General features: G+C 41.5%; 3 protein-coding genes and 1 long non-coding RNA gene across 26 annotated transcripts in view; 2 read left to right on the forward strand and 2 right to left on the reverse strand.

The window, feature by feature from the left end:
- The window catches only part of stard13a (StAR related lipid transfer domain containing 13a), a 24,696-nt gene extending 3,915 nt beyond the window's left edge, over window positions 1–20,781 (forward strand). For 2 of the 3 annotated variants that reach the window (XM_069146247.1, XM_069146248.1), the window contains exons 2-14: window positions 7,368–7,439; window positions 8,544–8,625; window positions 10,040–10,103; window positions 10,537–11,852; window positions 12,879–13,049; window positions 14,064–14,223; window positions 14,376–14,574; window positions 15,027–15,240; window positions 15,784–15,898; window positions 16,429–16,680; window positions 17,044–17,261; window positions 17,864–18,040; window positions 18,142–20,781. In XM_069146247.1, the coding sequence (XP_069002348.1) occupies window positions 7,368–7,439; window positions 8,544–8,625; window positions 10,040–10,103; window positions 10,537–11,852; window positions 12,879–13,049; window positions 14,064–14,223; window positions 14,376–14,574; window positions 15,027–15,240; window positions 15,784–15,898; window positions 16,429–16,680; window positions 17,044–17,261; window positions 17,864–18,040; window positions 18,142–18,259 (3,158 nt within the window). In that variant the 3' untranslated portion in view covers window positions 18,260–20,781. Of the gene's footprint in view, window positions 1–5,131; window positions 5,926–7,367; window positions 7,440–8,543; window positions 8,626–10,039; window positions 10,104–10,536; window positions 11,853–12,878; window positions 13,050–14,063; window positions 14,224–14,375; window positions 14,575–15,026; window positions 15,241–15,783; window positions 15,899–16,428; window positions 16,681–17,043; window positions 17,262–17,863; window positions 18,041–18,141 lie in introns of those variants that run through there. The other variant, XM_069146249.1, reaches the window with a different exon arrangement.
- Window positions 20,782–25,463: 4,682 nt separating this feature from the next.
- LOC138196331 (uncharacterized) lies at window positions 25,464–30,440 on the reverse strand. The gene is made up of 3 exons (XR_011178125.1): window positions 30,356–30,440; window positions 27,786–30,185; window positions 25,464–26,561 (listed from the first exon to the last, which is right to left on the reverse strand). It is a non-coding gene; the product is annotated as an uncharacterized lncRNA (long non-coding RNA).
- A 24-nt stretch (window positions 30,441–30,464) lies between these two features.
- On the forward strand, window positions 30,465–121,421 carry nbeaa (neurobeachin a). 21 transcript variants are annotated; one of them, XM_069146266.1, is made up of 62 exons: window positions 30,465–30,794; window positions 57,422–57,653; window positions 61,611–61,711; window positions 63,819–63,914; window positions 64,216–64,337; window positions 67,029–67,155; window positions 68,346–68,465; window positions 70,824–70,970; window positions 75,810–76,007; window positions 77,066–77,199; window positions 77,945–78,053; window positions 79,038–79,190; window positions 81,014–81,182; window positions 87,794–87,873; window positions 88,262–88,324; window positions 88,725–88,822; window positions 89,518–89,610; window positions 91,861–91,969; window positions 92,104–92,185; window positions 92,405–92,528; window positions 92,627–92,819; window positions 93,294–93,962; window positions 94,196–94,645; window positions 95,361–95,578; window positions 95,754–95,907; window positions 96,459–96,482; window positions 96,915–96,998; window positions 97,730–97,910; window positions 98,480–98,604; window positions 98,704–98,772; window positions 98,891–99,059; window positions 99,406–99,797; window positions 100,379–100,515; window positions 102,211–102,365; window positions 103,337–103,463; window positions 104,567–104,686; window positions 105,712–105,845; window positions 106,618–106,679; window positions 108,316–108,380; window positions 108,863–108,971; window positions 109,923–110,089; window positions 110,951–111,075; window positions 111,147–111,299; window positions 111,387–111,419; window positions 111,756–111,892; window positions 112,065–112,182; window positions 112,450–112,552; window positions 112,713–112,828; window positions 113,813–113,925; window positions 114,085–114,225; window positions 114,333–114,452; window positions 115,038–115,190; window positions 115,318–115,482; window positions 115,778–115,867; window positions 116,596–116,788; window positions 117,323–117,394; window positions 117,835–117,990; window positions 118,318–118,488; window positions 118,594–118,695; window positions 118,966–119,162; window positions 119,306–119,457; window positions 119,705–121,421. In XM_069146266.1, exons 1-62 carry the CDS (start codon window positions 30,474–30,476, stop codon window positions 119,793–119,795), a joined length of 9,183 nt encoding a protein of 3,060 aa, XP_069002367.1. In that variant the 5' UTR covers window positions 30,465–30,473; the 3' UTR covers window positions 119,796–121,421. The 21 variants fall into 21 exon arrangements, with proteins under 21 accessions (XP_069002367.1, XP_069002351.1, XP_069002357.1 ...); XM_069146250.1 differs by lacking the exon at window positions 111,387–111,419; XM_069146256.1 differs by lacking the exon at window positions 111,387–111,419 and having other exon boundaries at window positions 116,611–116,788.
- Window positions 121,422–123,427: 2,006 nt separating this feature from the next.
- The window catches only part of LOC138196332 (serine-rich and transmembrane domain-containing protein 1), a 13,617-nt gene continuing 9,947 nt past the window's right edge, over window positions 123,428–127,097 (reverse strand). The window contains exon 2 of the mRNA XM_069146274.1: window positions 123,428–124,325. Within this exon, the coding sequence (XP_069002375.1) occupies window positions 123,979–124,320 (342 nt within the window). The 5' untranslated portion in view covers window positions 124,321–124,325 and the 3' untranslated portion in view covers window positions 123,428–123,978. The remainder of the gene's footprint in view (window positions 124,326–127,097) is intronic.

Below are 127,097 nucleotides of genomic sequence, written 5' to 3' on the forward strand. Positions count from 1 at the left end.
CTCTCCTCCTTCCTCCACTCGCTGCACTCTAACTTGGTTATTTTATAGCGACATTCAGTTGCACATTTCAGACATCCGTATTGCTCACTACGACTTCTTTCTGACAGATTTCTTTGGACGTATTGCTATCCGGGAGGCTGAGCAGGGAATGTGGGGGATGTTTGTATCTGTGCTGGATCAGTTATGTTGAATGTCATGTGGTTTGAACTTGATGATGTGGATTCAGAGAACATTTCTCAATGGCATTACAGTCCAACTCAGCACCAATAACAATAGCTTTGCTCCTACACACATTCCTCGGCGCTCTCTCACACACCCACATGCTCTCCATTGTTCTGCCCCTTCCCATTTGGGATATGGCTGTCGAGATTGTCTTTTTTTTTTTCCCAGGCCTATGCCCACTCTGATCACATCAACCATCATAGATATGCCCTTCTCACACAGACATATTCACATACACCTGGGGCATGTACCAAATTGTGTCTTTGGCAGAGCTTCAGGAAGCGGGGCAGTGGTCCCTGAGCGCCTGAGCAGCCATTGGCTGCTGGTCATATGACCACAGGAAAGACTTTGTGGAAGCAACAGTTTATGAGTTTGTCTTCCTCCCGACTCAATTTCACAATTTCAGCCGAGAGGTTGGACTGTATGTGTGCGCGGGGAGGCGAAGGTCTGTCATCCGAGTCAGGTGCTGTGATGAAGCCTCTGTGTTTGTTCGAATGCGGTGAGTTGGAGGGAGGAGGCGACCGGGCGTGGAGCTGATTTGGCTTCCAGTGAGGGCATGTTAGAGACAGGAATTCACAAGGAGTGCTCACACGACAGCTCATCAGGGAGAGAGTGAAGAAGACTCAGAGGTTAGTTGGATGTTATGTTATGGAGGCTGTGGACAGCACTATGACCGGCATGGAGGATGTGGATGCTGCAGTGAGTGCAGACACCGTGGCCACCTCAGCACACTGTGAAGGTGCAGACAGAGCAATTTATACAGGGAGTGAGGAGACCGTAAACAACAATGTGGACGGTGCAAATGCAGCAGGAACTGCCAAAGATGAGGATGTTACCGGCGGTGTAGTTATTGGAAATGTTACACACACAACGAGGGACGACGTAGAGAGTGCTGACACTATCTGCACCGAGGACAGCGCGGACAGTGCCGATCTCACAGACAGTATGAATATGGACATTATGGACAGCATGGATCAAAGTGCCAAGGGCAACAGTAATGACTGCGAGAATGACGGTGACAGCACCAGTGAGAGAACCTGTCTGGAAGCCATGACACCTGACGGGAAGGACTACTACCTGAGGCTGGGGGACACCCCTCGACGGCGCTCAGCCCTGCGTCTCTCGCGCATCATAGCCCGCCAGCAGCTGCTGCGGAGGCTGGCAAAAGGTAGACACAGAGAGCGTTGTGGCAAAGTAATAATGAGTTCATCAGTTATTTTTGGAATTTCAGTGAGAAGTTTGATTTCTGATGGATTTTATAACATTTGTGATCTGAATTTTAGGATGAGTTTGATGAATCTCTCAGGGAAATGAGACATTATGTACTTTTAATTAGTTTATGGAATTTTTCCACATTTTTTAAAAGAGGGTGAGGAAACATTTGATTTTTGTAGCCTGGGTCATGTGAATTTCCCTCTCGCTTGCTTTTCTCCTCTGGATGAACTCGTCAGATAAAACACGGGATTGAAGCCTGCTGTCTTCCTTGTTTACATGTATTTGATCTGTTCCACAGAGTTTTACACCACTATGTATAGGCATGGCTTTTAGCAGGTACGCTTCTTCCCTGCTTTTTAATAATCCTTTATTGTCAAGAGCACTTTAGATCACGAGTACTCCGACTTCTTTCTGGATGTATCAGACGAACATATGGCGCCACTTCTTCTTCTCCAAAGATGTCTTTCATATGTAAATCTAATAGAAGTCATAACAAACCCTTCAGGCCTTTTGTGTTATTGTTTTTATCTGTGTTCCTCCTAAGCAACTGGTTACTTCCTCAACTTCCTGTCACATGACTCATGCTTCCCAGGGAGTAAGCCGAACATCCATCGGAACAATGTTGGGTACTTGCTGCTGTTATGTGAGTTCGTTGTAGAAGAGGAGTTCTTCTTCTTTGTACTTTAAGGGGCTTCCAGGTGCATTGTTGGTACTCTTACGACACATCAGCCAGTGTGTTTGCGTTACTTCTTGTTCCTGTGACACATGTACGTTCTAAAGAAGGAGCACAAACGTGTTAAGTCTTGTGTTAGGTGTCACCCCCCCCACCCCCGATGATAAATACAAAAAAAAGTGACACACAGTATGTTTGAAGGAGAAAAAAGAAGATATGACAGGAATGAGGACGCAAGTTTATGCCTGTGCTGGTTGATGGTATGACTTCTTTAACTTTCACTCCTGACGTCTTTTGTACACAATATTCTCTTCTCACCCCTTTCAAAGAACACACACACACACACACACACACGCACACACACACACACACACAAACACGCTCCCGCCACTCCTGTTGCATTCCTCTCCTCAGCTGCTGGTAGACTGCGAGACAGCCTGAAATAAAAAAAAAAAAAAGAACTCAGTGACCTAACCAAACCGAAATCTGAATCTGATACTCCTTGAAAGCAATATTTTTTGTATTCATATTTCTAAGTATAATTAGATTTATAAATACACATGACTTATGCTCAATCGTTGCTGGCAAAAGGGATTAGAGATGACACTTACAAACGGACACCTTGCACCCCCTCTCATGGAACCACAGCCTGAAGCCATTGAATAATCTGATTTGATTTAAATGCACTGCTTTAACACCCTCTGCTGGAGAAAAAGCATCACAACCAAACCCACAACTTGTTGACCCTCAGTCCTCTTGTCTCATCCTATCTCGTCCTATTAATCCAATCTGTTCACACTCGCCATAACCTCAGTGCTTTTAATCATTATGGTCAGCTGCTAACTCACAGCTGTCCTTCCATTCCTGTATTGTATACCCCGGGGCGGTCCGCACTTTACAGCCCTCAGTCAGAGAAGCATGGCAGACTGTGCCCGGACCTGCACCGATTTCATGCCAGTATTGATTCTGTCTTACAGTACATTCCTGAGGGCTCGACATCATCGCAGATGAACCACACGAGGCAGGACAGACATGTTCCTCCTCAACGTCTCTCCCTCCCTTCCTTCCTCCCTCCCTCTTTCTCTCTCCCATCCCTCCTCCTCTGTCTTCTTCACTGCTTTTTTTGACCTTTAAACATTAAGGACTAAGTGCTTTTGCATATGTGGGAATTTGGCTGCTTGCCAGGGTGTGTGTGTGTGTGTGTGTGTGTGTAGTGTTCTATCCATTATCTGTGCTGTTTATCTCTTGCAGTTATTAATCTGATTTTAACCAAAGGGATCTCTCTTTATAAACAACATTTAAATAGAACTTTGTATATGATAAACTAAATGCTCTTTAGCTCCTCTCTCTCTTACTGCTCATTATCCATCAGTGTGCCTCGCTCTAACAATTATCCCAGCTGAGTCCCACTGACATGTTCAGCCCAGGAACTTCCTGCTGCTGTTCTTAGCTCACATGTCGCTGTGGACGCATGGGAAATTCAGGGCAGGAAATGATGTCACTCAAGGCAGTTCAGGGTCCTTGAGACCCAGCAGTAGGCAGACACTGTGAAAAGGTTCTCCAAAAGTCAAGTTTACTGGCGTCGGATAAAAGGCAGGAAATGAAAGGTAGAAGGAAGAAAGGCAAACTTTCATTAAACAAAAAGGATGTGGGGACATTGGGGTGCTTGTCTTATGTGTGTTACATAACATTGCTGGCACCCTAGTTATGTAAGGAATTACCTTACAACCCCTTTGTCCCACACATAGGCACCCACATTCACACAGCAACATGCAGTCAAAGGCGCGCGCGCGCGCGCACACACACACACACACACACACACACACACACACACACACACACACACACACACACACACACACCATCTGTCCACATTCTCTGCTGTTGTTCTTGCTTGCCGCATGTTGTCATATATTCCCCACAGCAGGAATCTAGTGACATGAAATAGACTGGAGGAAAAGCACAGTGGGCAGCTTGGATTAGCTCTGTCTGACTGTGTGCATTGAGGTGTTTAGTGTCCCACCAATAACATGTTTGTGTACTAATTAATCTCTTGATTAAATTCTGCGCTTATGAAAAGAAGTGCTTTGTTCCCACACTGACAGGAGCTTTGCCACTTGTCTCTATGCACAAACAAAAAGGCGCATTGCCAATTACACATGCACTAACACTGAAATGAATAATGCCATTTTGTGCTTTTTAACCCCTTCCATCCTGGAGGACTCTGTATGAAAGAACAGGTCGTTTCTGTTCTGTTAAAAAGACAACTGGAGCCATTTTTTTGAAGGTTGCCAAGCGTGACACATTCAGTGAAGAGGCCGCCTTTTACTGCTGTGGCAAAAATGGATGTAGCCTTTTTTGTGCTTCATTTCTGTTGCTTCAAATTTGCTTGAGTTCCCGTCAAGCCCTTTTAGAACAGGTTCAATACCATCAGAGTTTACAGACACTAACTTTTTTACTCTCTAATTTAAAGTTTTTATAGGCAGTTAAAAATGTGTTTTTCTAAAATACCTGTATATCTATGTGCTGTCACTTTTAGCAAACATTATTCATGCAGCAATATTTAAAGGACTCAAATAAACGACAGCACCAGTGTTCATTAAAATGATGGAACATGTCAATTGTGCAACACTGCTGTTGTCTTAATTTGTTAATGGACAACAATGCAGGTCTGAGACTTAAAGGACAATGCAAGATTTCCTGTTTCCTTTCCTCCACTCTCTCTGCACAGTTTTTCTTTTACCTAGTTTCTATAAAAGAGTCAATCATTCTTAAAATCCCACATTCAGTGAGTAAACGGCTAGTGTGGTATGTCCTCCTCCCTGTGGTTTTCCCACAGGGTCTGTCTATCTCATCTGCCTTCCCCACCCCAGCTGTCTGACTGTCTCATCGTTTTTGCATTCTCTGACTCACTGGAGGCAACATCTGGATTGTTCTAAATGTCTGCGCTCGTGTGTGTAATGCATTTGTGTGCGTGCACACTGCATTCTCCCACACATTGTTCTGGTTTGTTACAGTGAGGCAGAGGTCAAAGTCTCCTTGCTCGCCAGCCACTAAGTTGAGCTGACGTGAAGTTAGCGCCCAGTTGTCAGTCTGCGACCTCGGGGTCTGGCTGATGCAAACGCCAGCAGAAATTAGCCATTTCCTCCGTGGACGTGATGGAGCAACAGTGGTTCTGGTTAATGACAAAGATGTGCAGCTTCATGTAGGGGCAAAGTGGGAGAAAGGATGAGGAGGGTTCAGTGAAAGAAGCAAAGGAGACTGATGGACGAAGGAAAGTGTGCGAGGGAGTATTTTTGTTTCGAGAAAGATTGTGAGGGGGAGAATATAATACAGGTTAAGAGCAAGAAAAGTGTACAGAGGCAAAGCGGAGGTGAGAAAAGAGAGGAATTTCTTATTTCAGTAAACTTAAAGACCAAGTGAAAGAAATAAGGAGAAGATGACATGTAGGTGAAGAAAGAAAATAACACAATTAATAAGAAAGAAAGAAACTAAACAAGTGTGACAAGAAGAATTCTTCATGAAGCAGGGAGAGCTGTAAAAATAGAGAGATATTGTATGTATAGATGAAAGTGCGAGAGAGGAGGTTGAGAAGAAAATTAGAGGGAATAGAAAACCTGCATGGGGCAGGCTGGAAGAGGGAGGCAGAGTTGTAAACAGAAGGGCTGGAGAGGCAGCAAGGAGGAAAGTACAGAATCGTTGCCACTTGATAGAAAGTAGCGGATGGATGTGCCACGGGATGGAGAGGAAACTCCAGTCTGAGCAAAGGAGAGAGACATAGAAGCATGTCACTGCCCGCACCATGAGAGCTTCGAGTAAGTTTTTTAAATTTCTCACCCCGCGAGCTTCTCACTGGAATTTCTCTCTCTCCAGTCTATTTTCAGAGAGAATAGTTTTCATGATCTACCCTCGCATTGCTTCACATGTGATTTAGCGAGAGGAGTTATGCAGAGAATGCTGGGAGAGGGATGTAATTGCTGGATTGTGGTGACAGGATCATTTCCTCTGACCGTTCTCATCTCTGATGGTGAAGACGGAGGCTTTTTTTTATTGCCCCGCTGAACTTTATCCTCTCTGTTTCTGTGGTGTCTTTCCCATTTGGTGCCAGCACCTCTGAATGAGTGAAGGAGACAAGTGAGAGTGAATGAGTGAATGAGTGGGGCCATGACAGAGGTATGAGACAAGATCAGTGACACAGGAACAAAACTGCTGCTGTCGCAGTGACATTATTACATTATAATAACTTTGTGTGGAGGTTTATATTAATGTGAACTCTTACACTTGTCATTTAGCATTTCTTTTATTCATATTTTGTCCTGTAATGGCCTTTCCATCCTTTACTATGTACAGTTTATGTAATTAGTTTAGTCTTTTAAATTATTTTTTTTTTACATATACCTGCATTTGTGCATAATGTCTTGGTGTGTCTTTTACACTGCTGGTAAAAGCCAAGTCATTCAAATGTCTTTGTCAGCACAAAGAACGGCTGCAGAGCGGTTTTAATAAGTGTCTGCTCATAAAGAAAACACACACACACACACACACGTGCACATTTTAGAGCTGCCAGTTTAGCCGTGTGTGCAATACATATGCTAGTGGAAAAAAGTAGTAAAACAAATGCCTGTAAAACGTCTCGTGGTGCTGGCAGCAGCACCTAATGGGGTGCGGTGCCATGTGTAAGGCCCGCTGCATTTATGCATTAACAGCTGAAATCTGACTGTCAGTGTTTACGTGAGTGGATACCATTCGTAAGTTTGGTACATCATGCTAAACTGGGTTTCCTTTTTGGTCTCAAGACAACGTGCGGCCTTCTCGGGCTCATGTCCAGCTTTTCTGATCTCATCATTCCAGCAAATTCCCAGAGAAAAATTTGATTCTCGAAGAGGGGCTTCCCCAACTAAAAATACTGATGAATAATACAATGTGATGCTCTCTATACCTGTCTTTGACTTGATTTGTGTGTGTTTATATTTTTGCATTAAATAATTAGGACTATCAGGATGGGATATTTTTCCACTGTAATTCTCAGAGGAAAATTCCCATAATTATGGACGCTCTTAGAAATATTTTGCAAAATCATAAAAACTTTTTTAAACCAGATGTTTTTTCATCCCTCTAAATCACATTTATGTCTCATAGTAATGGTAATGTATAGAACATGTTCTCATACAAAGGAATAAATGCCAGAAAAAAACTGTATGATCAACTGATCAACATGTTAATCTGCCAATACAATTTATTTTTTTTTGCTTTGCAGAGATTGAGGCTAAGGAGGCTTGTGATTGGCTTAGAGCAGCGGGATTTCCACAGTACGCCCAACTCTATGAAGGTAACACTCAAACACACACACACACACACACACACACACACACACACACACACACACACACACACACACACACACACACACACAGTAGCCGAAGTCCAGCTTCAAACCGCAGCTGCCTTGTTTCACACAAAGACCTCCTCCTTCAAATGTCTCCTTTTGTTTACTCCCTTGTTACTTTTCTCTCTTCCTTATTTTTCCATAATCTCTGTTTCCCTCTCTCTCTCTTTTTCTACCATCCCTTCTTCTCCATCGTCTTCTAGGCTGCTGCAATCTATTTCTAGTCTTCAGTTCCTGTCCAGAGGGAGGGGTCATGGGAAAGGCCTTGTTATCACTGCTGGGACTCTCAGAGCTTTTCTTTCTCTCTTTTCTTTTCCACCTTTCTCCTTGTATCCTGGCCTCAGCTCACCCACCACTGTTTCTTCCAGTCACCTGCCCATCAAAGCCCGTCATTTGTCAATTTCTTTCTTTCTTTTTTGCCTTTCATCCATTCTTTCCTCCTTCCTTCTTTCTTACACCCTCCCACCTCTTTGGAAAACCTACAGGCGTTTATTTATGATGATCATCGGGTCTCATACAGTTGAGGCACAAACAGGAAATGGCCCCAGTAATCTAAGAAGTAGCTCTTAAAATCCAGCAGTCCTCCGTTTAGCAGCGCACACATACTCAAACACACACACACACTCTTGCCTCGCTGAGAAATGCTGTGAGCTCCAGTAATGTCGGGTTGTGGATGCCGGGCTCTGGGACTCTGCGGTTGCTCCTGGGGCGCACATGATGCCTGCAGCCTGCCACCGCACACAAAGACTCACTTAAATAAAACGCTCTAGTCATTTTAGCGTCGGCATTGTGTGGGATTCAAGTTATTTTGGGGGTTGAAAGTGTGTGTGTGTGTGTGTGTGTGTGTGTGCGTGCGTGCGTGCGTGCGTGTGTGCGTGCGTGCGTGCTTTCGGCAAGCTTAAGATCCAACTGACAAGTGCTAACAGTGGCAGCAGCAGCTGTGCCATACTTCACAGACTTCATTAACAGTTAACCAGCATGGAAAACTGCTGTCTCCTGTCGTCTGTCAGTCATTAACCAACAAACCTCATTCTCTCTTGCTCACAGATTCCCTGTTTCCAATTGATATTTCCTCCGTGAAAAGGGACCACGACTTTTTGGACCGGGATCTTGTGGAGCCTCTGTGTCGGTACGGACACATACGTATTTTACACTTACACACCCTCTCATACACATGCACGGCTCGTTTCTCATTCACTTCAGCCCCCATCTGACAACAGTAAAATCACAGATTCCTTTTCTAGTCCTCCTGTGTCAGTACTCCAACTTGTCCCTGCGGTGATAACCACTACTCATTAGATGTCTGACCCCGACCCCTAATGAACTCCCCATCCACGCCCAGACACCCAGGGCTTTGATCTGGTCACTTCCCATCCCCTCTGCCATGCTCTGATCTCCCATTCAAAGAGGAGAGACCCTCAGGGGGCAAAATAGGGGTGTGTGAATGGGTGAGGGTGTGGGGGAAGGAGTGAGGGGATGCCAGTTTATACCAGCAGATGGCTTTGAGTGTGTTATAAGTCTCTCTGCACACCTCTATGATCTCTCGTTTTTACATACCCTTTTCCTTTTTCATTGAATTTTTCCTTGCTTGCTTCAGCATATATTCTCCCTCTCAATCCCCCCTATCTTTCTTTGCTGTTCCCTCCTCCCGTCTCTCCAAGGTCTATGGCAGAGGAGGGTGTGGTAATTACAGCATTAGTGATTCCTGACAGCTACATTGCGAGAAAATACACATCAGATCCCCTGAGAACTGTGTCAAGAGCTATAAAACACACTCGTAATGTGCTGTCTAAATTTTAAATTACAAAGTCAAGCTTGCAATGATACATACAAAGTTGTTGGTATTTTTGTGGCAGATATGTAGCAACAAGCAATCTTTTATCTGCCTAATTGATGGTACAGAGAAAGTTAACAGTGAACAAAGGAGGATTTCCTACTGTGTTGTTAAAGGGTTGCAATCTCTGAAAGGGCAGAGGTCATGAGCCCCAAAACATCTTTTTAGTGAACCCATGTTGAAAAGGCACCAACACAAACACCGCCCTCCTAACAAGCCGCTCTTCACATCCCTGAATGCAGAAGGTGGAGACGGTGGGTGGGGAAGCAGGCTCTCCTCAGGAGGGCGGACGGTGGGGGGGAAACGGGTGGCAGATGAAGAGAGGAAGGAGAAAAGTGGAGGGGAGGAGCTGCATGTGTTTCAGGGGGAGAGGCACTTACCAAGGATGAGGATCAGCTCCAGAGGAGTGATGCCAGGGAGGGAAAGGAAGGAAGAAAGATGAAAGGAGGGAGGAAGTGTGGACGAGAAGCATATAGACAGTGTGCAATGAGAAGAGTCAGGAGAGAAGATCAAAGAAGGAAATGAAGAGGCATGTCTGAGAGTGATCAGAGTCAGGAAGAAATGGAGAAAGTGGTAGTGAAAGGTAAGATAAGAGGGTGAAAGTGAGCAGGGTTACATTGCAGGAGGAAAGCTGAAATAGACAACATCAGACAAAACATATCCAGTCTACCAGCTTTAGCATGGGACTGTGTGTGTGTGTGTGTTTCAGACGTCTAAACACTCTGAACAAGTGTGCCTCCATGAAACTGGATGTCAGCCACCCCAAGAAGAAAGTAAGTCAATACTTTTTTTTTTTTTTTAATCTGTTTTTGTTTTAATTATACAAGAATACAGAACATTTAGCTAAGTTTCAGAAATTAGCACGTTTCTGTAGAAGATTTTGGGCCTTGGTTTTTGCTCATCACTTCCTATATGCAACCACAATGTGTGGATCTGGTCCTCTTCCAGGGAAACTCGAGTGTCTTTAAGTACCTTTAAGTGCAGCATTTGTTGCTTTCAGTCAATGTACTGAAACTTATTTTGAGTTTAACTCAAAGCAGTGCTTATGATGATGATTTCCATTGAAGAGACTTTCATTGCACGACAGTGTTCTTGATTTTTCTCAAGACACTTAAAACTAAAAGTGAAACTTAAAATCAATCAAACATGATCTATTGCAGTTTTTGAAAATATTGGAGCTGTAATAGTTCCCATGTCCCTCCGCAGAGTGATGACTCTGATGAAGATGACCCGCTGGCGATCAGTAAACGGTGGACGTTCGAGTGGAGCAGCCGACGCTGGTCTCGTCTACAAGACTTTCTCTTGGACAGCACCAATGAGAGCAGCCCAACAGGTCAGGGGGAGGGTCTGCACAGCACAGTGAGCAGCGAGAGTGTGCTGACAGACCTGAGCGAGCAGGAGATCACAGAGATCTCCTCGCTCCACAGTGAGGACTCCACCTCTGCCATGCCTGACTCCCTATCTATGGCATCCCTCTCTGCTTCCTATCAGCCACCCAGGGAACTCCCACACTACAACTCCCTGCCAATCAAGAGCAGCCGCCATGGCCAAGGAGGGCGGAGTAAAGCCAAAGAGTTTTTGCGTCGAATGGAAATCATGCGCACTTGGGGGCCGTCGACGAGGCGGAAAAGCTCAAGTCACAGGCCACCGCTGGTCATCAGTGGGCCAATGTTGCAGGGGGAGGAGCCTCAGGCACTGCAGATGCTCCAGTGTACTCCCATCAGCCAATTAGAGCACAGACCTAAACACAACCACCAAACTGATGATGATGATACTTGCTGCGACTCCCTTAGCAAGGATTGTAAAGACCAGTCCACATTGAGTGTGAGCCCCATCGATGAGACCGTGGTGCCCAGTGCGAAAGAGCCTGAGTGTACAAAACCCCGCACTGCCAGCAAGAGAAGCAGCATGTATCTGGAGGATATGGAGCTGCCTTCTCAGGGTAAGAGGACTGAAGGTCAGAGCCAGTTTGGCAGAAACCAGTTCCACTCATATGAAAACCTCCTCATTCACATCCCCAAAGACCATAAACCAGGCACCTTTCCAAAAGCCCTGTCCATAGAGAGCCTGGTACCGTCCCCCAGTGACAGGAACAATAGTCCACAGACACAAAGCTCTCCACCTGACAATGACCTGGGTCAACCTTGGTCCAGTAAACCTTTGTCCAAACCCCCCTGTCCTGGAGCTCCACGGGGCAGCAGGGTGAGTGTCTATGACAACGTGCCGGGCTCCCACCTGTACGCCAGCACGGGAGACCTGCTCGATTTGGAGAAAGAGGACAACCTGTTCCCTCACCTCGATGACATCATTCAGCACGTCAGCGGTTTGCAGCAAATCGTGGACCACTGGAGCCGCAGTGTGCTGCCTGAGGGGGAAACAGGAGAGGGGGGCGAGGAAGGGGAGGGCAGGAACACTCCCAGTGAGGGTGAGAGAGATGGCGTCTCCTTAAACGACACCGATTCGACAGGGACCAGTCGGGAGAGGCGGGACTCTGGAGTCGGTGCCTCCCTGACAAGACCACGGTGAGTAGCAGCTCAGGCATTTAAAGGATCATTTTGGTTTATAACACCTCAGGTTTCTTTTTTTTTTTTTTTTTTTATATGGTTTTTGGCCCTAATTTTTATTGGTTCCACAGTAATCGCTGAGATCTTGGAAAATGCCGACACCACTGCAATGAAGCCCAACAAAAAACAAGTAGTCAGTCACGCAGGTTGTAAAGCAGCATACAACTTAACCTGATCATCTAGTTCACTTTGTTTATAGGTAAAACCAAAAGTGAGGGCAACCAACATATAAGTAGTAATCAATCAATGCAGAGGAAAACTGGGGGGAACCTGTAAGTCGATCCATAAACTGTAGTGCATGTTAAAAGATAGGTTTAACAATAGTTAGGTGCCCAAAAGAACAGTGAAAATGGTTGGCTGTAATAATTTCTTTTGTTCATACCAGCCATTGAGAGATCCATCTCGTCTTTCAGTGTACATAATGGGGGAAAAGAAACACTCCAGGTTGATCTCATGTTTGAACGAGGCTGCAGCAGTCTGTAGTCTGCGAGTACTTTCCAAAGTTACAGTCTTTTATTCCCCTCTGTGTTTCCTCCAGCTGCAGTGAAAAGTTTTGAAAAGTTTTGAAGATATGCATCTGATTCGTCTAGAATGAAATTGATTTCAACAAACCCCTTCAGGCCCAGTATGAAAATTATAAATAACTCCAGCAAACAATATATATATATATATATGGTGTATTCATAAAGTCCCACAATTTATTTTTAAAGACTGACTTATAATTGCGAACTTGTCCTTTAACAACAACATGAGTAATAGTTTTTCTGTCCGACTTCATGTTCTCCGCAAAACAAATCTGTCTAACCTGGAACTTTGTTAAAGTGACTGTTGTTTCCTCCACTTTTGGATTTTAATTATAATGTTATTCTTAAAAGCAAGTTCCCCAAAACTATAATAATAAGACCCAAAATAAACTAGACTTACATTTACATCGACTGAATCACCGTCTCTTCATTGTATACTGGTATTTTCTCCCCATCCCAGTCTACGGTGGCCCAGTTTCAGAACCTCTGATCACCTCAACCAGCCAGCGTCTTCCCTGCAGATCAGCAGCCAGTCGGCCGGCCAGCTCAGCCTGCTGCAGAAGTTTTCTTTGCTCCGCCTCACCGCCATCATGGAGAAATACTCAATGTCGAATAAACATGGCTGGACATGGTGGGAATACACACTTCTCACACTCGCATTAATATTATTCAACCCATAGGTTTCTCTCTTCTTCTCCATTGTGTGGCTATTACCCTGTATTTTATTCAGTCATTATAATTTGAAGAATTCGGAAGATGGAATATCCAAACCAGTGTCTGACCAAACCACGTAATACACCCTTTAGCCTACTACAGCATACTGAGTGAGTGTCACATTTTGCCTCGTGTGTTAAAAAAAAACACCTGGTTAATTATTAAAAAATAAATCCATGTCAATTTCTCGCACTTAAACCCCGGGCTCCTGGGTGTGATCCGTCCAACCACGCCTAACATACCTCCTTTGGACTTTAGCACTTTTGTAGTTCATCAAATGACCTCCGTCACTTCGACACCGGTCATATGTACGTGTACTTTTTAAGCCTCGGTGAGGCAAAACGTCGCACTGACATGGTATCTTCTAGTGGACTGACAAGTGTATTACCTGCTTTGGCGTCACAGACATGGAAAGTGTCTGAAACAATTTCGTTAACCTCTGGATCAGACCTCTCTCATCTTTGTACATTTTCCCGCTATATTTTTAAATACAAACAAATTAACCAACTATTTTCCGGGTTGTTATTACCTTATTTTTCCCAATGTTCTATGCCAACTCGGTGAGAAACAACTGTGCTATGGCCTCGTTTTTACTGCTGCCTTCACCTCAACAGTAGAGCTGAAACAGCAGGACCATATGCACAATCAACACCTTCATGTTTTAAATACCGTAACATCACTGGGTTTGTGCTTGCGCCAGTGTTGGAAAAAAGGGCTTCGATTCTCAGCCGCACTCCACACACAATCAGTCTCCGTGACCCGCAAACACAAACAGGTTCTTATGTTGTTAATGGCCAGTTATATTCATTTTTATTATCCCCAAGAGGGAAATTGTGTTGACCAGCATCTACATGAAGAGAGAGATAATGAAGGCACAGACCACTCTTTCTCCCACGCACTTCCCTAATTGTTTTCTGTGTATTGCTCCCAGGTCCGTGCCCAAGTTTATGAAGCGCATGAAGGTGCCAGACTACAAAGAGAAGAGTGTGTTTGGTGTTCCTCTCATCGTCCATGTCCAGCGCTGTGGTTTTCCACTCCCTCTGTGTTTACAACAGGCCCTCAGCCACCTCAGAACACATTGTCTGGACCAGGTTAGAAAACAAGACTGGATCACAGTCTGTACATTTCCTTCTCATGGTGGTTAGTTTCAATTTCAGACACGAGGCAGCTGACACACAGCTAATAGTTTATTTTCCATCCTTCATCCCTGGCTCCGCCCTTCCCTCCGCTGTTCTCCACTCAGGTGGGATTGTTCCGCAAGTCCGGCGTGAAGTCTCGCATTCAGGCTTTGAGGCAGCAGTGTGAGCTGTCCCCCGACTCTGTGAGCTACGAGGACCAGTCGGCGTACGACGTGGCCGACATGGTCAAGCAGTTCTTCAGAGACTTGCCTGAGCCTCTGCTAACAAGCAAGCTGGGTGAAACCTTCCTGCATATTTATCAGTGTAAGTCGACTCAGAGGATGTGAGCGTACATGGTTTTGATTGTCTAGCTCGCCTCGGTGAGAATACAAACAAACAAACAAACAAACAAATTTTGTGCGAGCTGTTTGTTCTTTTATTCAGGGTTTCAAATGATCACATATTTTCACAGGTAGTCTTGATTGATGTTGCCAGTCATTTTCTAGCTGTGTTCATGCAGAAAGTACACAACAAACAAAAGAGCAGCAATAATGTCTCACTGACATGAAATGACTGTTTGATACTTTTCATTTTTATCTGTTATGTGCTCAATCTACAGAACATTGTTCATCATGTTCAAAATCATTAAATATATCAATACATCAGACAAATTCAGCCAGATATATTGTATCAAATGTAGCTTTTAACTACTTCCTATTTAGGACCATTACTGTATCATTTGACCCATCATTCCTCCTCATTACTTTTCTCTTCAGACGTCCCAAATGAGCAGAAGCTGCAGGCTGTCAGAGCAGCCATTTTGCTGATGCCAGATGAAAACAGGGAGGTTCTGCAGACGTTGCTCTACTTCCTGCGTGATGTCACTTCCTTGGTGGAGGAGAACCAGATGACGCCAATGAACCTGGCCGTCTGTCTGGGACCGTCGCTCTTCCACCTCAGCATGCTGAAGAACGAGGCGCTGTCACCAAGGTGCGCATTAAACCCCAACAAGCGATGCAAAGGAGGAAAAAAAATTGCTTTTCATCACGTGAAATAAATTATAATATAGATTTTTCGCCGCATTATCTGTTACTCTTCTTTTTCTTTAACATTTTTATAAATTCATTACAATTTAAATAAAGGTGAATACTTCTTAAGCTTGAAGAAAAAATATCTGTGGGCTTCACAGATGCAGAACAGTGTCTTCTTTGACCTGCTAAATAGCTTCAACCTTGGTTTTTTTTGGTGCTGTTTGTGTTTTTTTTGTCTTGAAATAAATAAATATATATATATATATATATATATATATATATATATATGTATGTGACCAGCTATAGCACTGTTTGTAGCAGCAGCTGTATCAGTAAAACCACTTACTACCGCTGTCATGTGTTTCACTCTGATGATGTTTTGTTTTTATACACAAGAGTTCGGTTCCATACAAGTCTTCTGTATGTATGGCAACTAACTTATGAAGTTCTTGTGTGTAATTGTTTACACATTGCATATTCTGTGTAATCTCTATTCCTAAAGGTCAATCCAGAGGAAGTACACTACAGGCCGTCCCGATCAGAAAGACCTGAATGAGAACCTGGCCGCCACCCAGGGCCTGGCACACATGATCACTGAGTGCCAGCATCTCTTTCAGGTCAGGATCAAATACAACAGTATTCATAATAAGAAATAATGCATGACTTCATCTTTATGTATGACATCAACAGACTATCATGAAGCGGACTGATGTCTCCCCTGCTGCGTCGTTATTTTTCAAGGCAACGTTATTATTGTGTTTAATTAAAGCTCATTTCTAAAACGCATATCATCATTACTTTGAGACCTTGAGTCAGTGTGTACAATATGTACTGCTGCTGTCAGGGACGAAGAAAAACTCGATTACTTTGGATTTTTTTTAGATTATTTTGTTGTGAACAATATAAGGTGACCAGTGAGGGAGTAGAGGTAGAAAATACTGCATATTGGAATGTTGTTCTATACTTCAAACTACAATATTTGTACCAGCAGGAGCTTGGATGAAGTACTTTAAAATATCTGTGATCTCAATGCACATATGGCAACCAGTGAATCTGCTTTACTGCAAAGTCTATTTCCTGCTTTAGACATGGTAATATTTAGTCCTGTGCTGAACGCTGTGATGCACATTCTCTGGCTGTTCCCCAGATCCCAGAGGAAATGGTGACCCAGTCTCGCAACTCCTACATGGAGGCTGAGCTGTTGGTGCCCCCACTGGACGAGCTCTGCAAGGCTAATGAGGAAGAAGTGGATGAGGAAGAGGAAGAAGAGGATGAAGAAGGGTCCTATCACACACACCTAGAACGGCTGATCCAGAACCTGCTGAAAGAGGCCAAAGATAGGAGCAAAGGCTGGGTGTCCCGCTCAACTACTGACCACACAGAGCTGGCATTTAAAAAGGTGTGTTGTCGTTGAATTTCTGGAATACCGTGGGATGTCTAGAGAGTCAGGAAGAAAAGGAGAGAAAACAGGCAATATTAGAGTCTTTCTAAATATATGACACCAGATCAGAGCTACTGAATATGTAGGCTAACACACACATTATAATAAACATTGGCAGTTTTTAAGTCCTCCACAGAAAGTTCAGTTTTAGTGTTTTAACACTAGAAGTCGTGTGAGCTGAAAATACAATACTGCTTTGTATTAATTTCTGTGCATATAGATCCATATACACATACAAACTTGTGCAATTTAGAAAAATCATTTTAGCTGCTCTTTTGCACACACATACGATTTTACTCCCATGTTGTGTTTGTGTCTAAGGTGGGAGATGGTAACCCTCTAAGGCGGTGGCGAGTGAGTGTTGAGGTGTCAGCAACTCCCACTGAGGTGCTGCAGCGGCTGCTGAGAGAGCGTCCGCTGTGGCAGACCGAACTGCAGCAGGAGAAGGTTCTGGAGACACTGGACAAACAGACGGACGTGTATCAGTACTCCTGCTGCAGCATGGCACCTCAACCCAGCTGTGACTATGTGGTACTAAGGTGAGGGTTACTTCATTTAATTTCCATATTTTGTTTGTTTAGAAGTTGTTGTCTAGAGAATTTTGTATTCTTTAACTACATGGCATTTTAGGTTGCTGTATGCAAACACCGACGGATATAGAAAAAGAACAAACAGCTATATTCCTCACACTTTTATTTTGATCGCTGCTAAACACCTGCTCAAAACGTTCCCTAAAATATGGGAACATTTCTCAAAAACCAAACTGTATAAAATGTAGAGCTGCAACAGTTAGTTGTTAGTTAGTAAAGGAAGAACATGTATTAATTAAGTATTATTTTCACAGGAAAACATCATATATGATGGTTGCAGTGTCTAACTTATGAGAATTTGCTGCTTTAGTTGGTTTTGGCAAAAAAAGAAAATTAATGACATCATCTTGTGCTCCTGGACATTATGGTGGACATTTTTTGCTGCTTTCTGATATGTAATAGACCAACAATCTACTGAAAAAAAAAATCTGCAGATAAGACAATATGAAGCTGTTTGTTAGTTTTAATTTACCAAACAATATGCCACCTTCACACATTAAATGCCTGACTAAAATCACTGCTTTTCTCCTTTTGTCTCTCTGCCCGCTCAGATCGTGGCGTACAGACCTATGTAAAGGCTCCTGCGCACTGGTGTTTGTATCTGTTGAACACGACGACAGCCCACGCATGGGAGCAGTGAGGGGGGTTGTTCTGGAGTCACAGTACCTCCTCGAGCCCTGTGGGACAGGGAGGACCAGGCTCACACATATCTCCAGAGTGGACCTCAGGTGTGGGCGGACTTTAAGTGTTTTCATATTAACAGTTTCTTTTTTTTTTTTGTATCACCAATGCAACCATAAATGTGTGTTATGTGCTATTCTTGTTACAGGGGAAGATCTCCAGAATGGTACAACAAGGCCTTTGGTCACCTGTGTGTTAATGAAGCCCACAGGATCCGCTCCTCTTTTCTCCCTTTAGATCAGATGAGCCCTGAGGCCAAGATCTGAACCCCAAAGGGCAAGCTTTATCTTGGGTGATACTGCCACAGCAGCTGGGCCTGAGAACCGGTGACCCAGCAGGCTAAATTATCCAGGCAGAGGACTTTTTAGTGTCTTTTCATGATGCTGAGCCACAGTGAGCTTTACTCTCCCATACTGTACTGAGTTCACCCACACAGAAGGAAGGAGTACTCTTCGTCATTTTGTCAGGTGTCTTTAAACAACATATCAACACTTATTTATATCATAGATTATAATTTTCCGAGCCATATTTTAAACCACATAACCAGTGTTGGTTTCCAGTGCAGAATGTGAAGCAAGTAATTTGAGTTCTGTTTGACTACCCAGCGATGTTTCATGTAATTGGCTTGTAACAATGTGCATTATTGGAAGGCCGAAAACATAAAGTAGTTTTAGTATTTATTATTCTGCTTTATTCTTCCAAATCCTCATCTAATCAAATATCTTGCAAAACAAAGGTCAATTAAAACAGGTAGAACTAGCAGGCATGATCATGAGATGGTTACTTAAGTGGTTGGGTTTATGGTTAATCTGCAATACCTTAATTTTATAGCACTTTAACTGCTATTTTAAGAGTATACACCTGCAAATTAATCCTAAATATGATTGATATTGTAGTATGTACAATCAACAAATACATAAAAGTTACTCATAATTAAAGTACAAGAAATATTGACAATTTTGAGAAATCGATCTTAACTCCATCTCTTTCATGACCCACCAATAACAAATTTATTTGAAAATATGCACAACATTTAACATCAGCTACATTATAGAACATCACAGGCAAGTTTAGAAAAACAAAGTCACACAAACAACACCGACATCTGATGATCAAATCCCATCCCCAATTATGAACCAATTAATCTATTTGCTAACGAATGCAAACTGGACCGCTATGATCTACATCGGCTTTTTTGCTCCCTTTGTTAATCTGACATGTCCACATATATAGTATGCATTTATTATAAAGCATTCTACACATACTGTGAAGATGCAAAAACTTCTGTGTTCTAAAAAAATATTACAACCAGTATAATATGGATACATGTCAGCATTGTGTGGTGAAAAGTGCACAAGTTTCAGGAAAAATTAGTACATGAGGGATCTGAATCACAAAAAGGGGAAACACTCATCGGGTCCATAAATGTGCTTTGTATACATTGTGTTAGATATCATTGTTTAATTTAGTTCTCTGTCACTCTTTTCAGTGTTAATCTTATCTAAATAAAATGCCATTTTAAAGTTATTATTTTCATTATATCTATGTATATGATATTAATTGTTACTTTTTTGCTGTCATGTTATAATATGTCTAAGACATGTGACCATTTCACTGCTTCTGGGAAGCATGTTTAAAGTTGTGTGTGTGTGCGTGGTCGTGCCCATGTATGTGCATTTTAAACATATGTACAGCCTGTATTGTAAATATCTGCAACGCTTTCTGTGCCAGCAGATCCAACATCATACTTTTTCAGGGTCTTCCTATCATATTGATATGCTGAAATGTGAACTTTCCACACACCATCCTACTAAAGCAATAGCAGATTAGAGCTTGCTCTGCCATGGCGCCGCCTTGGCTTTTTTTGTTTTTGTTTTGGCTGTGGGCAGCGTTGCTATGGTGTTGCTATGATATAATATCTCGACAGTGCCACCGTAAACCTGCGTGGATGCCTTTTGCTGGGGAACAGTGTGGTGTGTGTGTGTGTGTGTGCGCGTGTGTGTGCGCGTGTGTGTGCGTGCGCGTGCGTGCGTGTGCGTGCGTGTGTGTGCGTGTGTGTGTGTGTGTGTGCGTGTGTGTGTGTGTGTGTGTGTGTGTGTGTGTGTGTGAATACGTGTGTGTGAGAGAGACAAAAAGGCAGACAAAGAGTGAATAACTCTGACGTGAGCACTCAACTGTGTGTGGAGAAGCTCCAAACCTAGCTGAGTAGCTAGGGTGATGCACCAGGGTGATATATGCTTGGTTATTTCTGACAAAGTGACAGAAAACGGAACAATTGTTTCTAATAAAAAAATAAAAAAATAAAAAAGAGAGAATAATAAAATCCAAAAGTTCAACAAAAATTGTCTTTTTTTGAGGTTTTTGAGTCTAATGTTAAATTTTTCGCAATGCAAAGTATATTAGCATGAATTACTGTAAATATATCATCTCATGTAATATTGCCCATGTTATATGTCCTTGTGTCCATTGAGTGGTGCTGTTGCTCCTCTGGAGTCTATAAATCCTAAAAGTATGCCACAGAAAATATTTTTAGATAACAGACTGAATGAAGAGTCATGGGGGTTCTCCCTGAGGACTTTTTCACTCCTCTCTCTTGTGTCCTTTCAAGTAATGGATGGACACTAAAACACCAATGCTCAGATCAATACTCAATCACATTTACCTACTTAGCCGTGTTAGATGGGGGACTCTCGCAGAGGACAATGAAGGTGTCTGAATACAGACGCTGCTCTCCCCAGCCTTCCATTTGAGACAATGTGTCTGTTAGACAACACAGAAACATTACTTTTAACTTCTACCTCATTTAACATCTCAGTGGTTTTATCTAGAAAGTAGGGCACGCAGCAACAGCTCCTGAATGTCAATGATCCTCCGCACAGTGGGTGTACTACTCCATGGGCTCTGACAAATGAGGAAGATCATGCTGCAAATTGCTCTATAAAAAGAAATTCAACTGACAAGGTGAATCAAGCATTTATTTTTCCATAAAGGCACATTATAACAGAGGTTTTTCTCATGCACTCACAGAGATCTAAGAAAATGTTGACTATGAAGATATGGACCATGCAAAAGTAAGACAATTTGACATGGTGGCTCTATATGTGAAGATGAAATGCAGACAGATTGATAACATCATCAATGTTCTTCCACACAGGATGACCCCGCAAAAGGATTTGATTGAGGGTGACCTCTTCTGGAGAAAACAGGAAGTGCATCTCCAGCTATTATATATCAATGAAATCTGTCATCTAGGTAACATTTTTAAGTTGTTGACTGTTTGTCCACATGTCCACAGTTTATCAGCTTAGTTTGATCATGTTAGGATATAGGTGCCTCGCCATGCAGAAATATAGGCTAAGACCCATGTTGCCTGGACATTTAGAGTCGTATTGTCTGATACTGTAGTGCAATATTAAAATGGTTTGTATAATTGGATTTTGGTAAAAATTATGCTGTCACTTTTGAAACTGCAGTTATAAAATGCTTTGTGGGATGTAAACAGAAAGTAGCCATGGTGTCCTCAGTTTGCCGTGGGATACAACTTGAACCCATGTTTTAGCCTTGATATTTCATTTCATTTTCCCAAATTAGCACAATTTCAAGTATGCCGAATGAGCAATTAGCAGTTCCCGTTTACAATGCTCTCATGGACATGGAGAAATAGAGAAAATTGTTGCTATATTACTTTAATACTTAAGAAAATGTAAAAACATTCTGATTCTTAGGTGAGTTCTGGACTATCAATGAGGAACATCTCAATTATTACCAAACGGATTTATGAATATTTATTTGTGATAGACATCGGAGATAATATCAGCGATGAACCTCGAGGAGTGTAAGTCACACTTATTTTTTTGTAAAGTCAGTATTATGTTTATTAGTTCAGTTTTGGCTGACCTGTGACTCTGAAAAAGAGCTGGCCTTCATGTTTTGAGGCCTGCTTCTTCTCCTCCTGCCTCTTAATTGCACAGTTGTTACAGAAATTTGGTCTCATGAAACCCCACTAACTAGTTACTACACATTAACACCAGTGAGAATACTTCCCAGGTCAAATGTAGCATTCTATCAACTCTGAAAATATTTCATCTCACTTTGCAATGACTCATGTAAGTGGGGCTTATTTTGTGACTGTGCTTTGAGGATCCTTTTTGTTGCTGTATAAATAAGTAATCCAATTTCACATCTAAATAAATGTACATTACATTAAGTTAAATATTTTGGTGCACAAAAAGAAAAATATAGTCATTCAATGCAATTTAGTCCTCCTTTGTAATGTGATTTCTGAATACAGAAAAGTTCCAGGCTGAAATAATGCATGGCACTAGGTACTAAGTGTACTTTTAAACAATATACTTGAGTATAATTTTGTATAAACCTTGATTATACAATAAAGCTTTAAAATCTTTGATCAAATTCCTTTAGATAATGTAAAACTAATGATGCTTTTTATTCCTGTCCTTCATTTACCTTACATTATGTCCTCTATCACAGATACAAGACGTATGTAGGAGGGATGGCTAATCCATCCTCACTTATGTAATTCTCAAGTTAACAGTCCCAAATAACAGGATTTGAATAAATCTCTCATCTGTAGTCATTAAAGAAACCATTATTCTCACTATCTGTACAACTCAGGTTGAGGTGATGGACTTTTTGATGTTGTGTAATATTTTTGCTCTTTATCTGCGCTGAGTTCACATTATGAAAGCTGAACAGGGAGAAAGTAAGAGGAGGAAACAGATGTATATCCTCTGAGACTGGCTAATCCACTGTCTTCTTCCAGACAACCCTGATAAGGTCATTAATGAATAAATTATCCAATGAATGAATTATTAATGAGACCATGTTGGCATGTACAGTATCCTTGAGTATAGGGCCTGGTGTTGAAGCTTTGCACAGTTAAAGAGAAATAATTAGAGAATTATGTGCTAAATGCTTTGAAATTAATTTTCATTAATGTCATTTCAGTCAGCTGTTGGAATTTGTTCTAATGGATTTAAAAAAAAAAAAAGTTCACACCAAATTTTGTACCATAAAAAGCACAAATAACAAAACAGATGTGTTTTGGTTGCAGGATTTCAAAATGTACTGTGCATTTTTTACTTCAAAAAAGTCTAAAGATGATCTGCTGTCAAACCTATTACAAGAGATGTTACTCTTTTTAAAATGCATTTTCATGGAAACCCTTAAGCGCAAACAGCTGGAAATGTGCATCAAGATTCAAGTTCATCATGAACAATGTGGTCAATTTAATAAGATTTGTGAAATATCCCCAATGTTCTTTAATTGTACAGAGTTCTCAATAGTACTTGTGAATTATATCATGCAAAGTTTAATGTGTTTTTGTGTTATATTTTCTTATGCCGCTCACATCAGTGGTTTTGGTTGGAGATGAGTTCTACAGAAAGATGACAAGGTACAAGCACTACTGCAGACACTGGAGGCTACATCAGACATTTTACACGGCAGACATTTTGACTTGTCATTTTAGGGAATACAGAGGTGTATGGCTTACTGGAACACTTAAAAGAGACATCATTATTACACCGGTGCTTTCCTTACAATGACAAGTCAAAATGTCTGCCATGAAAAAGGTCTCCATAGTGCACAGCATAGCTGACCCCATTGACAATAATATATCTATTAGAGCACCTGATAGAGCCTTGTTTCTCAGTTGTAATGGCGACATTTGGACTCATTATGGCCATGAAAGCATGAGTGCAACTAATAAATGAATGATGGCTACACTCCATCTAGGCATGCCGGAGAACCAGTCATCCAGCATGCACAATATGAGCACTGTGAAATAGGAATAGATAATAGAAATCCAGCTATTATTCAGATTACATCAGCTTTTGGGTCATGAAACAGGTTTGTTGGGTGTTACAGCAAAATGTCAAACTCTTCTTCAGGCAGAGCACACAAGAACACAGTCAGACCCACTTTGTGTCTCTCATATTAAGCCATTATTGCATTTGACTCAGAGGTAGTCATTATTTGTGAAGGGTAAAAAAGTAAATTATTTCACAACACTTATGCTGCTCTGATTGTGTGCAAGATCCTTAAAAAACTTGACGTCTCATGCACAAAAAAGTTTAAAAAAAAAAGTTTCTTGTGGCATCTGTATTTCCTCCTGCATCTAAACCTTAAACTTTTGCATAGCATTGTATGCCCTTTGTTTTTTTTTGTAAAGCACTAGCAAAGATCTGGCAGAATATTTTGAATAAAACATAAAACATCAGAACACAACATTAATATTAACCAATTTAACTGATGAATTTTGATTGACGTTATTTTTCTGGCTACCACCTTTGTTTGGATTTAGAAAAAGAGTCACATCATGGGAATGTGGTTCAAACGATCTTTTACTGTAGTAGATCAAATATTTTTTCATGCAGATAAGAAGAAAATATGTTTTAAGATGTCTGGAAAATCGTCAGAACAGTAGTATGTGTTATCAAATGACCTTCTCCCTTTTGCAAACATTGCCAGGTTGTTATTTTTCAGAAAATCGAGTACTTACCGCCCTGAGTTGACTATAATGGTAAAACATGAGAGACACAAACTCGGGCCCAGAGCATAGAGTAGTTTAATTATTGGTAGGCTGTCAGTGGCAAGTCAGACCTGTCATTTAAAAAGATTGTGATATTTGTGTGCTGTGCACAGTGAATATTTAATATGGCAGTGAGGAAACATCTCTCCGTTAAATGTAAGATGGACCTTACTTCTGGTTCATCTTCAGATCAACATTGGGTTTTTTTGTTAGGCAGTTGATTTTTTTATTTATTTATTTTTTTTTTTGGACATATAGCATTTACAAAGCAAATTTCAGAGCAACTGAAACTGTTGGTCTGGGCACATTTTTAATGTTTTGCTAATATTTAGTCTTCTTTAGCTCTGAGGAAATCTGGCTGTTCGGTTGCTAAATGCTCCACTTTGTTTACCAGCTAGTCTCTAAATGTGTACATTGGGATTTTTAGAGCTTCTTTGATGAAAACAGCTGCCTGCTGAGGTAAAAAAAAAATGCCGTGAGAGTATTGAAACAAAACAGTATGGCTGGACAGCTAGGCCAAACGATGAACAGAAACTAAAAGGCTCCATAAAGCCAGAGATCTGAAATAATTCTCTGTAGGTTTGTCATTACAAGCACTTCCCTTTTACATTGTCACATTGTTTTCACATTGTAATGTGATGCATTGCTCTTATACAAAGCATTGATTATAGTTGCATCAAACCAATCTTCTTTTGAATTCATAGAACATTACTGCTTGCTGACAGGTCACACCAGGTGCCTGCAGCTATTACCTCCCACTTTGCACTTTGTGTACACACTCACGGGCTGAGTCTCAATTTGCACACTTACACCTGCTATTTTGAGTGCCTAAGTGCATTCACACTGACAAGTATGGTGACATTTTTGTACTGGGTGGTGTAATCTTAACAGTCAAAAATTTGAGCATGGAACCACTTTTCACCCTTGGTGATTGTCATCATGGCTACGTAGCAGAAAGGGAGGGAGAGAAGGAGACAAAACTTCAATGTTTGTCAAACTACATCCCACCAGGAAAATGGGAGTTTTTAAGACTCTGAGAAGTAGGTTTGATGTCACTTGACATCGCAGCATTTTTTTATGAGGAAAAAATAGAGTTGCTCCAAAAACAGGGAAAAATATATATACAAATAATTTTTACCTCCTGAGCTTTAGTTCATCCTTGTGTTGGTTTATATGGATGATAGTGAAGTTGTCACTTTTCTGCATTTTGGCAGCAGAAAAAGGGCAGACTTCCTAGGGTGGTCATGTTGCCTGTTTGTTGGCCTCATGTAAGTAACTCCAAATAGGAACTTTTCCAAATGCCAGTTGCCTGAACGCACGATAACTCTTTCCCTATATTTTCCTAATTTTCACTATACTAGAACACATCTCTCACCCTGTTCAACAATGTCAGTCATGAGTAGTGTTGTATTCCACTGTAAAATGTCCAAATCCAATATGCATTTCTTTCAAGGCTATACCATCCCCATGGTAATTCTGGTTCTTTTGTGCCTCTGGTTCTGTACGTTCACCAGTAATTCAGCATGACAGATGTGACATCTTTGAAACGCTTGAGATCTTGAGGAGAATTTTTAATAAAGTTTTGAGGATTTGAGCAACGCTTGGTCGCATAATATGCGACTCATCAGGAGGTTGAGGCTCCATGCGGGGTTGAAGAAACTCAGCCGTTCTTGATCAATGTCACGTCCACCGACAACAAAAGTGCAGATGCTGCCAACAAGCAGATGTGTCTCTCCGTTGTTCGCTGTTCTGTGGAGTACACATTTCCAGAACTGGCCTTGTAAACTCAAGTGTTCAGGGCTACATATTGAGCTATAGCCTTTCCATCAAATCTATTTATTCTCAGTTGCGTTATTCATGGCAAAAGGCCACAGTTCAGGTCTCCGTGTTCCAACGCAGTCAAAGAGCCGAGTCCTTGATCCCACGGCGTGACCCCTGTCAAAGAAGCGCCTTCCTTCATTCCCTGTGATAGCTTTCCACACCAAAGCAGGTATAACACACCGATTCCTCTCGCCCTTTAGACAATGAAAAAGACCTAACTGTAGCATAGTGTGTATGTTTAAAATATATTCGCTATTGGAACATTTTGTTAAATATCCTTTATCTCCAATTTGTTCCTTCATCACACTGCAGACGTCTGAGTTCATGCAGGAGAGAGTTTTGAAAGGGATTCATAAGAGGAAAGATGGTCTAATCTTCTTAACCCACAGAGGAGCATTTAATCCTTAAAACATGACAATGACCAATATTGAGGTTATGAGATTTGAGCAGGAGGACTTCTTTTGTCCGTACGCTCTTTCCTTCAGAATGATACCAAGGCACTCTTTTATCTTTAAAACCTGAATAAGCTACTTTGTGGTGTCCTCTGAGGATTGTCTTCTGCCTGTTTTAGAGCAACTGGGTGAATGCGTCGGGGGACGTAACCTGCTGGGTGAAAGTATTTAGTCCCAAGATTGCAGAGCATCTAAGTAAAGGAGCCATTAAGAAAATCGTGTCTAATGCCATTAGAATGTGGACTTAAAGTGTTTTAGCCTGCAGACCCATCTCACGGCAGATATTTTGGCTCATCACAGCAGGACAAGCACAGGTCTACTAATAATATAAAGAATGTCTGCGCTCCATTTTGGTGAACCAGTTCTGGGGTCCTTATATTGTCCAGTCCAGCTCACTGTATTGGCTAAGTGGAAATACTGAGCTATTGTTAAAAACAAATTAGCCTCACCGGTGCTTTTCCTGCTATGACAAGAATGTCTGCCATGAAAAAGATCTGTTGCTCAGCCTTATTTTCAGCAAACAAGTGTAAAGAACTGCCAGGAGAGACTGTCATATCTGGTTTTCACACAAATCCTGTTTCAGCTGCTTTCAAGAATGTCATTTCCTCAATTTCTGTGCAGTGAATTGATTTATTCTTCCAATCTTCAATATACAGACCCCATTGGCATAATATTTTTTTTATAGAAAAAAAATTACGAATGGCAGAACATATGGCTGCAAAGAAAATATTGCTTGTTTAAAACCACACGGTTTTGCATGTGCTTCATTATTTAAAAAGCAATAATAAACAGAGAAAAATGAACTTAACAGCAGAAAAGAAAAGCTTTTTCTCACCAAATGTTTGAGGGGAAAACTGAATTATAAATTGATTGATTCACAGAAATCATATAAAATTACAAAACTGACAAATGAGAAAGTGTCAGAAAGTTGCTGTGTTGCGGAAGCTCTGTAATCAGTTTCCTTACCTCCTCCATCTCGATCACGCGCTCACATATATGGATATGCACATAAGAGCGCACATGGACACACGCCCACGCACAGCCATCTTGATAGTGACTCACAGCTGTCTGTAAAAAACAAGAAGTTATTACCTGTGCTTTTGTAACTGTCTGAGGTATCCCTGTATACATCAACAAGTCTGTTTTTCAATTACCCCTAATAGCAGAGCGAGAAGGAAACACAAAAGACAAAATTACATCTTAAATTCCATCCTCCTGACACTGAAAATTGTGGTGTCTCTTTCTTATAGGCCTTGTTTGAATTAGGAGTCATTTAAATGAGAACTTCAGATAGTGGGTCCTTGTCATACCAAATTCAACCAAACCATTGCACAGTAAACAAAATTCATAACGATCAAACCGTATTTTCTCCAGGATGCGCCGATCAAACCTGTTCTGACAGACGTCACCTCTGCTGCACGCTCTCTGCCTGATCCTCTCTGCATCCCAATCCCCTCCAAAGCGCCAGCACTCTGATCATCAGCCCACACAGGACGCAGGCACTACCTCCACACATCTAAAGGTGCGCTGGAACAGAGAGGAAAATAACTGCCTGCCCGCAAGTACTGCACCTCTGTTGGAGGTGAGGGGAGGGAGAGAAAGACATGAGGTGGAGGAGAGATAGAGAGGGAGAGGAGGAGAACAATGTTAATGCTTTTACCCAATCACCAACCAGATCCCTGTTAAGACCTCTCTTTCTCCCAAAGAAGTCTTTTGTGGAATCATGACAAAGCTGCAGAAGCAAGCCTTTGTCTGAAAACAAAGAGGAGTGTGTTTGTGTGTGTAAGAGCCTGCCACTGTGGTTGTGTAGTGTGTGTGTGTGTGTGTGTGTGTGTGTGTGTGTGTGTGTGTGTGTGTGTGTGTGTGAACCTAAGTGTGTGCATGTCCGAGAGCTAGATAGCATGTGTTAGTTTGAGAAATTGCTTCTCTTGAGTGAGGGAAGTGTGTAACAGCTGGGGTTGTGCGGTTGACAGAGTGTGTGCGATTGTCTCCTTCATTTCCTTTGTGCTGAAGATTGGGTCGTGGGGAAAAAAAAACTAGATGGCCTCTGCTCATCTGTAAAATTTGCTAACGATCTAACGTGCACAAAATCAGAGACACACACACACACACACACACACACGCACACACACATATAGATAAACAAACCCCCAGCTTGTCACCGCTGTCAACGGACAGCATTTAAAGGAAATAAGAGGCGAGACATCCATGAGACATCACTGCCAGTCTGAAAACACACTTAGACACACACAGATATGCACAGACAGAGGAACGAATCAGCCTCTATGGCTGCCGTGTTAATGGAAATCCTATCCAGCAGATGTGCCCTGTTGGAAGAACACATGGACTGTGAAACAGGCTTATGTACGCTCACAGGTAGTGAACCAGCAGCCATGGTCTGTGCATCCACCACAGGATACTGTAGGTGTGTTTTTGTGTGAAAGAGAGAGAGACTCTGGCTCAACCTGTGAGACTCAAATGAATGCATGACCTAAACAAACTGCTAAAAAAACAACATCCAGACATGTTTGACATTGCATCGTCCAGATTTAAGTCATATGAGCTTGTAAACGCAGATATACAGCAACCATTTGCACATACTGTATTGGCTGGTGGTTTTCAGCCTGAAGGAAAAAAATTATAAGATATTATAAGACATGAGAGCAGTTATAGGCTACTATATTATTGCTGGGGATGATGGCAACCAGAAGGCACTAAAAGGATACAGAGGAGAGGTGGCGAGGTGAGAATTTGTGTGCAAAAGTTACAAATAATTGCAGGAAATGGAAGAAAGTTGAGAACACTGGGGAGAGAAGAGGGGACAGGCGAATATCGTGCAAGAAGAGATGAGTGTCAAGAGAGCAATCCTGGGATGGTTAATGAGGAAACAAAGCTGCCGGAGTTAAACTGGGGGCAGTGATAAGTGGGTCAGACGGATGTCTTCTGAATATATAAACAGCCTCGGTCTGGAAACCAGACACACACATCTGCGTGAACTCCATCTGAAATGCCCCTGCAGTGCACCCAAAATGTAGGCTGGCCATCTGTAGAACTATTTATTGCTACTTTTTCTTTTTAAAAACCCTTTATTCAAGGCTTCATTTGCACCGTCGGTACCATTCAAATATAAAAAAAAAAAAAAGCAAACGACAAACGTATTGGATAACAAAAAAAAACAACAATAATAACCAGTCGTTTCAGCGGTGCTGTGCTCTGTATGAACCCATGCATGGATGGGCTTCATGTTATTCCGCTTCAGCACCCTCCCAGAAAGTCCACAAGCGCGCATGCGTGGCTAAAGCGCGCTACCGCAGACAGGGGGCGTCAACATGGCGCTGTCTCCTCGACGACCGCACTGACTGCAACCTGCCAATGAGAGAGAGAGAGAGAGACCGAAAGAGGAGAGAGAAGCGTAGGTTACCATTCTGTCAAGCCTCCATCCTTTTTTTCTAGCCCTATGAATCCCTACACATTTTCAGGAGGATAGGGTGGAATTCAGAGGATTTTTTTTTTTTTTTTAAAAACACCGCTCCCACTTGTTTTTCCTGCGCAGTGGATGTTGTTTGTGCAACGGCAGCAGCAGACGCCCGAGCTTGTAGAGCAGGTGTGAGAGACAGCGGCGACCGCTCCTCTCCTCCCTGTTTCCAAGGGGAAATGTCGAGCGAGAAGCCGGTTTCAGCACCACCGGGCTCCGCTTCTTCGCTCACGGACACAGACCGAGACTCCCACCCGCCGCCGGGCTCCTCCGCCGGGCAGCAGCAGCAGCAGCAGCAGCAGCAGGTCGCCGCGGGCGCTGGCTCCGGCTCCACCGGGGAAAGGATGGTGTCTGCAGCCGGCTCTATGGTTCTCCCGGCCGGGGTGATCAACCCCGCTGTTCCGATCAGGAATATCCAGATGAAATTCGCCGTGCTGGTGGGCCTGATCCAGGTCGGAGAGGTTAGCAACAGGGACATCGTGGAGACGGTGCTGAACCTGGTGAGTGGAAGCAGGACCGAGCAGTGCTGGAAAACACAGAAAGGAAGCCATAGAACCGAGTAGAATCACTGCGCCCTAACCCGCTATGTTTTATTTACGATGCTTCACTCCCCTGGTTGTGTGGTTTTCGGGGGATGATGTCATTTGTTTGTTCGGGAGATGGATGTGTATTTTTTTTTTTTTTTAAATTTCTGTAGATTAAAAAAAAAAAAAAGGAGCTTGCACGAGACTGCATATTGTGGAATAAATAAAGCTGTATTATTGTGAAGCTTAGAGGAGCTGAATGAAGCATGTGACCCCACCAAGGCATTGAGGGTAGCTTAATCACCCAGCCATTGTTGACCAAATGACCCGTTCGCGGCACAACAAGGAAACGACATTTGCAGTCAGACTTGGAGTGGATGGTGGGAAGTGTTTGCAGGCTATTCTCCTGACCCCGACGTGTACCCTGAAGTGATGCATAGGCAGGTTGTAACGACCGGCGAAGGGTTACGATGTTGCGCACAACACCGGGACCCAAAAGACATCGTTTCGCTTCCCTTTAGAGCGAAATCCTGCAGGTGCGCACGTCTGTCTGTCTGTCTGTCTGTCAGCCAGCACCGAAACAAACTGATCCAAACGCGGACAAAGGCCGACTAGCATTATGCTACCCATCGACATATGTGTGTAGGAGAATGGCTCAAAATTATGCACGGGCCTATTGTTGAAGGCAGGGCCCCGCATCCTGTGCGCAAAGGAGTGATGTATAGGTCGCTCTGAAGCGGTTAGTGGTTCATATTACTGGGCTTCAAACACCGATTATTTATGGAGCAGATATATGCCCCCCTCCCCCTCCACCCCCAACCCACCCCCTTCATCTCTACCCCTCAATCAGAGGTTGTGTCGGCGGTGCCGGGCCTACTATATACAGCAGAGCAGAGGATTTAATATCTGAGCTGGGGGGGGAGGGGGGGGGTTGACATGACTGGTGTGTACCGTTACGAAAAAGATGAGCAAAATGTACAGCAGACGTAGGTCTGGACGACTAATGCTCCAGGAAGGTATAGGACGTGTATGTTGGCTGTTTTCCCTCCTCCAGCATCAGGCGATGGCGTGTACTGCATGATATTACATGCATCTGCCATTAAAAAGAGGGTTCTGATCATTATTGATGTTCTTTTGAGGGAGAAGTAGAATGATATAGACATAATTTTGAACGTGATTTCACTGCAGTGTTTCTTGATGTGGACTGTTTCAGGGTTTTGTGGAGCTGTTGGCCTATTTACTCACTGGGTGCTTAGAGCAGGACAGTGTACAGCTGGGCTAAACCATTTTCTTCTCAGTCAGATTGTCGATTATTGGTAGGCTACTACAGGGAAGAGCACAGGGGCTTTTCTAGCTCACTTCAGTCTTGTCTCCCTCTCTTACAACCCCCGGGTTGAACAGGCTGATAACCATCCATCCTGTTCCACGGCCTCCTCCTTTACTCTGGAGAGGAGGGATGCTGCCTGCATGCACTGGCTCGGCAGGGCAGCGCCATGCATTTAAAAGCAGGTGGAGAGGAGTTGAGGGAGGGTGGGGGAGGAGAAGAGAGAGTGGAGGAGGAGGAGGAGGAGGAGGAGGAGGAGGAGGTAGTAGGATGCTGCAGTGGCTATGTGCTCAGAAATCACCAGCTGATGCAGCGGAAGGGGAAAGGACGCTGGATTGGTCCACATCAGATCAGTGAAAGCTCATCAGAGCATTCAACTGAAATGCACTGCGCTGTATTTTATGTAAATACCTGCTTTTAGGCCAGCGTGTTTGTGTGTGAATGTGCCTTCGATGCATTAACACACACACACAAGGACTGACAAATTAAAGCAGTATGCGTTGGTCATACCAAAGCTCTACTTGCTAAATCCTGAATTGAACAATCAGTTCTGGTTGCAAGGCTGCCAATAGCTAAGCCTGTTAGGGAATTCTGTTGCCCAGCTCCTTAATTAAAAGAGTTGAAACAAAGAGGTGTGGAGGCAGGAGACCTCAGCGGTCATGCTGCTGGTACAATGAGTCCACTGTGACCCAAAAGCTGATCCATTATTCCAGTCAATGTGGGAGACCACAGCAGCCACATTCTCCGTCCACCGTGGTTGTATTGATCAGATCCCACTGCGGCTTGGGTGAACAGATGGCTTGTCTGCTGTATCAGATATGCTCCCTGTTCTATACGACGAAATGCTGGCCTTTGGCTAGAGATGAACTTGAGAAAAGAAAGAGGGGGGAGAGGAGAGAGATGGCAATTCAAATCAACGTGGGCCACAATGGTGCACTGCTGCCTTGTTTAGCCAAGAACATGCGAGCAAGTTAATGTTTCAAATATTGTAATATTATCATTTTTGAATAAAATGCCACAACGCACAGGCAGCGCACACAGTCAGATACATATATATTACGTGTGTGGGGTGCTCAGCTATTATCATCAACAAGGCATCACAGTTGTCAAGGCAACACTGCTCTTTGACTGCCTGCATCCAGACGCTCGACCACCTGGTGTTGCTTCCCACTTCCGGACTTCTCGCACAGCATTTCTCTCTATCTTATTCTATCTGTCTCCTAGTATGTGCTGATACTGTCATCACCGAGCACTGAATAAGTGAAGAGGGTGCACGCTATAGTACAACTGTATTGTTGTGAGCTCTTCAGTAAATTGACTTGGTTTGTGTATACACATCCATAGGGGGTTTAGTTGGGTTGAGATGTGGTGACTTTGAAGGCCATAGTATGTGATTCATACAGTCTCATTCTTCAGTAAGCATGGAAGTGGAAGCATCTGCGGTGGTTATGTTTCTCTTCTCATTTATGCAGCATCTTTCTTCAATTTGCCACCTGTCTGTACGTGTAAGTATATTGATGTACGTGAAGACGTCGATTTAACACATCAGTGATTCTCAGCCTAAAACTTTCGGTCCTTTCACGGGGACGCGAGACAAATCTGATGGGCCATGAGATGATTAATAGGGCAGGGGAGCGGAAGCAGATTTATTTTTTCAAATATTGCTTTAATCTTTGCTTGTTTTCTCGAGAATTACTGAGGAGTTTTACATTTTCAGGGCTCGGCTTGAGCAGGACGATGAAATCGCTCTTTGGTTTGACCTGGACATATTCAGCTGGCGATGCACTACTTTTGTGGTGACAGGCCAAGAAGCTTCTGCGCCTCTATTACACATGACACTCTACAGGACAGGATAAGGTGTGGTGATGGATCCATTTACTGGTTGTGCCATCTTTTCAGAAGACATTGCTTTCTTTCCCATTCACTGCACTTAGTTTTGTGGATTGAAACCTTACATTTTTGTAGTTGATGGTCAGCAACTTCTGCAACAGAGTCTAGTTATTTGTGTTGATATGCCTTGATGGTGGTTATTTTGGAGAGGAAGGCAGGTGAGGAGCAATGCTTGTTGACATGTGATCTATCTATCTATCTATCTATCTATCTATCTATCTATCTATCTATCTATCTATCTATCTATCTGTCTGTCTGTCTGTCTGTCTGTCTGTCTGTCTGTCTGTCTGTCTGTCTGTCTCTCTCTCTCTCTCTCTCTCTCTCTCTCTCTCTCTCTCTCTCTCTCTCTCTATCTATCTATCTATCTATCTATCTATCTATCTATCTATCTATCTATCTATCTATGTGTCTGTCTGTCTGTCTGTCTGTCATTTATTCGAGGAATTGAAATATATATTTCAAATGCATCTACAGGCAGCGCTGTCAGTCCCTCTGCTTGAGTGCAACACCAGCTGAGCTTATTTATAGGCAGTTTTATCTCGTTGTAATACTTTTTTTGGGATCAAAACGCCGTGTTTGTCTGGCATAGAAAATGATTGGTGACACACTACGGCTCGCTCTTAGTCTCCATGCCCGTTCTTTGCTTTTCATCCTCTCGTTCAACATCCTCCTTGGTCGGATGCAATATGTTCTGCCAGTGTCAATCACCACCTGAGCCCCTTCAGCGGTCCCACGGAGTCATCTCTGTTAGCAAATGTCTCATTATCCTTGTCCACACACTCCACACTCACCAAGGTCACCTGATACCAAGTCCACAGCAAGCAGAGTCAGAGTCCGCACAGCACACGGAGTCTGACACACACACACACACAAAGGCCCAAAAAAAAATATACTCCCTCAGATGTTCACATGTTTACACGGAGCTTTGAACACAGACACACAATCATTTGCACACATAGCAAACCACTGATTTAGTTTCCCTTTTCTGAAGGATACCGAAGACCAAAAAACAGTTAAAGGAAGATGAGGTGAGTTAAAATGAGTATAGCATTAGAAAAGAGTTCCTGTGTTTTGTGATGAGTTCAACACTGCTCGGCTGTGTCTGGAGTGCAGTGGCACGGATGCCGATTTATACCTCCAAAGGACCAGGTCACCCACTTTTAAAAAACGGCATGTTATTTTGCCTTGAGGTGGTTGGAAACATCAGTACAAAACTCAGTTTAATTGAAACGTTTTGCAGACCTGGCCTGTGGCTACAGACTTAGGCTAACTGTTTCCCTGGAGCACTCTAATCTGCTTGCATCGCCATGCAGGGAATCACAATGCGTCATCGTGTGCTTGCCCAGCCATGCAGATGAGTCTCTTAACAACCACTAATACACTTAAGTTGTTGAATAAATAATGTTTGACCTTGCCAGCATGGTTAAAATGGACTCTTGCATGAACACAACACATGTTTATTTAAAAGTTACAATTGAGTTCACATTGAGTAGTGTAATTTCCAAGTAGCACTTATGTCCCACAATGTTTTTAGTGTAGCTATAGTGCACAATTATTGTCCTGTTAAATATCATCATAGCTTGAAAATATGTTATTTCAAGTGAATTGTGATTGCCTTCATGTTGTGGTTATTGACTAATACGACCTCAGTCAAGATGACAGGCTCAATGTCACATAGCACTGTCATTAGTGGTGAAACTAGGACCAGGGATCTGTTAACCTTTTTTTTCAAATGAAATATTTCAGGTTCCAGCTCGTCAAGGATTTGAAACTTTTCTTTGTCATTTAATTGAATATCTTTAAACTTTGGGGCTTAAAATGTTAACTTTATTCACTATTTCTATTATAGTTTTTACGTTTTATAGACATAAAGTCTATTCAATTGATTAAGAAAATAGTCAACAGAATAATTGATAATGATAATCCCACCTGGTTTCTGTCAAAGCAGTGTTACCTTTTTCTGTAAATTCATGTAGTACATGTTAAACAGTATCAGACTGTAGAATAGTGGAGGGAACAATTTTATGCTACATGTCACCCTGTTTTACTTTTTGTGTATACGGACAGCATATTAGCGGTGCTACTTTATCTCCTTTGAATTAGAAAAAAAAAATATTGTCCAACATTTTCAAACATTGTCCAAACAACAGTCCAAAAAAAATACATTTATTTTACCGTCACAGAAAAAAAAAAAAAAAAAAGCTACAAATCATCCCAACTGAGAAGCTGAAACTAAAAAAACAAACAAATGTAATGAATATGAAAACGGTTGCAAATTATTTTTCTGTCGGTCAAATCGCTAATTAACAGACTAATCTGCACGAACCCTCGAATTTCGACGCAAAAATATCTCGGGAAGAGGATGCACATTTTGTTATCCTTGTTGATATTTGGCATTATTTTTTGGGAAAGATTAGCTGGTGTGATGCTGCAGAGAAGCTTCGTCAGCTGGTGCCTGGTGTTCACGGCCAGTGAGCAACGTTAGCTAACGGTGGCTACAGTGCTGGTCCCGACCCGAGGGACAGAAGTAAAAAAAATTTACATGGGGTGACCTACCACTTTAACTGCATGAGTACGCACACACGCGCGCACACACACACACACACACGCACACACACACGCACACACACACACACACACACACACACACACACTTGGCCTGTTTCTCCCTCTCTCAAACACACATGCATGCTGTGTGTCTGTGGAGGACAGAGGGTGTGGCTTCTACTGCAAGGTCATGAATGACTTTTGCTATCTATCACACAGCTGGGTTGTCCTGACCCTCGCATGAGCCAGAGAGAAAGACAGGAGGAGGAAGATGATGTGGGAAGCATGCTGATCTTTACTGGAGAATGAGCGATCGATGGAGAAAGATGGCAAACGAAAGGAAGAAAAATGATGAGAAGGATTCAGAGAGAGTGAGAGGGCATGTCGAAAAGTCTGTGATTGTCCTTCAGGTGCTCTGTTCGTCTTTGAGTGTAACATGGGGTACACCTGTATGGTGTTCTGTGGGGGTTTGATGAGTTTCAGGCCCCCTGTGGAGCCTCATCACACTGTGGGTATCACGGCTCTCCCTTCTCCTCTGTTCCTTGCGGTAGAGGAGTGAAATACAGAAGGAGTCCTTTGGGCGTGAGTGAGCGGGAGAGTTTGTACAGTTTTTGTACAAAGCACAAAACCTGTTCGAGATTGCCGTGACATTTTGGGGCTTTAATTGGCCATTTTTCTTCACAGTCACTTGTCACATCGCGGGATTAGCTTGTACTGTCTTGTTAGCATGGTTAGCAGTCTTCTTTAAAAGCAAGGTCTGCAGGTACAGCTTCCACACTTTGATGCGTTGTAGACAAATATAAATGTCAAACTGTCCCTTAGACAACCAACCTTGTCACTCCCAAATCCGCTTACTGGACAACAAATGAATCTTTTTTTATTATCATTTCTCTTTTGGTCTTTTTGAGTTGAATTGTAACACGATTTGTGTTAAATTGTCACTGGTCTGATTTGTATGCGTGCGTAAGAGGCAACCAGGCTAAACCACTCACCTCAATTATGCTTCACTTCTCTAAATTCCTCCTCATCCTGCATTAGCTGCTATTTCTAGATGTTGGGATTTTTCCAGGGATAAGCCTTGTAAGATTTTTGGGTGAGGACACCCTCTGGGAACGGGAAGAACAAAGACGAAAAGAAAAAAAAAAAAAAAAAAAAAAAAAATGTCCCGTCCTCGCTTAACGACACCTTTTGTGACTTCTCTGCCGCTTCCTTCCATCTTCACCCTTTACCTCCTTTAAGCACATCCATCCCCCTAACTCCTCGGTGTAATCTCGTCCCTCGCTCCCCGACTCCCTGGCTGGGTGAAACGGCGGGTGGATGAATGTGGATGATCCCTATTGTGAGAAGGTAATGGAGCTGTCTGCAGTGCCATCCCTCTCCGCTTCCTTTCCCTCCACACACTTCCTTCTTCCACTCATCTTTTCCACATTTTGAGCTAAGCAAGTCTGGGGGGGAGACTTGTCAGTTGATAATCGTAAGTCTGCCATCACCTCTTAACTACTGGAGTTCGGCTTTTGTAAGTGTGGATGTAGAAGTGTGGATGTAGAAGTGTGGATGTAGAAATGTGGATGTAGAAGTGAGGAGAAGGACAGAGGGAGATTACATAAGGATCTGCTTTCACTTTTGAAAGACTGACACAAATGAATTGTAGAACTGAGTAGTGCGATGGCTGCGTGGGCTCTTTGAAGCTTTAAATCATCATGTAGGATATTCTGTGCTGTATTTCTGACCTCTGACACAACGCTGAATATTATAGGGTCTTTTGTAATTGTGCTGTAATGATACAGTTTGCATTAACACAGAAACTGTCATCAGAAACCTATTATAAAAGAATTGCGCTGACCTGTTATTATTAAAAATGAAAGCATATGTTTATCACCAGCTCAACTATAAATTTAATCACTGTAGTTAAATCAAATCTTCACATTGCCTGTTTGCTATATGCTTTGAGGCTTTCATTATCGGACTTAATTATTTTTTTGATTGAATTTGTAATAGATATATTAATCAATTCAAGTTTTATTGATTTAAGAAAAAATGCCAGGGTGTTTTAATATGAGACTTGAGTTTAAATTCAGTACAATTAACAGGTCCTCTGGTGGGGAGGTCTGATCGGAATATACTTTGACTAATAGAAAAGAGATTCCCATCAACACATTGGGTTCAAAGAGTTGTCAGTCATGCTGCGGACAAACCAGCATTTGAGTCATACAAATAAAAATAAACTATATATTGGTAATTTTCACGTAGACCGGTGTAACATTAATGTATTTTTTTCCTCAGGCTTTATTTTTTTTAAATCGGAGGTAGTTTTTTGTTATAAAAACTTTAAACATTGAGTCCTGGTAATAATTTATAGCCCAGAATGTGTAAGGAAGTAGAATAAAAAGGTGATGAGTCCATAATCATGCATGCTTACAATTGACTCATTAGACTGTATAATGATGTGAACCAAAGAAAAACAAGTGTCTCTTTATTTGTAAAACTGTAACCAGCTGTTAATTGTAATTGTTATTGAATATCTAAAACCATAAATTGACTATTAAAGTCTAATTTGATTAATTATTTTTATGTTATTTTCCTGGGCCTGATAAATAATTCATTTCTGCAGTTTCTGCAGTATAAAGGCTACAGGAAGCTTATGTTCTTGATATTTGTCGCCTTTCTCTATGCCCTTGTTTTCACAGTCTTGTGTCTGGCTGCTTCATGCTATTGTGTCTGCCTCTTTTGTGTGTTTTTTTTCTAAAGTGTGTGCATTGTCTGAGTGCGATTGTTGTAGGACGGGAGGGGTGGGGGCCATATGGGTACAATTTCTATGGAGTCTTATACACAACATTTGGATCAAAAACACTGTTGAGACATCTGTGTATGAATCGGTGTGTGTGTGTGTGTGCGTGCGTGCGTGCGTGCGTGTGTGCGCTTGTGTGTCTGTGTTTCAGTGTTTCAGTCTGGCACCCCGACAATACGATAATCTCCAAATTATAACAAGCTGCTTTGTTTGTATTACCTGGTGTTTGTGCACTGGTGAGTGTGTGCCCCCAACATCCCAGAGAGAGTTGATAAATGAGTGTTCCTACAAACCCTTGCTGTAGTCTCCTACACCTTCATCTGCACTATTGCCAACACACAAAGAGACACACACATGCACAAAAATACACACACTGCTCTCTTCCTTGTAGCTCACATCATTGCCTGGCAGGGGTGATTTTATATTCATGCTGGCCTACTTCGCCTCACTCCCTTGGCTCCGCGCGCGCACGCACACGCACGCACGCACGCACGCACACACACACACACACACACACACACACACACACACACACACGCACACACCACACATCTGCTTTACCGAGTATAGCTAACTGTGTAGCTATTCATCATGCTGCATACTGCAGTGGCCGAAGGTTGATTATAGCCAACTTTGTAGCGTGTGTTACTTCAGTATTGCACATTAGACATCGAGCATCTCCTTGCTATGCTCATACGTCCCCTGCAGCCTGAGAAGCAGTTTCTGCAGTTGTGACAAGTCATTTAACACCACATTAGACCGGTCAGTCGATCTGCACTCTTTATCAAACCACAACATTTTAGTTTCTTCTTATTTCCATCCGTGCTCTGCACTCAGTGAACCATGTATAAGGCCTGTGTGAAATAGACTTTAACTAGTGACTTCAGATGAGAGCAACAATCCCCCAAGGATTCCGTCTCATAAATCCACTTCAGTAATGACAGAGAGCTGTAGACGAAGGAGAGGGTTAAATAAGATTTATTTTTTAAATATATATATTTTTTTAGCTTTCAGACAGGAATATGTCAAAAGACTGCACAGCTTGATAAGAAAATGCCTTGGTGATGTTGTTTACACTCCAAGGAGAACTAGTTAAACAGGGCAGACACTGACACAATATGTTCCTTTTATTGTGCTCCCTTTCTGTGGAGGTGATACTTCCTGGGTAGCACTGCAGCAGTACTGGTTTTAGCGCACACCATAGAGTTGGGTCTGTGTGCTGCTGTTCATATCAGCAAGAGAAATAAGAATGCTATTGTAATCTACTGATTCCTTTTTTTTGACAATAACATTCTCTATGAAGGCTGCATGTCAGTCAGTGGTCGACAACTGATATGACAGCATTGGTAATTTCTTTCTCTTGCATTGTCTCTTGTCAATGTAAGATACTCCATACATTTTCATCCAGTAACCATTTGTCCAGTGTCTGCTGGTTGGCACGTGCCTCCACTAGGCTTTGCTCTCTATCTCTATCATTATTTCTATTTATAGTTATGTATTTCTATAATAGTTAAATGAATACAAATTTAAAAAAAAAAATTTAAGCTGAGAGAATCATTGCCAACTAGCAAGCTGACTCCCCCCCCCCGTCTAATACAGACATCAAAACAATAACTGGTTCTGTTCTGGTATTGATATTCAATGGGTGTGTTTCTAGTTTAATGTTTGAACATGACGAAGCCACAGTGGGGGTGTCTGTGAGGCTGTACTTGAGCACAGCGGTGCATGAAGCTAAATGCTAATAAAACCAGGCTAACACGCTCGCAGTGACAATTGTAACACTGATGTTCATCAGTTTTAACGTTGACCACATTCGCTATCTTATTCAGATTAGTTTGTTAACATTAATTAGCACTAAACACAAAGTACAGCTGAGGCTGATAGGAAAATCATTAGATTAGTATTTGAGTAGAAATTGAATTTCTGATTAAGGGATTCCCAAAGTCATTCTAATTTATCCTTGGGTGGTGGTGGTGGTGGTGGTGTGGGGAGGGGTGGAGGGGATTGAATGTCTGTACCAAATTTATTTCTGTACCATCCATTACAATCCGTTTCATCCATACAATCCGTTCACATGTTGACTTTTCACTCCAAACCACAAGCTCATGGCGGCGCTAAAGGAAAAATAAGGGTATCACCAATGTCAGACATGGTGTTGGAACCTTAATGTATAAAATATTTTCCCAATACATCCAGTAGACGTTCAGATGTAAACCCTGCTGATGAGGCTGGGGCACAGCGTTCAAAAACTCAACTGGCAGTCAAACACTGACATCCCCTTTGGCCAATAATGAATAATACTGGTATAGGCTGGTTAATGCCATTCTTCAAAGGTTGTAGGTGATTATGAGCAAGATGTCACAAAGCAGGTAATCAGATAATAGACCTCTTCCATCCCTTGAAGTTTATTCTCTGGTCACAGTGGCACAACCGAGTTTGATATCCTGCTGCACCGTGCCGGGGTCGAGCCTCACCCCCCCCTGCGAGCTCTTTCACACTCGGAAACCCTGACAGAGAGGTAGACAAGGAGGTTTTGAAGCCGATAGCTGGCAGCGGTGGTGACTCACTGTGCTGCCCTCCGTCCTCCTCTCCACCTCACCCACCCACCCAGCCTCCTCCTCCACGACACCGCTCCCCTCCCTTCCTTGACCCTCACCCTGCCCCCGAGCCACATTCCGGCAATTAGGTTGGAATACACCATGTGGATGCAGAGAAGCACACTCATAACCAAGCTAATGTATGGATCCAGGAGAGTCTGAGGCCGTTTGTTCATGGGAATTACAGTTCCTCCATCACCATCAACTCCATGAGTGTTTTGGCTTTGCTGTTATGGATCATGCACACATCGTCTTTGTGTACATTTCTTAACTTCAGATATTACGGTGCTGCTTAACTCAGGGACTGGATTTACACAAGGATGTTTACCTCCAAAGCTGATGTATATGATTTATGACCTGCTTGTATTTGATATTCAGAACTGACTCACTCATCTTCCTCCCCAAACTCCAGAGGGATTTCATTATTCGACTGCATGTTTTTTTTTTTTTTTTTTTCATTTAATCTTAATCTTTCAATCATTTTGATATCATGTATTTTATTTTATTTTCCAAGTGTCTGGCCTTCTCGAGGAAGAGTGTGAGCTCTCCGTGCACGCTGGTAACGCACTGTGATATTTGAGAATGGATTTTGTGTTGTTATGACCTTTTGATAGGAAATTGTTTCTTGTGAGTGAATTTGACATTTGACATCATCATCTGGGGAGCCTAAATTTCTTTTTTGCGGATCTATGTGGATAGCATGTGTGTTTGTGTGTGTGTGTGTGTGTTATTGTATAATCTTATTTAAATGCAGTTAAGAGTGGAGCTGCAGTTGAATATGGGCCACTGATAGTCAAATATATGGCAACTGCGCTGAGACATTTAACTCACCAGCTATGTAAGCTAATAAAAATATCTATATGTCTAGTAATCAGTCAGCTGTATTCCAATCCGTCTTCTCCCTCATGCATAAAACATGTTGTTGCAGACGTAAAGCATTTAAAACTTCTCATGATTCAGAGTTTCAGTTGCAGCTGTTTAAATCTGAAAGTTAACTTGAAGTCTTACTTAGCCTACTCATATCCATTACTTATCCATTAGAGTCCATGAAAATGTCCTGCAGGATGATGGCACTGTTTGTAAATTATTCCATCGAAATGGAATCTGTGACATACAGTATTAATGTACTAAACCTCCTACAGGCATGCAAATAAGGCACACTTGCCAGTGGAAGACAGAAGGAGCTGCTGTGAAAAATGGGATTTATGTAAAAAATTTAGCCAAAACACGGAAGAGACGCGAACCGTCGTTGATCACCACGGATGCAAACTTCAAATGGTTTCCTTTCAAGGTTTAACTTCCAAAGCGCGAGCCTCCGACGAGCGCCGCGCTGTTACTGCTGCGTCTGCTGTACTTCAAACAACACCAGCTTCAAACAGCACGTCCTCACCACTGTCCAGCGTGGAGGACAAGTCTGAAGTGAAGTTGATGCAGTGACAAGCCCGCAGCACAAAAACACCTCGACAGGGAGCCAGTTTGACGTTGGTGCCGATTCGTTGCGCCAAAACTCTTCATGAAAAACAGTTTATTTCAAGCGTTGAAAAATGATAAACAATATGTATAGAGCTGGCTTTGGCGTCAGCGTCGCAGGTTCCTGCGTTTCCTCCGCTCACAATCACATTCTGCGCTTGTCTGACTTGACAAGTGTGTAAAGTACGTGTGCGCGCTTGCGTGTGGTCTTTTTGCACAATAACATAAAGTACAACATCCAGTCGGCCCCGTTTGGCGCGCGCATTTGTGTGTGTCATTCCCAACCCCGTCTTATGATGATGGATTACTGAGACTCACCGGAGCTGCTTGCTGCCTCTCTTATCCTCCATCAACTGTGGCTCAGCGGAACAGTTCTCTCCATTGTTTTCGGCGGATAGGGAACGCGCACACGGAAGCGTGCGCGTGCGTGCGTGTGTGCGTGCGTGCGCGTCGACACACGTGCATGCACACATCTTATCTGCTGCAGCGCATACGCTCCAACCAAACAAACAGATTAGTGATTCTGAATTGCCACCGGCTTGGCCTGAGTCAGGTCTGCAGGGCTTATCTGGCAACCTTTGACCTTAACGTCAGCTACTCCACGCCTGCCTCATCTCACAGACACACACCCTCACATGCATTCATGACTACGAAACAATGAGGAAAACGCACTTACACCCGTGACACACTTTATACGATACAGTTTTGTTGCTCTGATCCATTGTTCCTCATGGCGGCACAGTCAGGAGGAGGCGTTCACAGTGACTTGTAACTCCCTTGTCTCTTTTTTCATCTCTGATGAGCCCAGCGAGGTGTAAGCAACATGCCGGATGCCCTGTAGGACTTCACTTCCTCTCAGTTGCTTTGAGTCAAATCAGGAGACAAGGCGCTGAAGACCTTGTTAAAGTACAGAATTTAAGCCTTGAGTCCTTCCTTTCACGGCTCCCGTGACATGACACACAAGGATGCCCTTGTTACTTCCTGAAAAGAGTAAACCTCAGTTACTTCTAGTACTAGACACAATCTGGTTTTTTTTCCCCGAGCAGAAGAGGGCAAAAATCTGAAAGACAGCACCTTAACACTCGCCGTCTTTCTGCTCTCTGTGGCATGTCTCATTTGTTTCACGCTGTCCTTCTGTCAGCGAGCTCTCAATCACCACCTCTCTTTGATGCCACTTCTCTCCCTGCCTCTTAGTCTTTCTCTTTCTTCTTTTTTTTTTTTCCACTGTCAGAGCCTTCCCACTTTAGATGTTTTCTCTCTCTCTCTCCTCTCCTCGAGACCTTTTCATCCCCTGGTGAGAGAAGGACCTATTTTAACGATAGACACATAAATCATAACGGTTTCTGTTCTGGTAAGGTCCAGGCTTTTCCCTGATGGAGGGCAGGTGTTCCCTCGCTCTGGTAGATTTTCGATTTTCTCTAAATGTGTTGCGTTTTTGAGGAGGATATGTCTGTGCTCATCCAATGATTCGTGTATTTGGCTTCAACTGCTGAATTAAGATCATTGAAGCATTCTTTTATTTTGTTAATAACCTCCATAGCGAGCGGTGATTCTGGAGTATTTTTTGCACTGTACTCCATAAATTATGAAGCTAACAGTGTTGTCAAAATAGTAAAAAGGTATTCCTTTGATTATTTGTTAAACTTTCTGCACATTCTAGTCTTGATGTCTGATCAGCTGCGGTGGCTATGAAGGCTAATGATTCCTTGATTTGATGATATTGGTGCTTTTTTTCTTCTTAGTGCTACTTATTCCTAACTGTTGTCAAGGACACAGCTAACAAAGTAGATAAACTGAAAAAAAAAAAAAAATCAACTACAATACAGTAGCTTTGATTGTGTTGTATAAAGATAGATGTAAATTTATTCATGAGAAAGTACTGTGGATTATTATTTTAGCTGAGAGGCATGAATCTATGCAGTCTTCAACACTGTCATTCTCAAGCACATCATTTAAGTCAAATTTTTAAATAAATGTTTTTTTTGCAGGGTATATGCATAAGATTTAAATTGAAACATTCCCGTTTCAATTTCACTCCCGTTTATCCATGGTAAAAAAAAAAAATGACGCAAAATGGCTTTTAATAGCAGAATTTCCAAATTCAGATCACATTTTCATGAACACGATATCTGCCGGAATTCCTTGAGAGAATTTCTATCAAATTTGGCACAAAAGTTCACTTGGACTGAAGCTTTGACTGATTCGATTTCAAAACACGTTCATGTCCTAACTCAAGAATGCGTGCGGTAATTATGGCAAAATATCCCCTAAATGTCCAGTAAGACAAATTTATGAAGTGACGACATTGTATATTCAAAAGGCCAAAGGTCAACTTCACTGTCATGATAATGTCCTTTAAAAAACAGTTTTCTGGCCATTATTCAACACCATGACTCAGGAACAGAAGGGGAGATTGTGACCATATTTTACCTTTGAAACTGTGCTGATTGTATCGATCTTCTGTGGTGTTAGGTTGAAGATGAGTGTGAAGCATCCACAGTCTAGAGTTTGTAGTGTCTTTGCAGGAACATCTATATTTATAGTATTGTGTACTGTCATGGCTGCGACTTTGTTTTCGATCAGAATCAGCTTTACTGGCCAAAGTCCTTCAAAGTCTTCACTGCATAGTAAATGAACCTGGACAGGGATGGCTATAAACTGCAACTTGACCGTGAGGAAGTAATTCTAGTTTTATATATCCCACAGATTTTAAACTATAATGGTAATTTACTTTCAAGAATTCTTGACACTTCTTAACTGCTGTGTTTTCAGCTAAATAAAAATCACCATAAAATACAGATTTCGAAGCAGATGGTCTGACGCTGTTGATCTGTTGTCTGGTAATTGTGAAATCTTTGTGAATCTCTAAACAATGCTTGTGACATTGTGTGTGAGAAAGAGTATAATGTGGTGCTCTGTAAGACAAAAATGAAAAAAAAAAAGAAGTTTTTTGTTTGTTACCCAATAGCATGTGACAAGGCTTATTGCTAGATCCGTTACTAAGCCTCTTTGGCCAATCAGGTGGCAGACATTTTAAACTGCAGTTGGATGAAGTCAGCTTTGTGATCACTTGGCTGCAATCCTCAATCCCTTCAGTGTGTATGTACATGCATGTGTTTCTGACCTGAATTTTTTTTTTTTTTCTGAGAATATCAGCCATGAGCAGCAAGGCTCAGTTTTGCTGCTGCAGCGCCCACTAACAGTGGGGCTCTCACAACTAAGAATTTCACGCCAGTTATATTTTGCTGTCACAGACTTTTTAGTCCTTGAACATGTCGACGGTTTTAATGTGGGAATTAGTACAGTTGCAGCTTCAGCTGTTTGTCAATGAATTTTGCAGGTGGAGGATTTCCGCTGTGGCTTCTCACCGTCAGTGTATCTGTCAGCAGGGAGAGAGAGGGAGCTGTCCGTTGTGCTGAAAAGAGTCTGCTGTGTTTGTCTGTCCTCTCCCTTTGTGTCATTTCTCTCTGCTCTCCCAAGCAAACATTCACACCATTACTGTTCCTGCACATTTCCTTGCTGCCCCCTTTTGTGACGTCTGACCTTACTTATTTGCGGTCTCCCTTTCCCGTCCTTATCGCTTCCTTTTTACTGTTCCCTTCTTCTTCTCTATTCTTTTTAAAGCTCCCCTTTCTTCCACTCCAGTAAATAGACTTTTTAAAAATTATGTTTTTTTTTTTTTTTCCAAGCTACTCATATGCTAATGAAATAGCACCTCATTATTATTGGATTATTTTGGGAAGACTCACTGCATCCCTGCAGCTCTCTTACTCTATCTCCCCTCTTTTTCTCTTTTTGTGTTTGCTCTTGCTGTCATTCATGTGAATCGCTGTTTGGAGCATGTATGAATGTGTTGGTGACGAACTGAGTGAGAATGTATGTGCGAATGACTAAGACCTACAAGAGTTTTCGCAATGAATTCTTCAAAAGGCTTTTGCCCTTTGAATGCTTAGAGGGTGTGTGTGTGTGTGTGTGTGTGTGTGTGTGTGTGTGTGTGTGTGTGTTTTGGCTGACTTTGTCAAGTGAGTGTTGGTGCGCTCTTATCTGTATGTGTGTACAGTATGCTTTAAGCTTGCACTTGACAAGGTTTGAGTCAGATGTTGGAGGCGGGAAAAGGCACACTGAACTGGTCTGAACTGGAGACTTTCTGGAGGCTTTCATAGAGACAGATCTCAGCAGGTATTACTGTCTTATCTCGCCTTCTCTCACTCCTCTTTTATCCCGCTCTCCCTCTTTGGTTTCTGGCAGCGTTAATAGAAAATGACAAGCCAATGCATGGGAACGCTCAATAGCTTAGCTTTTCTTTGATGTATGTACAGACACACATTCATGGTTATTTTTGTGGAAACTGTGCCCAGGGTACAGCTCTTGGCACTGAGAACACAAATGTTGGTATTTTGAATCTAATGGAACTGCAGAGCGTTCGCGTATTTGCTAAATTGGAGGTACCGGTGGCTTGATTGGGATTTGTCACCTTTCCCACACATTGCCCCTTGACAGGATCACGCTAGCTGATTGAAAACAAGCCTTCTTTGCCCATGGGCCACAATGTTTATGCATGTATGACTTTTCCCGTGTGCCAAATTAAACCCTGAAATGATACAAGGACTGAAAAGCTCATTTTTATTCATTGCATTGTAGCTCAAAGTTAATGTATGCATTAATTTAAAGCACAAATATTCATGCCACCTATAGATTGGAGTTTCTTTGGCGGCATGATTGCTTGTACTTATTTTCAGACCACATTTGGCCACAAGATAAGTAGCAAACAGACAAATCATTTGGAAAAAAACAAAATGTTACAAACTCTGATCCAAGAGCACAGCAGATAAGCACTTTAAACCAAACCTTTAGCCCAGCTTACTTTCTCCCGTTTTCTCTGTAATGGTGCCGTGATTGGATGGCTTATGTGTGAGAGAGCAGTGAGAGGGATGAGAACAGTGTTGATATCAAAGAGGGAAGCGTGGTTGTTACATAGAGCTGCTGCATGTGGCTGAAGTATCAGGCTGGTAATGAACTGCTGTCTGCACTCTCCTGCTGGGAAAATGCAATGTGTGAATAAAAAATGCAATGTGCATGTTGTGCGGCTTGTTCCAGTTTCATTCGGCTCTTTGACCGTCTTGGGGGTGTGTTTTTTTGCCGTCTGATTGTGTCTTATAAAAGTCGAGTGTACCCACCGGCGACGTGTGAAAGGAGGTGCTATACAGGCCCATTATTATCAGTCCAATCATTGAGAGTGGTTGGTTGAACATCTGTCAGTTTTCTAGGATCTATGATAGCTTCTTCTCACACATATAATACAACCTAGGCCTATGGTGATACACATGGCCTAAAAAGTATTGGAGTTATTTCTTCATCTTCAGGGATTGTTTTTTCATTTTTCCACAAATAAAACCCTAAAGCTTAATTGTATACGTCGGCATTTAGAAAATGAAACCGAGATTGCTGTTCATGCTCGCAACTCTGTTGAGGGCGGCACAGTGGCACAGTGGTTAGCATTGTCACCTCACAGCAAAAAGGTTCCGGGTTCGAATCCGGTCCTGGGCATTTCTGTGCGGAGTTTGCATGTTCTCCCTGTGCTTGCGTGGGTTCTCTCCGGCTTCCTCCCAACACCCAAAAAACATGCACCTTAGGTTAGATGGCGCTGCGCTAGTGTCTGCCTGTTGCAGCAGCTCCCCCCCGAGATGCTGCTGTAGCAAAAAAATTTAATAAAGTACAATAAAATATAAAAAAAATAGATAGACTTATAGCTAAAAAGTATGGCGTATATAAAGTGTCGTCTAGATCAGAGGAGTCCAAATTTTACTGATGAAGAGCCAAAAAACAAATCTGGATGGAGGGCCACGGGCCAAAAATGTATCATTATTATGTGACATTACATTTCATTAAGATATAATATATTTTACACAGAATTTACATGTTACAAATAAATCTACTCTTTGATCTACTTAATGGTAATTGTATTATTTTGCCAAAAATACTGTCAAGAACATAAAGCATCCATATGCTTCTTTTTGGGAGAAGTAGTAAAAGCTTGTCAAATGCTGTTCCGTGCCAAAACAAAGAAAGTGTGGGCCAAACTTCGCCCCCACGCCCCAAATTGGGCGGCTTTATTTAGATATACTGCACATGAACAATACCAGTCAGTGTAGTCATGGCAGTTCCTGAAAACGGCTCACTTCTTGTTTGATTTTGCTAACTTCAAACACTTTCATGTCCCTGAAGACACTGAACCGAATCATCCCTGTTTTGTAGTGCATCTCACAGACTCAAGACGTGTGTCTGTGTCAGTTAATGTTACTTTAGTGACTCAAAATAGCTGCTTATAGGTCACGGAGTGGTCTGCCTGCTTTGAGCTTGCCTAAACCACCTTTATATCCATCCCCTAGTGTGGATTTATGTAACTGTTAGTGTATTTTTGCAGTGTCTGATGTGTGTGTTGAAGCTGTGCTCCTCTGCATCCTCCCTGATCCTCTGCTGTGATTCCTGCAGTGTACTTCGCTTCTCCCTCCTGCTTTCTCCCTAAAGTCTAAAGTAAAAGCCCTAAACTTCATGCATAACAGCTCTTAGATATTCCATCCACTCACCGCTGATAATGTTTATTTTGCTGAGTCGTACTTCCATGTGAGTGTGCTGACTGTGAGATTGTGACGTTGTTGCTCCGAATAGCGTTCGGTGAGTGGGGGCTGTGTCTCATCCCATCTGCCATCTGTGCAGACACTGGTACAAAGGTCCATGGGAAATGCAGTCCGGGGGAGGGGGGGTGGCTATCGCCTCCTCCCTCTGTGTCTGGAGCTACAGTCATGTCAACCTGTCATTGTTGATCACAATCACAGGAGAGACAGAGACACATCCTTTGTACTTTTATCATCAACTCCTCATCTCTAACTTTTTCTATCCTCTTCCCTGCTGTTCTCCCACTTCCTATTACACTAATATTCACAAATGTTTTCCAGAGTCACAAACCAAGCACCCGGACTAATAAAATATTCTTAATACCTATCTATTTATCTAATGAACATTTTGGGGATTTAGCTCTTAAGTTTTTTAATCATAGAGAAGAGACATTGCTTGTTTTGTCAGACCAAAATCAAAACAAAGAAAAGAAAACTGCTCGCACACGAAATTGTAAAGCTGTAAAAGTGAAATATTTATATTCCCTGTTTGCCCGATCAACTCTCCAAAACATGACTAACATCACCAGAAGACAAAGAACAGCAGTATCTATCAACAGTGTATGTGATTATTCAGTTGATTAATCCATGAATCAACTGTTTCAGTCTTGTGGTGACTCCCACTGGAGCAGGCTTTGTTTTTTTATATTGCTCCAAATATTGTTGTGGTCAGCCTAAAGCTATTAAAAAACAAGATGAACAGAAGCTTATCCTATGAATATGAATCTGTGCTGGTGATAATATTAACTGCTGCTCTTATCAAGGCAGTTGGCCAAAAATTGGGTCATGCAGAAAACAGAATATGGATTATTGAGTGTTTAGTGGCCAGTTTTGCCCTTGTGTAATCCATATCTTTGCAGAGATTTGCTATGGTCATCATTGGAGCACTAAACCCTCCACTGCACATTGTGAGGCTGCGGGCAATAAAATCGCTCTGGCGTCCTGATAAGAAAGCACAATAACATTCGGCTGCCGTCTCTCCCTCATTTTCCTTTTCGCTCCGTCTCTCCTGCTCGGTCTCACAAACACACCCTCTCTCGTCACTGTTTTCTCTCCTGTACTGTCTGCTTCCTCTTTCCCCTTTGCAGTTCACACCGTTCATTCTCTTGTTTGTTTTACTCTCTTTCATCCACCTCTCTTGTTCCTCTTTTTTTTTTTTTTTTTCCGTCACTCTCCTTCAATTTTGCTCTCCTGCGCTCGGTTGAGCCCTCTTGGCGAAGCGTTAAGTGTATAATCTGTGATCTCATGTCTAGATGGGCCTCTCGTCTCCTCTCACACGGCACACAAAGGGGCTGAATGGCCGCGACTCACTCAGGGGACACAAATGAGTAATGAGCCACAACGATCACATGCACCCCCCCACCCCCCACCCCCCTCACCCCACACGCACCCCACACGCACACACACACCAAACAAACACATCCACATGCCCGCGCCTCTCCAGCGCACTCCCAGGGGCTTTGAAGTTGCATATTGATGATGCCAGTTCCAAAGGCTCAATTGAATGTGCAGAATCAGATGAGGTAGCTATTGACCGTCCTCTCGCTTCTCTGACCTGTCATCTCTGACGGCCATAATGAGCAACAGGTGCCTCTTTCCCTGATAGTCATTGAATATTCAATAGTAAGTCAGCAATCGGCCAGCATAATCGTTTGTTTGATGTGCCATCACAGCACTGAATAAAGGGCCGCGGTGGGTCTGTGACAGATTGTTTTTGGTTAAATAAATATCATTGTGGTTAATTAATTAATTTGGAACCAGCTGATTTTACACACTAAAATTACAGTAATTAATACTGTTGAATATTAATTAAAAGGCTATGTAAACAAAACAAAAAAACTAAAACATTAATAAATAGGTGCTCATGAATTGTAGAAAATGAATGAATAAAAAAAAAAAATAAAAAAAAAAAATTTGAAAAAGATTTTAGCCCCTGGTATATTTTCCGTCAGGAGATGTTTTAGGGTTATTTTAAGACATTTGTGTTGTGAAAATTTGATTTAAGATGTCTGAGTTCCATTTACCTGCTTCTGTTTTAGGGTCCTTGTACAGCGTTAGTGCTGACTCATTGTCATGGCTTACTGGGGCACTTCAATTGAACAGAAATTGTGAACGTAATATCAGGGATTTTTGTTCTGTCAGATCAACTTGAAGAGACCTGTAGACCGACATCAGACAGCATTTTCATTAAATATATTATGATTTATTCTGACCTTGTCTGAGGTGGCTTGGGGTTGACTCACTGGATTACACAAAATCTGAAATGGACAACTTTTAAAATCCATCAAGTGTTTTAAGGTTTTAACATTTTATGTAACTTAACATGGTTTTATAAACCTGGTAAACACCGCCTAACAAAATAAACTGTTTGCATTTCTGTATTTCATAGCATGGACAGGACTGAAGCAACTAAACACTCATCTCTATAGCTATACAGAGCAACAAGGCTTTCCTCCTCAGAAACATTACAGCATCAAAACATTTAAGAGTAGGAGGTTGGGCAAAGAAAGTGTCTGAAACCGAAGACAGGGATTTGCATTTAGTCACCTATGAACAGTCAGCATTGGTTTCTCTTAACCGTAACCGTCTTTCCCTAAAATGATGGAGTTTTAGACGGCTGAAACCAGCTAAACCTTAAAGTTCCTCTCTATCACTGATCAGACCTCTAAAATCTCAAATCTATTAATCAAAGTGGCATTTTGTTTGACATAAACAAAAGTCCCCTAATGTCTTAGATGCAGCACAAGAGCTCATAGAGACCAAAAACAGTAAACATTGAACTTACAATTGGGAAGCTGGCCAGAAACACAACTCCAAAAAGATGTCATCAGGATAAAAAAAAAAAGAAAAAAAGATTGGCTTTTTTCATGGCAGACATCTTGTTTTGTCATCGTAAAAAAAGTTCAGATTTGACTTATAACATTAATAATGGCTTCATTCTATTCATGTGACCCTGTACGAACTGACAGGGTGGCAGTTAGCCAGCATGAATAGTACCAGGACCCGGGTCATAATTCATTTTATTACTTACACCTGTACTTTCGCTCCTGTGACATGCTGTCACTGGAAAAAGGCAGATTGCCTTTGGAGCAGCTCAGGACTGTTTCTGAGCAGCGTTGCTGCTGAGGAAGGGTCAGACAGACACAGGGAGTGTTTGTTTTACCAGCCTCTTATGAGAGCTGGTTTTGGCTGGTTGGGGAGCCTGCTCATATAAGCTCTTTGTGGCGTGAAGACGGTCCTGGCACTCGCCCTCCCACCCTCCTCAAACTCCCACCTCCCTGACACAGTCTGAGCCATGCCAAGCTAAGTGCCAGCTTCCTTCAGGGTCTGAATGAGCAGCACCGCCAAGCTGGTCAAGACAGAATTAGAAACAGGGGAACAGGCAAAGAAGGTAGCGCATATGTGTCCAGTTGCAGGACTGATATTTTATTTGAAAAATGATCTGTTATAATAACCACAATCATAGAGTGAGAAAGAACGGTGTCTGGCAGACAAACTTCTTTCAAGCTCATAAATACGCCACAATATGAGCTTAGTCATCAGTGATAAACCCAGTGGGAGATATTCTAACATTTTAGACTGATTCTGAATTTGTTTCAAGGTTAAACATTATATTTTATATTTATTAGGTGTATAACATTCAGACTCTTATTGGCATGCACCAGTCCAGACCTCTGAGGTTTACCTGTCAAATTTAAAAAAAAAACTGGAACATCGATTGTGGGAAATGGGTTTTCACTTCTATAGCAACTGGTTGACAACAGGCTGTTTGACTCAGTTGCTGGTTTCCATGCTGTTTTGTATGTGTGTGTGAATGGAACATACAGACATGGTTGGGTGTGCTTAGGGAGCAATCATTGTCATAATGCTGCCAAAACAAATGTCTTGAGACCAGTTGCCAAGAAGACAGTGAGGTCAGCGTTCGCATCGCCTCGGAGGAGAGACGGGGTGGCACTGCCAAGCCCCTTTATCCCGAGGCATGTGGCATAATGTGTGTCCCTGTGTATGTTTACGTGTCCTTTAACCACCAGGGTATGTGTCGGGGTAGTAAAGGCCTCTTGTGCGTGCTCATTGATGTGATTACCCGTCCCTTTGTGAGAGCTTTCCCATTAGGGTGGGAAGTGACATTGTGGAAACGCTGCAGAGTCTGGTGAAAACCGAGATTGAAGGTTACGAGTGTTTATGCAAAAGACCCATGTTTCCTCATAAAACTAATTAGTAATCTTTTGTCAGTGTGCACGATGGCGATGGTGATGGTGCTTGAGTGCGCTCAAGTGTGCTCAGGCTGTTTGTGATCAACCTCATTGCTAGTTAGGCAGCATGTTTATTTATACATCAATTAAAAGCTCCATTCAAGGATTTAATGGGCCCAGGAAGCTATCATTTTTTATTGAGGCACCATGAAATAGAGAGTATATATTTGATGTTTTCATATTGAAGAATAGTTTTTCCCACACCGTTTCTTTTTTCATTGTCTTTCTGTCTGACCGTCCTTCCCTTTTCCCCCTGACGTTCTACGTCCAAGCAGCTCTTGGCAGTGTCGCCCAGGTTTTAATCGCCTTTCCCGATGTTGCTTCTGGTGGATGAGTGATAATAATTATCGATGCGCCTCCTTCTTTTTCTCCCTCTGCATTTTCTTGCGCTCCTTTTTTTTTCCACTTCATTGTTTGTCACAAGACTCAATTTGTTGCAGTCGTTTGCATCACCCTTCTCATTTTGCTGTGATGTTCCTAAGTGTAAGCAGAGAGATTATGCTTGTGCCGTTCATGTGTAGGTATGCCCTGGGGGTGTGTGCGCGTCTGTATTCAAGTCGTTGCGTATCTACGAGCAAGTTTCCATCTGTGATGTCTCCCCTTTAAGCTTCTGTTGCATGTAGAGCATCCTCAGACTGACAGGTGGTATAGATGTGGTAGGACACTGTGGTCCCCAGCGACCTCTATAATTGGGAACCTCTGTGGAGAGGGGAAAATTCGATGTGGGATGAATTAATTCTTCGTCCTTTTATTCCATACCTCGTTCAGGAGTCCTCTCTAATCTGTGCTAATGCGTTCACCGAGTACACTGGATCAATTCACTTCACTGATAGAGACGGAGGGAGACAGAGGGACGGGATGAGAGAACGAAATGAGAGGCCGTTGGTCTGACTGAAGAGAGGGGAGGGATGAGAAGCAGGGAGACAAACATGGAGATTGTACACTTAGATAGGTAGTGTGTTGATGACAGAGGGCTACCTTTTAAAACCTGATCAATCCCAAGGTGACATCAGTGAAACATAAAGCAAGAAAAAAAAACCACAATTTATAAGACCTACAGCTTCATCATAAAGCTCTGTTGATGGCGCAGCATTTAATGAATGTGTGTGTTGCTAATGACTGCAGCAGCTGATGTTCTATCTTATTTCATTATTTTATATGACAGTGAGACTGCAGACAAATAAGTCATATGTGTCAAGTTTTTTCACAAGTCACACTGACTTAGGTATAATTTTTTGTATATTTATGTTTTTCCACTCTTTTTTTGTTGCATCACATGCAACACGTGTCCCCACGAATTGAGCCATGGAGGGAGGATCTGGTTTTGAGCCATGTGCTATTCAGCCACTGAGCTGCTCCCACTAACTTTTTTGTCAATCTGCGAACTGAAAAAACGTCCAATCTGATAGCTCAGTGGTTCGGACGCATACCTCATACCTCATTTCTGGGTGGCTGGACCTTTGCTGCGTGCCATTCCCCTTCTCTCTCCTCACATTTCCTGTCTATATCCACTGTGACTATCTGATAAAGGGAATAATGCTCCCCAGAAATGCTTCTAGAAATAGAATGAATAGAACCACACTTTGTTGCTGAACAGGATAATGAAAAAAATACTGAAACTCATTGTAACAGTAGCACAAGTGGGAAGGAGTGATGAAGCCAGATGAACTGACTCAGAAATTTCTCATGAACAACAATATGTAGCTAAAGGCCGTCACAAACTCATACGGTGTATTGAATATAGCAAGGGTGTTTTTGAATTCAACTTTTCATTTGGAGAATGTGTCTTTCTCCCTTCAAAATTTCCAGTGGGGAATGCTTTTTTTTTTTTTTCTAATCCTAATTACACACACATGATTTTGTACAAGGCCGGCGTGATCATCTCATTAAGATAAAAGTTAGCTGAAAGTGCAAAGACAATAACTTTAAATTAATTCTCTGCCCCGCTCTGAATAAGTTATTCTTCTTAATGCACGTGCAGAATGAATTATTGGAAATAAATGCTGTTCTCTCCTTCGTCATAACGCAGAGAGCAGGGGTCTGCTCTTTGCTTTTCATCTCACTGTGAAACATACTTCATTTATCTGTTTATTTCACTTTGTCTGACTGTGCAAAGACCGCAGCTCCAGTAGTCATAATGTTTATCCCATTCGGGGTCTTGCTAGCTTCTCATAATCTACTACATGTTTCTGTTCCATCTGATTTAATAACCTCAATGGCGCTCGCTTAGCTTGCTGGTCGCCATGGTTACCATTTCCTGGATAGTGTAGTGTGGTGGGGATGAACTGTGTGGGTATTCTTGCGTTCATGTGGCGCATGAGTGAATGTACAAGTGTGTGTGTGTGAGGTGCAGTCATATGAAGGCAGGACTCTCACAAGTAATTATAGTGGATCAGCCGTTAAGAGCCAGAACATTAGCACTCAATTTTAAAAGTATGGTGTACTCTGGCTAATACCATCAGAGAGGACGGGGGACTGAAATGTGTATTAATCAGTGTCTCTGTGAGATCTGTCTATGTTGTTGCGTGGTGTCGCGTGTGTGAGAAAGTAGAGGGGGGCCATTTTTATGCCTGCTGTATTATGAGTGTGATTGTAGTTCACAGAGGAGAGTGCTACTCTCCTCACATTACAGAGAGAGCAGAGTAGGATATGGTGTGTGTGTGTGTGTGTGTGTGTGTGTGTGTGTGTGTGCGTGTGCGTGTGCGTGTGCGTGTGTCTGTGTACGTCCAGATAAAGCACGTTTATTTGTCGAAGCATCTGTGGCCCCGGGCAGAAGAAATGCTTTCCTAACCACAATCAGCATCCATCAGAAGCCAGACTTACCTCTCCTGCAGACAAAAGGTTAAATGCTTCACTAAATCATTCGCTCTTCTTGTTCTCTTTCTCTCGACCCTGCCCCCCCCCCCCTTTTCCTCCCCCTACAATACTTCCTCCATCCACCTTTCTTTACACTGTCTCACCGCCTTCTTCTTGCCTCTCAAACCATGTTCCTCCTCCCCTCACCTCTCATCATCCTCCTCCTCCTCCTCCTCTTCCTCCTTCTCCCTCACCCTCCTCCAGCTGGTCGGCGGCGAGTTTGACCTGGAGATGAACTTCATCATCCAGGAGGCGGAGAGCATTGGCTGCATGGTGGAGCTGCTGTCCCACTGCGAGGTGACGTGCCAGGCTGAGATCTGGAGCATGTTCACCGCCATACTCCGCAAGAGCGTGCGCAACCTGCAGACCAGCACCGAGGTCGGCCTCATCCAGCAGGTGTTGCTCAAGATGAGCACAGTGGACGACATGATCGCAGGTGAGACATGGAGACGGCGATGTTATTGAAAACACAGAATGCTCAACAATCAAAAAAAACAAAAAGAGGCGTTACATGTTGCTATATTTTTCCAATATCACTACACCGTATATTAGGATATGGTCAATGTCTTCAAAAACACAGGTTAAATGATTCATTTCTAATTTTTAACATCAATTAAAAAAAAAAAATCCTCAACAATTTTGGTAGTTTTAGTTTGGAATCATTAATTTGGATAAACTCTGAAAGGATGACAATGTAATCATCACAACACAATTTCTCTGTAACTTCATTTATAATGATAGCATTACTGCCCAGCTGTAAGACAAACACACACACACACATTGACAGATAGCTTTGTTCATCCTACTTTTAATAAGATGCCAGTTAAGAACACCTATATTATGATTTTGTGCAGTATTTTGATAAATTCTTGAATCAAAATCATAGCTTTGGTGACAGTTTTCTTACCCATTCAAGTATAAAATTCATCCTTAGTGGGGAGAGACTCGCAGAGCAAATTGTATGCTCACACTGTCTAAAATCATCAATTTATACAAATGAATTTGTACAAACACGTTGTGAAGGTCAGTTGTTTAATCTAGCTTTTCCCGCTTATCTTTAAGATACTTGGCCGAGGTGGTGATTTCACACTACGGAAAGGGATTTTCCCTCAAGTGCCTTTCACAATCAGACGGAGCAGAAACTCCTGTACGCAGAAGTGGGTTGTATGTGTCGGAAAGAGTAAAGACGTATCTTAAGACTGCATCCTACTGACGCTGAAAACCTTTTTTTTTTTTTTTGGGGGGGGGGGGGGGGGGGGGGGGGGTTAAAGAAGCAGTGGTTGAAGATATGCTTAACTCACCCCAGATTTTTTTCTTTCCTCGCTAAGAAAATTGTACATGTGTGTTTGCCCTGCAGCCAGACATCCATAACAGCAAATGCAGAGTAACAACCTCAGTGTGTGCGTGTGTTTGTGCTTCCATTTGTACAAAGGGCTCGATTTCAAAACAGCACATACACAGTCATCTCTTTACATGATCATATTCACCTTGACTTCCCTTTAATGATGCCTTGGAGTGCGTGTCCTCCCCTCCCCCTCTGTGTCCTCTCTGTCCTACCTACCGCTGCAGGATAATGCGTTTTATAACTTGTTTGACTTATTACTGCTCACCACAGCAGAGTATGCGCCGCTTGAATCAATTTAATGCCGATTCTCACAGACTCCCCTCCTGATTCTGACTCTTTTCTAAAACTATTTAAAATGACCTACATGGATTGATCGCACCAAAAACAGAGCTTAGGGGTTTTGAATCTAGGACATTGTGTAGTGCGTTTCCCTCTCATACCAAGCACCTCAGTGAGCTATAGCCTTCTCCTTTTATTCCCTGTCGCTGGGCTCTGGCTAATGAAATATTGTGGGAAGAGTCTATTCATATCTAGCAGGCCTAATGGGAAAGAAGAGCCTTTCCAAGCAGATTGCCTCACTCTGAGAGGGCTGTGCTGCTTCTCTGCCATATCCACACTGATCTGTTGTGGTTGTGCAAAGTGAAAGTCAATGAAGCAGGAAGGTTGTTTTGACAAAACAAATGCCTCAGTGTGGTATTTAATTATATGTGTAAAAATTCAGAGGGTATTACAGTATGTGTAAAGCCTTGTTTTTGTAATGTCATAGCATGTAGTCAATAAACAAGAGCTCCTGCAGAGTCTTAGTGAAGTTGATAGCTTGTTACACGGAGTGACAATTACCCATTATGATGTAAACAAATTAAAGTAATACTTCCACATTATGACAGATACACTTATTTTCTTTCTTGCTGAGACTTAGATGAAAAGATTGCTACCATTCAATATGTTAAATCCAAAGCCTGCAGTTGATTAGCTTAGTTTAGCATAGAGACCAAAAGCAGAGGGAAACTGTTAGTGGCTTTACCAAGAAATATCTTTGGGACATTACATTACGTGTTTTTTTACAAGGTACTATTACAAATATTTATAAAACATTTGAACAGAGCCAGGTTTGTTGGCCCCTCTGCTTCCAGTTAAGGGTGCTCTGACCAGGATTTTTGAGGCAGATCACCGATCACAGGGTCTATTTGAAACATTTTATTCATTGTGTAGCATTATTTTTTTTTTTTATTCAACTATTCTTGACAACACTGTGCATTATGTATGAAAATGTAGAGATAATAAAGTATAATTAATTGAAAAATGTTTATTCATAGAGCGGCACAGCGGTGCAGTGGATAGCATTGTCGGGAAAAGGTTCTGAGTTTGGGAGTTTGTATGTTCTCCTTCTGCCTGTGTGGGTTCTCTCCGGGTACTCCGGCTTCCTCCCACCACCCAAAAAACATGATTTTACAAATTGCCCTCGGGTGTGAATGAGAGATTTGTTTCCGTCTGTTTCTGCGTTGGCCCTGTGATAGACTGGCGACCTGTCCACGGTGTACCCTGCCTTCGGCCAAAGTGAGCTGAGATAGGCTACAGCCCCTGCACGTGACCCTGTTCAGGTATAGAAGAGGTATCTGTATAGATAATGGATAGGTGGATGTTTAGTCATTGACAGGCAACATGTGGAACAGGTTATTCAGAAGGAGAGAAAGAGGGCGGTATTTAGTATTATGGTAGATCTGTATTATTTATATATTATTCATACCTCTCAAAACTTTCTTCTTAAGCATCACTGAATTTTTATTTATGAATACAAACATCTCTACCTTTTTGGCAGACAGTTTGTTCCTCTTCTCACCAACAATATTCCCCGCTGTGCTGAAAAGTCTCTCGCTATCTACACTTGCATGCGCAAGTGTGTGACCGGGAAAGCAGCTTTCATTGTCCTGCTAGAAAACACGCAGCTGGCATGACAACTGGATCCGATAGGTAGAGGTTCATCGGCTGCTGATGTTGGTGCCACTATGTTCTCCATCTTCATTCGAACAATTCAGCATACAGAGCATACAAGGAGCAGCTTGTGGTACTTTCTATGTAGCGCAGAGCTGCTTGCTCCTAAACATGCGTCACCGTTCTGCTGCTGCGGCCCAGCGGCCAGGATGTCAAAAAGCAGCCAACGTACTGTATGTGGGGGTTGAGTGCGTCAGGGAAACATCTCTTTATCCTTCTTTATTATTAAGAAGAATTATACACATTTTCAGACACCTGGATGTAATGGCAGATTGGTGAAGACAGTGAAGCCATTTTAGCTGCGCGCAGAGAGTTTGAGGTCATCAAACGTTTTACAGCTAGTATCAGCCAATAACGATGGTTGGCCGGTTGATCGGAGCACCCTTACCTCTATTCCTTCAACAGCGCTTAGCTTACAGCCACACTAAGCTAATCGCATGCTGGTGTAGCTTCATATTTATTAAACAATATTTTAATCAACTGTCAGCAAAAAAACACTTATTTCCCATTTTGTCAAGGGACTTTGTTTCCCTGACACACTGGAAAACATATTTTCTCCCGTGGAATGTAGAAATAAAATTACAATTTCATATGCAGCTTTGAACATAAAATGGTTAAGCGCAAGGTTCCCAGCATAGTATATGCTTTTTTGAGTACCGTGAAGTTTATGTACGGTGTATAACAATCAATCAGCATTCATTAAAAGGCTTCATGTGAACTTTCTCAGTTTGGCCTCATATTACCTGATGTATTAAGAGCAATATATACTAATCCTGCTTGAGATTCAAGGTTGTGTTTGTATGTATGTGTGTGTGTGTACGTGTGTTGTACTGTGGATGGAGCACACTTGAATTCTGACTGCACTGAATAATAAATTGCTCAACACTCACAGTAGACAAACTGTCTCTGTCTTATGACCTCACTATATTTCATCAGAGAAATGTCAGTAGAGGGCCTTCCAAATGCTGACTCACCATCACACTCAGGAGAGCACGCGCACACACTTGTTTTCTGCTGTCTTATACTCACTTTCTGCCGCTGTCTGTGTTTTCTCAGACCTCCTGGTGGACATGCTGGGAGTCATGGCCAGTTACAGCATCACAGTCAAGGAGCTGAAGCTGCTCTTCAGCATGCTGAGGGGAGACAATGGCATTTGGGTGAGTTGGTGGTGATTTAAAAAAAAAAGAAAAAATCTGTGATGGAACTGATGAAAGTTTCAAACTTTGTGTGTATTTTTGGTGTTAAGAGCCCAGTATTATTGTTACTTAAAAGACATGTACATTTAATGGCGCTTTGCAGGTAATGGGTAATAAAATATTGACATTGCAACAAACAAGTTTTTATATATTGTTTTATGTCATAAATGTATGTTTATTTTGTAGTGTTAGCATGTCTGACATCACTGACTTGATATGAACAACTCAATGAAAAGTCAGTAGTGCTGCACTTTATTGAAAGTTCATAAACCCAAATGGCCAAAGGAGCTTCAAACCAAACCCCACTGTCTGGCAACTGGCTAGCATTTACATGAGAAAATTATTAAATCATCAAGTCTGTTTTGACAGGAACAGGAATTCATTATGTGATTCAGTTACCATTTAAATTTTCTCTGCAAACACACTGCCATATTTTACTGTTAAAAGAAACATTTTTCTGTAGATTAACTCTGGAAAAATGCCTTAATTGATTATAATTGTGTCATTACAACTGTGTATATCCAAAGAGACTCAGGATTTTATATTGACTATTTGCTGCTAAAACAACGAGATATTTCACTGTTTCTAATACACCGGTATGCAACAATTAATAATAGCAGAAGCCTAATTTATTTGACACTAGATTAATTATACAGCATGAGTTTGTTTGTGTGTCATTAATCTGGTTGTCACTTAATGGGATGATTGTACTAATAGAGCAGAATAAAAGAGGATGGCTGTGTAGCTGCGTGTGCGTATCTATATTGGGATTGATTTGTGAGTATATGTCGAGACGGGCAATTTAGCTCACATTCAGTGTTTTTCTCTCTTTTAATTGCCTTTATTAACGCAACAAAGGATTGATTGTGTTACTTTGGTTAGAGTAATAGAAGCACGATGAAAGGAAAAAAAAACAGTGCCAGCTTAATCAGGCGTGAAGGTGAAACAGTCAGCACAGTTCAGTATACTCACACTCTCTACACACATAGTAGTTTTCTATTACAAACCACAGATCAGCTGCACTGGACTAAATGCTTTGCTCAAGGGCTAATTTTTTTTCTTCTTCCCTTCTGTTAGACTGTTCCATCACCATAACTCCTCATCTCGCACTTTCTCTACTCTTGCAAAGCCAGCCAAACAACCCTGTGTTATCGTGGATTATTGGTTGTGGTGGTTGCCAGTTGGTGAATGTTTGAAATGCTTTTCTCCCACTGAAACACCAACAGAAACAGAAAATACACACAGTTTTGTCTAAATGTACCCAAATTATCCAATAAAATAGGTTTCTGCAGTTGCTGAGTAATGCTTAGTATTAGAACTACAATGCCAGTGGCTGTTAATAAGATTAATTCTGAAGCTGAGAGTTGGGAGTGCTTAGCTTACGTCACTTCTTGGTGGTGTTATCTTAACTGCTACCTGTAGTTTGGTAATTTGGCCCAGCAACTCGTCGCTTGGTTGAGTTTACTGAAAGTGAGTGTTTTTAAAACTAAACTGTGGAGATTAAGGCTGGTTTTATGAGGCTAAGCCTTTTCCTCTGACATCTCAACTCACTGTGGGATGCACAGTATGTGTGGTGACTTGGTGTACACTAGCTAATTCAATATACCCTTGTCCTGACTCGTCAATCATCCCTCTACTCAGGCTCCAGGACAGCCGCCATCAACAACCTCTGGTCACTGACCAGTGGTCCACAGCAAGACCTTCATCCATACCTTCAGCGCTCTCTCAGTACCTGTCCAATAACTATCGCCAACCCATCCACCTTGCCCCTATTTCCCTGTCTTTTCCAATTTCTCCACCCCCAGCAGCCCTCTCCAGAGACAGATCGATTAAGGGTTGCCATGGTATTGATGAGGTTTTGTCGGGGGAGGGCGGAGGTGATTGAAGAGTTATTGATCCGGTGGGGTTGTGCTTGAGATGTGATGTTACACCATGTTTTTTCAGCAGAGTCTCTCCCCTTTGCCTCTGATAGGAACTGATAGGCATCTGTCACATAACAATGACACTCACTTCTCTCCTCTCCTCTCCTCTCCTCTCCTCTCCTCTCCTCTCCTCTCCTCCTCTATAGCCAAGGCACGCTATCAAGCTCTTGTCAGTGTTGAACCAGATGCCTCAGAGACATGGTCCTGATACCTTCTTCAACTTTCCAGGACGCAGTGCAGCGGTGAGACTAACCAGTATACACGCGCACACACACACACACACACACACACACACACACACACACACACACACACACACAGTCACATATATCTATACACCTAGGCCTCATTAATAAAAAGATTAGTCAAATGTATTCGTTGTGCACCAAAATTGCTAAAGAGTCCTTCATGCCATTCTTGTTTACAGTTAGTCAGCGCTTCTTAATTAGCACTTTACTCCAGCAGCGCATGGAGTTGAATAGTGAAAAGAAAGTAATGACTGAGTGACATATTGATTACTATAAACATTGCGTCCTCCCCCAGGCTATAGCATTGCCACCGATTGCCAAATGGCCGTACCAGAACGGATTCACTATCAACACTTGGTTCAGACAGGACCCACTCAACAACATCAATGTGGATAAGGACAAACCGTACCTGTATTGGTAAGTGGAACATAATTCCTCTGGACTATTACACAACACAAATAAAGTCTTTGTAATTTCATGCAGGGACTGAAAAACCTATTTAAGTACTTTTTCTGAACTGAAATGAAAAATCCACTCTTCACACTTCAGCTCTGTCAGAGTATTTCTGTTAATGTTTCATTTCTTTGCCCATTTTGTTAACCTGATGATATTTTTGCGAGCTCGGTTACAGCTTAATTGAAGAAAATGAATCAAAAACATCAATGGCATCCATCAGGTTTTTGTGTCAGTCCTTCAGTATTACGGAGGAAGGTTTTCTCTGTAGACTCTCCATGTTCTGTTTTTCTGCAAAAATGACTGCTTAAAATGTAGATTCTCTGTTGACAGTAGTCCTTAACTCAGCACAGCTTTGAGTAATTACATTTTTTGTGTCAAAAACGCAATTTGACTTTGTTCCTGTTCCTGCCATCACAATTGATCCAAGCAAAGAAAAGCACAGCGATGAATAAAGCAAGTTCTGGTCTGTTCATCTCTGAATGTCAAAAGGTAGTGTGGTTTAAGAAAGAAGAAATTAACTCGAGTGAACACAGATGACGCAGTTTGAAGGAGAGAGTGCTGCACTTAATCACAGCATGAGAAAGCACTCAATGGACCGCAGACTTTTTCTCAGGGTCTAATATTCTGCCACAATTCAACGTTGTATGCTTATGAGCAGGTAACCAAAGTTTCACAAAGACTTAGAGACTTAGTTTCCAAGAATAAGAGATTTGTTTATATTAGCAGCATTGATTTTAGGCACTGTTCATCTAAAAAAAATGTAAAGCTAATACCAGTTACCCAAAGATGTCTGTTGGCCACAGACAGAAATGATCCCATAGTAATAATACTTCCTCCTTAATCCTGAACAGATGAAATATTAAAATTTTCAACATGTAAGATTTGAGTCCCCCCTTATAATGCCACTGTGTGTGTTAATGGGTGATAGTGAGTTACTGTAGCATCCAGGCAGCATAAGTCCGGTGAAACACCAAAATCTGTAACCTGTCAGATTCTGTGGTCTGCCCTGATATTCTTATCATCAGCCTTATATATCAGTCTTATATAGTTAGTTACTGTTACTGTTAGTAGCTGTTGCTACTTATGCTACTTTGACTCACTACCGCCAGTTGAGGTGCGCGGAGGTATTGGGCGCCAGGACGGGCCGAGGCTGCAGTAGCTGGTTATCATGCTAACTTCAGTACATCTGTGCAAAACGTTACATAGACATCTTAGACATAAGGTCAACACTGTTTTTTTCTTCACACTCTCCGGATATTTTCTTCTTAATTTTTTAATATTTTCCACAAAAAAATCTTATATATTCACCTTTAAAACTTTAGGCAACTTCTTTCTGAACAAAAAAATTCAGGATTATTTTTGGTCAGAATTTGACAAGAGTTTCTCCACTGAAGGACTCAGGATGATAAACATTTAACTTATCAGACTGAATGGCATGGACAGGAAGTTAATAGATAAATAATAAATTAGAACATACTTTTACATGTCAAGGTACTCCATTATGAGTGTGCTGTTGGGTGGATTCCTCCGCTCGTTGTGCAGCTCTGGACCTTGCTGGCCTCACCGTTAGTGTTGTCAGTGCAAGCCGTTAGCCACTACGAAGCTTCATTAGCTTTGACCTTTTATTTAATCGAACTCCTTTACTCCGCTGCTTTGCTTTTTTCCCTCCACCTCTTCACTCTGTGACACTAGCTAGCACCCTCCTCCCCCCCCACCACCTCACCCCCCCTCGCAGAGTCAAACTCTGATTCATTATCGACAGAAAGGTTTTGCAATAAAGAATCAGTGAGCCAGTCGTTTACAGGAAGGATGACATGCATCCGTATATTCTGCAGATACCATCGCATAGATGAGCTCTAATCATGAAAAGTGTTCGGGCGGAATCCTGTTTCCTTAGTAACCGTTTATCAGGTTGTCGTGGTAAGTAAGGTACGGGAGAGGGGGAGGGTGTTCTCCTCTCTTCTGGACCAGGTCTTATCATCCTTCTCCAGATGCAGCTGCTACTCCAGCCGCCTGTCTGATACTGGCCTCCGCAGCTGCATGAAGGCCACGATAACACACTGTACGCACTCCTAATGTGTACCAGGGATTCACTTGAGAGGGATTTATATCTGCCTTCTGGCTCTGCCATGTGTGTGATCCTTCTGGGCCTATTTTAGAAGTGAAATGTGTCTTGTTGTTTCATGAGGAAGCTTAGCTGTGAGACTGGGTTTTACATGGAGGTTAGGAGTGCGGGAAGAGAAATATAATGGGGGGAAAAAAATGGAAGGAAGGGGATTAGTAGTGTTTCTCACAAACCTGAAATCTGGGACCCCTGGTGTTGCTGCAAAGAAAGGACTTTAAAATCCTGCTTTTTGTGACTGGTACTGCCTCAAATCATATGATACATGGTTGTGAAAGGTGTCCTGCTTGTTTTCTGATAGATGGGATTTCATTTGGTACAATTTCGCCTATGAAAAATTATTTACTTCCTTATTTTTTCATTTTTAGTTTCATTGATGTTTAAGAAACTTAAAATGTAATTCACTCACACAGGGTCTCAAAACGTTACACCGTTCATAAAAAAGTACCCTATTTTGTTTTAATTTAGAGCTGACACATATTTTATTGATATTGAAAACTGAACTGATTGTAACTCTGATTCTTCTTCAGCTTTCGCACCAGTAAAGGAATCGGTTACTCTGCTCACTTTGTGGGAAACTGTCTCATCGTGACATCGTTGAAGTCAAAAGGAAAAGGCTTTCAGCACTGTGTAAAATATGATTTCCAACCCCGCAAGGTAAGACAACACACACAGTTTGGAAATCCTGTGCCGCTTGTTAGATGAGATAGCATCAAGAATGTGCTGCTGCTCTCTCTTCCATCTCTCTTGCACTCACTAGGAATGTTGATGAGTCTAGATAAGGTCTGTCAATTAAGACCTGCACACTGCCCCTCTACTGCACTGTCAGCATTTTGCTACTGTCCTGCACACACACACACACACACACATACACATACATAAACATAAACATACATACACACAGCCTTTCGTGCACACATAAACAAACACACATTCACTTGATGAGATGGCCTTCCGCAGTATTTGCTGATCCAGTAGAATCCCTGTACTGCCTAACAAAGTTCCCAGTGGTTCCATTTGATAAATATATTCGTCACCGGGTCTCACAGCATTTTGTCGACCGTGTGCCTGTGTTAATGTGTGTGTGCATGTGCGTGAGCGCTTACATGTACGTGTGTTATTGTTCACTCCCTAGCTATGCATGCACAGGGAAAATTCAAGTGTGTCCTCCCTCCCCCCTGCAGTCTAGCTGCCCATTTCAGTCTTTCCTACAGGGGAACCTGTGTGTATTATCACCAGAGAAGACGGTTTATAATCAAGACACTCACACATACACACATACGCACACTGCTAAGGTGAGCAAAGGTAGAGTGACTTGGTTCAAGACATTGACATATGCTAGAAAACCTTCTTACAGAGAGCTACAATGTAAGGCTGTTAGAGGGAGTATTCTCAGTATTGCAAAGTTAGTGTCAATAGTCCTCAATTTGTTTGTGCTTATTTAATCATTTCAAAGGTCCAAACAATACACCACAGGCTTCGGCAGGCTTGCTTAGTTTAGCCATTATGATGCATTTGGACACCAACAGAGCCAATACGCAAAATGATTTTCAAAAATATCAACCATATCAGATACTTTCTGGTAGGCAAGGCGAGGTAATACTTCTCAAATAGTGTTCAAAAACAAAACATTTAAAAACACAATAAAAAAGGAAAGTAAAATCAATAAACAAAAAATATAGCGCTGTTTATATAAAGAATAAATAGGAGACGCCTCAATCAACATAAAACACAATTGTTTTGTTTAAGAGCCTCAGGGAAAATAAACAAATTGCTTCTTTGTAATGTGTTACATGGTGATTTTTGTTTATTGTTTTAATATCTCAAAGTGCTCTTGTTTTTTTCAGTGGTATATGATCAGCATCGTCCACATCTACAACCGTTGGAGGAACTCCGAGATCCGTTGCTATGTCAACGGTCAACTGGTGTCCTATGGTGATATGGCGTGGCATGTCAACACCAATGATGTAAGAGCACTGATGCTGGCTTGACTATGAATATTGGGTTCATTATTCAACTGCTTCTGGTTAAAAAAAAAAGTCTAAGCAAATCTGATTAATGATTTCTAATAAAAACATTTATACCTGATATTATTTATTAATAATTCACATTTAACTTTCAAATAAAGGTGTCTGTAGCAGTTTTACAAATACGGTATTGGTCTGGCTCCACTTCACAGCTCCCTCCTATTGTGATATTGGCAAACAGTTGAGGTTTGCCCTCTGCATTTGCCAGCAAGGGCAGATTTGCCCTTGGGCCTCTTTCCAGCACAGCTCACCTAAACTCCAACTTCCAACTTTTCCATTTAGTAGGGGACAGGTCGCCTGACCTCTCAGTGGCAACACAGCCTTCATTACACTTCCTTCTGGGTTGGCTTTTGACATTGCTGCAGTTACTGAGGGCCGGTGTTACTCTCTGTAAAAAACATTTCTTGGCCTTGAGGTAAAATGTTTTACAGTTCATGCAACACCCTGAAAAACACTTAAGACGTGAACGAAATAGCTTCAAAATGTGTTCATGCTATCAGGGTTTGTTTTTTTCTGAAAGCTGATGATAAAATGTATGTCATCATTTTGAAAGAGCCGAAAAGAAAAGATCTAATTTTGATAAAGGGTATCAGAGGGACCTAGTTGATGAAAGGCGAGTAGACAGAAAGAATTTAATAACAGGTGTTGGCAAAGTTGGAACAGAGCGATGAGAAACCAGCAGCAATCAAAAGTTCATCTGTTTTTCAACATTCACTGTGTTCATCACTGCAGAAGGCCTTGAACTTATTGACCAGAGATTGAAAATGAACAATTGATTAACTCTGAGATATCTTACAATGTAAAGCTCAACAAACACACGTTTTCTCAAAGGTCTTAATTGGGCTATCCGATATCAAGACATTCATTACACATTTATTATGGCCAAAAGAATCCATGATAACAAAATTATTCCAAATATTTATTGAAAATTTGATCATAATATTAATAAAGCCATCAAGAGGAGTGTCGTATTGTGCTGCATTAAATGGTAAGTGGCAGCATATTGCCTCAGTGCTGATTCTTTCTCAGTCTGAAATAGGTATAAGAGGACATGCAGCAGTTGAATATTTTACATTCATAATTAACTAGTTGTACTAACCAATTAAATTTCACATGCAACAGATGGATGATCAATTTCCAGGCAGATTTTACTATAATTGCATATAAATGGTTGGTGATTGCTATAGCTAAATATACCATCTTCCCAACTTGTGCACTTTTGGTTTTGAGTCACAGCCTTTTCTGTGTCTTTATTAAAATAATCCAAAACGGTTTAATTAAAAATAAATAATTCTACTTATGACTCAGGCTAATTTGATTTGGTTTCTTTATTCTAAAAAGTTCAAAAGGAATAAGGCATGCTGGGAAATGATCATTTGTTTTTGATTTGTGTTTGGGGTGTTTTGGGCGAGGGGACGGGCACTGGGGCCAATCACACTTATGTTACACTGCAGGTTAATTGGCTAAAATGTACTCTGAAGAAACATACAAGGCTGTGGAAAGAAAGAGGGCTTTCAACTTTTGTGTTAGCAACAACACTCCTTGGTGGAAAATAGCACCTGTGATATGTTTTGTACAGTTTGCTGGCGATTCCCTGCAAAGACGGGTTTCACTGCCATGAAACATATAAAAGCGGACTGAAAGAGCAACCTCAGTGTTAACAAACTGAAGAGGCTTATGTTCAGTGGGGACATGTCGGATAGATAGACACAGTGTGATGTCTGGACAAGGAAATTAGCATTTCCCAGCATGCCTTCTTCCTTTTTAACTTTTGAGAATAGAGCAGCCAAATTAAAGTCCAATTCAATAAAGAAAACAAGGATAAACATAATATGCTATGACTCAACACCAGAAGTACAGAAGGTGGGAAGGTCCTATATACTTATATCACAACCATCTAGCATGAGCGGTTCAACAAATGTGTGCATCTCAAATGATTCATCTGATTCTGAGTGGATTTGGTGGTGTCTGCTCTCTATATAAAGCTTGATTAACCCAATGCTAATGTGTCCTGGAACTGTAGACGCCAAACCAAAAACAGATGTTGTGGCTGGTGTAACTAGTTAACAAGTTCAACAAAGCTAGAAATAGTTTAGTGTTTCACTGAGGATAGACTATGTGGCAATTCATGAAAAAAATGTCCAGCTTCCAAAAATGACCATTAACAGAAAAAGCCGTCCTTGCTTGTTAAAATCATCTTAAGCTATAATAATTCCCAAATCCCCTTTGCAAGAAAAATGGAAAAGATTTGTTTAATCTGATATCTAATTCCTGTGTTGTGTTGTTGTTGTTTTTCAGAGCTATGACAAGTGTTTTCTGGGTTCATCAGAGACAGCAGATGCCAACAGGGTGTTTTGTGGTCAGCTGGGAGCTATTTACGTTTTCAGTGAAGCTCTCAACCCAGCTCAGATCTTTGCCATCCACCAACTGGGCCCAGGATACAAGGTAAGACAGTCACATGTATACGGTACTGCCTTATCACTCTGTATGCTTTACAGTGCTTCAGTGTACCTCTTGGCAGGTAGGCTCTCCTGGCAACCTTAGCAATGTATTGTCTTTGTTCCATAATGCTTTCACTTCACGTTCACATTGGTGGTAAAAGTTGAGGCCATCAATCATTTCTGTGCTGTCAAATGCAAAAATACCCTGTTCATTAGTACCAGGGTGTCCTTATGGTTGGTAGCTTAAGGTGTTTGTAGGCATTTCATGTTTACACTGTAAATCTTTTTTTTTATAGTGTATGAATGCTCAAATTCTCTGTTTTATGTCACAAAACATGGGTTTGACACAATTATATTTTCATACAATTCAACTTTCAGTGCTGGGTTGGTCTCGTGAAGTTTGCATACACACTCCTGCCACTTTGTGTGGGAAAATGAATGTATAATGTAAAAAAGCAGTTATTATTGCATGTATACAACCCTCTGTCGACAGGAATGGAGAGTCAAATTCAGTTTACAAGTGGCAGAGATAATGAAAATGTAAAACCTAACTTCACACTTCACTCAACCTTGAAGCAACAGATTTTATTCTCCAAAACCGAGCTTCTGACAGGGGAGCTGTCTTCATTGGGATAATCTAATAGGTGCATGACTTTTTCATTTTGATTGATAACGTTCCTGTCTGTAGCCACATCTCTGCTATCAATTTCAGAAAGGGCTGATATTCCAAATTTTCAACCATAGATCATAATGTGGTGCTGCTGAGAGACACTGTACGAGGGGCATGGCTGCAATCTTTTTTTAGAGAATTTTCTGAATCAGATTAAAATGCCCACACACTAATGTTTTTTCAAGTTCACACTCAATCTTTAGAGGTTACAGAAATGCCTCCTCGCAAACAATAAAATCACTCTGTAAAGTTAAAATAGATGAAGAAGATAGACTTTTAAACGGCAAATAACAAAATTACCAAATTACAAAACTACGTACCAAAGGCAAAAATCTAAGGGTGGATTTCGCCTTCAAACTTCAAGTCTTGACACAGAACTTTGCACTCCTGTGGTAATAGAAATTATTCAAATGAGGCTTCACAATGCTGGGTGTTGAGCACTGATAGCTTCAGAAATCACCATCTCTGCCTTTTGGCCTGGCTATCAGTGGCAGCTGAGATGCCGCAACACCTTGCCAGCTGTCTGCTTCTTGTTTTGGCAGACTTGTACGCCTCAGGCCACTTACAGCTTGTTTATGAAGGTGTCCAAAGCTGTCAGGATTTCAGCACCATGAGATTGCACGAATATGAGGCGGATGATGTGCAAACAGCTGCTGGTATTTCAGCAGCTTCTTTGAAAGAGCGTATACTGACTCAAAAATTTGGACTTGGCAATGTGACCTTGACAGAGAAACATATTGATAACATGCAGAGTACAGAACGCATGTGGCAGAGCTATATCTCACATAGGAGCAATGAATCACACATGCAAGTTTCACACACCTTTCTCTGTCTCTCATATCCACCCTCTATCTGCTAAATAATTTTTCTCACACCATATGATGTACGGCGTTTCATAGACTAGACTCCTCTTACGTTCCCATGCTTGGGGTTTACTGTTTCTCTTCCATGAATACTGATTTCTCTCTCCGTCACAGCCCAAAGTTTCTTGAGGCTGATCAGTCAGATGATTGCCTCTCTGCATGGCGCAGAATGGGCTTCTCAGATGCCCAGAAGAGACTATTAAATGGCTCAGTTGTTTCAAAGCTGCAGGCCTCAGTGCTGGTATTGTAATGATGAGTGCGTGGGTTTTTCGGTCGACAAAAGGAGGATGCCAGTGGGACTCGGTTTGTGTCACGCAGCTTCCCGTTTTAATTTCGAATATATGCCGGTTCTTGTTCTTATGGCTTCACGCAGATGAAGATGTATGTATGTGACAAGCTGCTCCTTTGGTATTGCCTAATCTGTGTTGAGGAGAGCTGTACCTGTCTATGCTATACAATACATATGTGTCCATAGATGTATGCCGCCTTTTGGTCCCAGCCACTGTCAATGTAACTCTTCTGTAATGAGGAGCATAAAGCAGACAGACTCTCTGCTCTCTCTGCTAAACAAGCCTTCAGCACAGTAAGGATGCTCACGGCCTTCCCTTTTGACTTGGTTTATGATGGCCGACACGCTGTGTGTACTGAATGTCTGCGTGTACTGAATATCTGTTTGTGTCTGTTTGCCGCTGCCATGCTCTCCTAATGACAGAAGATGGAACATAACATCTTGTTTTCCTGTGTGGGCTTTGGTTGAAAGAAAGCTCCAGTGTTATTTTATCTTTCTGTGAGTCTCTATATGTCCTGTCACTCGCATGTTGTTCAGTGTGTTGCTAGTTGCACTCTTCATCAGGGTCCAGATGTCCTCATTGCAGAGCGCTGCCAGCAATCTGGCCACAACGTAATTAATGAACCATGCGGGTCTATCTGGACACCTGTATTGTATCCCTTTGTGTGCTTCTGTGGGTACATACGTCTTGTGTGTATTTGCCAGGTCTCATAATAGTTATAATGAAAGTCTTTTTGTTTTTTGCATATTTGATGTTGAACCTTTAGAGAATAATATTCCCTAAAAACAGATTTGTATAATGATCATTTATCTGTAAAGGTTCTTAAGCCGGAATCAAATATTTTGGTGAATTTTGTATATTGTTTACTTATTCAATTGTATTTATTTTTATACATTTCTTGCTTGGCTGTTTGGTATCAGCACTAATACTTCATGTTTGAAAATGGCATATAGTATTGAACATTTTCGACCCTGGATTTATATTTATTAAAGTACTTATTTTTTTGATAAACAAAATATTTTCTAAAATAAGTTTTACATTTCTTTTGTATGCTGGAAATCTCTTTTTGGAGGGTTAGCCTACATTCAGCAAACTATGTGGAGATGTTGAGAGGCGCTAGCTGTGCTGAATGGATTAAATGTGTGTGTGTGTGTGTGTGTGTGTGTGTGTGTGTGTGTGTGTGTGTGTGTGTGTGTGTGTGTGTGTGTGTGTGTGTGTGTGTGTGTGTTGTTATCACTGCAGGCCAGTGTCATATCTGCAGCTGTCAGGTGTGAGAAAGGCAAGAGTTGTCGCTTTCATTCCTTTGTGTGCGAGGGACAACATGTCTTAAAGTGCAGCTGTATAAAGCTTTACATATGTAAAAATGTGTACTTTCCTGCACTCCTGCATGTTTCTGCGGCTACCTGTCGAATGCCTCCGTGCATTTCCTAATGCTTTAAAGAGTCAGCAAAGCTCTTTTACACCTTCAGCTACCTGCTTCCCTCGTTTAGTCTGGCAACGTAAATACAAGCTCATTTCACTGAGCCACATCTTAACTTCTGCACAACTACACACTTTTCATAAGTGCAGCACAATAAATGGGCTTACACTGCAAAAAAAAATTGCATCTTAATCAGTGTATTAATTTCACATTCAGGCTATTCAGTATTTTTTCGTGCAGAGGGCCCACTAACCTTCGACATAAAGCGACGAGCGATTTATTTGTGTTTGTGATTGATTATCCCTTCACATGGCTGCAGTATTCCAGGTTACTTTTAATAGATAAGCTGTTTAATTTCTTACCACCAGGTCATCAGTTCTTGTATTTCACGAAAGTAATATGTTATAATGTCAGAAGATTTGGACAAAGGCATACTGTAATTACCATTAATTCCTCTTACAGACAATGTTTTTCTGTGAAGAATGTGTGCGTAGGTGTTTGTAAAGAGGTCTCGGATGCAGATTAGTGGTCCCTGTGAGCTCCTCTTTGTAAGTTTGTACGAGCTTTTTATGAATCAGATAATTGGAAGGAAGGAGAAAGTTAAGACGAACACAGGGAAAAACTGTAAATTTGTGTTCAGCCCTTGGATGGAGATAAGGATGTTTCATTTTGTGCTGCATGGTTAAAACTGCTCAGGGCACATTTTTGTACACTAGACCTCAGATGAAAGGTTTAGAAGAAGATGGGCCTGCAGGTCTGTGAGCGGCCTGGGGCTTTCCTGTGCAGGCTGAGCAAAGCACCAGGGGACCAAGCCGCTTGAAGGAGAGAGCAGCCCCCGCCTGGAGCTGCTGCAAAGGGTGGCAGAGCAGCTCACTGGTCTTTCATCTGCAGGGCTATGTGTAGCAGCACCGCTGCGGGATACATGAACCCACAGACCTGTGCAGGCAGACAGATATAGACATAAATGTACCAACACACAAAATGCAACCTACAATTCTCACAATTAAAAATGAAATGTGTCCAGGATGGTTTTCATTTGTCTTTAAGGCAGCAAAGAATACAGCGTTCTTGATTAAACATGCCTTACAATTTTTAACGTTTGCCTCATTCAAAATGTGTTAGTTTGACGCACTCGTATCTTCTGAAGAATAGAAATTACAAAAAACATTATTCATGGTAAAAATATATTAGATTTCAGCTGGGTAAAGACTCAGCAGCTGACGGAGAAGCTTTTATTTTTGCAGGGTAAACTGTAATATGCAGAAATTGCATAAGAGAAATGTGTCCGCTCTCTTTTGTGTGTCTTTGCTTGATCGACTACAAAGAGAGAAAGAGATAAATTTGGATCTCTGTGTGCTTCTCCTCCCACACATCCGCTCCCCCTCTCCAGCTCTTATTCTAGGCTAATTGAATTAGTGCCCGGGTTAGCACTGTGTTCATTAAGATAATGCTGTGTTGTTTACACACAGCTCATGCTTCAATTAGGCAGACTCCATTTTGGGTGTTGAACTGGTGCGCACGCTTATTTTTGTATCTGGTCATTTGTCTCTCACACAACCTTTGACATCATCTTCTTCTTCTTCCTTCTCCATTGCTGCAGAGCACTTTCAAATTCAAGTCGGAGAGTGACATCCACCTGGCAGAGCATCACAAGCAGGTGTTGTACGATGGCAAGCTGGCCAGCTCCATCTCTTTCACCTACAACGCCAAGGCGACGGACGCCCAGCTCTGCCTGGAGTCGTCGCCTCGGGAAAACCCCTCCATCTTCGTTCACTCACCGCACGCTCTCATGCTACAGGTCGGTTTGTCTTGATTCTTCTGCAGTGAGTGTACATCACCAGCCTGTTTGCAGACCTCTTAATCACCACCCACATCTCTTGATTTGTTCAGTGTATATATATGAATGATTGAAGTGAAATGACAGTTCATTTTCACTATCAGGCTTGTTTGTCACAGGCTGACTCACACCCGCCTCAATTCCTTTAGTGAAAAATCTGTATCATGCACTTTGCATGGAGCACTGTAGATATGGAGTTTACTGCAGAGGGATACTAGACTGCACCCTGCAGTAAATACCAATGTCATGAGGCTCACGGATTTTATTTTTTCTGGGATTCTCAGCTGTTAGTTAAACTCTTCCAGAGGATATTGCTTGTAGTTGTATTTAAGCAGATATCCAAGTGTCCTTCATTCAAGGTTGGTGGGGCCCTGCTTTGCTGCTGTTGGTTCTTTCTTTTTTTTTTTGTGCATATTATCTTGATTTCTAGGAATCTTCTCATTTGCTCAGTGTGTGACAAATACACCATCAATTCAGGCAGAAAATACTGTAATTTGCACTTATGAAGGTGACAAGTGAGTCATATTGTATTTTCGTTTTCTAGCTATTTTAGTTTAGCAGAAGTAATATAGTCACCTTCTTCGTGAGTTCAGTTCAGCGAGTTCAGAAAGCTTACAAAGGTACACAGGTGCCAAACTGTCTAATGGAAATGTGCAGTTTTGGGATAATTAAAATTATCTCAGGCTGGGATTGTCTAGATTTTTCTGAGATCCAAAAATATTTGTTTTTAAGTATTCAACTTCAAATGGATGAAAATCAGGATGTGTTAAAGGGAGTTTATGGACAATAAAGAACAATATGTACATAGTGTGGACTCAGGTATTTTTTTGCAGTTCAGGTTGAAACTTAAGCTTTTATTTACCATTCAAAACTGAATCAATGCCATATTGACGGTCATGAGCGGCTGTAGGTCTGTATATGAGCGATGTTTACTTCTTAATGGCGGTGTGCGATTTTATCTGTGCACACCAACAGAAGAATACTCTGTCAGTACTAACAGTCCATTTCCCAACCCACAGGATGTGAAGGCCATTGTTACCCACTCCATCCACAGTGCCATCCACTCTATAGGAGGCATCCAGGTCCTGTTCCCTCTCTTCGCTCAGCTCGACTACAAACAACTCAATGACAGCAGCGTGGACACCACAGTGTGGTGAGTGGTGGAGCTCAGAGGCCGCCTGAAGAGCAGCGATGCAGACAGTACAAATGATTTCTAGTTCAGGAAATTGACTGAAACATCCAAAAATGCAGGTTTTGTTTAAAGTGCAACACCTTCTGCAGCTGATCCTGGATGGAAAGAAATAAACTAGTGAAAATGAAAAAGAAGCAAACAAATTTGAGAATGAGTGACTTTATATATATATATATATATATATATATATTCATAATAAATTCATATTTATGAATATTCTATGTGTGAGAATTTTCTTCCATCTGAAACTCTAACCTTACACAATTTCACTGCTGGCTGCGAAATAGCTGATTACAGAGATCAGGGACGTGAGTGTGAGAGGAGGAAGAATAAGGTGGTTTTCCCTGGAGTGATGAGTGATTTTTAGAAACTCACTGTGTTCTTCAGGCTCCCAGATCATCCTGATACTACTCCATCACATGAGATTTAATGCAGTTAGATATCCAGCAGCATCTCCACATCATATTAGCTGCAGTCAGATTATTTATCAAATATCATCAGGAAGATAATGATACGAATCACACACAAAAAAACAACAACTCTGCTAATTAAACATAAATGATGGACAAGATGATTGTGGATATGAACATGACGCAGGTTTTCTCATCTCTCTACTTGCATACTGCAATAGAAAAACATGTTGAAATCCCTCAACAATTTCTACGCAGCATTATTGAAATGTGTATCTACAATGTGTATGTTGCAGTGCTACTCTGCTGGCGTTCTTGGTGGAGCTGTTGAAAAGCTCAGTGGCCATGCAGGAGCAAATGCTTGGAGGGAAGGGCTTTCTGGTGATTGGATACCTGCTTGAGAAGGTCAGTACAAAGTCCTTCACAGTGAATAGTTCTTGTTAAATGTTGTATTATACCCCTCCACTAAGGGGTCCAGTTTTTGTAATGGTTATGTAACACCACGTACTCATTATACTGGATTTTAGATTTCATTGCCAGTTTATTCGGCACAGATTGGTCAAACTAATGGGGTATAATACAAAGTTATTTTTACATTTGTGGTGCTGTAACACTGTGTGTTGCATTATACTGACGAGGGTTTATTTTGTCCAATCCTTTTAAATCAATGGGGATAGGCTTAATAAAACAATATCTTTGTGTATAATGAAACATCATCACAAACTACATCCTTCAAAATTATCACACAGTTGAATCACAATTTCTGTAACAGTTTCAGCAATACTGAAGGTACCTCATAAATGTAGAATGTATTGCTGGGCTGATTAAACTTAATTATTTAACCTCGTTTTGAATTTTGCAACAAAATTTTAAATTTAAAGAATTTTACAGGTATTTGTTTAGTTTAGTTTTGTCAGTTTACATCGGCACTTAAGATTATGCAATGAAAAGCACATTACAGCAGGTGGATTGAATGAAGTCAAGGTTACACTGGTTATACAATAAAATGACAGCATCTCTTGACAAAGTAACATAAATAGCACCTGTGTAATTTCAGTAAAACTGTTATTTGTTTATCTTTGCTAAAGTGGTAGTTATTTAGTAGTGTCAAGAAAATGTTAATAGTTTCAGATGCGGACACGGCTTCTCTGTGGTGATCTCTGCATTTGGGAGACCCCTTTTTCTTTTGACTTCTATATCTCCAAAATGTCAACAATGTATCTACTGTGCTGTAAGATTTCACCAGTGCTCTGCAGTAAAATCTTGCCCAGTTTTAACGCATTTGAGGGAGATTGAAATTGTTTTACTCAGCTAATAATTTTGGTAGAAAATTGACATGAACATTTTGTGTGGTTAAATTACAACTTATATTTGTGGTTCTTTTCCCAGTCATCGCGAGTCCACATCACCAGAGCAGTACTTGAGCAGTTCCTGTCCTTTGCCAAGTATCTGGATGGTTTACCTCATGGAGCGCCACTCCTCAAACAGCTCTGTGACCATGTCCTCTTCAACGCTGCCATCTGGATACACACCCCTGCCAAGGTCTGTTTATTTTTGTGCAACTCCTGAAAATGTGTGTGTGTATGTGTGTGCATTGTGTGACCTTGTTGCAAAAAAGAGAAAATCAAAGTCTCCATAAGATAACTGATGGAGTGACAAGCAGAGAAAAATAGAAAAAGAAAGCAAAAGAGAGTTGATTTTCTCACTGTGGTGCTCAGGAGGTTTTGTCTGAATACAAGGAAAATTGAGACAAGCAAGCAACATAAAACGAAAACAAGGGAGGGACTGACGTCTGAGTGGCCATTGCCCTATACAGTAATATACTAAATGAGGTTGGGGGACATGGAGGGTGGAGCTGGCACATCACGCAGGAAAAGGACAGAACACGCAAGCGATGGAAACAAAGAGAAAAAGTGACATTTGAAAAGACCCCAAGAGAAGAGAGAGATCTGCAGTTCCTCTTTTCCTTCTCACTCTGCACTAGATGCGAGTGTTCCTGGCATTCCCGCAGGAGCAGTCAGCTCCTGCCGCTGTGATTTTCAAAACTTCCTGACTCCCTGTCTTCTCCCCTCTGACCTTAAGAGGTGATTGGGTCCTGGGTACGGCAGTACCGCTCTCCAGGGCACGCTGGAGTAAAAATGGAAGAGACGCAAGCAAGCATGTTGATGCTGCTCAGGAGACTTGGGGAGTATGTGAAAGTCAGAATCCAACACAGGGTAGATATATCCATCCCATTTGTCATTTCAAAGTGAATCGACTACGTGATTGTTTGTTTTTTTTACCTTCAATTGAGTGTCACTACAGAAAATTACAATGAATTGCTCGTCAACATGATCACAATTCAGCAGGGTTATAATGAGAACAAGGCAAGCATAATAAATGTGTTAAGCAGCAAAACAAAACAAAAATCTTTCAATCCTTTAATCTCACTTCCCCTGTACCATTCTGTATCCCACTGAGCTTTATTATTTTCTGCTTCTCAGGGTATTATCATCACCTTCATTATTGGCAAGAATAGCCTTGGTCATATTCAGTAGCTAATGAAACACTTGAAAAAATCACATCTGTGCCTCCAATCTCTCCTAACGTCTCCCCGGCTCACTTTGAAAATGTAGCCTGTTTCCTCGACCAAGCACTTCTGATAAACATTATCCTTTCAGAGGCGGAGAAATGTGCTTTACAAACCCATTGTTGCGCCCAAACTGTCGCGCCACGATGGAGGAGTTTCTGACTTTTGTTCTGCTGAACTGGTTGTAAATTGCCCCCGCTAAACGGCTCGGTGTGTGAAATGTAATGTAATGAAGGTCATTTAAGTCAGCTGAGTGCACTCTCCATTCTAGATGAGATGTGATGTGGTATGGTCAGGCCGCGGCACTCCGCTAATTTCATCCGCTTAAATAGAGCTACCTCGTTAAGGCTGGTCTTTAGCGTCGTGGTCACTATAATGAGCTCAGAGATTTGTGAGCGTACAGCAGACTCGAATCTGTGTACAGGGAAGGAGAGGATTGGTTAGAGGAATTTTAGGAGAGGGAAAAGGGGAACGGAAGGAGCAAATGAGCAATTCAAGAGCACCCTCCTTAAATGTCAGCACTTGTAAGGAGCTCCTCAGATGAGGCCTGACTGCTTCAGGCACACAAACATCAAAAATAACAAAGCAGAAAACATTGTTACTTTTTTTTTATTTTTCATTTTTTATTTTTTTTACAGGAGGGAAGTTTCCTCTCATTCCCCTGTGGCTCTCTTTTCACAATTAAACTGCCTTCTGTTCGAACGCTGTAGATGATTTGTTCCTCTCCAGATCATTTATATTTGTATGCGTGAAAGTATCTGTGTGTACGGTATAAATGGATTGTGTGTGTTTCCAGGTCCAGCTATCTCTCTACACATACCTGTCCTCGGAGTTCATTGGCACCGCCACCATCTACACCACCATTCGCCGTGTTGGCACTGTCCTGCAGCTGATGCACACTCTTAAGTACTACTACTGGGCCATCAACCCATTGGAGTGCAGTGGAATCACCCCCAAAGGTCTTGGTATGTTCACACAGTTTGCACACATAAAGGCACAGTGAGTGTTACAGTGAGAATCACTGTAACAAGAAAGAAAAAGGAGTGAATACGGAGCAACGACGTGTTTGAGGCACTACTAGTGGCGCTACTGGTGCCTCAAACACAGCCTCTGTTCTGCAGCACATATACAACTCTATGGTGTGTCTGCCTCCACGACTTTATTTTGTTTTATCTTTCACAAAAATATGTCTTGAAGAAATTTTAACAAGGCATTTGGCCTTTAGTTAAAATCTCAATATATGGCATGCATCAAAATTGTCTTTACATTATTCATCCATCTATCAGTTTTCCCATCTATGTATCCTTCCTCGTTGATTATCCTGTGTGAGGACGGTAATTGGAGCGTGTCCCATCAGAGCCAGCTGTAACAAAACACTATTTCATTTAATCCAATGTGCGCTTGAGCTGGTGTCTCTCATCAGTAAAATGTACAGATGTGTCTGAACTTTAGTGTTGTTAAAACAGTCTGACTCTGACCTGTGGTGTTGTTGGGTTAGCCAACAAGTGCATTTCACACTTGTCATTAAAATGTAGACGAGGTAGTTTATAGACTACCTAAGACTAAAGAGATTTGCTATATTATACAACAACATGTTATTTCCTCAAACTGAGTAACAGTCTATTTTACAAACTAAGGCAGTAAAACATGAGAAGTTAAAATGCTGCTCTTCTGGGGTAGTAGAGTTTTTATAATTTAAGATGATCCAAGTGTTTTTGTAGGTTGTTTTGTTGAAGGAATATTTTCTCTCGCAATCATAAACTGTTTTTTTTGTACAGTTTTGAGGACCTTTCTATTTGTTCAAAGAGCTTAGTTTTAGCTCACCGCTGTAAAATGAAGGCCTAAAATCAATAATCAATCAATAATTGAAGGGCTAACTCAAAGTTGAATTGCCTTCAATGACTATGCAAATATGCAGAGACAACTTGTGTAATCTCAGGTTAAATAATTACAGCTAAACTGCACAAAATGCAGATGGATATTTAATCATTGTTTGAACATGGAGCTAATGACAGGAAAGAAAGTGGTCATTTTTGCCAGTCTCACTCACTCACTCACACACACACACACACACACACACACACACACACACACACACACACACACAATATTATGTTTCCATCACCTCAGACTATATTACATCGATTTACAGTATATTCATCTCCTTGAGACTTACCCCAACCATAACCATAACGGGACCTTACCCAAACCTTAAACCAAATCTTTATGCAAAATTGTAATGATTTCAATTATGAGGACTTCTTGAGTTGTCTCCAAAAGGGAGGCAGGTTAAACAGATTGTCTCCACAACATGACAAATACAAGCAGGGTTTTTCCTCATATAATAACATTTAGGTGCAGCCCCCAAGCATTTTTTCACAGCACTTAAACCACTATTGCTTCACTATAAGCTTTGTTTTATCAGTGTTTGGTGATTACTATTTTTATGGGAGAGCATGCATTTTTTATGACAATAGTCCAAAATTACCTGAAAATGAATAGTTTTTAGTAAAATACCTGCCCAGCATGCCCACTGCTAACACAGCCCGTAAGCCCTCCAAAAAACAGGGGAGAACCCTGAGTACAAGTATATGCACAGGCACGCACGTACACACACACACACACACACACACACACACACACACACACACACACACACACACACTGGGCAATTCTCTTATCCATTAACAACCTCTGTCTGGGTGCGTGTGGGGGATGGCTGAGCAGCTCCATGGTGCAAATGTTTCTGTGTATTTCAGAGTGAATAAGACCATATCAGAAACAATCTTTGCATATTCTTTTTTTTTAACCTGTAAACAACTAGTTTTGTTTCTTCAGTAGAATGACAGCGTTGGCTATGGAGCCCGTCGAAAGAAACGTTTGTATTTACTGAAATGGCAGCACATCCTTTTGTGCTTCCCGTAAGGGCAGCGTATCTGGAAACAAAACTATAAAAGAAATGATTAAACCTACCATGTTTCCGAACACCACACATTGCCAAAGCATATTTAAAATGTTCACTGCCTTTGTACCAGAGCTTAGAGAGCAGTGTTATCGCAGAGCATCAGATGGTGGCGGCAGCCCTTTCACTTTAATCAACCTCCTCTTTTGCCTGGGACCCTCCGCTGACGTTGAGTACGCATCCCATGTTGCCGTGGTAACAGACGGATTTGACTGGCAGATCCAAGGGAGCTTTTGGAATTTCTAATCAAGTGGTAGTCTGGCTTCTTCTCTGTTTGGCGATGTTGCTGTTTGACTGCTGGGATTCAGCTCCCATAAAGAACCACTGATAACAGTACAGTAGCAATTAGCCTCAGACATATACTAACTGCTGTTCAAAGCTAAAAGCTGGTGTTGTGTTTGAAAGTCTGCACATATGTGTATACTGTATGAGTGTGATATGCACAAATTTACATAGTAATAGACAGATATTTTGCTTATGCTATGGGCTTTGTGGATAAAAAAATATATTCAACTGTACCCGCAGTCTGAAGGAATGAGGTTGAATCCAAGTCGCAGCTTTACATATTTTTGTACTAGTTTGTTTTCACTCTGCACATGCATTGAATTCAGTTGGAAATACTTAATTCCTCTTATTTTAGAAATAACTCCATTTGGTGTTGGTTGAAAATTGCTTTAAGGACCACAAAAAGGAAGAGGGGGTACTGTACCTAATGAAACACCCCAGGCCTTTGGCACTTACATTGCTTTTGAACTCTGCAGCTAAATTATAATGAAATGGAAACGATAATTAAATGCCTTCTATTGAGTGAAGAAAGGAAGTGGCTGAAACTAATTAATAATGGCATATAAGTTCAGGCAAAATTATCATATGCCTGCGCTTTATGTATTTATTCATTGTTTTTTCTTTATGCATAATGTCTTTTTCTGATAGTCATAGTGAGGATTTTATTTACTTGACTGGTTTTAAAGGAGCAGTGTGTAGGATTTAGTGGCATCTAGTGGTGACGTTGTAGATTGTAGCCAAATGCAACACCCGTCTCCTCATCCTCCTATTCCAACTGTGTCAGAGAATCTATGCTGCCTGAAAAACTTGCAAGAAATGTGAAGGCCCCTCGGTAGAGCCCGTGTTTGGTTTGTCCCTTCTGGGCTACTGCAAAGGGCCCAAAGTCAGAACAAACTCACACAAGCTTATGTAATTGCATACAATCGCACACATTAGTTTCATTAAAATGAAAAATACTCCTTACAGTTTGCCTTACATTATCAGGGAGAAGAAAACGTCTCATTTGTAATCACAATGACTTAATAAAACTGTTGAGTCAGATTATGAGCCTGAGAGGGAGAAAATTAATTTCAAAGAGTAAAAGATAATAATTAAAGCCGCCCCTGAGACTCAATTTAGAGGAATATAAGCTGTATTCAAGTCCTCTGTTCACAAAAGACCTTTTAAAGGGAGGATAAACGTTCACCTGGTGCATCTCTGCACTTTATTTGACGCAGAGCAGCTGCGTAACCGTGATGGATGGTCAGTGTCACTATACCAGCAACATGTTCCAGCTTGACAGATAAGGATGATGGATCACAATGGATTGCTTCAGTGTCATGCTTTGGGTTTGTGAAGAGCAGGTGAACAGACTGACACACGCACACACTGCTATGATTGGAGGGCAGCAGACCATGACAAAGAAACGGCGGGACAAGCTCCATATCTTCCTCCTCTCACACCCACATTCTTTTATGTTTCATCTAGCCGCTGGTTTAGCAGCAACGGGTCGAATATCGGTTTACATTTTCTGAGAGGATGTGGTGGGGTTTTATTTCGTGAACAATAAACTCACAAACTCACTGCATTACTCTCCCTTTGTAGCATACATAAAATAAGGATGATTCCAAACATCCTGACACAGCAAAGTGGGCACACAGGCCGGACATCATAAATGTTTATTGTTGCTTATAAACTAAACAAGCTTCTGCTGGGATTGATGAGAAAATATAGCTTGTGAGAGTTTGTTTGTTAATGTCAAGATAGAGAATTAGTGAGAAAGTACCATCTGGCTGCAGATGGACTGTTAAAGGAAAAATGACCTTGTTTTTAAAGTCTTGGTCTTATATCATTCTTACTTTGATCTGAATCAATGCATCCTTTAGACTATTTGGCACCACTTTCCATTTGCGAGTTATTTGGCAGCTGTTTTAAGCTGATTCATCACAGCCATAAGCTCCTAGTGTATCTGACGTACACATTAAACACCTCAAAAATGAATGAAATACAGTTACATCAACGGAAATGCAATGCCAACATCTGAGTTGTCAGTTTTCTTCTCAAGTATTTTTAAAGTGCCAGAGTTTTGAAGCCTCTGTTGAAGCTATCATAATGAACAAACACAATAGCTGGAACGATGTCATGAATGTGTGGCTCTTTGTGCACATGTCTGAAGGTAATAGCGGTCAGTGGCAGTTGAATGAATGATTGCAGCTAAATGCTTCAAGAATGGCAAAAGATTTCCGACGCGCATGAGATACGGCTGGTGTTGTGTGTCAGATGCTTTCGTGTTTTTAGCTTGATTATTTCTGTGCCGCCTACCGTAGCAAACAGCTGATGGCGTGCCAGAGCTTGAAAGTAGATACAGTGGATTGCTGTGGTTGTTTGGTTTGGATCATTTGGACCATCAATCACAGTTTTGTAAATCGCCGTGTCTTTGCTGTAATAAGTTAGATTAGTACAACCATAAAATATCCAGAATGCCAAATTGCCACTGGAGTTAATGGCAGTGATTTACTGTTCACTGTTATGTCGAATAGCGAGTGTACAGTGGTGTGAAAAAGTGTTTGCCCACTTCCTGATTTCCAATTTTTTTGCATGTCTGTCACACTTAAATATTTCAGATCATCAAACAAATTTAAATATTAGTCAAAGATAACACAAGTAAACACAAAATGCAGTTTTTAAATGAAGGTTTTTATTATTAAGGGAGAAAAAAATCCAAACCCACATGGCCCTGTGTGAAAAAGTGTTTGCCCCCTCCTATTAAAACATAACGTAACTGTGGTTTATCACACCTGAGTTCAATTTCTCTAGCCACACCCAGGCCTGATTACTGCCACACATGTTCTCAATCAAGAAATCACTTAAATAGGACCTGCCTGACAAAGTGAAGTAGACCAAAAGATCCTCAAAAGCTGGACATCATGCCGAGATCCAAAGAAATTCAGGAACAAATGAGAAAGAAAGTAATTGAGATCTATCAGTCTGGAAAAGGTTATAAAGCCATTTCTAAAGCTTTGGGACTCCAGCGAACCACAGTGAGAGCCATTATCCACAAATGGAGAAAACATGGAACAGTGGTGAACCTTCCCAGGAGTGGCCGGCCGACCAAAATTACCCCAAGAGCGCAGCGACAACTCATCCGAGAGGTCACAAAAGACCCCACAACAACATCCAAAGAACTGCAGGCCTCACTTGCCTCAGTTAAGGTCAGTGTTCATGACTCCACCAGAAGAAAGAGACTGGGCAAAAATGGCCTGCATGGCAGAGTTCCAAGACCAAAACCACCGCTGAGCAAAAAGAACATTAAGGCTTGTCTCATTTTTGCCAGAAAACATCTTGATGATCCCCAAGACTTTTGGGAAAATACTCTGTGGACTGACGAGACAAAAGCTGAACTTTTTGGAAGGTGTGTGTCCCGTTACATCTGGCGTAAAAGTAACACCGCATTTCAGAAAAAGAACATCACACCAACAGTAAAATATGGTGATGGTGGTAGTGTGATGGTCTGGGGCTGTTTTGCTGCTTCAGGACCTGAAAGACTTGCTGTGATAAATGGAACCATGAATTCTATTGTCTACCAAAAAAATCCTGAAGGAGAATGTCCGGCCATCTGTTCGTGACCTCAAACTGAAGCCAACTTGGGTTCTGCAGCAGGACAATGATCCAAAACACACCAGCAAGTCCACCTCTGAATGGCTGAAGAAAAACAAAATGAAGACTTTGGAGTGGTCGAGTCAAAGTCCTGACCTGAATCCTATTGAGATGCTGTGGCATGACCTTAAAAAGGCGGTTGGTGCTGGAAAACCCTCCAATGTGGCTGAATTACAACAACTCTGCAAAGATGAGTGGGCCAAAATTCCTCCACAGCGCTGTAAAAGACTCATTGCAAGTTATCGCAAACGCTTGATTGCAGTTGTTGCTGCTAAGGGTGGCCCAACCAGTTATTAGGTTTAGGGGGCAAACACTTTTTCACACAGGGCCATGTGGGTTTGGATTTTTTTTTCTCCCTTAATAATAAAAACCTTCATTTAAAAACTGCATTTTGTGTTTACTTGTGTTATCTTTGACTAATATTTAAATTTGTTTGATGATCTGAAACATTTAAGTGTGACAAACATGCAAAAAACCAAGAAATCAGGAAGGGGGCAAACACTTTTTCACACCACTGTATGTGTGCATGCCTGTGTTAACATGTTTTTCTTTGCTCTCCAGGAAGCCTAATAAAACTAAATATCAGTAGAGCTCACACAGAATAAGCTGGAGACTTGTTTAACTGTTATCGAGTATAAAAAATGGAATTTAACAGGAAATAAATTTTTGTTTGTATGGTGTTTGTTTTTTTAGATGGACCACGACCATCCCAAAAGGAGATCATCTCACTCAGAGCTTTCATGCTTCTCTTCCTCAAACAACTCATACTGAAGGTAGAGGGAGAGAAACGGATTACCGTTATCTTTATCACATTCTTTAAACTGCAAGAAACCACTTTTTTTTCTATTATGATGTTTGTTGTTTTTCCTTGCTGCTTTAATCTGTGTGTGTGTGTGTGTGTGTGTGTGTGTGTGTGTGTGTGTGTGTGTGTGTGTGGAATAGAATTAAACACAGTTTTTGTGTTTGTTTGAGGGTGTATTGATTTTTTATTTTTTTTTTTCCCCCATTTGCATGTATGTGTGAGAGAAAGGTTTGTGCTGCTTCATGGTAAAAATGCATCAACCGAAAACGGAATTACTGGAGTCATCTGAGGTTAATAACACATAAAAAGAACAGAAGATCTTGAATGTTTTGGTGGATGTTTTGTTGTTTTTTTCTCAGGACCGGGGTGTGAAGGAGGACGAGCTACAGAGCATTCTCAACTATCTGTTGACCATGCATGAGGTAAATGCTAACTTCTGTATTAAAATAGACTCCGAGAGAGAGCAAAAGATGGAGACAGAGAGACAGTGAGAGCGCTGGAGTGGAGCTGGTGGCAAAATGTGCATTATAATTTGCAGGCTGGAGTTATGGTCCACTTAAACGAGAGAGAGAGTGTGAGTCAGCTTCAGTGCTGTGACAGCATGAAAAATGGCGCAACAATGGACTGAACAGAATGTACCCCTCTGTAACAATTATATCTATTCTTGCTCTGAAATACCACCTGCTCCTCTGCAGTCCCCCCCCCCCCCTCCATGTCCACCCTTACAACTCTCTCTTTGTCCTCTTAACCCTTCTATTCGTCTGTCCGACCGGGCTTCTTCCTCCTCCTCACCTGTTCATCTTGGCTTTCTTTTCTTTGCAGGATGAGAATATTCACGACGTGCTCCAGCTTTTGGTCGCTCTTATGTCTGAACACCCGGCGTCTATGATTCCCGCATTTGACCAGAGAAACGGCATAAGGTGAGCACTGCCCTCCCTTTTTTTTTTACACATTTTATTATTCTATTATGTTTTGGAAACTTAAAGTTTGTTTACAAATTTAATAGTAAAGATTTTAAAAACAGGGAGAAATTAAGACAAATTTGATTTAAAATGTACCAAATGTTATTCTATGTCTTGGTTTAATTGTACAAAGTAAAATTATTCTTCTCTGTCTTTATTATGAAACCTCATGCTCAACCACAACATAAATGCTTTACCGTGCAGTGAAGCCATTCTTTAAATTTCCACACTACTGATGTGATATATACAAAGAGTAGCTTGAACCAAGCGGGCTGATATTTCTAACTGTGACTATGACTCTAACTGTGTTGGTAATTCTCCCAAAGCACAACTACACATGGATGTCTCTTTGGTTGCTATGGTAACTCTTCTGTTGCTAGAGAGCTAGTTGCAAAGTGTGTTGTGCTCCTCTTCTTTTTTTGTTATACTATTTTTATGCCCTCTGCGAAGACTTCTTTGAAGAAAGTGCTTCAGTCAGCGCACATGTTACTAATTGTAACTTTGAGGATATTTACTGATTATCAGGCAGCAGGTGTTTACTGCTCACTGAATAACTCCTGGATTGCTTTTTTATACTTTAAGCTCACATCTAAGGCTTTATGATTTCCTCACTGATGGGTAATCAGTGTGTCTATGTGTTTGACATGTTACAGGGTGATCTGCAAGCTCCTGGCTTCTAAGAGTGAGAGCATCCGGGTCCAGGCCCTCAAAGTCCTGGGCTACTTCCTGAAGCACCTTGGCCACAAGTCAGTATCTCTCTCTGTGCTTTCCTGGTATATATTTCTTTGTATGGTAGTCAGCAGTGAATCACTTAAATGAGGGGGCTCTTAAAATGTTCCTGGAATGGCAAATCTGTTTTTCTGTCACGACTAAAACACAGCTGCTGCATCATGGTAGGGAGAATGAGAGGCGTCACTTAGAGTGGTCAGAGGGAGGAAAAACAATGCAGTAAAAACTGTGCAGTTCGGTCTCCAGTGAGTCTAAGACGGGCTGTTTGTTTGTGTGCATGTGAAGATAATGTCCTCATCATCATGTCCAGGCGGAATAATCATTTAGACAGTGTGCACTGGCAGGGAGGTGGAACCTTGATGAGCAGCAGTGAATGCTGGGGGATTTTTTTTTCATCCCATGTGACACGCTGCACGACTGCTCTCTGCACGACACAAGAGCAGGCTGCCATGCTGCACCTGAGCCCTGACCCTTCAGTCCCCCACCGATTTAACATCTGCTCGAACCAAGCATCCTGTGGGCCTGCCTCCTTTAGTTTACATATCGCTTCAATACTTATGGAAATTTAATATTGATCAAGCACTTCAGTGTTACCTAAAACAGCACACAGTAAAGACAAACATTTGTACTTTTGAAAGACATCTCAAAATAATCTAGAATAATTCTTAAATTTATTGAACATAACCTAATTTCATGTGATTTACAGATAATCTGATGATTTATCAGCTTTAAAAACAGGATAAGAAATAATGTTCTGCTACAATCGTGTCTTCAGAGTCTTTGACATTTTACAGTGCTGTTAATCTCATAGATTAAAATAAAACAGATTTATATTTTATTGGGTTTCCGCACTGTAGTTTGAGAGTCAACTTAAAATTTGAGATTCCACGCTTAACTATATTGGATGCTACATTAATATTTGAGAAGACATCTGAGAAATTGGCAGCCTTTTCCACCTGGTGAGAGTTAATTGGTCATCTTGACAAATCAATTCCAATTTATTTCTATTAATATTACCTTTTTTTTTTTTTTACCCACATTTAATTGAAAGCTGAGTGAAACTGCCTTATAGGTATGTACATCTATTTGACTACGAATGAGCTGTTGTGGATGAGATTAAAGATATGGAAGAAATGGGATCTGAAAATACACTTCACTTAAAACAGTCAACATCAGCTTGGAGTCAGACTACAGCTGCTCATAAATGACAGATGGTTTATTTTAATTATATGACAATGTAAAGATTTAATACCTGTCATAACATCCGTCTTCTATAATGTCCTGCCAGGGTTCTTGTCTTCATATATTAGTGGGTAACAGATAAAAAAAAAAAAAACATCATTTGATAAATTCACTTGAGTTGTGATGCTATCTTTTAATAACAGATCAACGGTCATAGACACAATGCATTTATTTCTGCATGCAGCAGACCATCTTGTCCTCAGTTATATATATTATGAAATTTAGAGTAAATTTAAGAACTGCCCTTACAGAAAAAACACATGAATTTCATGTGTGCAAAGACTCATGTGCTCACATAACACATGTGAAACATGTATTTTGCCCACATTAAAATGTGGTTTTGGAACATTTTCATGTGTAAGGTTATGTAATGTCTGAAGCCAATGTAGATTACAACTTTTCCACATTTTGTCCACATGTTATCATATTTTGCAACGTGGTAAAAATGTGTCATACATGTGATCACTTGTGTCCCATGTGGGAACCTCGTGTGTTTTTTTTCTGTAAGGGTGACTAAACTGATTGAAAAACTAATTCAAACCACAATGATAGCAGCTATGAGAATAACACATCAGTGTTATTCTCACATCAGTGTTATTCTCATTAAATATCTGCATATGATTAAACACTGTTCAAACCTTTGTTAGGAATCTACCGACCTTCGAGCATTATTCATTTATTTCAAATTAGGAAATACTCAAAGTTAGTCAACCCTGATTTCTGAGCGTCTCAAGTTAAAAGCCTCTTAGAAACCCAGTGTTCACCCACTGGCAAGGTTAATAATAAAAGTTAATAATTCACAGCCATATGAATGTTGTTCCAGTGCCCCCTGTGATGTTGTTGTTCTGTTAATGCCTCTTGTTAATTTCTCTTGTTGGTGCTCCGTTCTTACCTTCTTTGGTCCCATCATAGCTGCAGGGCCACATGCCAATATCAGGCTGTCTTCCGGTCAGTGACAATAAATGTCAGGTTTGACTATCATTAAGCTGTTTTGAACGTGTAAGTGTGTGTTTGTTTCCCTGCAGGCGGAAGGTTGAGATCATGCACACACACAGTCTGTTCACACTGCTGGGGGAGAGGCTGATGATGCACACCAACACTGTTTCCATCACAACCTACAACACTCTGTATGAGGTAGGTCATTGTTGGCCAGCGGCTCGTTCACAAACTGCATTTCTGTAGCAATTTACATGAAGCAGTCTGTTTTGAGTTGAGTCTGAATTTAAGCGATTGTTGTTGCATGACGTCTGTAAATCTTCTTTCTGCAGATTCTGACAGAGCAGGTGTGTACTCAGGTGGTTCACAAACCCCACCCTGAGCCTGACTCCACCGTCAAGATCCAGAATCCCAGTAAGTACAAAATCTTGCATCTCTCTGCCTCTCCGTGTTCTTTGGGCTGCCAATAATGCAGTGCTTTTTTTAAGCGAGTAAACAAACAACAAAACTGGAATTAAGAAGCCAATGCTGCTTCCATCTCCCACTTATTGATTTGCCTCACACTCTCCTGTCCTTCACAATTGTCTCTTGTTTTCCTATTCCCTGATTTATTTATTTTTCCCTCCCACCCAGTGATTCTAAAAGTAGTGGCCACCCTGCTGAAGAACTCTTCTCCTAGCGCTGAGCTGATGGAAGTCAGGAGACTCTTTCTTTCTGACATGATAAAACTCTTCAGTAACAGCCGCGAAAACCGACGGTAAAAGCAAATGACTACACTTGCATTTATTCATCTATTGTTATATTTTTTTTCATGCTACGGCTTGATTCACATTTACTGTTTGTGTTGTGTACCAGCTGCTTGCTGCAGTGCTCTGTGTGGCAGGACTGGATGTTCTCCCTCGGCTACATCAACCCCAAGAGCCCAGAAGAGCAGAAAATAACTGAGATGGTGTACAACATCTTTAGGATTCTCCTCTACCACGCCATCAAATACGAATGGGGAGGATGGAGGGTCTGGGTTGATACCCTGTCCATTGCACACTCCAAGGTTAGAGCGGGATAGTCTTAATCAGATTATTAAGAAACAGCTGTTGACGTACTTTGCATTTGTAGATTCTGCTTGCTATTTGGTGAAAAATGAGCTTGTGTTAATGGTGACAATAATTTCTAACTAACCTAAAAGCTGAAGAAAAACATATTGAGTTGTACATATTGACTCATGCTAATTGTAATTCTTAATCCAATGACCTTCAAGGCCTAGAATAAATATAACTGATCGCCTCCCTTTTCACTGTTCAGTAATGGAAATTAAACTCACACCGTTTTTCTTAGCAGTTTCAAAGCAAGGGGACATTATGGATGATGTTTCCAAAAGTCCAGGGAGGCCAGTGTTCCAGTTTTATCTGTCCAGCATTTAGTATTGATGAGCTGGACTACCTGGGGGTTATTGATGTGGAGGTTAACTATTGTCAATGTTTGTGCTCTCATCGCATCACCAATTATTTGCCACCATCTGTCACAGGTGACCTATGAAGCCCACAAGGAGTACTTGGCCAAGATGTACGAAGAGTATCAGCGTCAGGAGGAGGAGAACATCAAGAAGGGAAAGAAAGGCTCCGTGTCCACCATCTCCGGCCTCTCCGCTACACCCGTCCCTGTCGTCAACGGCAACCTAGAAATTGATGACAACTCCCAGACACAGACACCCGAGAGTGAGGCCGAGTACAGCGAGGGGGCCGGCGGGGACTCGCGCAATCTCCTCGCAGAAGGAGCCGTGAAGAGACCGAATGGAGAAGCCCTGACACCCGGGGAGCAGAGCGCCGGTCCAGGAGTGAGGGTGGAGGTCCACGACCTTCTGGTAGATATTAAAGCAGAGAAAGTAGAGGCCACAGAGGTGAAGCTGGATGACCTGGACCTCTCTCCTGAAGGCCTTGGTGGAAGTGTAGGTGGAGGAGGTGGGGGAGGAATGGAAAATGGACCTCTGGTAGAGGTGGACTCTCTCCTGGACAGTGCTTACTGCACAGTGGTTCAGAACCTCAATGGGAATCTGGTGCCTAAAGATGACACGCCGGGGTCAAGCCTGGGGCTCTCAGGAGTCAACCTGGAGGATGATGGAAACATGGGTCCGCTCATCACATTGGCTGATGAGAAAGACAGTGTCCCGAGCAACAATGGATTTCTCTTCAGCAAGGTAGGATGTTATATAAAGATTATTGTCACTGATTAATTAAAATGTTATCTGTGGTCCCACATCTTCCCCTCCCCACTGAGAATTTAATTTCACCACTCAGTTGCCATTATATCTCTGCTACTTTGTTCCTTCCAAATCTTTCTACTTACCAAATGAAAAGAAGTTGTTGCTGCAGACTTTTCCTGATGTCTTAATGTTGTTCAATTTTTCATCTCTCTATTCATCTCTCCCAGGTTGATGAAAAGCTGCTTCCAGCTCTGGCAGCAACAGACCCCCTTGTACTGCCCAGTCCAGACCAGCCCAATCCATCCGGCTCGGTCCCCGCTCACTCCACCACCAGTGCCAGTGATGACCTCAGCCTGCTTGCCCACATGACTAGCTGTGGCTCTGATTTAACACAGACCCAAAGCCACACTTCTGGGGAACTTCCAGAGGACGGGCCCTTCAAGATCCAGAGCCCTCTTGCTGACATCAGTTCAATTGCGGAGGCTGAGAGCCAATCCCAGATCCAAGGAGCATCGAGACCAGATTTCCCAGAGGGAGAGGGTACAACCGGGGCAGAGAGAGAGGCTGCGGGGCTTAAGACCGGGGGAGACACAGCCAGCACCACCTCTGATACAGAGAGGTCAGACGATGGGAAAGACAAGGACACAAAGAAGATCCAAACTACTGCAACAACTCAGGTGTGTTTATATGTGTCTGTACCATCTATATTTATTGTTCAGTTGTTGACAAAGAGGGAGCCCCTCCCATGCTGTGCTCACATCAGTCTGTAAGTGAGTTGCTAGGTCACTAATTGCACTTGCACCTGTTTACTGTGGGGATGCAGGGTTTTGATAAGGAATCATTTATAGCCATCAAAATAAAAATAGAAAAAAGTCTATAATAACCCTCATAATCACTGCAAACATTCCACAAATATTGTTTTGAGATTATTCCTGTTGTCTTTCAGTTAAACAGTGATAAATCCTGGATAGCAAAGTGCAGCTGTACTTTCTCATTGTTTTGAAATCGACAGGTGGAACTTAAATAAAATCACATCGCAGAAGAAAGTGCTTTTTCACCTTCCCCACTGAGATTTATCCTTTCAGCCACCAGTCAGCCACCTGCTGCTTTAACCTGCCTTAGTGTAATTGACAGTTTGTGTTGTGATTAGCATGAAAAGCTCTGCTATGACCAGTTCTTCTGGGCCAAAAAGCTGAGTGACCACCCACACATAAGCTACGTTTCTCTAACCGCTCGGTAAAAGCAGAATAAGAAGTCTCCTGGGGTTTTTCTGTGGTTTTGATTTTATCGAGTGAAATTACATTTCATAACTGTCTGTATGCCAAGTTTTATGTATTAGACCACTAAGAGATGCTCTGCTGGCTGACCGATCTGCTGTCCCCACCATTACAGGCCCTCCACGGTCGTACTGCGGCCCAGCTGGAGCGGGACCTGCGTGTCGATCTGGGTTTTAGAGGCATGCCCATGACAGAAGAGCAGCGGCGTCAGTTCAGCCCCGGCCCGCGCACAACCATGTTCCGCATCCCAGAATTCAAGTGGTCGCCAATGCACCAGAGGTTGCTCACTGACCTGCTCTTCGCCCTGGAGACAGACGTGCATGTGTGGAGGAGGTGAGTTAGGCTGTATGAGGTGTTTGCCTCTTGGTAATCAGAATAAAATTAGTTCAGCATTTACGTCTTGTTTTCAATGTATTGATGATGCCTGTATCGAACATTAGATGAGACTGAAGATATTAAAAAAAAAGGGAAGGGATTCAATTATATGCCTCTTATTTTTCCATTTCAGCCACTCCACCAAGTCAGTGATGGATTTTGTGAACAGCAATGAGAACATCATCTTTGTCCACAACACGATCCACCTCATTTCTCAGATGGTGGACAACATCATCATCGCCTGTGGAGGCATTTTACCTCTCCTGTCTGCTGCCACCTCCCCTTCTGTAAGTGGCTCTACTCCACCCCTCGGTGGTAGGAGGGAAAACTGCAGGTCAACAGCTCTTACAGGCCTTTAACTCGGGTGTTAACGCCAAAGGCAGACTTTGAAGAGCCTGCTAAACATAATTTCCTCCATGCTCAGAGCATCATTGGTCTTTCATGATTCATATGGTTCAAGAATTTGTTGTGTCTGTTACATTTTGTTGCTTTTTTTAACCTATGAAATCATGGTAGATCAAAAATAACTTCATAAAGTTGAATTTTGTACTTACAAAAAGTTCTGCCAAAGAAAAATAATTTGTAAACTAATTAAACAGTCAAAGAAATTCCTCTCATCGGTATTTCCAAATATTGAGCTGTCAATTTTACACTTCTTAAACCTTTTTTTAAACTTTGTTCTAATCCTTTTAATTAACAATATAATTTGACGGTTTGATAATCTATTCATTTGAATCATTTTTACATTTTAATCTTTCTTTTCCTCTCTGTGTTACATGTACTTTGTGTATTTTCTTGTCTTTTTTTGTCTCTGTTTTTGTCTGTGTTGCATGTGCAGAGTTCTAAGAGTAGTGCCAACACTGTAAGTTCCGTTTTTTTTCCTCTCTTTCTATTCTACTAATACTTAGTTCTGGTTTATTTGCCATTGTGACTTACACTAACCCCTTGCCTGTCTGACATCCATAGTGTTTCTATTTGTTGTGCTCCTTTGCTGCTTATCGATACTCCACCTTATACTGTTTATATCTATATATCTTCCTCATTGTATCTAGCTCATAAACATGAAATATTCTAACCCTGTTGGAATATTATATGAATAAAGTGGATAGAATAACCTAAGAGGCTTGAAGGTGGGTTGATAATAAAGAGAAACTGGAGTGAGAAGATTATTTAGAGGTGATAATAGATACATTATTGAGTCTATGTTATGAGAGAAAGAGAGAGCATGAGAGTTTTCCACAAGTCCTTGGGGGTTGCATCTGCTAAGCCTGTCCCATTTGTATCAACACTAAAGAAGGCAGGAGGAGACGGACCCCAGAGGGGGTCAAAGGGAGAGGAGGTGACCCCTGTTCCTGGGGGAGGAGGCGCAGGGGGAGAGGTGCGTAAAGAGCCTGAGACTCTCATCATCACCAGAAGAGCTAAGAGCACCAACCCAAGCCCTTCTGTCCTCACCTTGTGTGTCTGTTATTCCCCAAATGTCTGTGCTCACTTGCTCTGATGAACCTCCAGATGCTTGCACTTTGTCGGCTCTCCACAGCCCTGCACACCCTGCTTACTGAAGCAGAGACACAGCAAACCACACACTTGGTTTTAACCCCTGCAATGCTGCCTTCAGATTTATTTTCAATGTCGATATACTGCGAATTTAGTATTTAAAAAGGACTCGGTTTAATTGTCTAATTATATATTCAAGGCGAGCTTTACCTATCTCTCCACCTCCACTGTTACTGCTAACAGGCCACACTGCTACTGTCACTATCCCACTGTTACCATCACCTGTGTGTCATCAGGCTGTACTTCCTGTGTGTTGCGTAGAGCACCTCATGTTGCCAGATTTCATCATATAAGTACGTTTTTCACTGAACCGGCATGATACTCAAGTTTGGTTTCCCTGTGTGTTGGTACAACCAGCTGTGACTGCTGCAGTCACGAAAGGTCTGGCTGCATACATTTTCTAAATGCTACTTCTGTTGTTTAAAAAAAGAGACTACCACAGGATTTCAGCACCTTTCCAAAACCACTGAGAGAGCATCTAATTCAGTGTGTGTGCCTGCTAGTTTTTCACTGAATAACTTGCAAGCATATGTTTTTGTTTTCTCCTTTCCCTAGACGGAGTTGGAGAACATTGAGGCGACACAGGGCATGTCTTCAGAGACAGCGGTTACTTTCCTGTCCCGTCTCATGGCCATGGTTGACGTTCTGGTGTTTGCCAGCTCCCTCAACTTCAGTGAGATTGAAGCAGAGAAGAACATGTCATCAGGAGGGCTGATGAGGCAATGCCTCCGCCTGGGTGTGTGCCAGTTTAATGTATTCAATATTGACCGAAATGTTTAAAACGACTGACTCAAAGTGTTGTGGCCTTGTTGAGTAGGGCCTGTTGCATTTCCCAGACGTGAAACGTTTAAATTTTTTGTCAAACATTGCAAAACCCAAATATGTTAATATTATTATGATATACCATAAATCTAAAAAAAAAAAAAATGAAAATGAAAATATTAATTACATTTTACAAGCTAGGAACAAGGAATTCTCAATTGTTGTTTAATAATTTAATTTAAAAATTGTTTTTTTAAATCTGTCAATTCGCCAATCAATTAATGAAGCATTTGATTCAAAGTTGCTGTTGAATTGTCCCAATCGAAACTAGGTGGTGAAGACAGCCCGAAATGGGTGTGCACTGCAAAAGATTATCTTGTTTCCTGAGTCGAACTATTGAATTTCGAAGCGACAAGAAGCTGCAACGATTCAGACGTGGTTTTTTGGTTGTTGTTTTTTTAACAGAAAAGCCATTAAATGTAAAATCCCCAAGCCACAATATAATACTTACTTATTTCCTTTCTACCTCCATGTGTCCATCAGTTTGCTGTGTGGCAGTGAGGAACTGCCTCGAGTGCAGGCAGAGACAGAGAGATCGCAGCTGCAAGTCCTCCTTAACCAGCAGCAAGTCACAGGACAGCCTCCACAGTGCCTCCACTGCCAGCAAGGTACCAGACACAAACACACACAGAAATCCAAATACACATCCAGCAACTCTTAAAAATCTGACACAGAAGTATGCCTCACTATATATCTTCCATATTTAGCAGGATCCAGACAGACTCCTGCAGGATGTAGACATTAATCGTCTTCGAGCTGTGGTTTTCAGAGATGTGGTAAGTGTGTTTGTATTTTACAGTGTACAGAGTATTTGTCAGGTTATAAATATAAGGGAAAAATATACCTGAGTTTTTCCTTACTGAATCATTTTATGTCCATGTGTTTTTGCTGTAGGATGACAGTAAGCAGGCTCAGTTTCTGGCGCTGGCAGTCGTTTACTTTATCTCAGTTCTCATGGTGTCTAAGTACCGGGACATTTTGGAACCCCAGCGAGAGATTGGCAGGTCTACCAGCCTATCAGGGAGAAGCATCCGCCACGAGATTAACTCCCCAACCAGTACAGGTGACTATCGTTTTTCTTCTGCTGCAATATCCTCAATATTAGAGGGTGATTTTGGATGAGCCAGTGGTGACTCATCATTGTAATGCTGCTGTAGTGAATAAGACTTCAAGCTGACAACAATGCCTTTGTGAGACCAAAAGAAGAAGAAAGAAGGATATTACTTGGCAGAGAAATAAACAGTCAGAAGCCAGATTAAATAGCAAAGAATTAAACGTTAAAAACAGACAATATGTTGTGGAATTTCTTAATGCATTTCACATAAAGAAATACTAATAATTTAATTCCATCATTGTGTATCCTAAAAAAAAATCATATTGCGTCCTTTATTTCTTCCACAATGGTGCAGAGCACCCTTCCACAGCCTTCTCTGATCGTGACAAACAGACCCCCACCCCAGTGGATGACTCTCCCCGGGCAGGCCTCCCCCACACAGACTCAGGCATCGGAGAAGAGGGCCACGTGGCCGGATCGCTGAACGGCTCGGAGATGGGTCTGGGCCTCGGTCTCGGCCTGGTGGGGAGAGAGACAGACAGAGACCGAGACAGAGACATCGGAGGAGGGGGAGGGGGTATGGGAGGAGGCACAGATCTGTTGTGCAGTCTGTCGTCTGATGTCAGGAGGTCACAGGAGAGCCTGCTGGATTCTCCCCACAACCCTAGCTGCAACCCCAACTCCAGCCAAGCCCCGCCTTCGTCCATCTCAAGCATCAGTCAAACAAACAAAGGCATCAACGTCAAGGTGGGTCTGTGATGCCCTCGGTCAGGCCTGGCTGCTTAGATATGTCTAAATTTTAAGCTGAGAAAAACAGTAGTCAACACCTTTAAATCTCCCCAGTGACTGCTTGTGATTATTTTTTGCATCTGAAAAGCAATATGTTTTCATATGTACAATTTTGTACTCTCAGAAAAGCAAAATGTGGTTCTGTGTGGTCAGGAAATGCATTTGCATTCAGCCAATGCGGTTGAGGTTTGGATTAACAAGCTACTTTTAGCTGTGTAATTTTGGTCAGATCACCCGAGTTGGATTTTAATGGCAGGTCCGAACATGGCTAAGATGTCACCTTGTATGTTCCTTCCACTTCGGTTAAGTTTGGTTAGTCATCATAAAAACATGCACACTTTTCTTACTCATACACATACATAGTTTAGCGCTTGTGGTTTTTTTTTTTTTCTCTGTGTTGGATTTCGCCAGAGGAAATAATAATGTTTTGCAGTGTAATAAATATAAACGCCCACATTGAAAACATAATGCACAACGTCGTGATGCTCCTCGCTGCGTCGGCAGCTTGTCTCTCACACTGCTGTCTCTCTGAAACGCAGGAGATCCTGAAGAGCTTGGTGGCGGCTCCCCTTGACGGCGCGGACTTGGGGCAGGAGTCCGGGCCTACGCCCTACCACCCAGACCCCGCTCTGAAGACACACCCCATGCTGCCCATGCAGTTCCACTCTTTCGACAGGTCAGTCCCAGTTACTGTTTGACCTGCAGGGGGCATAAAAACTGGCAGAGATATCGGAGTCAGTGCAGCCTGACGCATCCATCAGTGAATCAATTTTTGCAGCCAATGCTGATACAGACACGTATAGTACAGTGCTATTTCTCAAACTGGAGTACATCACATTTAGAAAAAACAGTGGGTGCAGAATCAATTGATCAATTGTCTGGAATTTAAAAAAGTAAGTCTCACTTTTGAACAAAGCCTTTTGGATGGTATAATTAACAAATATACATATTATGCATTACTCAGCAGCAGTCACATTGATTTGTTTGTTCCATTGATACCCTGATAATGCACAATTAAGAAAAGCATAATAATATAGATTTAGCTGAATGATTCATTTGTAGATTTCTACATTTACTGTACACCACAATTTGTTTGCTAATTCAATATAAAAACAAAACAACAATTATTTATTTTTCTTAGTAGTAATACAATGATACTAGAGATTCATTTTCTTCTCTTTTTGTCTTTGATCTTGGGCAAAAATCCTACATTGAGATTAAGATAATGTTGCTAAAAGATGAAGTTGTTAGACATTGAATGAACATGAACAACGTCTGCAAACAGCTTTAAATTCTTCTCCAAACTGTTACCACATAGACTTTCCACTGAGTGATGACCTGCCTATATCTCCCGTGCATCACTTAGTCTCCTTGATCCAGCTCCGTCGCAGTCCTTGAGAGCTAAGTTATTGATTGAAGACAGCGTGCATAATAGATCATGGATGGCTCCATATCTATCTCCAAGATGTCCTCTCCATGTATCAAGCCTGTCTCCTCAGGTCAGGCAGGCTAAGACATCTAATCCTTCAGCATACATAAATCACAAATACACAGTCACTAACAAACAATATTTTAGGCGTGGTTCTAAGATAAACAGTCAGAGCTGTATCACCTGTACATTTGAAAATTAAGTGCTCACTATTCCACAATGTTAAACAAGCTTGTAATGTTGATATTTCAGGAAATATATCAGTTTCTATGTGCCACACTGAAAAATAGATTGAATTAGAAATCGGTTTATTTTGATGGCTTTCTATTGTAACACAGAAACTTTAGAGAATGATATCCTGTTGAGACTTTACACCAAGTAAAAACGGCACTCTCCAATAAGCAATTTTATAATTTCTGTAATATATATATATATATGTATATACTGTATATATATATTTTTTTTATACGTAATGCATATCCTTGTCGCTGCCTGATTTTCTCAACTGTCAAGTTTTAAAAACAGCAAAGATCCATTTGGGATGATCTTTGGCATCGTAAAAAAAATCCTAGTGTATATTAGATAGATTAGTAAAAAAAAATTGTGATGACACATCTTCGTGGTAAAAAATTTAAAAAAAAGAATTCTCAAACAAAGGCCAAATTAATTGATTAACTTACTTCAGAAGGTCAAACAACTTGTTAATACTTTGTTTCTCTAGATATTTTTATAGCGGCCTTAGCCAGCAGTAAACGTGCTTGCACACCCACCCACCCACACTCACTGAAGTCGACTGTGCGGTCATGATCATAGAAGTTGACACACAGTGCAGGCAGGGACAAACACAAGGAGCCATGATGTCACAGCGGAGGCGATAAAGAATAAATAAAGAACCTAGTGTGTTTAGATTTATTTAATGTCTTTGGGTCTCATCTCTTACAGGAGTGTTGTGGTTCCAGTCAAAAAGCCGCCACCCGGCAGCCTGTCAGTCAACACGGTGGGCACGCCCACCACTGGTGGATCCGCTACTGCCGGCAGCACACCCAACATTTTTGCTGCTGCGACGGCAACTCCCAAGAGCATGATCAACACTACAGGTGGGAGATAACACATAGATATTCTTCTTCACAGCCACATCTTTTTCATGCTATTTATTTAATTCCTAAATGTATATCTTTGGGTATTTTTACTCCTGTAAATTTGTGCACTGCATCTATTCTGTGTGCAATTAAGGAGATGCAGCAGACAGACACCTACAATGTGACAAAGGTGTACGTGTGAAAGGCTTTCAGCAATTTAGAGGCTGCTCCATCAAGCAGGACTGAATTTCTTTCCTTGTTATAAAACTCTTTGATGCTTTACTCTGCTGTCCTTTGACAGCCAGAACAAACTAGAATATAAATGAACTGAACCATCAGATTCTAACTAGGCAGAGAGAGCACACTTGCTGTGCTCTCTGAATTTGCAGAGACCACAGCGACTGTAAGATATCTTAGCCATGAAGTTAATTTGGTGAACTCTCCTATACTGGACACAGTACAGTGTCATGGCTCATATTTAATTTTCCATGCAGGGGGGAAAAAAAGAAAGAGAAAAACATATATGAGATATTCTTTGATCCAGATTATGAATTTAAAAATAAGCAACTTGGGATAACAACACGACAATTGATTACATATCAGCTGACATGCAGATCAGTGTTTTTTCTACGTAGCAGTGTGCTCGGCAGAGCCGCTGTAGCAGCCTGGATTTGTATTCAAAGCTTTGTCAGCCTGTCAGACATATTTAACTGTATCATACATGCATAATGGAAAAGGAAGAGATTTGTTCCCTGGATTGGATTCTGTATATTGATTGCAGAGCTATTTTCACAAACGGGGGCCATTACCAGAAGACACGCAACAGCCAGTCCAGTGAAATGCAATCCAAATTGAATTCGGTTGCAACTGATCAGCGACATTAATACATTTCCTGGATTATTATCCTGCATTGTCATTTTTGATTCATGTGACTGTAATGCTTGTCTTATTCTTCATCGCTCTCCGTCCCGTCTTTCTGCTCTGTCCAGGTGCCACAGACTCTGCCTCCTCATCCTCCTCCTCATCTTCATCATTTGTCAACGGTGCAACCAGTAAGAATTTGCCAGCGGTGCAGACAGTGGCCCCCATGCCAGAAGACACCATGGAGAATATGAGGTCAGAGCTCTCATCATCATAAACCTCTTAATCGCTTCAACCATTCAGTTTTTCTCCCACTCTTTATTTTTTTTTTCTCCTTTTGGCTTTTGTTTTCATGTTGATTTGTCTGTTTTCTTGGGTGCCTGTCCTTTCCCACTTCATTCCTGTCCCTTCATCCTTCCCGAAGAATTTTCACCAACAGCTCACTGCCACAGACATTTCTCACACCTACAGACTTTTTAAGGCTTACATATCAAAACCCTGATATTAGCCACTGTAATTGTTTAAAAATGTCAGGAGCAATCGACCACACAACCACAAATGACGAGGATTAGATTGTTAATGTGACAGTTGTGCTGGGTGGCAAAAGACTAGAGATTAAAAGACTCGGATATGCCAGCTCCAGATTGAGTTAACAACTCTAAAAGATAATGGTTCCATTATTGTTGTTTAAAGGTGGTATAACCTAATATAAATAGTCCTCTAGCTACATGTATTCTATGTTGTCATGCACACACATACTGTTCCACTGACACATTTCACCCAGTCTACACTATTGTGCTCTTCATCACTTACATGGCAACTGTGTTTTAATGTCACAATTTACAGCAAACTGTAGCGTATGTAAACCTATTACCACGTATTATTCCAGCTTGATAATTTGTTAAGTTTAACCGTCTTAACATGTAAATGAAATTGTCATTAACAAAAATCTGTGTTTTATTTGTGTTTTCATACTGTGCAGGTGTCACTAATTCAACATAAGGTGATCTGCAATATGAAGATTTAACTAATTAGGAAATAGCATTACAAGAAGGAATTATATATAATTCCGTTGAAGATAATTTGTACTGTAATATTTCTGTCAATGTACTCTCTTTAGACGTGTTAGCAGATACGTGTTTTACTAAAAGTGCACACACATGCGCGCGGTTGAGTGCGTTCGTGTGTATGTGTTCCTTAATCGGTGTGTGTGTCTGTACGTGTGTTTTTGTATGTGTGTGTGCGCGCCTGTGTGTGTGTGTGTGTGCGTGTGTGTGTGTGTGTGTGTGTGTGTGTGTGTGTGTGTGTGTGTGTGTGTGTGTGTGTGTGTGTGTGTGTGTGTGTGGTTTGTATTGCAGTTCCTATTGTGAGGTGGCGCAGTGTGCGCTGCGCAGCGGTCAGACGCCCCCTGAGCTCAAGTCTTTTAGCTCTCTGGCAGGCTTCCAGGCAGCCCCCCGAGATGCAGGACAGTGTTTTAGGCAAGGAGATACTCGTCCTGTCCCCATGCCCCCTCCCTCTGCCCCACCTCCACCACACACCCTCTGCTACGCCCAACCACTAATAAATGTTCCCAGAATGCCATGCACGAAAGGACAGATATCTTTGCTTCGGCAAGATCACTTTTGTTTTAGGCTAGCAGCTCATATTTGTTTACAGCAGTGCGGGTAATGTCTGTCCCTTCTGGCATGGTCGTCCTCTCACACTAACCCCAAACTCCTGATCAGACCTGAGTCTTGTTTTAACCTCCATTGCAGCTTTGGCAAATGTCACTCATCTGTTACTCTGAGCCGGTTAAAACAAAACTAAAACTAGTGAGCACTAGTGACTCATTTCTGTTTTCAGAAATCACGTGCTTAAGGCCCAAAGTATGAACCTCATTGCCGTCATGGCTCCATATTTTAGTCTGCTTTGCTGTACTCTTCCTGCCTTACTCGCTCCATTTCTTAGCTGAATGTAGAATGGAAAAGTGATCTACACACATAAAGGCACTTTAAAATATATAGCACTTACATGAAAAATCAATATATACAGTATTTTGAGTACAGTTTAACAAAGGGCAGCTTTTTTCAGGTGTAATTTTTATCGCAGCTTCACTCATCCCACAACGCTAAGATGATTAGCTCGATAATTAGCCTTTAAACTGTAGCATCATCAAGCTTTTCTTACTAATACTAACCGACACATAGTGCTTCCATAAAAAAACATAACTACATATTTGATTCTTGATTCTTTTTTCGTCTTCTCTGTCCATTTCAGACCTTTTTCTATTTCTTTCACTTGCCTTTTCCCTTCTCCTGTGTTGTCCTGTGCTTTCCTCTGCTCCCTTCCTCTCACCTGTCTCTACTCACTTCTTCCATGCATGGTTTTCTTGCTCCCTTTCTCACCTACTGTATATCCCCAGAGTTTTGCCTCACATGCTCCTCTGTGTTCCCTTTTTTTTTTTTTTTTTTTTAAACCTTTGCTCCTATTCTCTTCATCTTTTTCTCGCTTATTTGCACCACAGTATCACCACCAAGCTGGAGCGTGCTTTGGAGAAGGTGGCCCCCCTGTTGAGGGAGATTTTTGTGGACTTCGCACCCTTTCTTTCTAGGACGCTGCTGGGTAGCCATGGGCAGGAACTGCTCATAGAAGGTACAGGTGCTGTACACGGCTCCTTTTTCTCTAACTGGCGTCTCTCTGTGGAGTCTACTCATTCACTGTCCCTCACCGCGATGTTTGCGTGCGAGAAAGACGGAGAGGAAAAAGAAAAGTGAGTGAGTGAGTGAGTGAGTGAGTGAGTGAGTGAGTGAGAGAGTGAGTGAGAGAGTGTGTGAAAGAGAGTGAGAGAGTGTGTGAAAGAGAGTGAGAGAGTGAGAGTCTGAGCTGGCTGCTTCACCCATTCGTCAAGCAGGTATGAAGTCAGTATTTTGCACTATTTACAATCAGCTAGTCAGACATGTCAATATTTTTAGATCAGATTATGATCACTTGTAGTATAACTTGTATTATAGGCTGTACTAAATGTGTTGCAGTCCTCCTTCTGCCCACCTGCTTCCTGGCGTCCTGTTTTTGTGATCCACTGTCTCAGTGTTGATCTCTCCCTCTCCTCAGCTCTGCTCCTTCCCTTCTCACCCGCCTCCTCCTCTTCTCTCCTTCCTCTTTTTTCTCTGCTGTTTGTTCCTGTCTTTTCTGTGGCATGCTTTTTATAAACTTGACGATGACGACTGTATACAATAGCAGAAACCGCTGACACCACAGTCTTCTTTGATGATATTTTTGTGTCTCGCAGTGGTGTGTGTGTGTGTGTGTGTGTGTGTGTGTGTGTGTGTGTGTGTGTGTGTGTGTGTGTGTGTGTGTGTGTGTGTGTGTGTGTGTGTTAGAGCGCAAGAAAGAGAGGCTTCTGACTGTGCTGTATGTCTCTGTGCTGCAGGTCTGGTGTGTATGAAGTCGAGCACGTCTGTGGTGGAGCTGGTAATGCTGCTCTGTTCTCAGGTTGGTAACCCCTCACCTCTCCTCTCTGTCACTCCATTTACCGTCCATTTTGTCAAGGCCCGAACAATGGTCTTCAATTTGTCACGTTTCGAACTACTTATGAACATTTCTTTGTTTCTTAGATCGCTTATGATTGGCAAAGTTTAATGCACACAGGAAGCTGTCGAGTTATTGATGTGCCCTGTGAGGCAGGGGTTACTATGTAATGAGCGCTTTGCACATGTAATATAATATCACCTTCTATGCATTATTACACCAAAGTTTCCCTCATCAATATCACGGCCACAAAAACAACTTTTCATGTCAATCATATGCACATAACTTCTCATGTACTAGATTTTACCAAAACTAAATTAAATCACAAAAACAGTCCAGTTTAATTCATTTTGAAGGTCATCTGGCTCATTTATCTAAATTCCATTCAATGCCAGTATCTCTGTTTTCCTGAATAATGCTGAGAAGACAGAATGAAACTTACTGTTTAAGATCTTTCCTCGGATGATGTAGGTCACCAGTGCTCTTTTTCTTTTAAGTTATTAAGTTTATCTCCCATCTGCTCTCTGTTTCATTGGATTCTGTCGGCCTATAAGAGCGCTTGTTCTTAAAGGAGCCCGTCGGTTCTTTCCTCTTGCCTGTCTTTTGTCTTCAACTCCACCGCTGTGTCTCTGCTTCTTTCCTTTCATTGTTCCTGCTCCATCTTCAATCACACCATCAGGAACCTTGGCTTTTCTGGTCAATTTTAACTCCGTGTTTCAGTAGCAACTGCTTTCATCTTCTACAACTCTCCACACTGCCCTTTCCTCTCACCACTCCCTTTCCTCTCCTCGCCCCTACCACTTATCTGGATGGCTGCTCGTCAGCATGTATAGTATTACCGTTGGCTCCGGCCTTGTCTACCATTAGAGGCCCGGGAGAGCAAACCCTAGCCCAGAAATCGATCCTGTGGATGGGGGATGTAACAGGAGATAGTCCCACGTGTCCTTCACAGCCTTAAGAGCCAGTGGAACTAATGGAGCTCTGATAGTTTGAGGCTTTCAGCAACACTCTTATCCCGCACTGAAGTCTCCACTCTAATATGCACAAACACATACAACACTCACATATGCTAAGATGGGTGCATTTTCATTAACACTTAGAGAGTGTTTAAGAGGCATTTTTTTCCTTCCATATTTTGAGCAGTTTTGCAGCAAGTTACACGTTTTAACCTGCTGTTGGGAAATGATGACAGTGCTCTGCTTTTTTCCTCTAGAAAAGCTATTTTAATCACATTTTTCCTGCTTTTTACATGTTAATCTTCTGATTACCCACAACAAACTGCTCAGCTATTTCAACCAGGGTTGGATAAAGTAATAGTATTTACTGTGAAGCAATATATATTCTCAAATAGCTCGACTAATCATATACAATGTACATTTTTGTGCATTTATTTACCAGATTTTAATAAAAGTCACTGTCTAATTACTGAGATTCATAAAAATAAAAATAAAACAGTTTTTTATCTACATAACTGGCTTTCAGTTTAATTTCCAGGAAAATACTCTGTTTAAGATGATCTATACAGTTATAAGTTTAATCAATATCAACCTATTCTACTCCCAACCATGGTTCAACATCTTAATGTATCTTCTACACTCAGGAGTGGCAAAACTCCATCCAGAAGAATGCTGGACTGGCCTTCATTGAGCTCATCAACGAAGGAAGGTAATCCATCACACTGACTGATCATCGGCCCACAGATGTCCCTGTGATTCATACATTAACTCTAATACTGTTATCAGTGCTTAACAACCAATGGCTTTGATAGAGCCCTAATGAGAACCTTGCCATGATAAGTGCACAGTGCCATGTGTGTTCAGCAGGAAGTCGAGTCATTAAACTGCAGTTAACTTTACAGCTGATTTGGTCTGTTCTACTTTCACTGCCTGTAATTTTGCCTTTTTTTGGTTTTTAATCCAAGCTTAATTGGATCATCAGTACAAAATAACCCGACAAAACCAAAATGACGAATATACATTAAAAAGGAAAATGATTTATATGATGTTTACACAAGCATACATAAGCTTTAGCTGAAACCATGGACGAGTCTTTTTATAGTCCATCCTGTTGAGATTTAGATTTTTTTTTTTCCCTAAGTGGAAGTGTCGCTTCTCTGATTTACACCTTTGTTCTCACTCCTTTACCAGACTCCTGTGCCACGCCATGAAGGACCATATTGTGCGCGTTGCAAACGAAGCAGAGTTCATCCTGAACAGACAGAGGGCTGAGGATGTACACAAGCATGCAGAATTTGAGGTACACAAGCAGAGCACCACTTCTGTTTGTCATGATACTGTATGTAAGGCTACAGGGGGAAAAAAAACATGTGAAGTGGCCAATATGTAATGCTCATTGTTTTTACTGAGTGTCACCAACAAATACCTGGATATTTAAAAATAAATGAGTACCTTCAAATAGTAGTATTAATTAGTATTATAGGTTGTTTATCAATACATGTTTTAGGAGGACACAAATGAACTGTTCAATGTGTTTGCTCTGTGAAATTTCGAGCCAATATATTATTTTATCATCTGATTTTTGTCACTTTATTATTGTTTGAAAATGAAATGAATCCTTAAAAACTACAAATTTGGACCCTAGAGTTGTGAAAGTAATATTTGGGGCTAATACTCTTGGAGTTGTTGTAATAACAATGAATTGGCCATTATTTATTTTTCAACATAAATGCATAACATAAGCTAACATGTGACAAGAATTCCTTAAATTTAGATTAAATGACACTTGTCAGTGCTCCACAGTGGACAAACTTTAAAAGTGACACAGTTTCTAAATTACCATTAACAAATAATTGGCATTTTTACACTAACATTTATTGTTACATATTTGTCAATATATGAAATACCGATATGCAGTATTTCTCATAAGTTGATATCAGATAGCTGATATATTGGCTTTGCCGATTTATTGTCTAGTCAGCAGTTTCCACTAATGTATGACTGCATAATTAGATGAGACTCTTCAATACCATTTATACAGTGTACTTCTATATTTGAGCTTCCTCATCTGAAAACCTAAAAAATATTTACAAGTTTCTTCATCTGAAGGCTTTATTGGTTTTACCTCAAACTGAACAAATTGACTTTCTGTAAAACTGCAGATGTTTCCTTGTTACCACAGTCTCTTCATCTCTGACAGTTATGTTGTTGGGTTTCTTACTTTCCCTCTTTTCCTCCCATTCTCCTGCAGTCCAACTGTGCCCAGTATGCTGCGGACCGGAGGGAGGAGGAGAAAATGTGTGACCACCTCATCAGCGCTGCTAAGCACAGAGATCATGTGACTGCTAACCAGCTGAAACAGAAGATCCTCAACATCCTGACCAATAAGCACGGAGCGTGGGGGACAATGTCACAGAGGTGAGCGGGCGATGCGGGGAACTGTATGTGAAGTTATTCTCTCGCACGGCACGCTTTCAAGTTGCTATTACTGCTCACAGGATGTCATTTGACATGACGTGTGGTTTGTGTAGTGATTTATCAGATTATAGGAATAAATAAATAAAGCAACAAAAATGTAAAGTGAGATTCATAACAATGATTTTTTTTTTTTAACCGTACATACAGCACACACAGAGTTCACTCCTAATATCGTAGCTGCCTGGTAGCTGTGTGAGACCGATCTCCTTATTTAGCACAACTCGCATTGAAACGGTGATTGCTTGTTATCCAGATCTGCCTCCAGGCCGGCAGCTACTTTAAGGACATGTAAAGTAAACTTCAGGACATGCAGCATCTGAAGCCTGTCTTCCTCATGTCACTATTGATGAAGTAAAGTGTTTATCAGCATCCTGTTATGAAAGACACTTTATATTCGCTCAGATTTAAAAAAAAAAAAAAAAAAAAAAAAAAAAAAAAAGTTACATTTTAGCTGCAGTTCTGTGGTCCTAATGATATTTTTATGTTTTGTTCACTGTACCAAAATGCTTTTCCTCATTAAAACATTTGGTTCTCAAATCATTTTTATGTGTTTTTCCTCTCAGCTCAAAGCCTGTTTTTGGTGTTTGTAGAATTGAAAAGGCTTCTCTGGTCAAATGCTGCCCTTTATCCAAATAATGAGGAACTTTCTTACTGTAGGAAATAAATTTGAGAAGTTGCTAGCGTAAATGTCTCTCGTAACTTTATCTATAACTTCCTGTAACTCCAAATGCACACCCTTTTTTTTTTTTTTTTGCTACAAACCTCTGAAATGACTCATCTTTGCTCCTTTTATGTCGCCAGCCAATTACATGACTTCTGGCGTCTAGACTACTGGGAGGACGACCTGCGGAGGAGACGGAGATTCGTGCGAAACGCCTTTGGATCCACTCATGCCGACATGTCACTCAAAGCTCTGAATGACTACGGTCAGTCATGTGTACTATTGTAAAAAAATAATGTACTCGAACTGCACCTGCTAAAAAATACATTCAAACAGGTACAGAGGAGGACGAGGAGGAGGGGCTAAAGTCAAAAAAGACTTTCCGCAGCCAATCGGTGGTCACCCAGAACCCGGAGGCGGAGTTAATGCTGGAGGGAGACGATGATGCCGTCAGTCTGCTGCAGGAAAAAGAGATCGATAACCTTGCTGGTAAGATGCAAACACATAAGGACACACAAACAGACACTATGTTACCGGCCGACTAAACAGTAAACTGTCTATGACTCTTGTTTTTAGTACGTTTTCGTCCAAGACTTTTTACCTCCAAAGGCAAGTTGGACATTTGAAAGCTTTGCAGCTCCATTAACCATCCGGCTGATTTATCTGACTCAAGAAGATTCAAGTTATAATTTACTAAAAACTGGTGCAAATCAGACCAAAAACCTAATTTAATCCAGTGGTTTCCCTTTACATCCGATGGGTCGCTTACAATAGAAGGCAAAGTAGAAGAAATAAAGGATGAGTCTTAACTAACATGAAATGACTGTAACGTTCTCTTTAATATTCTGTTGTATGTGATTCTTAATACTGCTGTGTGTCACGAGCCTGTCAGTGCTATGAATATCTCATGTAGTAATACCCGAGTAATACATTCATCCCCCCCAGGCCCTGTGGTTCTGAGTACTCCAGCTCAGTTGGTAGCTCCAGTGGTGGTGGCTCGAGGCACTCTGTCCATCACTACTACTGAGATCTACTTTGAGGTAGATGAGGAGGATCCTACATTCAAGAGGACGGACGCAAAAGTAAGAGCAAGTGATCTTTCTTTATTATTGATCAAAGAGAAAGCGGGAAAAAGACACATTCTCTGCAAGAAGTGCTGCGATAATGATGCTTGACAATTGTACACATTTGTACTCACTGCTCTTCACTTATTAGTCTTTCTTTATGTGAAAATGTTATTCTCTTCCTCAATAGGTACTGGCCTACTCAGAGGGTTTGCACGGCAAATGGATGTTCAGTGAGATCCGAGCCGTGTTCTCCAGACGCTATCTGCTGCAGAACACCGGACTAGAAGTCTTCATGGCCAACAGAAGTGAGTCTGCAGAGTTCTCCTTACTGGAATTAATATACTGCCTACTGATTGCAGTTAAGTATATTTGTAGTTGTAGTTGTAGTATGCAGTATAATCCCACTGCAGTGGTGGATTTGATGAGCACTACCACTGCTTTTACTGTTTTTGTAATTCCCATGTAGTTACTCATAATAATTTTACAGTATAAAATGTATACCCATTGTATTTAGATTTATTTTGAATCAATGTTTTTGACATGCTAACTATCTTGTCTCTTTCTATCTCCAGCGTCTGTGATGTTTAACTTCCCTGACCAGGCCACAGTCAAAAGGGTGGTCTACAGTCTCCCGCGGGTGGGGGTAGGAACGAGTTATGGCCTGCCACAGGCGAGGTATGTACAAAGTGTAGTCAGGTGTTCCAGCTCTGTGTTAGAATAACAGTTGCAAGGCTTAATAAAAGGGAATATATTTCAGTTTCTGTATTTGTGTGTGTGTGTGTGTGTGTGTGTGTGTGTGTGTGTGTGTGTGTGTGTGTGTGTGTACACATTTCAGACGGATTTCCTTGGCCACTCCTCGTCAGCTCTTCAAGTCATCCAACATGACGCAGCGCTGGCAGAGAAGAGAGATCTCCAACTTTGAGTACCTCATGTTCCTCAACACTATTGCAGGTAATATACGGACAGATTTGTGGTCACAACCATGTCCAATATATTATTTTCTTCTTCCCAGCCGAAACAGTCGAAACAATACTTCCTTTTTCCTTCGTTTTTCTTTGTTTTATTTTCTATTGTGTGATTTTGACATTTTGTATCTTATTTGCTGCGAAGATTTTACTAATGTGACCTCATTCGGTTGCATTGACAGTTCCTATTGTGCTGTGTTGTTCAAAAATAACTGCACTGCCAGAAAGTGCAGACTTGTCTTGTTTGTATTTCTCTACACAGCCAATCTATAAAGACGCTTTATTGAAAAGACCACATACAGAAAATGGAAGATTTTGAATTTAGATAAATCCATATCAGATATATTCCTGCTTCATCTGCAGTTTGCTTAATAATGCCCAAAGGAGATATGAAATTGTATTTTTTTTTTATTACACTTGTGTGACCTGTAAATACAAGGAAAAACACATGAATAAAGAAAGACTATGGCCACAAAAGGCTGTGGACCATATACAATGTGATATCGACAATATATTAGCCTTTATATGATAGAAAGTTGCCATAGGTGTAGAAAAACAAAAATAAATAAATCCTTATGTTACAATGTACTATATATTAACTTGCAATATGTATGAAAAGGAAATGCAGCGTGAGTTTCAATTACACAAAGAAATGAGTGACTGACCTTCACATATGCTGGCACTTAACAGTTGTCAACAGTTTGTGGCTTTTACGCCTCTTTCTGCTGGATTGTCTTTTTTACACTAATACACGTCCTTGGTTGGCGTAACTGTAATACCAGTTTGGTGCTTAATCTTGGCTAAAGTGTATTTTATTCTCACTTATTCAATATTTCAGCATGAGCCTGACTTAATAGACGTGTAAGTTTGGAAAGATTAGAGGGAAAAGTTCTGTATATTACTGTTACACTTTGGATAACCACATTATAAAGTGTATTAATCCTATAATGTGAAACTGTTGCCCCTGCAGGGAGGACCTACAACGATCTGAACCAGTACCCTATCTTCCCCTGGGTGTTGACCAACTACGATTCAGAGGAGCTCGATCTCACTCTGCCTGGAAACTTCAGAGACCTTTCCAAGGTTAGAAAACACTTAAAGATGCTGAGAACCCATATAAATAATAAAATATACATCATCACTGTTTTCCCTGTATTCCCTCCCCTGCAATGTATGATGCTTTCTGGAAGTAAAAGAAGAAAACTTCATGCACAGTTTCTCTTTCTATCGTATTTCTTCTAGCCAATCGGCGCGCTGAATCCCAAGCGAGCAGCATTTTATGCAGAACACTACGAGACATGGGACGACGACAGCACACCTTCCCACCACTATACAACATTATATTCCACTGCTCACTCAACACTGATGTGGATGCTCAGAATAGTGAGTGCCTACTTAATGCCCTTACAAACTGTAACACTCAGCAGCTTTTTGAACAAATGCAAGAACCTCAAGACTTCTTTTGAAACTTTTTTTTTGTTTACCTGCAGGAGCCCTTTACCACTTTTTTCCTCAACGCCAACGAAAGTAAGTTTGACCACCCAGAGAGAGCCTTCTCTGGTATCGGACGCTCGTGGAGGAACTGCCAGAGGGACACGGCTGATGTCAAGGTAACTGCTCCTGATGGGCTGAATGAACAGCGTACTGAGAGGACAAGTTAGCAATATTGGAAAACAATAAATTCAACCTGCAATTGGTTAGTATTGAGACGTGTGACCGAAAAACACAATATCAAAAACACCGAAAGCATCGTCTTTCAGCTTTTGCTGTAAGAAATATTGGGAGGTTTGAGAACAAAATGTTGCTAGTTATTTTAGTTTTAATTTAAAGCTCTTATATGAGGAGTGACAAAAACTAATCCTGAAGACATCCAAACATGGTCCAAAGACTGCGATTTCCCTGGTTGACTGCACTTCGTGTATAACGTGTGACGAAAAAAAGTGAATGTCCAGGTTGTACTTTGCTTATAAATTCAAAACGGTTCAGAACCAATTTTCTGAAGTACTTGAAGTAATTTTTTGAGTGGAATTTATAGCTGAAATTCTGGTACGTTCTGGGGTACGATTAAAATATTGGTGAAAACAGCTTGTGTCTCTGTCCAGACTTCTAATTACAGTTGACATGTCACAGATTTTGTAAAGTTGTCAGTCTTGACTTTAGTGATCTAATGATTTTGTTTCCTTTCTGTCGATTAGGAGTTGACCCCGGAGTTCTACTACCTGCCAGAGATGTTTGTCAACAGTAATGAGTATGAACTGGGAGTGCGTGAGGATGGAGTTCCTGTGTGTGATGTGGAGCTTCCTGCCTGGGCCAAGAAACCTGAAGACTTTGTCCGCATTAACCGCATGGTGAGAGACACCGACAGTCACTTCTAAAATATTATAAAAATGTGTCTCGCCTTGAAATCCACCGGACAGAAACTGAGAATACACCTGCCGTTTTTCTTCCTCTCCTTGCTCCTCTTCCTCTGTCAAGGCGTTGGAGAGTGAGTTTGTGTCGTGCCAGCTTCACCAGTGGATTGATCTAATATTTGGCTACAAGCAGCGAGGGCCCGAAGCAGTCCGAGCTCTCAACGTGTTCAACTTCTTGTCTTATGAGGGAGCAGTCAATCTCGACATTTTGGATGCTGTGCAGCGTGAGGTTGGTTTCTATGACAACACATCATCCTTTATGGATTTACAAATTATTACAGCGCAGAAATCTCCCCCTCGTGAGTTTTTAGTGCCACAATAGTGAGTACATAAAGTACATATAGCATGTTGTTCAGGAGCATTTTTACATACATATTTAGGGAAGCAAAGAAAAGCAATTTTAAAAGGGAAAAATAAGGGGGCATAATGTGGCTTTCCTAAACTTGCTTTTTATTTTTCTCAAATGTGTGCAACCCTCCTCTTCTTCTCTTCTGTTGACCCCATCTTTGTCTCTGCAACTCCAGGTGATTGAGACCCAGATTCAGGTCAGTGGTCAGGTCCCCTCCCAGCTGCTGATAGAGCCACACCCACCTCGCTCCTCCGCCATGCACCTGGTGAGAATACATCGACAGCCTTAGCAAATCGTGAATTGGTGTTGAGTTTCTCTGTGTATGCTTACAAAAACACTCCCGAAGAAAGCTGCAGTCACATACTGGATTTCAACTGCAGACCTTATTAAATACAAAACAAGTCGTTATTAGGAGAACGGTCCGTTTTTTCAGACGATTTATTCTTCGTATAGAAGTTAAGTTTTAAAGACATTTTGTGTGGCACATTCGTGGTTAACTTCTACGTTGTTTGCATTTTCTTTTCATCATTTTAAAGCGCGATGCGCCAGTAATTGTTAGTCCACTGTTATAAATGGCTTCCATTGCTAAGGTGTATGGATATGTGAGATTTCATTACATACAAATGTATGTAATGATTCGTGGTTTTTTTTTTAGCCTCTCTGTCCTCCCTGCTACCCTCAGCAGCATGAGGCCTCAGTGTCTCTACATCAGAGCCATCCATGTCCACCCAAACCCGTCAGTCCCAAACCCCCGACCAACCAGCGCCTCCACCTCCTCTCCTAGGCCTTGAGCCACCCTAAGTGTGTGCACCTGCTCTGACCCTGTGCTCCCACTAATACACCTTTGTATATCCCTCCCTCTGTCCCATCCGTTCTGTCTCCCTCTCTTCCTCCGTCTCCATCCTCCCCCTCCTTCCCTCCTTCCCCCCTCGCTCTGCCCTCCTTCTCCTCTTCCTCTCCGTCCTTCTCTCTTTTCTCTGTCTGTCTCACCAGTGTTTCCTTCCTCAGAGCCCTCTGATGTTTAAGGATCAGATGCAGCAGGATGTCATCATGGTGCTCAAGTTTCCTTCCAACTCGCCCGTCACACACGTGGCAGCCAACACGCTCCCCCACCTCAGCATACCAGCAGCCGTCACCGTCACATGTAGCCGGCTGTTTGCCGTAAACCGCTGGCACAACACAGTCGGTGAGCACGTGTGTTGAGGGCGATTGGTGTCTTTTATTTCAAAAAATTCTGATATTTTATAAACTTCATGATTAAACATTTTATTTAAAAAAAAATGTCGGTAAAAAAGTATCAGTTGCCACTCAGTTATGACTTATTTAGGTCTGCTATGCTTGTAAACTGTATTAGGTCATTTCGGTGGTTATTGATGTTGTTGTATTATATTGTAAAAAAAAAAAATGTGTCCACACTCTGGATGTTGACAAAGAAATATTTGTTAATTATAGCCGAAAGTAGCCTCATTATGGACCTCATTAGCACAACAGGCTAGGTGTAATAAATCCTGGTAATGTGATTACGGAGGGTCATGGGGCAGCTCAAATGACTTCCACTATTGATTGCCACATAAGGCTCTTAATTTGTAACATAAGCTCGCATCAGAAATTCCATCAGAGACGTGATTTTATGAGAAGCTGTAGTTTAGGATTTATTGTTCACCATTTTATAACATCTGTGTATGACTACGTGTAATATTTGACCTATAAAACCCTTCAGGCCTCCGTGGAGCCCCGGGATACTCCCTAGAACAAGCTCATCATCTACCCATCGAGATGGACCCTCTCATAGGTCAGTGCACAGACATATCCACAGCAGATGTTATTGGTTTTACATTTTAGTAGCTTGAGATAATATTGGAAAACTTCTACCCAAATTTTCTTTTTTTTTATACGTGCAGCCATAGAATTATTGTAAAATTCAGCATCACTAGCAGGCACTGCTAATAATGTAGGGATAGAATAAGGCTAGCATTTTCTGTAAACAGATAATGAGGGCAGTGAGGTCACTGGAGGGGCTGAAGTCAATAAATCACATGATACTTGAGGGATTTATGTAGATATATAGCAAAAACACAGGCTGCAAAATCTGGTGGGCTGACTGCAGTGTTGTGCACACTTAAAACAGTGACCTGAGTGAAGAATTATCAGGAAAAGCTCAAGTTCATGTCACTTGTTAACCTAATTGCTATGCCTTCATTAACCTATTCACATCTCTACGCTCCCTTGTAGCAAACAACTCGGGCGTGAACAAGCGTCAGATCACTGACCTGGTGGACCAGAGCATCCAAATCAACACGCACTGTTTTGTGGTGACTGCTGATAACCGCTACATCCTGGTCTGCGGCTTCTGGGACAAGAGCTTCCGTGTTTACTCCACTGAAACTGGTGGGATTTGTATGATTTATAAGACATGTTGCGCAATAAGCACAGTTAAAAAAATGTACTAGTGAAGCTACAATTTATGATTCTGTCCTGTTTTGCATGTTTATATAAATTTTGTCTAAATATATGATTCAGAAGAGATTTTGAAAGCTCGTTTTCACAGATGCAAAATTGCCCTGTGATTAAATCTGGTGACTTGGTAACTGACCCGATTGTTTAACCCCAAATCATGAAGTATTTTTATCCATGGAAGTTAAGCACCCATGGCCTTCAAAAGTATGAGTAGAGGACACACACTGACTCACATGTCTGCCTGCTTCCTCTCCACAGGAAAGCTGACCCAGATCGTTTTTGGCCACTGGGATGTGGTGACATGTTTGGCAAGGTCAGAGTCCTACATCGGCGGAGACTGCTATATCGTGTCAGGGTCCAGAGATGCCACTCTTCTTCTGTGGTACTGGAGTGGGCGACACCACATTATAGGGGACAACCCAAACAACAGTGAGTGGTGAAATGATGGAAACGGCATGCATGCCCAGTTCATTGAACAGGTCTGCAGGGATGGAAAACTGAATGGTGATGTGTCTCTGACTGTGTTTTTCTCAGGTGACTACCCTGCTCCCAGGGCAGTATTGACAGGACACGACCACGAGGTGGTGTGTGTGTCTGTCTGTGCAGAGCTGGGACTGGTTATCAGTGGAGCCAAAGGTTTGTGTGTCTTCATACTGTTTGTCATGTTTGTACCTAAAACTGAAATTTGTTAGATTATTTGCAAAGTGGATGATGAATTTGAGTAAAAAAATAAATAAATAAACTTAATGAAATATTAAAAACCCGTACTCACATTAATCATTGTAGTGCTCGTAGAATAGCCTGGCGGTAAATCGAATTAATTTCACTCATTACCGTTGCCATTACCGAAGCTGTGTGTTTAACAAAATAGTTTCTATACCATTTTACTTTGGTTTTGTCCCTCAGAGGGGCCGTGCCTGGTCCACACCATCACAGGGGACCTGCTGCGGGCCCTGGAGGGTCCAGAGCTGTGCCAGCGGCCGCGCCTCATCTCGGTGTCCAGTGAGGGACACTGCATCATCTACTACGAGAGAGGTCGCTTCTGTAACTTCAGCATAAATGGAAAACTGCTGGCACAAATGGAGGTCAATGATTCCACGCGGGTAAGGCTGTTAATACTGTTGATGTAAACATACTGTAATTTGGTGTATTTTTATGCGCAAACATCCTCCTTATTAATAATTAAATATAATCTGTAGCTTGTGAGCTTCTTTTAACCTCTCTTTTCTTCGTTTTCTCTCTTCAGGCCATCTTGTTGAGCAGCGATGGACAGAACCTGGTGACGGGCGGTGATAATGGAGTTGTAGAAGTGTGGCAGGCGTGCGACTTCAAACAGCTTTATATCTATCCAGGCTGTGATGCCGGCATCCGTGCGATGGACCTTTCACATGACCAGAGGTAAAAGACCGGATGCCTCCAACTGTCAGGAGCTGGATCTCTTCTGACAGCAGAGAATATTAAATTATCAGTCGAGGGGAAGTTAGATGAGTCAGATGAGGTTTGGCTAAAATAATAAATAGGCAGAGGGAAATAAATATAATGAGTGAACTGAGATTTTTTTTTTTTTTGATGCCATTAAAAAAGTATTTTTATAAAGTAGGTGTAGTTTACAGATTCAATTTTTTTCTGTGTTCTCTGCCCTCAGGACTTTGATCACTGGCATGGCGTCCGGCAGCATTGTGGCTTTCAACATAGACTTCAACCGCTGGCACTACGAGCACCAAAACAGGTACTGAGGTGGACAGTGTGAGAAAGAGGAGGATGAGAGAGGAGAGATGAACAAGAGGGAGAAGAAGTGATGCATTCTGCTGCGTATCTGCAACACGGGGAAACTACAGGTACCGAGACAAAGGAAAAAACAAGTACCGGACCTTAGGCTCTGTTCCCTCGTGATGTTTACTTGATTTTGAGGATGCGACAGCGCTGGTGGAAACAAAGCTTCCTCTGTGCACATGTGTATGTACACACACGTGTGTAACCACAGACACATCATACCCAGAAGATACACACCAAAACCTGCTAATATAATAGAAAGACTGCAGAGTGGGGAAAAAGAGCAAGTCAAGCAGACCTTTTAGAGGTCGATCATACCCGTACCCCTCACAGGACTGCTGTTCCTGGTACGTCTAATTCTTCACAAACAGAGATCCTAACTTTGGTTTTTCCTTTTTTTTTTTTTTCTTTTTTTTTTTACTTCTTCTAGAATTTTGTTCCGTTCCTTTCATTTTTCAGTACAGAATTTATTTGGGTGAACTATTAATTAAGACTCCTTCAACGTGTCTAAACTGATTAGAAATGGTCAGAAATGAACCAGCCCCACCCGCGATTCAAACATCGGTGCCATTGGCTTGATCTTAAATTCATCCTTGACAAATTGCCTGGGGTAATAATTTTATTTTAATTGTTTAATTATATCTGGTTTCATTTTATTTTAGGATGTTCATTTTATTATTTTTAATTGTACCCACAGCAGGGTTAAATCTAATTTTTATGTAAATAAGGCTCTGCTTCCTTCAGAGCCTACACTTGTTCTTTCACTACACAAACTGCGCTTATCACCTTTAATTTATTAATGACTTGCTGTATGTAAAATACTGTGTAATAATTATTATAATGTTGACAAGACTGATGGTAATAATGGTGGTGTCGAGGATGGAGATTGTTTTGCCGGAGTAGGTAACGATAACGAGATTTTGCCAGTGCCACCAAGGATGACAACCACAAGACTGACATTGATTTCCTTTGTATATTTGGTGATTGTTTTGTCAAATATGTACATATAGTCTTGGTTCAGGCTTTGTGGAAGACTTAATCAGCTGAATAAGACTGAGAGCGCAAAGGAAACCTTCACTTACCCACATTTGTTGATTATTTAAAAAAGAAAATCAAATCAATGTAAAAGTTTGTTTTGTATTTGCACTTTGCACCAATCACATATCATTATTTATTAGCTTGGTTCTTTCTGGTCGGCTGCCATTCTGTTTAGGTCCATTTTCCTACGGGATTATTTGTGCATTGATGTTTGTATTTAAAGCGTTGAGCTCATGTGTGATTATAAGTTTTACAACCTCACAGTTGTAAGCAATATCATGATTCTGTAGCTGATAGAGGTGGGAAGGAGGCAGGAGAGGATGAAATGTGAGATGTACTGTATGTGTGAAGCCATCTTGATCAAATGCGCACATGCACATACTCTATCGACAGGTTCAATTTACGTATCCAAAAAAAGGTTAAATATTTTTGGATCTATGAAACCCTAAAAACTATTGTATTCATGTTTTATTGCAAAGATGTAAAATATGACATGTGTGAGTTGGAAAAAAAAATCATGATAAGAAAAATAAAATATGCAAAGAATTTGATGACTTGACTTTTCATTGGTCACATATTCTGTTTCACTAAAAGTACTTTTTTTTTGTTGCTTCATGACAGCGAGACATCAAGGAGGCTTTCCTGAAGCATTTATTGGACTCAAAACTGAAAGGACTCATCCTTCTGCAAATGTGTGAAGAGAATGCTGAGTGGAAATGTTGCACTGTAAACAAACTTGACTTTGTTGCTGAACTACCTGCTATGATGCTCATTTGAGATGGAAGTCATATTCTGCAGCACTTACTAAGACGCCTCTTAAAGGTTCAGTGTGCAGGATTTGGGAGGATCTCATGTCAAAAATTGAATATGAAATTGATCATTTTGTTTTCTTTAGTGTAAACCGCTTAAAACTAAGAAATGTTGTGTTTTTGTTTCCTTAGCATGAGCCTTTTATACCTACTTGGGGAGCAGGTCCTCTTCTACAGAGCTTGCTGTGTTACACCGCCATCTTTCTTCAGTAGCCCAGCAGAGACAAATGAAACACTGGATCTAGAGAGGGCCTTTTGTGTTTTTTTGTGAGTTCCGTGGCCATTGTAGAATCTTGTACACACTTAGAAGAGGGGGATGGCAATCCGCAACCTCACCACGAGATGCCACTAAATCCTTCCCACTGCTCCTTAAAGACATACAGAGACTTACAGCTTTGTCCTTTTCTATGGATGTAAGTCAAAGTCACGTGTGGAATTTCTTAAAGGAACACAGTACAGATTTGTGCTTGCAATGTGCTGAAATTCCCACTGCCAGAATCATAAAAGAAAGTCACCCCAGTTCAAATTGAGTAATGTCTTAGTGGTTTAAGGATTACAACTGAAAATGAGAGCTCTAATTTAGCTGACAAAAGGATATAATTTGGAGCATTCAATTTGCTATATTTCACTCAACTACCAGTAATTTTGAACTTGGCTGGCTTTACTTTAACAAATGTTGGACCATAATTGTTATTTTGAATGTGCATCTTTTGTGCTCTATTAAACCCAGAGCTGAAATAATGCTCCACTTAGCGAAAGCACTGTGAACATGTTGTTTAACTGAAGAAATGTCACCATGACCCGGCTTACACCTGTGAGATCAATCATTTATTTTAATTGTGTACTTTTTTTTTTTTTGGGGGGGGGGGGGGGGGCTAATAAAGATGGGATAATGGATAAACTTTTTAAATGCTCAAGCGTAACTAAATTAGACCCAGATATATATTTGCAATCTGCTGATTTACCACTTAATTTATGGATTATGCTGCATTGATCCACCTAAAGTTACATGCAAACAGCCATTAAAGATCTCATTTATAATCCAAATGAGAAATAATAGTGTTGCTCGGGTTAATGTGAGAAAAATTTGGATTTGTCAAGAACACCGACAGATGTGGCTCCTTTTATTGTTTGGGATCCTTATCTCTGCTCTGAGCCGTTGTGCTCTTCAGACTTTATTGAATTTCGAGAGAAAAGTGTGGCAAAAAAGTAATGAACCTTTTTCCATATAATCTGCTGTGAATGTGTGGTGTATTTCTGTTGCAGTGTCAAATATACTCCATCTCACAATATTGAACCATAGAAGATGTATTTTGAGGAAAAACAACCATGTAGCTTAAGCCAATGCAGACAAGGCTGACAGCTACACAGAGCTGTCTTGCTCCAGTCTCTATGGAGACCGGGATCAGACGCCTTATAGGTTGACAGGCTAGAGAGGGTAATCCGTTCCGCTGGTAGACCTGCCTTTCAGGACCAGAATTTAATCTTGTAGTTTACGCCACTTTTGACCTGGTCCGTCTGTGGCTGCAGTCAGAGGGCACTTGCCTGAGGGCACTTGCCTGTCAATAGTCTGCAACCTTCATTTCTTTCTCACCTGCGTATCCACAGCACCACGTCTGCCCATCTCTGTGCAACCTTTTTTTTCCCCCAGACTTTGAGAGATTATGAGCCAATTTGACATATGCACTGTTTCTAGTAACTTCTCTTTCAACACAAAAGCCTTACGGAACGCTCGAGACATTCATGTGTTACTGTACAAAGTAATGGGTTTTAATAGTGTTTTGATATTGATTTTGCAATGTAGTCTACAGACATTATGAGACACGCCGTACAAAGCTTCACTTTAAAACAAGGTTATTTTTTTCTAAGACGAGTACAGTACGAGAAATGACAACAGGAAAAAAGAGGAAAGATTATAGTTCCTCATTATACGTTTAACTGCTGAGGAAAAGCAGTTTTTTTTGTTCAGGTTCATCTGTCTTAATCATGTCAGCAAGGCTAAGAAGGGCTGAGCCCCTCTCACCTTTCAAGACCTCTTCATCACATTTTGAGCTATATTTCCCCTGTGCCGATGCAATTTGCATGGACATACCAGCACAATGGGGCCGTTAGGGTTAGAATAGGCATGCATGGAGTGTTAGACCGTTCTGTCAGCGTCTTTTTGGCTGACATTGTGTTTTTGTGTGTTTGTAGTCACAGTGAGGAGGTGTCGGGCCTCTATGTGCGCGCCTGCACGTAAGCATGCATGAATGAGAGCGCATATGTGTGTCTGTGCCTTATGTGCTCCCTCCCGCCTCCATCAGGTGGAGAGTGAGGAGATGGTCGACCTCTGAGACGAAATGCTACAGATTTCCATGTTGGTGAAGGAGCTTCCTCCCTCACTGCTGCAGTCAGGGACAGAGGAGGAGGAGGAGATGATGTTCTTCAGCCTGTGGAGGGAGATGATGAGCAGGGTCAGCAGGAATACCAGCAGGCCGAGGAAGAGCCATACGTAAACGTAAACATTTCCCTGGCGTCCTGGTGATGAGGCAGCCGCTGACGTGGAGGCAGATGTTGGGGAGAAACGGAGGAAAGTCCCATTGTCTATGGAAGGGATTGCCGTGTCATTATGGTCCACCAACGGGACGTCCATCCCTGACATCCTGGCTGATGTTTCAACGTGGATTTGCAGGAGTGAAAAAGAAAGACAAGTGAGATTTATTGGAAAACAACAGAAACACACTTTACTTGCACCTTCATTATTCCAACAACCTGCAGGTGAAATTCTCTTTTGTCTGCTGGAGCTGCCAGGGATTTATTGTCTCCCTCCAGGACACCTCAGCATGGCAGATGCTTCCTGACACAAAACCTTTCACCCACATCCTCACATAACCTCCAAACAGCCTTGGCTGGAGATTAAAAAGAAAACAGAGAGCACTTCTGCAATTCTGATTCGGGGCCAACATTTTGCTTTCAGAGCCCCAGATGCAGAACAGACTTCGATCGAATCAAACAGTTGCAAACAATAATAATTTATTTTAGTCCTCTTGATGTTTGTATAATAATAAATATCTAAACAATTATTTGCCATCAACCATGACTTTAAGAGTTGTTCTTGAGCTTCATGCGTTAAGGAACTACATGTTTATTGACAAGACTGTAACGAACAGCAGGGGGAGTGCTTGTCTTATCGGATGCCTGTCGGGTTTATTGCCTGTAGCTGTGTATGCTCATAAATGAAGGCATCCTTATCTGCTGAAATTAAACTCCTCATAATCAGCTTTCACAAAGACAGCTGAGAGCCAGTCCTCCTCCCCTGATAAATAATGCTGTTAATAATGTTCCATCACAAATTACTGCCTGGCGCAAAACTGGCACGGAGAATTGACTGAGCATTGTAATGCGGAAACATTCCCAGTCTTTGTGTTGGTGAGAAATAGAGGGAAAGGAAGAGAGAGACTGTTTTGTATCTGGGTTAGGCCAGCCTTGTGTCTTGACTTGATCTATGACAATGGAGAAAGACACTTCAAAGAGAGGGATAAATGACCATGACCAGAATGAAAGCAGGAGGTCAGCACACAATGTTCATCTCACAGTGGTGTGCGCTCACTTTCTCTTATCTGCCTGCCCTCCCCCTCCCCATTCTCCCCATTTCATTATACAGTTCATTATGAACCATATGTGTGCCCGGCCACTTCCATGATATTCATGGGAGCAGAGTAAACTATGTCCATTGTAGGTTCTTTACGAGCCTTTAAGGTACAATAACTGCAACTGTGTTCCTTATGTCATTTTTGACCATTTTTCAGCATATCTGTTTAAAACAGTACGACTGTGTAGACTGGTAAAGACGACACTAAACGCATGGAAGTAAAAGAGAAAAAAAAAAAAAAAAAGCAAGAGGCAGATGGAGAACGACAAAACAGGGTAAGAAAAAAAAAAAGGGGGGGGGGGAGATGCTAAGCGCTGGTTGTAAATTCAGTCAAATCTGTTAATTTACTGTACTTTATCAAGTTTAGGACCGGTGGTTTTATAACCGTGTGTAACTCTTAAAATGAAACAGTTTTGGTGATTCCATTACAAATAACTGCACCTTGTTTACTTTTGTAAACACTAGACTATGGGAAAGGTTCAATCTTCTGGAGACTGTATTTACCATGACTCATCTTTCAAAAAAAAAACAACAACAACAACAGAGCATCAAATCTCACTCACTCTAAGCATTAATTTAGCATAAACCCCTTGGTTTTGTCTCAAAGCCATATGCTAACAAAACAAAAAAATCGGTCATTAGGAATGCAACAATAGACAAAGGTCAGTAGGCCACAGACCAATGGAGAAGCCATGTTTTGCTACAATAGAGTTAAATAAAGTAGGCTACCAAATGCTTTTATTCTGAAGGACCCGCCTCGTCTCGGCTGGAAGTGTCAAGCAGCTTCCAATCACGTCAGCTGTCAGTAGTCAGTAGTCAGCGGGACATTTAAGTCCTTACGCGTCAGAGGCCTCGGTAAACGTGAGGATTTATTAACTGTGAGCGGGAAGCAGACTACTTTCTGCTGCTGTTTGAACAAACTAGCAGCTCCTCTTTTTACTTTGTTTACAACTGAAGTTAGACAGAAGATCTCAAGGACATTTGTTGCCAGCAGATGGTAGCGTGTCCGAGGACAGTGAGTACAGACCGAACTTTCCTCTGAGGTTGTCAAATGATGTCCAACAAGTCATGATCCAGACGGTGCGTCGCCAGGTCATTTTAAAAGGTGACAGCCGCGTGTTTGCCATCGCTCTTTTACAATCAGTAGCTCTTTTGGTATTATATTAAATCTTTGTTGTTTGATATTTGATGTGAATCATGTGTTTTGCAAAATGGATTATTTTGTCATATGCCCAAATTCATTGGTCATCTTCGACAATGCCAATTTTACAGTTCAGTTGACTCATCAATTCACCAGGGGGTACCAGATATTAAGCGGTAAGCAGAACAATCCTGGTAAAAAAAAAAATCTGAATTGAGTGGGTGGGTTAAATACCAATCTGAGGCAATTTTATGCAGCAAACAAACCGGAGCGTACTGACCTTATTTGGACTCTTCAAAACAGATCTTTAGTGCAGCTAGCGACAACACTAACCGTACGTACCAAAAACATTCCAAATGGTTTCGCTTTGGCCGTTTTCATGCTGCTTTGATTGAGTTAAAAACAGATGAGCAAACCATAATGTAAACCGTAGGTGTAAAAACTACTGGGTTCATACAATCTAACTTTACAATCAACAGTTATAAATACAAAAAAACTATGCAAGGTAAGAATACACAAAATTTCACCAAACTACAGAAACTTAGAGCTGGACTGAGAGCAGACTGGACGCAGCAGTGACTCACTGTTGCCTCTGAACATACGTAGCGGTATTACAAGATGGGACTTAAATCATATTGTGCCTAAA

Source organism: Embiotoca jacksoni, unplaced genomic scaffold (genome assembly GCF_022577435.1).
Source record: "Embiotoca jacksoni isolate LCO1_2020_lvr unplaced genomic scaffold, fEmbJac1.0.p SCAF_13, whole genome shotgun sequence".
Classification (NCBI taxonomy): domain Eukaryota; kingdom Metazoa; phylum Chordata; class Actinopteri; family Embiotocidae; genus Embiotoca; species Embiotoca jacksoni.

Bases quoted from the DNA above. Each gene is read 5' to 3' on its own strand.
- nbeaa (XM_069146266.1), top strand. From the start codon at position 30,474: ATGTCGAGCGAGAAGCCGGTTTCAGCACCACCGGGCTCCGCTTCTTCG. The intron at 92,529-92,626 runs GTAAAAGCAAAT...GTTGTGTACCAG, and splicing joins AACAGCCGCGAAAACCGACG to CTGCTTGCTGCAGTGCTCTG. The intron at 115,191-115,317 runs GTGAGAGACACC...TCCTCTGTCAAG, and splicing joins TTGTCCGCATTAACCGCATG to GCGTTGGAGAGTGAGTTTGT.